The following is a 132633-nucleotide window of genomic DNA, read 5'->3' on the forward strand; positions in this document are numbered from 1 at the left end:
AGGGCTACGTGGTGGGCCTACCTTCCGGCTACGCCGACGCGCATCCATGCGGCAACCCCCCATATGGGAGCAGAACACGCCGCCGGAGAGAGTCAGCTTGGCAAAGCCTGCAGCAGGAGGAGTGGAACTCAGGAGACTCCGTGTCTGCGGACGGCAAGGGTGTACACCCTGAAGAGGCAACGCAAAATAGCAGCTGTCCCCCACTGCAGCCCAGCAGAACGCTGCACACAGGTGTCGTTGAAGCTCCATCTACAGGCGTCAGATGAGTACATCTCGGCACAGAGCAACTCTCCCCTGCAGCCGTGGACTCTAATATCACAAAGTCAATTCATTATTGCAGGGAAAGGCCAGCAGTAGCCTCTATACCATCTAACACCAAAGGCACCCAGTGGTAATAACACTACTAAACCCACTAGTACTGCTAAGCATGTTAACATACTTATGAACCCCAAATGATTGCCTATGCCTGAACCTGCCTAACTACACTGTACAATTGACAGAGTAGTCCTGTTTAAATTTCTATGCCTAATCTAGATAATGAGCACATGTCAATATGCATAGCTGTCATATACTCTTTACTCATGTAACTTGTTTTACCCTATGATTTTTATTGTTTTTCATATTATAAAATGTGCCAGTTATTCCTGAGTGCCACAACGCATGCAAGCTTTTTTTAAGTCTCAGCAGTAACCTACGCATACTTTGACTGTTCGCTTGTATAACACACTGCTCTGACTTCGCAAACCACTATGTCATTCTGTGTAATTAATAACCTTGCTAAAGCTGTTCTGGCACGGCGAGTAATGCTGTTAAACGTCATGCATATCACAACAAAATAGAGAATAAAAAAAAAAAAAAGAAATACCATCTGTTATGTATATTATTGTTTGCTTTTGAAGTAGAATAAATGCGTTTTTATAATAAAGAACGTCAGATTGCGTATGATTACTTTTGGTTAATATAGACGTGTATTAAGCTGGCGAGCCTTACACCCAAGAATATATATATAAAAGACTTCTTTCAATTACCCTTGAAAAACAACACAAATCAAATTATTACAAACAGCTGTGTGTGTCAGGTATTATTGTTATTTATGGTAACTATTTGCATTGGTGTCAATCTGCCGTATATCGTCTTATTTTATTTTCTTGACAATGCCGCATAATTAATTCTTGACATTTCTTGTTGGTATGGCTAATTAAATAATGAAGTTCTTAGTATATCTGCACAGCCATACTGTATTAAGAGACCAGATGATGTGATGGATGATTTGCTGAAATTTCCCGAGACATGGGTTGACAAAAGGTGCCGGATTTTATTCTTCCTTATCATACACTACCTTTTCACTTTAACACGACCTCGTTTGTAAATTTACCTTTCTTAATGTACATTGTAATATATCACACATAGACTTCGAGACTCGTCTCCAAAGCTCTCCCAACTGCTCTTGTCGTTTTTGTTCCGAAGTTCTTTTTAGGAATTATTTTAGGACACAAAAAAGCAGAAACACAGTTAAATAGTGTTGATGCATCTTTAAAAAATAAAAAATCAGTACAGAGATTTGTGTACATTTGTTTCTTCTGATCTCTGTGTTTTCTGTACAGTATGTTCATATAAAAAAAAAAATATTAAACCAACTTTAGTGTCTTGTTGCTTGCCTTCATCAAACAAACATGGCGCTCTTGTATGTCCGTGAATTTTTAGGTTTTGTGAATTGTGTAATTGATCCCACTGAGGCTGTCTTTTCAGTATGACTCATCATGTTGTTTACGTGTCTTCATTTTGGCAAACACCAGTCTCGTACACAGATCATGTGGTGTATTGTCTGTAGCTTTGCCGTTGGTTAAAACGTAAACAGCTGTCAAACATGATGCATTTCCAATCTCTTCAAACACACAGTCCCTTCTGTGTTTTTTTTCCCCCTTCAATGGAACAATTACTGTGACTGCCTTCTTTGGAATAGGGCCTCTTCTGTAAAGACAAAGATATTTCAGGCTTAAGAATTTAAAAAATAAAAATAATTATTTATAAATTACATATCCAATAGCATTGTTGTATATATGTAATGAATACTCATAACTTATTAACTCTTTTTAGTACGTCTCCTAGCTTACCCCTCTTTGGTCAGAAGTACTACTTAGATGCCAAGACCATGTCAGGATGTCAGGATTTGTGACCTTGTACTTGTTCCTCTTTTCCTGAACATTTTAAAGGGACACTATAGTCACCTGAACAACTTTATCTTAATGAAGCAGTTTTGGTGTATAGAACATCCCCCTGCAGCCTCACTGCTCAATCCTCTGCCATTTAGGAGTTAAATCCCTTTGTTTATGAACCCTAGTCACACCTCCCTGCATGTGACTTGCACAGCCTTCCATAAACACTTCCTGTAAAGAGAGCCCTATTTAGGCTTTCTTTATTGCAAGTTTTGTTTAATTAAGATTTTCTTATCCCCTGCTATGTTAATAGCTTGCTAGACCCTGCAAGAGCCTCCTGTATGTGATTAAAGTTCAATTTAGAGATTGAGATACAATTATTTAAGGTAAATTACATCTGTTTGAAAGTGAAACCAGTTTTTTTTTTCATGCAGGCTCTGTCAATCATAGCCAGGGGGGGTGTGGCTAGGGCTGCATAAACAGAAACAAAGTGATTTAACTCCTAAATAACTCCTAAGTGAATGGAGCAGTGAAATTGCAGGGGAATGATCTACACTAAAACTGCCTTATTTAGCTAAAGTAATTTAGGTGACTATAGTGTTCCTTTAATTTTATTTAAAGATAGCTGCCCCCATAGAGCAAGGGGTAAATAAGCGAGAAGACACAATTAAATTGTGTTTTTACTTATACGTATTCATTACAAAAAAAGAAAAATAACACCAAGGTTATAATACATATACTCTTATTTTAAATAATAATAAAAAATGGTGCTATGGAAGAGGGCCTTGCTTGTAAAAGCTTACAAACTGGGGATTTATTCACTAAACCATAACCAACTTTTTAAAAAAATGGAGACATCCCAAATAACTCCTCTGGATAATACAATTGAAATAAATCAAATACTTAAAGATATGACTAAAATAGAGCAGATTAGATTAAAGTATTGCAAATCTTTTACAAAAAAAGAAGCCACGGGCACTAAGCACTGTGGTATATATGTATGGTGGCAATGAAGGAGTTAATCTGTATATATGTATGGTGGCAATGAAGGAGTTAATCTGTTTTGGCTGGAATTTGAATGTGAAGAATTTTACATCTTGTGGCAGTTGGTCTGTTAGACAGGTATCTGGGCAGAATTGATGACACAGCTGTTGCTGGGGACTGAAGCTGGCCTGGGATTGGTGGAAGGTCGCAAGCCGTAAAAGAGCGGGAAACTGGGATAGTATAAAAAGCAGCAGCACAAGTTTAATCCTGTCAGAGTGGACTGAACAAAGAGCGGACAGACTTCACCACAAGTTTAATCCTGTCAGAGTGGACTGAACAAAGAGCGGACAGACCTCACCCTCTCTTTAACTGTATTGTCATAGTGTTATCAAGCATTAGGGCAAACCTCATCCTCAGGGTCAAGATCTAAGGAAGGATATGGTGGCAAATGGTTTTAAATAAAAGGCAGTCAGGCTAGTTATGACTGACTGGCCATATGGTGGTTAATAAAGTTAAAAGTTTTGAAAGGTTAAAGTTTATGTTATATGGTTATGGTTGTAAGCCACGTGAGCATTGAATAAACACCACAGCCAAGCACATTGAAAAGTAATTAAACATTGTATGTGGTTATTGTGTGGTCTAGTTTTATTTATACAAATATTGCCTACCATACATATAGCCAGACTGATTTAGTCAAGTTCTTCAGGGCAGCGATATCTCTATATCTGACAGAAGGGATAATGCAAATGGTACAGGAATGTGAAGGGGGGGACAGATGGTTTGCCATGGAATGATCCTTTGATTAATTCTACACTGGAGATGCCTGGATACCTAGTTCCAAGCTCTGCCGGGTGTGAGATTTTACACTTGAAATGCCTTAATGTCTAGTTCCGATGTAAACTAGCTGACTTCAGCCATATGACCTCTGCCTCTTAATTGATGAGTTAATTTCTTTGATATGTTAATGATAATTAGCCTTGTGTTCAAGTATCATATCTAAAATAAATAATATGTATCCACAGAATAATAATTAAGCCTAATTTTTATTATATTTAGAATGGGATAAGCACCATCTTCTAAACAAGCCCAAACATAACTTAACCATATGGGAAGGGATGGGGATGTCCACTATATTGTGTCACAAGTAAGAAGTGTGACATATCTATGGAATGGAGAAATGGTAACAAATTCATAGATGCAATTATTATTTCTGTGGCAAGTACAAAAGAGGAGATAGAAGAAAAAGTTTCTATTTGGATTGATGTGGGTCGCAAACATAAGGGGGTGTCTCTATAGATACGCCTCAACTCCACCTCTAGGCCAGGCTTGGTAATCCACAAGGTATATATCCAATGATACTGAAATGTGTATTGGACTTGCTTGAGTCACCATCTTTCCTACCAGACACCCCCTGGGCAGAAGTTTTTTACTTTGAAAACCTGAGTAAGTGATTAGGACTTCTTTTATTTTATCCCTTTTGTTTTTATCTGTTGTTGGTGTAACTAATTTGATTGTCATCCATATTATTGTATGCACTGTGACTTTTTTTTGCTCATAAAACAATATTCATTTATTAAGTATTCTCTTTGTCTGGTTAAGAATCACGTTACCTGAAGAGTCTAATTAGTGTTTTGCAATTGCTTAGATATTGTGTTATGTTGTATTTGTTGGGTTTTTATTATTAAGTTTACCTGGGGGACCAAGGTACCCCATTTATAAATTGTCTTGGTGATGGCAGCGTTAAAATAGTAATATTTATATTATTATGGTTAAGTGTGGGTGGTGTTAAGTGGGATTTCATCATCATTTCTAGTGCAGACAAATAGTGAACCCTTTCACCACCACAACTACGTCACGCACACTCTTGAATAATGGTGCGTTTGTAACACACACCACTACACATTTTTCATGTATGATCAGTCACACTCATAGGTGTCCAGTTTACTAAACAGTAAATTGTGGCGTGTCAACAGTAAAATTGCTAAATTTAAACAAATGTAGCGGAATTTGAAATATTTGCAACATGGTTGTCAGCGTACAGTAATTCTCTATTTATTAAATTAACCCGTACAATTATGACAGCAGTGTGCCAACGTTACCAAGTACAGCAGAATTCATCGCTGGTTGTATCTTTTTAAACATCGTAACTTATCAAAGAATTCATTCTTAAAAGAACATTTATATATAAAAAAATATATATATCTACCCCGTCTGATGCAAATAACACTCCCTAATAAATAACAGAGATCAACTACATTAATGCATGAATTGTCATTTTGTCAGATAGACGTTTTTCAAAAGGCAGGGTGGCTACACATTGATCTTCTGTACCCGTAACAGGAAAGAATACTTGGAGACCTTGGATCAATGGCTTGTCAATCATTGCCAAAAATCAGACTGTAACGTTATCCCATTATTATTCTATAACCATTACCTTTACAATCTTCCTCAGTCATGGGCCGAGATATGATTTCCCTCAGTATTTCCAGCCATTCTTTTTGATCGTTGGTGTTTTCACAGGTGAATACAAATTCCCTCCATGGTGTCTTAATAACAAAACCAGTGTCCCACTTGCTTTTCCTTATTCCTCTAGGTAAACCTTCTGTCACTGCATACCCTTGTTCTTTGCTTCCTATAAACACTCCGCCCTGTTCAAAAGCATCCTGTAAAACAGAAAACAGTTTTTTAAACTTTTACGTGATGTTAGATAGTAAAGATATAATAACAACGATAGCTTCCCAGAATCCCCGGCTGCAGGGGGAGCTCCGTATGCTGTGTGATTATGGGGTAAGGCGGGTTATTACCCAGAATCCCTGGCTGCAGGGGGAGCTCTGTATACTGTGTGATTATGGGGTAAGGCGGGTTATTACCCAGAATCCTTAGCTGCAGGGGGAGCTCTGTATACTGTGTGATTATGGGGTAAGGCGGGTTATTACCCAGAATCCTTAGCTGCAGGGGGAGCTCTGTATACTGTGTGATTATGGGGTAAGGCAGGTTATTACCCAGAATCCTGGCTGTAGGGGAAGCTCTGTCTACTGTGTGATTATGGGGTAAGGAGGGTTATTACCCAGAATCCTTAGCTGCAGGGGGAGCTCTGTATACTGTGTGATTATGGGGTAAGGCAGGTTATTACCCAGAATCCCTGGGTGCAGGGGGAGCTCTGTATACTGTGTGATTATGGGGTAAGGAGGGTTATTACCCAGAATCCCTGGCTGCAGGGGGAGCTCTGTATACTGTGTGATTATGGGGTAAGGCGGGTTATTACCCAGAATCCCTGGCTGCAGGGGAAGCTCTGTATACTGTGTGATTATGGGGTAAGGCGGGTTATTACCCAGAATCCCTGGCTGCAGGAAAGCTCTGTATACTGTGTGATTTTGGGGTAAGGCAGGTTGTGACGAGAGCAATCTCGCCACATTGCATTGGAGAAGTCTGGCTGCCTGCCTCCTGCCTTTGGACTATGGCCCTGGGAGATTGGGCCCTTTAAAAACAGTATTCGGCCCTAACAGAGTGCATGTCACTCATTCTGGCCCTTTAAACACAGTGGGGCCATTCGGTACTTGCCCTGTGTGAGCGGTGATACCCCCAGATAGCTATGCCATGGAGCCTATTCATATAATGAAAGACTATGGGAAAGACTTTAGCTCCATGGCAATTGAACTGTGTGAATAGGATCTGAGCGCTATTCGGTAGTTTTGTGCGTTCAGATCCCAGCTATCTGGGGATATGTGAAATGTCTGTGTGTTATGTGTAAAAGGGGACTTTATGTATTTTAAAGTGTTTTATGTCTTTTTGCAACCATGTGCTCAATGGAGTCTGCCTCTAGCCCTGGATAATTGGATTACTTTCCCCTTTGTCTCCAGGATAGAGGCCTCTGTAAAACCTGCTTAAACCAGATTGCCATGCTGCCAGCCAGGGACCAAAATATACTTTTACTAACTTTTGAACCCCTGGTCTGATTCATGCCATTTTTTAATATGTTGTTCCCCCGAATAGATTGATTGTGAATATGTAATTTATGTGAATGTGATGTATGGTTTTAGAGTTATGAATGTTAGGTAAAAAGTATGTTAAACTGTAAATGTTCTGGCCAGCAGATAATTGAGCTATGTATATTGCTAAAACTCAATTATCTAGCCTGGCCCAGAGGAGGAGTTTTGTGTTGCATAAATTGTGAGTTCTGTGTGCCAGTAAATCAGTCTTGTTCCAGCATTAAGCTTTGGCTCATGTGTGGATTATTCGGCGATTCCAGGGATATTTCTACTTGTGGAATATTGTGTGATTTTACTTTTATGGGAAGAAGGGAATGCTTGACGGGGATATTTTCTACTACCGTCACAACTGGTGGCAAGCGGCGGGATTTTCCCTTCTTTTTCCCTGCACAGAGGATTCAAGGAAAGCACTGGTATATAGTGCATGGAGGGCAACGCTAGCACTCATGCAGCGACCCTGGCTTCGGAGGAACTCAAGGGATAGAGCTAGCTACGGGCAGCGTCCCTATCCGCAGCAACATGGAGCTAGCAAGACCCTGGACAGCAGCCAGTGAATTGCAAATCCGCCTGTCACAGTACTATGAGGGTGCTGATTTCATGAAGGAAGTAAAGGCGCGGCTGGTCTGGTTTGGCCCAAACCCTTCAGATGAGGTGGTCCATCACGTGATGCGCCTGTTGAGTGCTGAGAACCAAGAAGCACGGAACTTCGAGTACCAACTGTGGAGTTTGGGGGTATTGACACCCCGTCTCCAGCGACAGAGTGAGTTACAAGGAGAGGAGAGCAGCGAACTCCCTTCCCAGCGGCGGCCTGAGTTCCGGTAGGAGGTGATGGTAGTTCCCTCCACCGTACAGCAACCAGCGTCCTGGGGAGGGGAGGCAACCGGCCTCCCTCTCCTCCACCAGCCAGAGGTACCTGAGGTAGTGGACCTCATAGATTTGTCCTGGAGACACACACAGATGGCAGGTGGAGATGGGACCGAGGTCTCTCCACCGGCCCTACAGGGATGCTGGGTACCCGGCCCAGATCCCCAGCAGCAGTGTAAAGTGCAGAGAGAGGAGAGCAGCGTCCTCCCTCCCCAGCGGCAAGGCTGAGTTACAGGGGGCAGAGGTAGTTGTTCCTGCCCTCCAGCAGCAGAGTGATATGCCGGGAAGGCAGTGGGAAGTGCAGGGAGAGGAGAGCAGCGTCCTCCCTCCCCAGCGGCAGGCTGAGTTAAAGGGGGCAGAGGTAGTTGATCCTGCCCTCCAGCAGCAGCATAATTTTTTGGGAATTGGGAGCCCAGTCTCCATTCCTCAGCGGCCGAGTGATGTGCCGGGAATTGGGAGCCCAGTCTCCATTCCCCAGCGGCCAAGTGATGTGCCGGGAATAGAGAGCACAGTCCCCTTTCCCTAGCAGCAGGACCCTGTATTGGGAGCAGAGACAGTCGGTCTCCCTCCACAGAGGCTGGAAGTATGTATGGGAGAGGAGCTTGCTACCACCTCTCCCCAGCGGCAGCTTAACATACCAGGGGGAGACAGTAAGCCCCACACCTGTGCAGATGGGACCGTGTATACTGTGTGATTATGGGGTAAGGCGGGTTATTACCCAGAATCCCTGGCTGCAGGGGAAGCTCTGTATACTGTGTGATTATGGGGTAAGGCGGGTTACTACCCAGAATCCCTGGCTGCAGGGGGAGCTCTGTATACTGTGTGATTATGGGGTAAGGCGGGTTATTACCCAGAATCCCTGGCTGCAGGGGGAGCTCTGTATACTGTGTGATTATGGGGTAAGGCGGGTTATTACCCAGAATCCCTGGCTGCAGGGGGCGCTCTGTATACTGTGTGATTATGGGGTAAGGCGGGTTATTACCCAGAACCCTTGGCAGCAGGTAAAGGTGTTTTCAGTATACTGTTATTGAAGTTATTAAGAAGTGAATAAGAGCACTGATATATTTCTCTTGCATACAGTCCTGGTGGGATGATTACTGTTAATGATGTGATTACCAAAGGTTTCTTGTAATAAAGTAGTTTTCTTTCTTCTGCATCCAAGTTAAACCATCGCTTTTTAAAGGGTTCTCTGTGCTGTGTGAAGTAAATTGAGAAGTGGATGTTATTGAAATGCAATCAAAGAACTAAATGCAGAACAGAGGTTGTATCTTGAGAACTTTGAAATCTGCTAGTAGTCTTCTCCCTCACCTACACGCTGCACAGACAGATTATCATTGACAGATTAAACCATTCCTTTGTGCAATTAATATGAGATGTATCTAAACTGCTAATTTTGCTCCTTATAGGACACCTTTATCTTTCAGATTTTCCTATTTTTTTTTTTTTTTAATATAATTCTGTATAAGAGTTCCCAGTGCAAAAAGTGCCAAAAACCCAGAACGCAAATAGCAAATAACTCACCGTCGGTCCAGTTTTCTCCATGTAACCCGCTTTAGAGTAATTTCGAGTAATCTTTGGAATGAGCTGAAAGACAAATCGGTACATGTGATGAAAATCTGGACTATATTTAATTTATATACCAAGGAAGAGATTATTTGTGCATTAATATCTTTATGGCCTTTCTTAAAAAATTAAAAAATTTGCTGCTGTACAATAGTCACACTACTGCTACACCCACACACTCAGGGAAGTAATCGGGGTTTTTTGAGTGTAACAATTTTCTGCAGGTACATAGAGGGGCTGTTAAAGTATGCGGAATATCCTGTTATGAGTAGCATTTCACCTCCTGTATTTTCTGAACAATGCATTCCATCCTTGGGGAACTTCACAGGTAAATTCAGTGACTGCATTTATATATGGCTCATCCTTTTCTAACTTTCAAATGTTATGTTTAGTGTTAATGCGCGTGGCGTGTGAATGTAGTGTAGTTGTTAGTGTTCGGTTTTTGTGTAATAGGGGGATTAATGTTTAGTGATAGTGTTGATGCAGTGTAGGGGTTGATGTTTAGCAAACGCCTTTGGGTAATATAGGGGTTAATGTTTAGTAATATTGTTAGTGTGGTATACAGAGAACAATGGTAGGATATAATATATCTCACACCCAAATATACACCCAGGTGTAGGACGCAAATAAAAATATCCAATTGTATTATATAAAGGCATGTTCCTTAACTGCTTGTAGTTAGTGGAATCTATAAAAATGATAAAAAAATCAAAATATTAATAGCTTAAAATAGAAAAGAATCTGTCATAGTATAGTAATTAAAACATTATACACGCACACACATTAAAATAATGCACTTATAAACATTAAAGCACTATACACAAAGTAAACCGTGTGTGATAACAGCTCATTAGCTGTTTATTTTTCCTGGATAGGAGACTATTGAGCTGTTATATCGCTGTTTACTTTGTGTATAGCGCATTTATGTTTGTAAGTGCATTATTTTAGTGTGTGTGTATAATGCTTTTAAATACTACACTATTGTATTTTGTTTTCTATTTTTAAGCTAATTTTGAAGAGTATGTGGTCTTCTATGAAATTCAACTAACATCAAGCAATCAAGGAACATAACTTTATATAATACGAGTATGTTTATTAGTGTTCTACACCTAGTTTATATTAAAGTGTGAGATATACCACATATCGCCCATTGTTGTTTTTATATTTTGTGTTTCATAAGGGGCTTTGTGGAGTTTTGCCCCAGGAGGTGGTGGTAGGTAGTGTTTTTATTAAACTACTTATATACATTGTTTCTGTTTGGTGATAGTGCAGTGTAGGGGTTAATATTTCACAATAGCATTAGTGCAGTGTATGGGGTTAATATTTAGCAATAGAGTAAATGTGGTTTAGGGGTTAATATCTGTAATAATGTTAGTGTCATATTGGAGTTAATATTTAAACGGTATGGAAGATAGCGCCATTCGAGGATGAGATAACGAATAGATATAAAATGTTATTATAAAACGTATTAATAAACCATGAAAAATAGGTAAACCTAACTCATCCATATTGAAGTACAGTATAAACTCATGTGTGCATTCTTTACATTTTGTATTTGTGTTTCTGTTTTTGTTATCTTTACTTTACATAATGAAGCATTAATAGGTGTTAGTACCTTCGTTCTTACCTCTGCCTCTGGAGTACCAGGAAATGCCCCCCTCAGGTAATTGAAACGAGCTGCCCGTAGCAGATTAAACCAGGCCACTATTTCCTGCATGACAACACAACACAAGTATAATTTAGTAAATATCTTAACTTGTGTCTCAGTTCATTGAAACAAAGAACTCTAAACTGGAAAACTTTGACTCTCATTTTTACACTGAAATCAAATATGTGTTCTCTGCATGACTTTACAATCAAGGCATAACATCACTGCCTCAGGACTGGGAAACTCAGGTTCGAATCCTGGTCAGAAAACCTCATCAGTAGGTGTCCCTGGGCAAGACATCTAATGATACATATCCTCGTACCTCAAATCCTCAAAGATTGTAAGCTTGTTTGGTAAGGCCCTGTTTTACTACTAAGTATCCCCTTTCTAGAATTGTAAAGCACTGTGCAATACATGGGTGCTATGTAAATGGTAATAATCTCTAATAAATGGCCCAAATTATGGAAACACAGATAAATTGCTAAAACGCATGGATTCGGCAGGATAAATAAAATACTTTTTTTGTAACTTTGCATATCCACAAATGAACTCTGTTGAAATTTAGTAGCAGCACATTCATGGACAATATTTGGCCCCAGTCTCTATACATGAAAGGGGGATGGGGAAATACAGCAGAGCAATTAGCAATTTCTCTATTTTATGCAAACGTTCTCCGGTTCTAGTCTTGCTTAAAAACTAGTTTATGATGGTGGGAAAAAACGCGTAACAGTATGCAAGAAAAAAATGTAAATAATGTCAAAAGTCGGGACCAATTCTGAGTTACGGGACTTTGTCCTGTTACTGGCTAGGGTTAGGGTGATCTCTACTGGGGGTATCAGAAAGCCTCTTTAGCTTGATGTATGCTTACATATTGCTATTTCGGAATTCACTTGTATCTCATCACCTTCTCTGAATTGTTCTAATTTCCCTATGGAACCCATGGGATTGTATTCTCTATTTGTTGTTGCTGTTGTTAGTCTTATTCTCATTAAGTTTATTCTCTAACCATTTATTTTCACCATGTTCCACATTATGCCTAAACTATACAATATTAAAGAGGCTTTGTTTATCTGTATACAATCTTAATGACTTAAAAGAGGCTGAAATACACAGTTGTTTCTATGTTAACTCACTGTTTTTTAAGAAAAACAGGCATGAATGGCTCCCCACTTCTGTAGTCGTTAATACTATGCTCATGAATAAATAAATGATCATTTAAAAAAAAAGAAAAAGAGGTTTTAACAATCTATATGTGATTACATGTGCAATTCCATTTCGCTATATACAACAGGTATTTTTGTGTTTGCTCAGCTATGTTGACATATATGTAATCATAAACTTATGTTTGTTAAACGTCACTACTATGAGAAAGTATCTGTTATACACGTGCATCAATAAAAATTTATTTATTTTTTTAAATCGATTGACAAAAAAAACCAAAATCTAAAATGCAAGACATTTACAACAAGATTGCACTTGAATATTCTTGTAATGGCCACAATATTGTGGGAACACATTGAGGAAAAAAAAACAAAAACGAGTGTTGCTGTAACTCCATACAGCTGCCTTTAGCAATATTTGCAGATAAGGCAATGCAAAACTGAGATCACATGACCAGTCCAAAATATGAACCAAAAACCCCAAAAGTCATAACTGCATTGCTAGTATGTGAGAGAAAAGTGCCTACTTTGAGCTAATTATTTGTATTTTATATGATGTAGTTAATTGAATGAAAGGAAGGGAGAACCATTCAATGATTAATCTAGACTGTGCAAATTTATACATCAGCAACGTTTACAGACTCGCCACCAAGGATCTCAGGGTACAAGTTTGTTGTTTATGGTGTGTGTTTGGTTTTCTCTATTCAGAGTTGTGTAAAGCGGTTTTAGAGGGACACTAAAGTCACCATAACCAGTACACCTCAATGCAGTGGATCTGTGGCATATAGTCTATTCTTGCCGGTTCAGTACTGTAAACGCTGCCTAAGTCCACCTCTTGTTGCTGTCACTCAGACAGCGAGTAGAGGGGGTTTTGTTAGTTGAGGTCCTGCAATCTTTGCAGGACATATACTCAGTCAGCTAGACCACGCTCTGACTGCATGGAGATGCTTAAAACTCCCCATAGAGATGAATTAATTTGATGCTGATCAGCACTGCAAGACAATTTGCCGTCATGCACGTAAGCCTCCCAATACTTACCTATAGCAAAGCATTGGATTGGATGAGATCATCAAGATTGATGATGTCAGTGGGAGGAAGTGGCAGCACAGAGACAGACGTGACACGGGCTAAATGTAAGTAAAACTTAATTTTTATATTGCACATGGGGTGGCAGTAATCTAAATAGCTAGCAGAACACTATAGCGTTAGGTAGGAATGCTTGTTTGTATTCGTAATGCTGCAGTGTTCCATTAACTATCACATTGAAAGAGACGCTCCAGGATGGATATAACTCATTCTTTATTTGAAACCAGAAAAATATGTATACAGATTAACAGGGCGCCACAGTCACTAAATAGGTATATGTGGGGGAAAAGAACCATATAATAAATATACTGGTTAAAATAGTAATTTATTGATACAGAAGTAGATAAAAAATATATATTAATAGCACAAACACAAGTGCTCAAATTATATAAGACAGGAACCCATAGGTATAGCAGCTCACTAATACATAATGCTGAATTGGGCAAATAAGGTGCAGATAGTAAAAGTGCAAAGTGCAGTGCAAGTATAAGGTACAAAATACTAGTACCAAAAATGCACCAAGTCCACAGGACCGGTGCTAGGATTTTTAGTTACACAGGCGAAGAGGCATTTTGGTGCCCCCCACCCTCGTTTAAAATAAGGTTCATACAAACACAGAAATAATCATACAGAGACATACAGACACAGACAGAGACATACATGCATATAAAGACATACATACAGAGGCATACCGTCATACAGACACATACATACATACATAGACATACAGAAACATACATACAGAGACATCCAGGCATACAGACACATACATACATACATAGACATACAGAAACATACATACAGAGACATCCAGGCATACAGACACATACATACATACAGAGACATACAGGCATACAAAGACATACACGCATACAGAGACATACCGTCATACAGACACATACATATATACAGGTATACAGAGACATACAGGCATACAGACACATACGTACAAAGACATACAGGCATACAGATACATACATTTGTACATACAGAGACATACAGGCATACAGACACATACATTTGTACATACAGAGACATACAGAAACATACAGACAAAGACATACAGGCATACAGAGACATACAGGCATACAGAAACATACATACAAAGCCATACAGGCATACAGAGGCCTACATACATACATACATACATACAGAGACATACACAATTACATACTTACATCAGTTCAATCTTGTCCCCTGGATGCATGCTGTCTGGCTCCTTGGAGTCCTGTCCTGCAGCCCAGCCCCATCACTGGCCGCCAGCCGCGCTGTGTGGTACACAGGGAGCAGGGATATGATGTCATTCATATTCTCGCCCCCTCCACACAGCCTGCGGCAGACACCAGGGTAGGTGCAGTGGCGTACACATGACCCATGGGGCCCCAGTTCGCAAATTGATCCGTGCTCCCCCCCCCCTCTCGCGCTTACTTTGCGCGGGCCGGGGCCGCAACACATGGCGGCGGGCACCTGGTCGCAGGGGTTGCAGGGCCGTGACCCCTGCGACCGCGGTATGTACGCCAGTGCATGCAGATGCACACACACTTAAAGGACCACTACAGACACCCAGATCACATCAGCTCAATGAAGTGGTCTGGGTGTCAGGTCCCTCTAGTTTTAACCCTGCAGCTGAAAACATAGCAGTTTCAGAGAAACTGCTATGTTTCACCGAGGGTTAATCCAGCCTCTAGTGGATGTCTCACTGACAGCCACTAGAGGAGCTTCCGCTATTCTAAAACACTGAACGTCCATAGGAAAGCATTGAGTAATGCTTTCCTATGGGCGGTTTGAATGCGTGCACGGCAAGGGCATTCGGAGCTGAGAGGCGGAGGAATCCCCAGCGCCAAGGGAGAAAGGTAAGTGCTGAAGACACACTCTCACGAACAGATGCATACACACCAGCTAACGGACACACATTTACTGACAGACACACTCAGCGACAGACAGACATACACACTCACTTACAAAACATACACTCTCACTGACAAACACACACTCACTAACAGACATCAAACAGACTCACTAATACACACACAAACACACTCAGTAAGAGACACACAGTAACACAATCACTGACACTCACTAGCAGACACACTCACTGACACTCACTAGCAGACACACTCACTGACGCTCTCTAGCAGACACACTCACTGACGCTCACTAGCAGACACACTCACTGACACTCACTAGCAGACACACTCACTGACGCTCACTAGCAGACACACACACTGACGCTCACTAGCAGACACACTCACTGACGCTCTCTAGCAGACACACTCACTGACGCTCACTAGCAGACACACTCACTGACACTCACTAGCAGACACACACACTGACGCTCACTAGCAGACACACACACTGACGCTCACTAGCAGACACACACACTGACGCTCACTAGCAGACACACACACACACACTAACACTCACACTAACACATGTTTTTTTTTTTAATTTAATCCCCCAGCCTCCTTACCTTTTTGGAGTGCTGAAGGGATTCCCTGGGGTCCAGTGGTGCTGCTGGGCTCCTGGGCTCCTTGGCTGGCTCCCTGGCTCCCTTGGTGGCTGGCTGGCTCCCTGGCTCCCTTGGTGGCTGGCTGGCTCCCTGGCTCCCTTGGTGGCTGGCTGGCTCCCTGGCTCCCTTGGTGGCTGGCTGGCTGGCTCCCGGGCGGGCGCGAGGGAGCACTCTCCCATGTGTGCTTCCTCTTCAGCTCCCTCGCGCACCGCGTAGGGATGCCGGCGCCGGAAGATGACGTCATCTTCCGGCTCCGGTATCAGTATACGGCGCGCGAGGGAGCTGAAGAGGAAGCACACATGGGAGAGTGCTCCCTCGCGCGCCCGCAGAACCGGGCGCTCGGCCACGCTACAACAGGTCGTCGGTTGGAGGGGAGCGCAGTGCGCTTCCCTCCTTCCGGTCAGCCTGATTTTGCGCCCCCAGGGCCGGTGCGCCCTAAGGCGGCCGCCTGGGCCGCCTTATGGTAGCGCCGGCCCTGCAAGTCCATAATATATAGCCCAAGAAAAAAAAGGAAAATAATCAGCATATATAAACAATAAAACCGCTGATACCACTATGCAGGGTCCCAAAGGGTCGTCAATGTTTCAATGCGAGCATTGAAACATTGACGACCCTTTGGGACCCTGCATCGTGGTATCAGCGGTTTTATTGTTTATATATGCTGATTATTTTCCTTTTTTTTCTTGGGCTATATATTATGGACTTGGTGCATTTTTGGTACTAGTATTTTGTACCTTATACTTGCACTGCACTTTGCACTTTTACTATCTGCACCTTATTTGCCCAATTCAGCATTATGTATTAGTGAGCTGCTATACCTATGGGTTCCTGTCTTATATAATTTGAGCACTTGTGTTTGTGCTATTAATATATATTTTTTATCTACTTCTGTATCAATAAATTACTATTTTAACCAGTATATTTATTATATGGTTCTTTTCCCCCACATATACCTATTTAGTGACTGTGGCGCCCTGTTAATCTGTATACATATTTTTCTCGTTATTGGATTTGGAGTGTCCAATCTACAGAGGCTAGCCTGCACTTGGTTTACATTGAATTTCCTTTCCCACTCACCCACCTTTTCTCTCCTTGTTTATTTGAAACCAAAATCTGTCAGAAATCTCTAACGCAAAAAAAAAAACACCAGGCGAAGCAATATTGCTGTGAAAATATAAACATGACTTTGCCTATTCGTTCAGATGACGTTTCTGTTAGAAGGAGATTGATATTAGACAGAACGACAGAGCACCTCAAGGAAGCTCTGTGAGAAAATAAGAAACCTGAAAAAAGCAATCCAGGACAACAAGTAACGATGTTAAGCAACCAAGAACGGGCTACAAACGCAAAAATTGTGAACACATTTTCGTATCAGAGATTTTCGTATCAGGATATACAAAAATAAAATAAAACAAGGAACACTAGATTACGATGCATTCTGGGTAAGTCTGTAAAAGACGAAACTAGTGCACATAGCTATTGTGCTATAAAGAACAAAACTGGGACATGACGTCTCGGCCCTGAGACCTAAATCAGTTACATGTAAATGATTAAAGGATCACTATAGGGTCAGGAACACAAACATGTATTCCTGACCCTATAGTGCTAAACCCGCCATTTAGGTGGCTTGCCCCCCCCCCAACCCCCTATAAAAGTTTAAAATTCACCGTATTTCCAGCGCTGCGTGGGTCCGCTGGCGCTGGATCTGCCCCCTTTGTGACATCATCGAAATGGACGATTTTTTGCCAATCCAATGCTTTCTCATAGGGAAATCGGCACAGGGGTGGGGCCAAATGCCATTTTGGCCAATCAGGACCTCCTCATGGAGATGCATTGAATCAATGCATCTCTATGAGGAAAATTCAGCGTCTCCATGCAGAGCGTGGAGATGCTGAACGGCAAGACTGCTTACTGTGCAGCCCTGAGCCAGGAAGCCCCTCCAGTGGCCATCTGAGGAGTGGCCACTTGGAGGTGTCCCTAGGAGCAATGTAAACAATGCCTTTTCTCTGAAAAGGCAGTGTTTACATGAAAATGCCTAAAGGGAGCTATACTCACTATTATACTCACTATTATACTCACCAGAACAAATACATTAAGCTGTAGTTGTTCTGGTGACTATAGTGTCCCTTAAAGGCCTCAAGGTCAAAAATGATATCCCTGTTTTGTTCTTTATAGCACAATAAACCTATCTGACTATACACCCTTCACCTTTCAATGCATTTTGGAGGTTTGCAGTCCTCTACCACAGAGCTCCGGTGCAACAATATACCGGTGTGAAACAGACTACAACCTTTCAGCAGTAACAAAACTGTCACAGTACAATACCAACCCAGATAAACAAAACTAAAGACTGTAGACTTGCATACAAACTAAATAAAAAAACAGAATTAAAAAAATATTGTGACACAGATTGGGCAGGAGACACAGAAGACAGACATTCCTATTCGGAATGATCACAAAATTAGGGAGGAATACTTTGCAATGGCCTTCATCGAAGCAAAAATGTACCTCAACCTCCACCATGGAAGCGGAATATATTTAATTGGCTCAAGGTGTTAAAGAGGCAATCTGGGCATGCTTGATATTAGAAGAACTAAACTGATCTGAATGTTTAATTCCACAGACTATCGAAATTTACTGTGACAACCAAGCAGCGATAGATTACTCTAAGAATAGGATGAATGAAAATAAAACGAAACACACAGATATTGCATATCATATTGTAATGGAACCGTTCAAGGAAGGAGCTGGAAAAGTTCTCTACATTACTCGGACGAAAACCCAGCGGACGTCTTGACAAAGGCATTGAAGCAATCGCACATATACGTAGTGTCAAAAATATGGAACTAGATGTTGCAAAAGAGTGGACAGTTAGACGTATTTATGTATTTTTTTCTGTTGCTTCTTACATGGTTAGATTTTTTCCCCCTTTGATCAGCCATGAGTCAAAACATGTTATATAATTGTATCTTTTATTTCGCTCAAATAAAAGATACAGTTAAATAAAAGCTCTGCGTATTAACTCATTGTGGCGGAGCCAACCTCGCCACTGGAGAGGCCTGGTTGCTAGCCTCCTGCCCTGCGACTATGGCCCTGGGGTGTATTAACCCCGTAAGAAGGGTATTTGGGCACAATGGATGATTATATGCTGTTCCTGGCCCTTTAAATACTGTGGAGCAGTATTACAACTTTTAAACTGGCACTTCGTATGCAGTCGAAGTGCCGAAGTCGTCGAAGTGCCGAAGTCGTCGAAGTGCCGAAGTGGCCGCCATTACAGTCGAACACGTGGCGGCGGCCATTTTAATCCAGTCGAACGCGGTGAGCTGTACCTTCCCCTACCCTTCGACACTGCGGCTGGAGACTAAGTCACGTTCGAAGATTCGAACACACGTTCGAACAGAACTTTGTCATTTCTGGGTGTAAAATAGACCTCTGGTAGACAATATAACACCATGGAGACAACCCCGGTTTCACTTCGACACTTCGACAGAAGTCGAAGTGTGTTCGACGATTCGAACGCCGCCTTCGGATCAGACTTTGTTATTTTCAGGGCAGAAATAGACCGACCGCACAGCCTGAATCTGTGGAACTGTTTTGGGCATGGAAATGTGCTTGCGGTCGGTCACAAAGGACTTCCGACTAACTTTTGAACTAATGGAAGGATTTGCATGATTTTTGAGTATGTTCATATTTCAAGTGTGCTGATTAATAATATGTGGTTTTTTATTAAGATTGAATGTATAGTTTTAAAGTTATAAAAATGTATAAGTTTTAGCTTGGAGATAATTGAGGAGATACAGTGAGAAACTCAATTATCTCCCAAGCAGAGGGGAGGGAATATGTGGGATGTAACCGATAGTTGATTGGTTAATGCCTAATTGTCTGTGGGCGTCTCCCTTGCAGGGGAGCACTGCATAAAAGCAGAGTACCTGCCATTAAACCTGAGTTCCTGTTTTAACCCTCAAAGTGAAGTGTCGTCTCATTCTTCGGGGAGGATTTATTGTATGCTGTTCCAGTTTGACTGCTAGAAGTGTAAACCTATTCGTATGGTTTCCTATTCAACTGTCTACAGCATTCATATGCTTGAGAGAATTTATATGCTTCTTCGGTTCGGTGATTGTGGTGTCTGCCAGAGTGCTTGGAGTCCTCAGGAAACGCTAGGAGCATCCTTTAACGGAGGTACCCAGTCGGGGTGCCAGGCGATCCGTTACACTCATCATGCGCAAGAGTCCACATATTCCTCATGGACATTGCAGTGTATATATATTTTGTTCAAATTCCTTCCAAATGGTATTTGAGTTATTGTGTTTGTATGTTAGCGCGTATTTGACGTTTAATTGGTATAATCGAGAAATCCTAAATTAGCAATGCTTTCACACGCCACCAGGTGATGTTCATTCTGCTCATACGCACAATTTGGAATTATTGGTTTAATATTAGAAAAATGTTGATTTCCCTGAGTGTCAATGTGTCGAAAACTATTCTTCAAAAAGACTGTGATCAATTGTGAAACTTGAGTGCTAAAGGCGAGGTGCAGAGCCTTTTTCACCAATCCGGTAATGGTAAAAGTAAATGATAGCGTGATGATAAATAGCTACATCCCTTTATTTGAGATTCTTTACCTTTCCGTCTTCATGGTACACAAACAAGTTTCTGGTCTGTCTGTCTTGTACGTATGTGATCTCCAGTCCGTGGGCATGGCCAATTTTGTCACCCTGAAACATGGCATTCAAGCTACGAATAGGAATTGTTCCTTTTGGGACCGTTTGCTAGAATAAGAAATATTATTATGAGAAGCCCTTTCGGGGATGTGTACCCTCTATTTTCAATAAAACAAAATCAATCAAAACTCACGTTATTGGTGTAATACTTTAGAAGTCGTTCACTCTCCGAATAAACAAACCACCTCTTCAAAAATTGTCTGTTGTCACGTCCTCGCTTCCACAGGTAACCTTCTTTGTCTCCTTACAGACAAAAAAATGACATATCATCTATGGTGTACAGATCAGATTGCAATAACACGTCTTTTATTCAATCAGTTCTTGCTTCAGTAATACCTAAAACTGCATTCAGATTCCCACCGCCCAGATTACTGTGCAGTCAGTCACTGACACAAATTAACCTACATCAACATGCATCCCAGCTATCTTATCCAAAACACCTCCTTTAGATCCTCTGCACCCTACAATTATATTATCTAAAAATATTATTTAATATAATATGGATGACATATATTTGAAGGGTGTGATAGAACTGGTATTTGTATATCTTTTTTTTTCAAAGGGAGGCCATGGCCTAGTGATTTACGTGCCATTTATGCCATTATCTAAACCAAGTTGCAAACACGTTTACATCCATTAAAATACACATTGTGTGCGTTTCATTGCTGTGGAGCTCTGTGATACATTCATACACACTGAGTGATTGTGAATTGTTTTGCTGTGGAGCTCTGTGATACATTCATACACACTGAGTGATTGTGAATTGTTTTGCTGTGGAGCTCTGTGATACATTCATACACACTGAGTGATTGTGAATTGTTTTGCTGTGGAGCTCTGTGATACATTCATACACACTGAGCGATTGTGAATTGTTTTGCTGTGGAGCTCTGTGATACATTCATACACACTGAGTGATTGTGAATTGTTTTGCTGTGGAGCTCTGTGATACATTCATACACACTGAGTGTAAAAGTAAATTGCATTGCTGTAGTAAGCACAAACACATATTACATTGTGGTGAGTTTTATTGTTGAGGAGCTTTGTGATTTACTTACACACACAGCACATTAGTGTAAGTTTCATTATTGTGGACAAACTGTAAAGTGTTAGCTTTTAACCCCTTAAGGACACATGACATGTGTGACATGTGTGACATGTCATGATTCCCTTTTATTCCAGAAGTTTGGTCCTTAAGGGGTTAAAGGACACAATAGAGTGTCCAGAACAACTACAGCTTATTGCATTTATTCTGGTGAGTATAATCATTCCATTCTGGCTTTCTGCTGTAAACACTGTCTTTTCAGAGAAAATGCAGTGTTTACATTACAGCCTAAGGATACCTCCACTGGGCACTCCTCAGATGGCAACTAGAGGTGCTTCCTGGGGCAGTGCTGCACAGTGTGACTGACATTCAGTGTCTCCACCCTCTGCATGGAGACACTGAACGTTCCTCATAGAGATGTATTGATTCAATTCATCTCTATGAGGAGATGCTGATTGGCCAGGGCTGTGTTTGACTTGTGCTGGCTCTGCCCCTGATCTGCACCCTTGACAGTCTCAGCCAATCCTGTGAGAAAGCATTGTGATTGGGTCAGATAACCACTTCTGATGATGTCAGCTAAGCAGACAGATAAGGGGCAGAGCCAGCAGCTGCAGACTGATTGAAAGATTTTGCTATATTTAGAGGGATAAGGGGGCTCAGGGTGGCTAGATGGTGGTTTTAACACTATAGGGTCAGGAATAGATGTTGGTGTTCCTGACCCTCTAGTGTTCGTTTAATAATGCAGAATGCTGAGAGAGGGATATATAGATTTATTAATGACTTAAATTTCTTCTAATCTTGACCAGTGTGCAATATCAAGAACTAACACAAACACACAAACATACACACATTGACCACAAACACGCAAACATACATACATTGAATACAGATCATGCAAACATACACACATTAAATACAGATCATGCAAACATACACACATTGAATACAGATCATGCAAACATACACACATTGACCACAAACACGCAAACATACACACATTGAATACAGATCATGAATTCTTGCAAAGATTAATGCTAGATTTGCTTGTGTACCACATTAATGAATGGGTTTGAACATAATTAATTTCCACACAATGTTTCTGTGAGGCCAAGCATGTCTTTTCTTTAACGTTTACCTGTTGGGTAGTCCCTTTTGAATTCGAATTCCCTGCGTTCATACTTTGCCTTGATCCATTCTTCTTTTAGAATCCTGATAAGAATGAAATATGTAAACAAATGAGTTATCAGTCAGAGAGTGAACTCTGACCAAAAAACTGAAGAAGGGTTACAGGGGTAGTATAGGGCTTAACCCTCTATATGTAGAAAATCAACAAAGGAAAGGAAGTGAGGAAAGTTCCCCGTGAAAAAACGGAGCTCTTAATCTCACGACCGCTACCCCCAATTTACAATGTCAAAGCAGTTAAAACTAAAAATAACAAAAACTTTAATAGAACACACATAATATCACACTAACACACCTAATGTATTACCCCAAAATGTGAGGGTTAAAAATGAAACAATGCGACTGCAGTGGTACAGTGGCAAGACAGTATGGCAGAAAGCCTTATGGGGTAAGGACAGCAACAGCCTTCACATAGATGCAGTTAGTTACTAGAACATCGAAACAAAATTGCAATAGTGAGGAAACATAGTTGCTGACAGAAACCTCCCACGGAGCTACAGCCTATTTATAACTGTTTCGTGCCAAGAGGCAAGGAAAGAGAACGTTGGATTCTCCTACTCCAAGCTGTTCTTGGTTTCCCTAAACCTTCCGATAATCCTAAGGCGTAAATGCTTATTCGTTACCAGTAAAAAAATCCCTGGTCTATCTAAAGCAATCAGAGGATAATAAATCGAAAGGATAGTGAGATAAAAAATAGAGGAAAAGAAAGTATGAAAATGGCTGAGTCTAAACAGAGCTAAACAGAAGGCTACATCGCCGTAAATGCTCCTAACTCAGAGTCATGGTAATCACTCTATTATATCTCAAAGACTGCAAGGTTTCCTGCAAGCTGTCAAGGCAGTCGACAGAAGTTTTATCCAGATACAGGATCGTTTCAAGAAGCAGTAGATCAAGCTGCCCAGTAAATCAAGCTGCTGTGGGCAGCTTGATTTACTGGGCAGCTTGATCTACTGCTTCTTGAAACGATCCTGTATCTGGATAAAACTTCTGTCGACTGCCTTGACAGCTTGCAGGAAACCTTGCAGTCTTTGAGATATAATAGAGTGATTACCATGACTCTGAGTTAGGAGCATTTACGGCGATGTAGCCTTCTGTTTAGCTCTGTTTAGACTCAGCCATTTTCATACTTTCTTTTCCTCTATTTTTTATCTCACTATCCTTTCGATTTATTATCCTCTGATTGCTTTAGATAGACCAGGGATTTTTTTACTGGTAACGAATAAGCATTTACGCCTTAGGATTATCGGAAGGTTTAGGGAAACCAAGAACAGCTTGGAGTAGGAGAATCCAACGTTCTCTTTCCTTGCCTCTTGGCACGAAACAGTTATAAATAGGCTGTAGCTCCGTGGGAGGTTTTTGTCAGCAACTATGTTTCCTCACTATTGCAATTTTGTTTCGATGTTCTAGTAACTAACTGCATCTATGTGAAGGCTGTTGCTGTCCTTACCCCATAAGGCTTTCTGCCATACTGTCTTGCCACTGTACCACTGCAGTCGCATTGTTTCATTTTTAACCCTCACATTTTGGGGTAATACATTAGGTGTGTTAGTGTGATATTATGTGTGTTCTATTAAAGTTTTTGTTATTTTTAGTTTTAACTGCTTTGACATTGTAAATTGGGGGTAGCGGTCGTGAGATTAAGAGCTCCGTTTTTTCACGGGGAACTTTCCTCAAGAATGAAATATGACTTAAAATAAATTCCTAACATATATGTTACTTTGAACATGCAGGATTTGTAGCCTACTAAACAATCTTTCCTTGCTTCAGGTATAAATGACACTGAATTTAGATTCTTCCCCCCCTAGTCGTCTCATCTATGCAGTCAGCCACTGACCATCCACTAACCTCTAATAGAGGTATTCTAGTATTTTGCCTGTAATAACAGATTCCACTAGAGGGGGCTCTAGAGTGTGAGGCTTTAGGCATAGGCGTGTGCAGTCCATTTCAAAGGTGGGCACAGAGAAATTCTGCCCTTATGTTATTTTTTAATGTTATTTAATGTGAATATTTATTAAAATGTTAAGTGGATGTATGGTGTGTGTGTGACTTGTGTAGGTGTAAAGTGGCTGTAAGTGTTGTAGCTGTGTGTCAGATGTGTGTTGTGGATTTACGTGTGTAATGTGAGTATAGATGGTAGCTGTGAATAATGTGTATTGCTGTGTGTGGGTAGCTGGGAGATTTGAGTATTGCTGTGTATAGGTAACTGTGAGTTATGTGTGTGGCTGTGTGCAAGTAGCTATCAGGGAATGCTATGGGAGATGTCATCAAAACAACACTAAGCCCTCAGTAAATACTATCCTAGCAACGTCCTTTTCGACCCAACCCTTACATTTTGTGTCACTATACCCCACTCCATCTGGCATGTAAGCTCATTGAGCAGGGCCCTCAACCCCTCTGTTTCTGTGTGTCCAACTCGTCTGGTTACAAATACGTGTCTGTTAGTCCACCCATTGTACAGCGCTGCAAAACTTTGGTTGGCGCTTTATAAATATTAATAATAATAATAATAAAATGCACCTAGGCAGTAGCAGTAGTGGGGATCTAGAGACAGTAGTGGGAGTTTGGGGCCGTTATGGTGGTGTTAGAGGATGTAATGAGAGTAAGGGGATGTTTCGGGATTATGGAGCTGTTGTGGGGTGTTAGGGGATGTAGTGGGAAGTTGAAGCTTTCATAATGAAAAAAAAAAAACTACAAAATGCAGTTTCTTCCCCTGTCCTTGAGAATTATCTTTGGCCAGGGAGGGGGGAATCTAGACAGTTCTTTCCGGGCCGGCACCAGGAAATGTAGAGCGTTACCATGTTAACCTGCGGCAATGCTTTCGAATACAGTAAATGAGTGGAGAACGTGGCCTGGAAGTACAGACCAAGTTCTCCCTTCTTCCCCCTCGGATCAGTGGCCAATAGACCACAGCCATTAGTATGACTTTATTTTGCGGGAGGGGGGTGGAGGGATTCCAGGGAACACAGGGTCAATCCCACACTCTGTGCGCACACCTATGGCCTTAGGCAAAACTCGAATAAGAGGCCCTGGTTGATGAACTATCTAAAAACATCTACAGGTCAGCTAAAACATAAACAAACACACAGCCATTATATTATCCTCCCTGTAATGGTAAGAATGATGGTCAGATGGGCATGTTGTGCAGATCTATGTGTCGTGCCTCCAAATGGGATTCTAATAAAGAATATAAAATTCTCACTGAACAAACCAAGTCACCTTGCATCATACGTTGCCTTTTGTCGGCTTCAATAAAGCAGATACACGTCACATCCCATCACACGTGACTCAACTTACATGCAATCCCTTACTCGCGGCTTGTAATAAAATGGTGGCACGAAGGCTTCATATCTTTCTTTTGCTCTTAGATTCCCGTGAGCTTTCATAAACTGTGTGAGAAAGTTAGAAAATCATTACAAAACATGGTTATTCACAAGTTCTTGAATTCGAAATTCACGTAGAATTCGCAGTTTAGTGGGGAAAAAAATCCCTAATAGTTTACAGGCAAAGGAAATCCCTGTTTGTTTTAATCTCGCAGGCTCACTATAAATAGTTTCCAATGGTACGCATTATATAACAACATTTTTAACAATACTGGTCTGTCATTTCTCTCTTCTCTCAAATGAGTCTCCCACACAGGGACAAGTATAGATTTCTAAATACATTATTTACTATGTACGATTCCTGTACTCTCCCCTACACCATATGAATAAAAGGTCTTTCTCCTACTCGGATATAATAGAAGGTTCCTTTATTTTAACTTAGTTCCCCCGAGGCTGAAGCTGGCTTTGCCCCATATATTTGAATCGCTGAAGGGCGTTGAAACGTTGCCCGACTTTGTTTGATGAGTAAATAAATATCACTGTAATTTTACTGCAGAGTGCAAAGGATTATTAACCCCTTAAGGTACATCATCGCTATATATTTCCTGTGGGTCCTATGGATCATTCCATTTTGGAAATTGAATCACTAAATCTAATCGCTATGGCAACATAGACCCTCACTGTTCCGTGAGGGGTTCATTTAGTACTACTTCCAATCATGGCATCTATTGCTCAAACAATTATTTTTAAGGTTGTGTTTAAATTAAAAATGTACTTTTACTTATTTTATTTTTTTTTACCTCTATAAGGTCATGTTCCCAGTTGTCTAATCGAACAGATTTTACTTTGCCAATTGTTGGAGTTCGATGGACTCCCGAGCACTGCAGGCAGATAAAAACTCCAATACTGCAAGAAGCCCACTCTGCTTCTGAAAAAAAAATCAAAGATCTGATTAGTGACACATATTGGTGATCACAATACTTCGATATACCAACCTCTTACTCATATTATTATTCTGGGGTTACTCATTATCCCGAGCGTTCCCTCTATCCCCCCAGGTTTATCAGGACTAATATATGCTGAGATAACAACCCAAAATTATATCACCAAAGCCTCTACTACTGCACTGCTTGCCTTCATTGTTGGTGATTACCTCGCTCCTCCAGTTAGGAAACTTTGTTCATACCCCTCTCTCCAGGCCATCTTTGCCCTCATCATTAACTAAATTGGTGTCACGTTTACATCCTCTCCATATACTATGCACAACAATAATCACCTATCCGGAAACGGCGGTCCTATGCCATAAGACCAGGGTTTTGCGACATGCCGGTGGATGCCGGCCTCTGCAAATCCACACTGTTATATAGCTCCACGTCTATCCACAGTGGTAGTGACTTCGACATGCGTGCACGTTTTGGGGTCAAAGGCCGGATACGGCCAATTGGATCCACAAGAGGGATATTTAAACTCACTAATTTTTTTCACTCATTGCCCTGTCGTGGTTTCCCTTTGTTGGTTATCTGAGAGTGTGTTCCTGATCGTGTTTCTTTGGTTATTGACTTTGGCTTCGTTCTGACTTCCCTGAATTCTGGTATCCCTGACTATTGGCTATTCCTTGCAACTGTGTTTCGTTCTGTGTTCCTGACCTCGGCTAGTATTTCGACTATTCTCTGGTACGTTAAGTCCGGCCATTCTAAGGTCTGGTTAGACGTTACCTTTAGTTCTAGGTGTGATACTATTCTGCGTGCTGGATCAACTGTAATCCTGACAATTGGAGACTTTATCCACCCAAACTGCATGTGGTTTTCAGAAGATGACCTTCATGTAACAGAGAGTGAGCCAGGCGAAACATTTTATAAGATATATACTTATGGAATTTAGCTGAAGTCTCCATTGAAGAGTGTAACTATAATTTGTTACCAAGGTGGTATTTTACTCTGGTTGATGTCTGCAGAATTGTCAATATTCACTCAGACTTGTTCCTGAGATTCTACTCAATGTCTCTCTCCTCCAGCCATAGTCCAAAAATGTAACCCCCATTTCTTCAATTCAAGCTGTAACTAAATGCAGCATTCCCTTTATATCAGAAGACGTGCTCTTTCACCATAATCTCATGTCATTAAAAAAAAATCTAAATCCTCACTACTTTCCCACCTTCTTAATTTCCAACAACAATATTACGGTTGTGGTGGTATCAAGTCAACGTGACCCCTCATTTTACTGTTAAAGGTACAGGTTCATGGTTTACAAATACAGGAAGTGTTACACCTCCAGCAGTAAAGAGATTACATTTCAAACCGCTAGACATACAGACTCCAGGCACCATCCATGACCACTTCAAATCACTGAACTGCTCATGGTGCTTGGAGTAACCATTTAATCAGAAACGTGGAATTTTTTTTTATTGCTAAAACAAAATAAATCGGATGTGATTTGTGTCACTTGTGCAACTTGAGAGTTTTTGTCAAAGATCAGCAGTTTCCGCAGCTATTTCAAATCTTGCACAACTAGTAAGATCTATTTCAAGCCTCTGAAAAAAAAAAGCCAACAGGAACTTCTGAGACCACAATGTCCTCCTTGCCATAGACGCATGCCTCACGGGTTTTGCTTCTAAAAACTTACCATTCCCTTTGCCAGAGAATGTTGGCCCATGGGATGCCACTCAAACCCATCATGCAAATCATGGCAGGGGAGTTCTCTCGTTTCCATTTATTTAAGTACGGTCAAGATTCTTGGAAAAGGGGTGCCATGATCCGTTGACAAATTTGTCATATGATATGATGCAAGGTTTCTCAGGAAAGGAAATGTGTAGCAGTGTGTCTGTATAAGGGTCAGGAACATAAAGTAATATATATATATTTTTTTTAACAGAAAGCGGTAACAAATCATTTGACCTCTACGGGTTGGTTTGTATATGTGCGAATACTACCTATACCTTATTTTGTGCCAATGTACACACAAGCTGTGCCAGGCAGACCCCAGGACATTACCTTTACCCGAAAATAGCTATTAAAATATCTACAGACATCGCACATTATGAAGTGGGCCTCTGATACCATATAAAGCTGCAACAGTGGCAGACCCTGGGGCGGGACACATGGGCATGTGCCCCTCTCAGAAGCCTACTAGCCACTGGCAGATTTAACTGGCACTATGTGTTCTTATATAAGCAGTGCAGACCCAGGCTTGACAGCCGCCTGATATATATTATCCCCTACCCTTGGGTGTATAAGCACAAATGCAGTGACAGGTGATGTACCTGCTTCTCTGGGCTCTCTGAGTAAGTGGAGCTTGTGTTGGGCAGGGCAGCACTGGGGAGACGGGATGATATATGGGGTATCAATACCTGCTCAGCAATGTGTGGTTGTGCTGGTCCCTGCCAGCAGTGGCTCTGGTTCTGGGTCCAACAGGAACCAGAAAACTGCTTTGGGCATTAATACACCCGACCGTGAGCCCTTTTGTTTTCGCCCTAGACCTTGCTGGCAAAGTAAAAGATGCGCTACTTTGGGTTTTATTGGTGTGGAGCTCTGTGATACTCTTACACATTGCTTTGTCAAGGAGCTGAACATGTATACGTATAAAACTTTATATAACAGATGTTCTCAATTTACTGCACCAATGCAAAATTTAGCAGTGCCCCTTCCGGATCTTCTGTCTGGATCAGCCACTGGCAGGGTCCCAACAGCTTCACTGCTACCATACAACTAATAATAGCCTTATTTCAGTTATTTAAATGGTTTAAAGGAATTGGACGAATGTACCTGAATAGGGCAACAGTGAATGATTTTTAACCTCTAGACCAGGGGTAGGCAACCTTTTAGCAGCACTGTGCCGATATAGGATTGTGATGTCCCGTAGCGTGCCGATCCTCAGGCCCGTTGCTACCAGGCAAGCTAACCAAGCAATTGCTTGGGGCCCAGAGCTGGCCTGGGCCCCCAAGCAGGGCCGCCATTTCTATAAGGATGCAGCCGCCTGAGCGCTCTATAGAGAGCCTCAGGCGGCTGCAGCACTGCCTCTCTCGTCATCTCCCCTTCCCTGTAGCGTGGCCGAGCTCCTCTTCCTCCTGTCAGTCCGGCTGGGTACCACGCGGTACAGGAGATTTAGTTTCCTGTTCCCGGCCGGACTGACAGGAAGTGCACCCTGAGCTCGGCCACGCTACAGGGAAGGGGAGGTGAGAAGAACATAGGGAGGGAGGGAGGGGTGGGGGAGTAAAAAGAACATAGGCAGGGGAGTAAGAAGGACACAGGGGGAGGGGAATAAGAAGGACACAGGGGGAGGGGAGTAAGAAGGACACAGGGGGAGGGGAGTAAGAAGGACACAGGGGGAGGGGAGTAAGAAGGACACAGGGGGAGGGGAGTAAGAAGGACACAGGGGGAGGGGAGTAAGAAGGACACAGGGGGAGGGGAGTAAGAAGGACACAGGGGGAGGGGAGTAAGAAGGACACAGGGGGAGGGGAGTAAGAAGGACACAGGGGAGGGGAGTAAGAAGGACACAGGGGGAGGGGAGTAAGAAGGACACAGGGGGAGGGGAGTAAGAAGGACACAGGGGGAGGGGAGTAAGAAGGACACAGGGGGAGGGGAATAAGAAGGACACAGGGGGAGGGGAATAAGAAGGACACAGGGGGAGGGGAATAAGAAGGACTTAGGGAGGGGAGAGAGTAGTAAGAAGGACTTAGGGAGGGGAGAGAGTAGTAAGAAGGACTTAGGGAGGGGAGAGAGTAGTAAGAAGGACTTAGGGAGGGGAGAGAGTAGTAAGAAGGACTTAGGGAGGGGAGAGAGGGGGGCGGAGCCTGACTGCCAAGGAAGCCAGACGTGCTCTGCTAGAGCTCCTGCATCTGGCCCCAATAAAGCGAGATTTACACCCGGGCCACCCATCAAAAAGACCGCAATACGCACTCATGTTGCCAAGGGGTCTTCGGTGCACAGGAGGATACCCGTTGTGAGCCTGTCCGGACTCGGTACGCCCTGATAGTGGCCAGCGGCCTACACAAGCCTGAGCTCTGGAGAGACGGCCGCTCTCCGAGCTACTTCATATGCTGTGTGATCCCGGTGCACAAAGCTATCTTCTCTCCCCCCCCCCCTCTGGACCGGCGGGGGTTATCCCGGTATCCACTGGCTGGCACCTCTGTCGACCTTACACAGCTATCTTACCACGACGCCTGCTCACGGCTGACTCACCTAAGATGGCGGCCAGGCCTCTGCTCCACCAGCCGGACCTGAATCAGCCCATGGAGACACGAGGAGGGGCGGCTGAGTATGTGCTGGAGCGCATAGATGCGACCTTTGCTGCTTTCTGGGCCAAATTGGAGGCTCTTATTGAAGCGACACCAAACGAATCTCGTGAAGGAGAACAACCCAGAGAGTCACTCCATACGCCTGCTAACAGCCAAGCGGGTCCCACGGGTCATCCTACTACACGAAGCGGCATGCATATGCATAACCGCCCCCCCCGCAAGGCTAACAAAGCGAGAAAACGCAAGAAGTCACAGCGACAGGCAACGCTCCTCCGACAGACCCAGCAACACGGACGCTGCTACCCACCTCGACCATGGAGATCCGGACTCCCTTGGCAGGAGCATCATGACCCAGAGGTAGTCCCAGTAAGCTGCATGGCGCACAAGAATGTCGGCCCATGGAGGTCACCATCTTTCCACGTTCGACGCCGCACACAGAAAGAGCAGGGAGGGGAGGCAGAACCTACAGGGACTGATCCGAAAAAGCGACATACCTCTGTGCAAAAACCCACTTGGAACACCCGCACGCTGCCTCCCTGGGAAGCCTGGAAGCAGTCTCCATCGGCCTTGCTACCTACAGGGATCGGATGAACGGAGATACGGGCCCCAAGAACGGGATAGGCTTGACCTCACACTGACAGACATTATTTACCAGTGGCACCACTACCCGAATGACCAGTGATACATGACCAAGGCTTAATTTAAGTGTTATGTTTCTCTTTTTGTTTATTTTTCTTCTCTCTTTTCACTTTTCCCTAACCATATTCTTAAAGCATTTCTTGAGCTGAGCAGGCAGTGTAGGTGTAAGCAAGCATAGTGCCTATAAAGTACAGTTCAGAGCAAATGGGATTGCTATTTGTTTAACTGTTTCATTGTGATATAATCTGCTGCAAGTTTAGCGAGAACCACTAGCAGCTTACCCAAACCAAATGCGCAGTCCTAATAAATACTGATACCGGAGAAACTGACGGAAGCCAAGCACAGAGAGATGGACACAGGTTTCTTCAGGAAGGAAGAGATTCTTTATTGGATCACCGATCGGGACTCAGAGGGACTAGCGTCACCAAAATACAGCAAAGTCTGAGTACTGAATACATAGAGTACATTCCTTATATAGCACTGTAGCTCCTCCCACAATTAACTACACCCACACATACCCTTAACCTATTTAATGAATAGAGTCTAAACTCATCCATCCGGTCTAACCACGTGGCTCATCTGATACAAAGGAGAGGGACGCGTAATTCCAGTTCTTACATTCCTGCACCTGGTCAGTACAGTGATGACAGTATCTTAGCTACGTGTAATTAACTAGATACTACAAACACATATACATACATATGCCTTGTGGCAATCTTAGCCTGCTAAACTTGTATTTTACTGGAATTACATCACATTCCCCCCTTTGATGCCTCTGATATTTCACAATTACTTGAGGCATCACTTAACCTTGGTTTGCATATACCTCAGGTTACCATGAACCAGACCAGACTTATCTTATGATGTGAATCTTTTAACACTCATCTTCCTGCATTGGTTCTCCCTGATTTAAAGCCTCATATTTATATATGGCCATTATCTGTGCAGCAGCCTTTCTCTCTGCTATATTTTCTATCAGGCTCTGCACAGACCTAACTACTAAAGGAATAAGACACGGTAGGAGTAGACACAACAGTAAAATCAGTAGGACTCCACCTACCACTGCCTTAAGCCCTCCAAACCGCTCATACCAGTTACCAAACCAACTACTTGGATTGTACCCTTTCCATACCTGAGTAGGCACATGCGCTAGTTTAACCATATGGCTAGTAAGCTCAGCTATTGCTTGCCCTTCGTCATCTATTTGAAGACAGCAATTGCTTAGGTTAAACTTCCCACATACACCTCCCTCTACTGCCAAAAGGTAATCCAAGGCTAATCTATTTTGGTATACTGCTGTCCTCATCCTGGTGTTATGCTTCGCTAGAAGATTGAGCGCTTGTGATGTTTCATTAGTGATAATCTCAACCACCGCCTGTAACCTTATAATACGGTTGAGCATATAAATAGGGGTTCTATAACCAAAGGTACCATCCTCAGCCCACGTGGCTGGCCCATAATAATCTATGATACGCTGGGGAGGCCATTCATTATCTTCCCAGGTGCCTATCTCTATGGGTCCCCTTTTCTTCCTATGATTCACATCATACACTTTAACACCTAAAGTCTCACCTGTTTCGATAGGTAACAAGAAGAAGGATGGTTTGAGCATACCCAACACACATGCCCCTTCCCAGTCCTGTGGCAGCTCCGAGTAGGCTTTCTTACCACAGATCCAGTACAAATTTGCTGGGGCTCTCCAACTAGATGTGATGGATAGATCAAACCACACGTCCTTTAAATTGGCGTATCTAGCAAACGGGTTAGATGGTTCTGAGACATTTGAAGCCGACCACCAAGTTGTATTCTTTGTATCATCATCATAAGCTTTTTGCCCTAGACAAGTTAATTCTCCTACAGAAGTATTATACATCATTCCTTTCCTTGCTATGCAAACATAACCTATGATGGAGGTCTTTAATCTCCACTCAGATTTACCTCTAACACTCATCTGATAATCGGCTTGTGAAGATATTAATTGTTGAACTGCCTCAGAACCGGACATTACCTCCTTTGCTTCCTAAGGCCATTGGTCTCCCATGTTAGTACCTCCACACACATAGCAGTTGGTAACATTAAGACTACCGGCAATACTTTCAGCTAGATCAATGAACAGGTTTTTAGCATTATGGGGGATCTTATTATCTATACTCATCTCTTCGTAAAAGGAATGGTATACTTGATGAGTCTGGGAGGATACCGTATCAGTCTCTATCCCTATAAATAATATTGTCCCAGGGTCTAAACCCGTCCCGTATATTTGAAACCCAAATAAATTACCATATTTATCTAAGAACTTGTCGGGGTTATTTATAAGAATATGGACTGGATTGCATTCCATAGACTTACAGTATGGATTGGTAGGCAACTTAGTAACAATCATGTCTTTGTCTACTGTCTGTCCCCAAGTCGCCCACCCCACACAAGACCAATATGGACAAAAGTTATAGTCTTTATTTGGGCATCTAGGACTCACATATTTATTTTTGCTACTGGGACAAATATATTTATCGTTAGACCCATACGTCCTCTCCCATCTAAGATCCCCACATACATTCCACGGCTTTCTACCACTCGATATCGCTTTACACGCATCAAATAGCAGAACACCCGAAGAATGTACGGATTCTAACACCGTTTTATTAATTAGGGTCCCCTGAGGATCTCCATTCCTGAGAGTCAACCAAATTGTACGAGGTTGATACTCCGGACTGAAGCACTTAGGTTCTCCTACTCCTAAATGGCACACACTATATTCTATATTTAAGTATCTACATCTCGATACATCTCCTTTACACTCGTATTGTGAATGCCAAATTAGGGTTTGGGAAATATGATTACCTGTTCTCGTAGTCTTAATGCATACCTCACAGCTAGGAGTGTCGGTACCTCTACCTTCCTGAATATAAAAACACATATAAATAAACACTATCAAAAGCACATCTTTCGCCGTCATCCTCAGTCTTCGTCCGTGCGATGGAACCTCAGCTTCCAGGATGTGAGGGCTGCAGGGAATGGAGTTCTGCTCGTCTTCACAGGTGTCCCTTCGAGACTTTCCTGGCTTATACACTATGTGATGGTAAGCGGACAGGCTTTATTATGGCCTTCTCACTCACACCTGTAACAATAAAATTTGTAATCCACAATAATTCCTCGTTACTCCGACTGAGTAGTGCGTTTCAACCGGATCTTGCAGGGATTCTCTGGATCTGCTGTAACTTGCCAAGAATCAACTGCTGCTGGCTTAACCCTGGAGTGATGTATCCACGGAGTCACTTCTGCTACTTTTATTGCTGTAGGGGTAGACAAAAGAACAAAATAAGGACCTCTCCACTTGGGCCCTAACGGTACATTATTCCACTCTTTAATCCACACTTGATCTCCTGGATGATAACTATGAACAGGGGGATAAATATTCACCGGTAATCTATCTTGTACCCATTTCTGTACCTCCTCCATAGTCTTACCCAACTCTACAACCTGCTGCCGGGTAATTCCTTCTCCCAACTGACTCAAATCCCCCCTTAAGTTACCAAGTACGGGAGGTGGTCGCCCATACATAATTTCAAAAGGAGAGAGACCCATCCTTCTGGTAGGGGTACTGCGGATTCGCAATAAAGCTATGGGTAAGAGAACGTTCCACTTAAGTTGGGTTTCCTGACACATTTTAGCCAACTGGTTCTTGATAGTTCTATTCATTCTCTCTACCTTACCAGAACTCTGGGGTCTATATGCAGTATGAAGCCTCCACTTTATACCAAGCATATGAGTCAGTTGTTGTAGGCACTGATGAACAAAAGCTGGACCATTGTCCGATCCTATAGAACAGGGTAGTCCATATCGGGGTATTATTTCTCGTAGCAGGAATCTCACAACTTCTCCTGCTTTCTCTGTACGAGTAGGACATGCTTCTACCCAGCCTGAATAGGTGCACACAATTACCAGCAGGTAACGATGTCCACCCGACTTAGGCATCACTGTAAAGTCTATTTGTAGATCGGACATGGGGAGTCCCCCCCATAAACTGGACTCCTGGTGGCTTTACTGGTCCTTGTCTTGCATTATTTTTAGCACACGTTACACATCTACGTACAATGGCCTGAGTCAAGTTGGACAATCTTGGTATGTAGAAATGTTTTCTAAGAGATTCTTCAGTACTGTCTCTCCCAGAATGTGTCCCGTTATGATAATTTTGGACAATTTCTACCGCTAGCGATGCTGGTATAACTATTCTTCCATCTTCTAGCTGATACCACTTGTTCTCCAAATACTTTCCCGGTTCAGTCTTTAACCACTCCTCTTCTTGAGCTGTATAAACTGGAGTCCATTGAGACAGTGGGGTTGGTATTAGAGCAGCTATATGCCCCACATACTCCTGTCTTCCTGATTCAGCAGCACGCTTAGCTGCACTATCTGCCATCCGATTTCCCTTGGTTACATCACCATCACCTCTCAGATGTGCTCGACAATGAATAATACCGACTTCTTTCGGCTCCCACACTGCTTCCAATAGTTGTAGGATTTCAGCTGCGTACTTGATTTCTTTGCCCTCTGAATTCAGTAGTCCTCTTTCTTTATACAAAGCTCCGTGGGCATGAGTGGTTAAAAACGCATACTTAGAGTCCGTATAGATATTCACTCTTAAACCTTCAGCCAATTGTAACGCTCGTGTCAGTGCTATCAATTCTGCCTTTTGTGCTGATGTTCCTTTCGCCAGTGGCCGAGCTTCTATCACCTTGTCTATGGTTGTTACTGCATATCCTGCATAGCGGATCCCTTCTTTCACATAACTACTGCCGTCTGTATAATATTGAACATCGGGGTTCTGGATGGAAAAATCACGAAGATCTGGTCTACTTGAGAATACTTCATCCATTACTTCCAGACAATCATGTTGACTTTCAGTAGGTTGTGGCAAAAGGGTAGCTGGATTTAAGGTGTTTACAGTCTCTAAATGCACTCTTGGGTTTTCACACAACATTGCTTGATACTTGGTCATACGGCTGTTACTAAACCAATGATTTCCTTTGTAATCCAACAACGTCTGTACTGCATGTGGGACTCGTACATAAAGTTCTTGACCCAGAGTGAGTTTATCGGCTTCAGCTACTAGCAGGGCGGCTGCAGCTACGGCTCTTAGACAAGGTGGAAGTCCGCTGGCCACTGCATCCAATTGTTTAGACATGTAGGCAACAGGTCTTTGCCATGATCCCAAGTACTGTGTCAATACTCCCACAGCCATTCTTCTTTGCTCGTGTACATACAGGTAGAATGGTCGTGTGTGATCAGGTAGACCTAATGCTGGGGCACTCATCAAAGCCTTCTTCACATCTTCAAATGCCGTTTGCTGTTCTTGGGTCCATAGGAAGGGGTCGTGCTCTGTACCTTTGATAGCTGCGTACAGAGGTTTTGCTAGTATCGCATAGCTGGGAATCCATATCCTACAGAAGCCTGCTGCCCCCAAGAATTCTCGCACTTGTCTTCTATTCTTGGGTATTGGTATTTGGCAGACAGCCTCTTTTCTCTCTGGCCCCATAATTCTTTGACCTTCAGAGATATGGAACCCCAGATACTTGACAGTTGGCAAACACAACTGAGCCTTCTTTCTAGACACCTTGTATCCTGCCTTCCAGAGAATGTGTAGTAGATCGTGCGTTGCTTGCTGACAGATTTCTTTTGTAACTGCTGCTATCAACAAGTCATCTACATATTGTAACAATACACACTCTCCTGGGATGGACTCGAAATCCAATAGATCTTGACTTAGGGCTGAACCAAATAGGGTAGGTGAATTTTTAAACCCTTGGGGCAGTCTTGTCCAAGTCATTTGGCGTTTTGAGCCCGTTACAGCTTTCTCCCATTGGAAAGCAAAAATACATTGACTTTCTGCGGCAATTCGGAGGCAAAAGAAGGCATCTTTGAGGTCTAAAACTGTGAAGTAAGTAGCCCCGCCCGGAATTAAAGCAAGCAGGTTATATGGATTGGGTACAACTGGATGTATACTAACAACCGCATCATTGACTGCTCTTAAGTCCTGCACAGGTCGATACTCATCTGTGCCGGGCTTTTGAACAGGCAGCAATGGGGTGTTCCAGGGGGAAGTACAGAATTTTAGGATACCATACCGTATGAACTTATCCAGATAGGATTGGATGTTCTTCTTAGCCTTCTGCGGGATGTGGTATTGTCTCAGGCTCACTGGATAAACCCCATGTTTCAGTTCAATTTTTATAGGTGGAATATTGCGGGCCAGTCCTGGTGGGTTGTTCTCTGCCCAAACTCCTGGTATGTTAAACAATGTCTCATCACTCCTAGGGTTTTGGCTAGTCAACACTGTATAAAGTCGCCACTCTTCTTCCTTTGGTATGGATAAAGTCATAATACCTGAAGGTCCATTAAACTTTAAAGATGTTGTTCCATCTGGTAGGAACGTAATCTGCGCTTGTAATTTGGATAGCATATCACGTCCCAGCAATTGGACTGGACATTCAGGCATATAAAGGAATTGGTGTTTTACTACGTGGCCTCCCAATGTACAGAGTCGACTTTTAAGAACCGGTTTTTCAGCACTTCTTCCAGTTGCTCCTATCACAGTAATAGTCCTTCCAGATGGAGGAGCAACTAGATTAGTCACCACTGAATGTTCAGCACCAGTGTCGATCATGAACGCACTCCTTTTCCCCCCTATTGATACATCGACCATAGGCTCCGCTCGACCAAGGGGGATGGAGCCCGGTCGGTATCAATAGTCCTCCATGACCGTGTCAGCCAATCCTACGAAGTCCCTACCTTCTCTATCGCGGGACCTTTGCGCTGCTGGAATATACCTGTCTTCCCTAACACTTCCTCTGTTCCCATTACTCCCTCTATAACCATTACTCCCTCCGGGGCCTCCTCTACCTCTCGCTCTGCCTCTAAAGTTTCCGTAGCCTGCCCTGGGTAGGACCCTCTCGTACTGCTCTCTTTGCGGACATTCGTTCCTCCAATGCCCTTCTTCCTTGCAATACGCGCACTGATCCCTACTCAAAGGCTCCCTATTCCATCTACTATCGCCTCTATCTGGGCCCCGTTTATCTACGCCTGCGATTGCTACCGCTAGCATATCAGCCTTTCTACGCATCTTGCGCTCCTCCTCTTTCTTGCTTTCTGTTTCCCTATTCATATACACCTTATTTGCTACCTCCATTAGTTGGGTGATTGACATACCTGCAAACCCTTCTAGCTTTTGTAGCTTGCGCTTAATATCTCCGTAAGCTTGGCTGACAAAGGCGGAGTTCACCATTCGGGAATTGTCTGCGTCTTCCGGATTAAAGGGGGTGTACAAGCGGTACGCCTCCAATAATCGGTCATAAAAGACACTGGGCGCTTCATCGCTTTTCTGAATCACCTCAACTGTCTTTGACATATTAATAGCCTTCTTTCCTCCGGCTTTCATGCCAGCAATTATAGCGTCTCTATAGGCTCTGAGTTGAACCATATCAGCACCATTTACGTTCCAATCGGGATCGGTGTTGGGATAGTGTGTCGCGGCCCATGCTGCTGGATTAGCTTGGTTCAAAGCACGGGCTCTATCTTCTAATGCTTTAATGGCTGCTTGATTTATTCTTGTCCTTTCCTCATTGTTAAATAAAGTCATTAGTAACTGCTGGCAATCAGCCCATGTCGGATTATGCGTCTGTACTATTGAGGTGAACAGATCAGTCATGGCTTGTGGTTTCTCAGTATACGAGGAATTATGGGTCTTCCAGTTTAAAAGGTCGGTAGTGGTGAAAGGGACATATACGAAGACAGGGTCAGCGTGTGCCATTTGACCTGCGGCATCGATATAAGCTGACCCGGGATTTAAGCGAAGAGGCATCTGATAGTGCTTTAATTGTTGGGCACCAGTCAACTGTCGGGTTTGGATGGGGCTACGTAGGGAAGCGTCAGTCATGGGTTCCGGTCGGGGAGAGATAGGGTATGGGGATGTGGGAGGTTGGTTTTGGGAAAAGGTAGTGAATAGAACACTTCGGGCCGAGCTAGATGAAGCTTGACCGGAAGTCTGAAGTGGCGCCAAATCAGGATATTCATTTTTAATGGAGGTTGGTCTATCTGGTTCCGGAAGGGGGGATTTAGTACGAGGGGGGTGGATCCTGCACTGGAGGAGGAAGCGGAAGTGGATGGGGGTAGTGAGGGAAGGGTTACAGGACTTCCTGCGTTTGCGTCACTTCTTCTTAACGGAAAGTAAGGGGGCGGCAAAGGGATCTCGGACTCAGGGGGCGTGTCCAAAATGGGCCTAACACCAGTCCTAGTGGACGAACAAGTCCTAGCTACCATGAGGCGACACTGCTCCTCGTGGCATGTCCGGAGCCATTTTGGCGAGTCTTTTACGGCCTGTCTCCAACAATCAATATAAGGAAACTGGCCGTAAAGTTCAGGCCTACCTGATACAGCCACGTGTAAGCGCTGTACCAGAGTTGGATCCAAACTGCCACGTGGCGGCCATGCCGCAACCAAAGTAGGCCACTCCCTAGTGCACAAAGTGACCAAACGTACAGGAGACATCTTAACCCCAAAATCACAAACCTTGAATCCCTTTTTAAAATTCTTAACCATACATCCTAAGGGATCCAGAATCGTTGACTGCGACGCACCCATACTTAACAATGGAACGTCGTCGACAACGAATACTATACACGCGTACTATTCAACAGTCACACCCGTTTCCTCTGGCAACAGCACCACGTGGTACGGTTACCAAGTGAAACGTACACAATAACAATAAACACTCAGGGAATTCCCGTACACACACAGCTGCTACACCAGTCACTATATAATCAATATTATGCCCTTTGGCGTAACTACACAGTCACCCACGCTATAATTCTCTATATACGAATTACCCGTCTATAACACACCCAGTAACATCGTCTTTTACAAATAGCGGTTACAGTACGGTTAGCATAGGTCAAAGCACAAGTTAAGGTCACAATACAATTATTAGTGGTTATGGTGTTAAAACATGCAATGGACGACAATGATTAGTACTTATTATACAATGTCAGTAAATATACAGGGTTATGGTACCGTGCACTATAATACAGCAACACACTATTAACACTCTCGCTAGACGGCTGAGCTCGCGCTATCTAACAAGATATACACTTTACTAAACAATCGTTAACACATTTACAATTCCCAACTAAACTATTGGCCAGTACCTTGAATGGACTACCTAAAACTATATACACCCGTTTTGGTTAGCCACACTGCCCAATCACCACATATACATAGCGAGCTAGAGATCCGAATTTACACAGGCGCCTCTTAGTCGCACTATACAACGAGCTAGAGATCCGAATTTACACAGGCGCCTCTTAGTCGTACTATCAAAAGTCTAGTGGGTTCCAAATTTACACGCCTTCCCACTTAGCCCAGATAGGATGAGAACTAGCGAACCGAATTTACACAGGCGCCGCTTAGTCTCCCGGTCCCTCCGACCTAGCGAACGTAATATACACCCTAGAACGCTAGTCTAGACAAGACACCGGTGTCCGGCTAGGGCTATCTTACACCAGGACCCCGCCTGACTAACCAAATCAAACGGTCTGACTAAAGAGCGTTCGATCGAGCGGTGCGCCTTCGCTCCTTCCCTCCGACAGAGGGGGCAGATACAGATTCAAAAACCCCTTTGGGCCTACCGCACAATCGGTATACCCCTAGCGGGTCCTGCCGTCTAAAACAGCAGTTATCTTACCTCCTCGTTCCTGAACCTGAGTTCACACTCATCGACGGGGACACCCCAGCACTTCTTACGTAGAGGCCGATGATCTCCTGGACAACAGACCAGTGGCGCCGAGACGAAGGGAGGTCCACGCAGAAGTTCAGGGGTGCAGCCGTAGAGAACGTGGGCAAAGATAGACCGTCTCACGCCTCTGCCTCTCAGCTACCGTTGAACGATGAGCTTCCCGGCCAATGCACCAAATGATACCGGAGAAACTGACGGAAGCCAAGCACAGAGAGATGGACACAGGTTTCTTCAGGAAGGAAGAGATTCTTTATTGGATCACCGATCGGGACTCAGAGGGACTAGCGTCACCAAAATACAGCAAAGTCTGAGTACTGAATACATAGAGTACATTCCTTATATAGCACTGTAGCTCCTCCCACAATTAACTACACCCACACATACCCTTAACCTATTTAATGAATAGAGTCTAAACTCATCCATCCGGTCTAACCACGTGGCTCATCTGATACAAAGGAGAGGGACGCGTAATTCCAGTTCTTACATTCCTGCACCTGGTCAGTACAGTGATGACAGTATCTTAGCTACGTGTAATTAACTAGATACTACAAACACATATACATACATATGCCTTGTGGCAATCTTAGCCTGCTAAACTTGTATTTTACTGGAATTACATCACAATACGATGGTTATGCTTAACTAATAATAATAAAAAAAAAGATAGGAGTGCATATATTGTTTACAGTGAAGCCATTACGATATAATATGTTTCTAATATTTCTCTATATGCCAACTAATGACACTGCAGGGTAACTCACTGCGCCCTGGGGTGCATTATCAAGCATAACAAGCCTGCTGTAATAACTCCAATATACACCAGCTCAACCAGCTACTGCTATTATGCAATCCGTGCCTACATACTATGACTAAGATAGCACAGTAGAACAGAATCGATAACTAATCGTTAGTACTTCATGGTATTTTAGTTCATCTCCTATCCTCAACCTGTTTAGTTAAGCTTGGTTAACAAAAATATATAAAAATGTGCGAATCCTCATGCCACTGTCAATCTGTATTGATCTATTGAAATACGCTGTTGTGGCGACCGTTAATATACTGTAATCATCTGCACATCAAAAATAAAGAATTAAAAAAAAAAAGGGAGGGGAGAGAGTAGTAAGAAGAACATGGGGAGTAGTAAGAAGAACACAGAGGGGGGAGGAGTAAGAAGAACACGGAGGGGGGAGGTGAGGAGAAGGGGAGATTAGGAGAGAACACGGAGGGGGGAGGTGAGGAGAAGGGGAGATTAGGAGAAAACAGGGAGGGGGATGGTGAGGAGAAGGGGAGATTAGGAGAACACAGGGAGGGGGTGAGGAGAACACAGGGAGTGGGGGTGAGGAGAAGGGGAGATGAGGAGAACACAGGGAGTGGGGGTGAGGAGAAGGGGAGATGAGGAGAACACAGGGAGTGGGGGTGAGGAGAACACAGGGAGTGGGGGTGAGGAGAACACAGGGAGTGGGGGTGAGGAGAACACAGGGAAGTTTTATGCACATTATATGCAACAGCAGTATTTGCACTGTAAACCTTTTTTATTTATATAAAGTGTGGGTGAACTTCAACTGTATGGCTATGCTGTGATTCTTGTAGGCTTTGTGTGCGGGGGGGGGGGGGGGGGGGGGGGGCACCATGACCATTTTGCTTGGGGCCCCCAAATTCCTTCAAACGGCCCTGCCGATCCTATTTTTTTAAATTGAGGTGTGTGTGCTGCCGTATTCTGCTTGTGTTATTTTTACTGTAATTGCTTTGTATCGTTGTATTTGTGCGTATATGAGCTATTATATTGTATATGTTCATTAGTAGTTTATGGTATCGTGTATGATACATATGAATGTGGGCTGTGTATGAGGGTTGCTTGTGGAATTGTGTGTAGATGGATATGTCACATTGTGTGTTAGGTAGTGTATGGGGGCTGTTTGGGGTTTTGCACGTGAGAGGCTGCATGTGGGATTGTGTGCATGTATTTAGATTGTTAGTGGTGTTGCGTTTGTGGGGATTGTGTGTATGTTTGGGTGTGGGCTGTTCATATTATTTGTATGAGGTGAGGCTTATTCTGCAGGTCTGTGTATATCTAGCAGTGTGGGTGGCTTCCCTGGGTTCCAGTGGGGACCAGCCTGGGCAGGTACAGGTCAAGGACAGGAGCTGCAACAGCAGCTGCAGGCTGCTCTACTACAGTGTGGATTCCCATTCACAAGTGCTGAGATCACTACCTCTACGTGCTGCAATGCATAAATTGAGGATTGTCCATCACTACCTCTTTGTATTAGCAGATATCTGAAGTTTCACTGAGACTCCTGATAGGCCAGACCCTGTTTGGCTCTAGCAGCCTTGAGTGCCGTGGAAAGACACCTCGAGTGCCGTGCATGGCACTAGTGCCGTAGGTTGCCTACCCCTGCTCTAGACAATGTTAAATGTTTCTCTGTGCCATACACAGTTTTGTTGCTGCATGTTAATTCCTCCAACTGTACCTCCCTCTACCGTAATGTAACCTGTAAAGTGCTGAGTACACCTGTTAGCGCTATATAAATATAATATACATACACTGTATACCTACTGCACTTACTGTACCTCCCTCTACTGTAATGTAACCTGTAAAGTGCTGAGTACACCTGTTAGCGCTATATAAATAAAATCTACATATACTGTATACCTACTGCACCTCCCTCTACTGTAATGTAACCTGTAAAGTGCTGAGTACACCTGTTAGCGCTATATAAATAAAATCTACATATACTGTATACCTACTGCACCTCCCTCTACTGTAATGTAACCTGTAAAGTGCTGAGTACACCTGTTAGCGCTATATAAATAAAATCTACATATACTGTATACCTACTGCACCTCCCTCTACTGTAATGTAACCTATAAAGTGCTGAGTACACCTGTTAGCGCTGTATAAATAAAATATACATACACTGTATACCTACTGCACTTACTGTACCTCCCCCTACTGTAATGTAACCTGTAAAGTGCTCAGTACACCTGTTAGCGCTGTATAAATAAAATATACATACACTGTATACCTACTGCACTTACTGTACCTCCCTCTACCGTAATGTAACCTGTAAAGTGCTGAGTACACCTGTTAGTGCTATATAAATAAAATATACATACACTGTATACCTACTGCACTTACTGTACCTCCCTCTACTGTAATGTAACCTGTAAAGTGCTGAGTACACCTGTTAGCGCTATATAAATACAATATACATACACTGTATACCTACCGCACTTACTGTACCTCCCTCTACCGTAATGTAACCTGTAAAGTGCTGAGTACACCTGTTAGTGCTATATAAATAAAATATACATACACTGTATACCTACTGCACTTACTGTACCTCCCTCTACTGTAATGTAACCTGTAAAGTGCTGAGTACACCTGTTAGCGCTATATAAATAAAATCTACATATACTGTATACCTACTGCACCTCCCTTTACTGTAATGTAACCTATAAAGTGCTGAGTACACCTGTTAGTGCTATATAAATAAAATATACATACACTGTATACCTACTGCACTTACTGTACCTCCCCCTACTGTAATGTAACCTGTAAAGTGCTCAGTACACCTGTTAGCGCTGTATAAATAAAATATACATACACTGTATACCTACTCCACTTACTGTACCTCCCTCTACTGTAATGTAACCTGTAAAGTGCTGAGTACACCTGTTAGCGCTATATAAATACAATATACATACACTGTATACCTACCGCACTTACTGTACCTCCCTCTACCGTAATGTAACCTGTAAAGTGCTGAGTACACCTGTTAGTGCTATATAAATAAAATATACATACACTGTATACCTACTGCACTTACTGTACCTCCCTCTACTGTAATGTAACCTGTAAAGTGCTGAGTACACCTGTTAGCGCTATATAAATAAAATATAAATACACTGTATACCTACTGCACTTACTGTACTTCCCTCTACTGTAATGTAACCTGTAAAGTGCTGAGCACCTGTTAGTGCTATATAAATAAAATATACATACACGGTATACCTACTGCACTTACTGTACCTCCCTCTACCGTAATGTAACCTGTAAAGTGCTGAGTACACCTGTTAGTGCTATATAAATAAAATATACATACACTGTATACCTACTGCACTTACTGTACCTCCCTCTACTGTAATGTAACCTGTAAAGTGCTGAGTACACCTGTTAGAGCTATATAAATAAAATATACATACACTGTATACCTACTGCACTTACTGTACCTCCCTCTACCGTAATGTAACCTGTAAAGTGCTGAGTACACCTGGCATTAATCATATTCAGAATTTATAAAGCACAGACAGTCTGCATTTTTACCATATGTGTCTGTGTGTGTTTGTGAACCCTGTGTGAGTCTCTGGTAGCATTGAGCAGTTTCTCTCATTACCTGGGTTGCCACAGTCTGCACATTCCGAGTTCCCTGGCAATTTCAGTAAATCCAGAAGTTTTCTATTTACTTCCACCATTATTCAGAGCAACAGAATGCTGACACAAGGATAATAGGTTCCTATCTTATGGGCAGAGGTCAGTCAGCCATGAATACAAATCCAATAAACCTGGAAATCTGGGACAATTTTACTCTGAAGGATCTGTATCACTGCTGGCTGGGAGTGCTGCCTCAGTCCTGGCTGGGAGTGCTGCCTCAGTCCTGGCTGGGAGTGCTGCCTCAGTCGTGGCTGGAAGTGCTGCCTTAGTCCTGGCTGGGAGTGCTGCCTCAGTCCTGGCTGGGAGTGCTGCCTCAGTCCTGGCTGGGAGTGCTAGCTCAGTCCTGGCTGGGAGTGCTGGCTCAGTCCTGGCTGGGAGTGCTGGCTCAGTCCTGGCTGGGAGTGCTGGCTCAGTCCTGGCTGGGAGTGCTGGCTCAGTCCTGGCTGGGAGTGTTGCCTCAGTCCTGGCTGGGAGTGTTGCCTCAGTCCTGGCTGGGAGTGCTGGCTCAGTCCTGGCTGGGAGTGCTAGCTCAGTCCTGGCTGGGAGTGCTGGCTCAGTCCTGGCTGGGAGTGCTGGTTCAGTCTTTGCTGTGAGTTCTGGCTCAGTCCTTGCAATGAGTGTTGCCTCAGTCCTGACTGTCTGTTCTCTCCAGTGAGTGCTGTCTCAGTTCTTGCTGTGAGTGCTGAGTGCAGGGCTGTCTGATCTCTCCAGTGAGTGCTGAGGGCAGGGCTGGTTACTCTCTCCAGTAAGTGCTGTCTTTGAATTCTGATATAACTGTCCTGTATGAGTTCTTGTGAAGTTTACTGAGTACAGTGTAAGTAACATAGCAGTATTTATATGTAGTGTTACTTCACAGCCACTCCCTCCACCCTGGCAGGCAGCCAGCCTGCCCAGTGTGTGCAGTTCCCTTTTCCCAGCTGACACTGTGACAATGGGGAGATTCTGCAATGGATCAGCTATCCAGGTACCAGGGGCATGGAGTTCTCTCCTGTGTGTGTGGACCTGGAACCAAAGCTTTATCTGGAACACCTGGATAGTTCCTGACATTGTGACCCCTTCAATATAAACTACTGGCCACCAGGAAAGCAGATGGAATAACTGGGACTGTGATTTGCATAAACATTGTACAAGGAAACACATTGCAAGCCTGGTGTGTTTGTAGCCAGTAAGACAGATACAAAGTTTGATTTCAAGACAAGTGGTGTGTGACTGAATGGAACAACTTTCTCATTCCTCAGAACTCAGCAATAATCTCAGCTATGCTGAAATAAATTCAGAACATATCACACAGTTTGGGGAACACACACCGATACCATTCTATTCTGACATTCCTGTTAGTATGCCCCACACAGATAGACACCTCCAGACACAGGGAAACAGCACCATGAAAGGATGGGATCTGTGTCAGACAGAGGGCATCAAAGTAAGGTGTAGGGGGGTCCCTAAGGTGTAGGGATTTGTGGGGTGAGGTCTGAGGATAAACTACTAAATATGGGACCTAGGGGTGAGGGACAGGGATCAGATCAGATGAAGGGGTGTTTAGGGTTATATATAGACGTAGAAGGTTTATTTATACATAATATCATAATAATAATAATAATGATAATAATAATAACTAGAGGATAAATAAATATAAGGGGTAGGAAGGTAAAGGGCAATGTATAAATGTGGAAGTTAAAATAGGGGGTGCCCAGGGTGAGGTGTAATTTGAGATTTGTGATATATAGGGGTATAGGCTCGTTCTAGCCAGGGAGGTAGGTGTGAGGGATTAATGAGTGAGGTTTAGGGGTCACATTGTATAACATGGTGGGTGTTGGGGTTCTATATAATTACATTTTAGCTATGTGTGTAGCTGATAGATATACAAGGTATGATACCATAGGGGTTACTTGCTGTTAAATGGTAAAAGATTACCATTTTGTGACTAATTTATAATTATAATATTTGGGTTAGATGAGAGGGGAGGGGGGAAGAACCATCACCCTCTGCTGATTGTGCTTTGTGCTAGGATTTCCGGCGGAACCTGTTAGCCGGGCACTTTGTTGCTGAGGGGAAGCAGTTACCGACGCACGCGCAGCCCATGCATGGAGGTCACATGGTTCAGAGATGATCAGATCCCTGCAGTTTGTTCTCAGAGCAGGTAAACAGATCTCTATCACTTTATATAATGGACATTGCTAGCCGGGCATTCAATGAAGGGGTTAAATAGGTCACCCTGGTTTGACCCCAGGCTCCCCTGTGACCCCTATAATTAGGGAGTGGGTATATCTCCCTAGTCCTGTTACCATATAGCGGGGATATCTCCCTAGTCCTGTTACCATAGCGGGTATATCTCCCTAGTCCTGTTACCATATAGCGGGTATATCTCCCTAGTCCTGTTACCATATAGCGGGTATATCTCCCTAGTCCTGTTACCATATAGCGGGTATATCTCCCTAGTCCTGTTACCATAGCGGGTATATCTCCCTAGTCCTGTTACCATATAGCGGGTATATCTCCCTAGTCCTGTTACCATATAGCGGGTATATCTCCCTAGTCCTGTTACCATATAGCGGGTATATCTCCCTAGTCCTGTTACCATATAGCGGGTATATCTCCCTAGTCCTGTTACCATATAGCGGGTATATCTCCCTAGTCCTGTTACCATATAGCGGGTATATCTCCCTAGTCCTGTTGCCATATAGCGGGTATATCTCCCTAGTCCTGTTGCCATATAGCGGGTATATCTCCCTAGTCCTGTTGCCATATAGTGGGTATATCTCCCTAGTCCTGTCGCCATATAGCGGGTATATCTCCCTAGCCCTGTCACCATATAGCGGGTATATCTCCCTAGCCCTGTCACCATATAGCGGGTATATCTCCCTAGCCCTGTCACCATATAGCGGGTATATCTCCCTAGCCCTGTCACCATATAGCGGGTATATCTCCCTAGCCCTGTCACCATATAGCGGGTATATCTCCCTAGCCCTGTCACCATATAGCGGGTATATCTCCCTAGCCCTGTCACCATATAGCGGGTATATCTCCCTAGCCCTGTCACCATATAGCGGGTATATCTCCCTAGTCCTGTCACCATATAGCGGGTTAGACTGGTTTGCTCTCTCTATATTGGGCTCATGAGGTCTGCAGTGCATTGTGTTTGGCCCAGTCAGATCATGGTAAACACTAAATTTGTTACCAGCCCCTCTGTAGTGGGTGCAGGGCTCTCTGTGTGCTGTGTTGGGGCCAGTAGTTCCATAACACTATTATTATCCCATTATTCTGGATGGGGGATTTCAGCATAGCACCGTTCAGAGAGATGATCCCACAGAGTGCTGGGATTACCTGAGTAGACTTGTGCAAAAATCCTTTTTAGCTGCGTAGAGCGAATCAAATTTTACAAATAGGAATCCACAGCAAAAATCCCGGATTCGGTCGGACTTAATTTAACTGGAATTCTGAAACAGATTTGCAGTTACTGGCCTTGGTGCGGCTTTTAGTGGGTTATTTTTATACGTTATAGCTAATACGATAGCAGATCTAAGGACATATTAAGATTCAACAATGGACAAAACATCCCAAAAATTAAGATTGTTGGCGACTGACGTTTTCTATTAAGTACAGACGAAGTAGGAGTTCCAAAACTAACTGCCCAAATACTGCCCATCTTGCAATCATAGAACAAAATGGTCACAAAATTGGATATAAAGTCCAAGGTAGATTTATTGGAGAAGCATGTGAAATGTTTTGGCTCACACAGGAATGTCAGGTCAGAAATTCACAAAATCTTGTAGGGAGCCCATTTTAAGCTTTATTCTGCAAAGATTCCTTAGTGAACCAACATTTTGCACGTGAGTCTAATAAACATGTTCTGGACTTCTAGCCAATTTCTGCCAATCTATGATTGGATTCACAATGTTATTCTTGTATGTGAGTGGCTTCTCATTGCCTATTTCTGTAGATTAGTGCCCATATTATGTGATATGGGGTCACCACTTGCATCATTATGTAACAATGTTTTAATGCCATTTCTTATATTTTTTACATTTATAGGCAAAGCTGTCTTATGGCATCCCTCACCAACACAGAGATCACTTCATTGCTCCCAATGTCTGCGGAAATCCACAGTGAATATGAGCTGGAAGGGGAATGCAGCGGAGTCAGAGCCTGGAGGAGACAATGGTAAAATCAGTTTTAATGATGTTTATACAGAGGAAGATGCAGACACCATTCTCCACGTTCTCAATACTGCATCCGAGGTCGAACTTTCTGGAATTAAACTCTTACGGGGGAAGAAATCTTCAAGCATTGTACAATACAGACAGGAAAACGGACCCTTTCTGGATCTAAACAGTCTGGTGAATGTACCTTATTTCCAATCCAAAATTACAATGAAAGTTTTTGAATCCATCCTCCATTCTGAATCGAAAGACCATAGGAAGGAACGGAAAACAGAGGTTAAGGCAACATCGAAACTAATTAAACCTGGTATACCTGCGGACCGACTTGATGTAAGTGTTTAAATATAATCATTTTTTATTCTTTATTTATATCTGCACGTACAATGCAGTCATAGGTATTGTACAATTGTTTGAGCAGCGTTATTTTTCGATAAGCACAAAACAATGGCTGAAAGCTCATAAAAATGTAAATCCAAGCACAACAGTAACCGTAGTACACAATTGATATAGTGAATTACCACAATTGTCATGGCAAATACCCGTGGTATACAGTATGCATCTCCAAGGACACCCAGGAAGCGCTTAACACAATAAAGGTCAGGTGTACACCTGCTGAGGATCATAATTACTGTAAGTAGCTCAGGTCGGTCTCATTCGACCCTTTGACTGGGTAGAAATTGCTGATTGCACCTCTGAGTGTTCTGTTCCAACAGACTGGGATTTTAATTGTGGTTAGTTTGCCTTTCGGTGTGCAGGTTACTGGCACGGGCATAGACTTGCATGCTGCTAGTATTTACTGAGCCTACACAAGTATGTTCTCTAGACTTGGGCTGAATTGTTGTAAGCTTGTCTAAATTTTGCTCATACTACATTTCAAACATTACTGACCCATATTCTTATGTAAGGTAATTTAACAACCCATCCATTGTAATTTCTCATGCTGTGGCCCTTTATTTTTAAAAGTAGCCATTGCATTTCCTATGATGTATTTTATTTATTTATTTTTAATCGGTGAGATAAGGAAGTACAATTCAAATAACCTGTTTCTGAACATAAATCCCATGAATTATGTTGAGCCTTTAAATAACAGATCCCCTGATCTGGATAGCCTTATGCGATTATAAACCCAGTTACACGTAATGTTAACATGTCCCCCTCTCTCCATCTGTTACATTATATCTTAGAGCAGGCACAGGCAACCTTCGGCACGCCAGATGTTTTGAACTACACATTCTTTTTTTTATTTTTTTTTTGGTCTAGAATCTAGGATGTGTGTGGGCAACCATCGGCACTCCAGATGTTGTGGACTACATATCCCTGATGCTTTGCCAGTATAATGGTATATGTAGTCTGTAACTTCAGGAGCGCCGACGGTTGCCTAGCCCTGATCTAGGAGACAGGGTCAAAAGTTAGGATGCAATCAAGCCCCCCTCCGCCCCCTCAACTCCTAACCGTGTGCTCAGAGTTTCAGATGAGAAATATATTTAGACACGAACAGTCGCAAAGAATAACCCAACATCAACAGTTCCCTTCCTCTTATGTGTGACGTAGCAGTCTTTAGGGTGAGATGAATGAGCACACGTTACAAGTGACTTGGCTGCCTCTCAGCGCAGCATGGAAGACGGGATCAAAACTCGCGGGAAGATGGTAATGGCCTGGCGGATACAGCTCTAATTCTTTGCTTGCCTCCCATCTGAAATCCTTCATCACATCACTGTGTATGTTGCAGACTGCTGTTGACTTGCACTCCCTGAAAGTGATGTCAAGAGATACCGGAGAAGGGAATAAAAGCCCTAACAAGCGGCACTGTCACACTGAACGTACCTTTCTCCTATTGTTTTCTCTTCTCTTCCTCTCTCAGAATCTGTTCTTCTTTAAAACAGAAGATAAAGTAGGGATTACTTTGTCTTATGTATTTTTCCTACGCTTGACCTTCTTTGACCAAAGGAGGAGCTTAAGTCTCTTCCATTTCCTGCTTCAAGGAGGAGAGTGAGTGTAACGGACCGTTTTGCTCACCAGAGGTTAAAAACCGTTTAGGCGATATTCCCCTTTCCAGATACACCGACAGCTACTGTAAGCACCAATCTCCCGAACTGAAAACACATGAACCCTGGAAATATCCGAACAGGAAAACCCTACGAAAGGGTTGCACTCCTGGCAGTCAGCATACAATCCAATTCCCCCAATAACGAGACAACACTTTGTTTTGAGGGTTAAGCAGAATCTGACTGTCCTGGCACATACAGCCTCTTTTATTCCCAATCCACAAACATAGTACAGCCCACATGGTTTTACAGAACAACCAATCAATCTGTACAATACACACAGACACTCCCACACAAAATCCTCCCCTCTGCCTGTGATATGATTACTGAACACAATGGGTAATCTCATTATCACAGGCAGAGGAATACAGTTTTTACACAATATTTATAACTTCTAAAATATACATATACAATACAATACAAACATAAAACATACATTTTCATAATCAGCATGCGAGAAATAAACACATACTCAAAAATCAGGGCAATCGGTTCAGGGGTTAAAAAGTTAGATGGAAGTCCTTTATGACCGACCGCAAGCACATTTTCCTGCCTAAAACAGTCCCATAGATTTGGGCTGTGCGGTCGGTCTATTTCAGGCTGAAAAAATGACTAAGTCCCATTCGAACGAGCGTTCTAATCTTCGAACGGGACTTAGTCTCTGCGGCTGCAAAATCATTATGGGAGAAGGTAAGGCTGAGCGGTGTTCGGGGAACTGTGTAGCCAATTTCAGTTCCATGAATTTGGCTACACATACCGCTGACCGCATGTATTGAACCAAGATGGCCGCCGCCACGTGTTCGTTTTTCGAATGGCGGCCACTTCGGCACTTCGAACGCAATTTAAAGGTACAAATCCTTTCTCTGGGAGTTAAAGGGCCAGCAGCAGCACAACCAAAATCCATTATGCCCAAATCTGCTATTTCAAGGGTCAAACCTCCCAGGGACCATAATCACAGGGCAAGAGGCTGGCAAGCAGTCCTCTCCAGACACAAGTGGCGGGGCTGGTTCCGCCACAGTGAGTATTGTGGGAAAATGTTCTTTGACACAGGAAATGGAAATGACTTAAGCTCCTCCCTTTGTCAGGGAATGTCAGGCGCAGGAAAATTACATAAGACAAAGTACGGTAGTCCTTTTCTTTGTCTTATGGTTTAAAGACAACAAGATCAGAAATAAAGAAAAGATTCTGAGAGAGGAAGAAAAGAGGAAACGATAGGAGAAAGGTAAGTCTGGCGTCACAGTGCCGCTTTAATCTACGGGTCTGTTGCAGAATATCAAGTTAATAACATGCTACAATTTAATTCTTCTGTTGTTCCCATATGGGATACTGCTGTGACGTGGGATTGTGTATTATAAAATCACAATGCCAGTGCGTTGCCTCTGGATCTATGGAAATTTAATGCTTTTGCGATGTACACCATAGTTTATTTTGTGTCCTTTCTGGACAGATCACAATGGGAAACATCTCCAAAGATTGATGGGATTTGTTTTGTGGTTTCTAAGAAAGGTTCTACTCTTGGCGCTTCCAATTTTTTCTGCCAATAAAATACATATTTCTGCTTTATTTTGTCTAGGCCGCAGAGAGCATAGTTTCCATTGTTTTTGGAACTCAAAAAATAGCCTGGGCTCATGTGGACCGTAAGATGACCGTCTTGGCCTGGGATCAAGAGGACTGGCATCGATTTATGAAGGGGATCTACCACAGCCACATCTACTGGGAGGATGTAAGTTGTTCTGTTTACAGAGAAGTCATTACAGATTATTCAAATGGGGACTTTGATTCAGTGTTAACGCTGCCATAGTGTAGTGTTCTATCTCTAATGTAGTTATTGTATATTCTTTTAAAATCAAATTTCCAGTGAATGGACACAATACCAAATGTATGACTAGGTGAACACACAGGGTTAATCACTAAAGTGATTATTGCCAAGAAATTCCAAGTGAATATTAACCCCTTAAGGACACATGACATGTGTGACATGTCATGATTCCCTTTTATTCCAGAAGTTTGGTCCTTAAGGGGTTAAAGGCAAAAAGAGCCAAACTGACAACTGAACGTATTTGGAGAACTTTTCTAATTGAATTATTTCAGCCTAAATTTTGAAATTTGTTTTGCATTCCTTGCAATTATCACTTTAGTTTTACCCTTAATAGAAAACGTTTATGTGGTATTACCCTTTAGCTATACCACATAAATGTTCTGTATTCACATATTAAAACATATTTGTAATTAAACTAGCAGTATATTTCTCCCATGGTTAAAATTCACCAACATCAGAGGCTTTAACCCATTAAGGACCAAACTTCTGGAATAAAAGTTAATCATGACATGTCATGTGTCCTTAAGGGGTTAAAAGAACACAAACCTGTATTCCTAACATTATAATGCTCTGTCCCACCTCGCTTTTCATGCTAAAAAAATTAAAGGATTCACCTTCTTCCAGCACCATGGCTGCCTCTGATTACTGATTACTGCTCTGCCTCCCATGAGGAGCAATATGGGCATTGTGGCGAGCACAGCATGTGCATCCAATCATTCCCATAGGAAAGCATTGAACCGGTGCTTTCCTACGGGGGCTTCCAAGTCACATGACCTGGTTTTACTCGGTCAGTAACATGTAAGGGACTCTAATGGCTGTCAGCATGACTTTCACTAGAAGAGGATTTAACCACGCAACGTTGGAAGCTGCAGTGTTTTATGTTAAAGGGACCGAACCACTGCACCCAGACCAGTTCATTGATACAAAGCTGCCCAGTTGATCTTAGTGGTCCTTTTACTCTTTGTGGCCATGTAATGTCACTACATGACAGGTGATTTTTAAATAGCATACAAATATGGCTCAGCAACCACAGAACATTTTAAGCAATTAAATGCAATCAAACAATCTTTTGGTATTGGCCCTGCTAATGCCTGACTAATAGCCTTGGACTTAAATTTTAAAGCAGCACTATCAACACCTATGGGCTGTGCATAAAATGCAAAGACCCACAATGATGACATAGCTGCAGTGGGTCCGGTGGCCGGAAAAGGTGAGCTTAACTTATCTGAACCTGTCCCTTGCGTGTGTCACCGCAGGCGCAAAAGTACAGCATGGAGGATCTTGCAAGACCCTCCAAATTCCCTGCAACTGTTCCTGGTGACGGTGGTGGCTCCGACCAGTGTGTAGAGGTGTAGGAAATGGTGTAGGTGGGGGTGTGAAGGAGTGCCACGGATCCAAACCCCTTCTCAGGGCTCAAGGGGCTCGGCCGCTTCCCCTCGTCCCCGTTCCAGGTAGGCCGCAGCAAGGGTCCCAGGTTCTCCGTTGAATTATCGCTCCGGAGCTGTGTCTGGTAGTTGCCCTGGGTCCCCCTGACCTTAATCATTCATGTGGGTTCTGTTGTTGGCAGTGTTCACCGGGTTACCACGCTTAAATTTGCGATAAGGTCTGGAGCCCCGGCATTACACGTCCGGCTCGCTTGAAGGTCAGACTCCGCCCCCTTTTTTATTTGTTTTAAAGTGTAGACCTGTCAAACTTTTGTATGTCTCCATAAATGCAACCACTTCATGCAAACTATATTTTTTTATGTACTGCTACTTTAAGACAACTGCATAGACAAACTTTGCGTTTTAATAATACAATTACAACTGCTTGATATACTTGTATCACATGATTTTACTTGACATTTGGATTTATTACCCCCTTTTTATTTCAAAAAATTTCGTCCCCCCTCCCTGCTTGATACATGGCAGGGAGGGGGGCTCTCACTCCCTGGTGGTCCAGTGGATGGGCTGTGTAGGAGGGGGGCTGGCAGAGCTGTTACTTACCTCTCCTGCAGCTCCTGTCAGCTCCCTCCTCCTCCGCGCCGGTCCGTGCAGCTCCCAGTGCAAGTCCCAGTGTAAGTCTCGCGGCCGCACTATGACCCCGTGGCTCTCGCGAGACTTACACTGGGAGCCGACCGAGGTGCTGAATGGACCGCCGCGGAGGAGAAGCGAGCTGACAGGAGCTGCAGGAGAGGTAAGTACACGCCCTGCAGCCCCCAGTCTGTATTTATGGCAATGTAAATTGCAATAATACAGACAATTGACTCGAGTATAAGCCGAGTTGGGGTTTTTCAGCACAAAAAAAGTTCATGTTTTGAAAACTAAGAGCTCCCACATTTCAGTTTTTACACAATGACATTTGTCAGATTTGTTTGCTGGGCCTATGTTGCCTTTGAGACCGTATGGCAGTCCAGAAATGAAAAGTAACCCCATCATGGCATACCATTTACAAGCAAAAACACCCTGGGTCTGTACAGTTTTATTTATTTTTATTAAATAGCCATTAGTCACAAACCCTGCCCACAGTTTGTGGTTCATATTTGTTTTTTGCATTTTAAAACCAAAAAAATACTGGCTTACCACTGGTGGTATCTCGGGAGAATTGGCAGCTGAGCCTGCTGGACACCCACATCTAAAGGTAACTGTCAAAGCTCAACTTCTTACTTATTAACCCCTTAAGGACCAAACGTCTGGAATAAAAGGGAATCATGACATGTAGGTAAAACATGTGTCCTTAAGGGGTTAACAATAACCTATTTGGTTTTGTAACTTTTTGTTCTGTTTATGTTGAGAGAACCACAACATAGTGAATATAACTGACCGAATAACCGCTTAAAAGCATAAATGATAATGTCACTCGTGTTATATTCTTGTACCATGCATTCACAATAAAAAGTTTTGGGCAGTTTTACCTCATTGGTAAAACTGCCTTTTACCAATGAGGTCATCTTGTTTTACTGCTCTAAAATACTCATTGGTGTTCGGCAATGTCTCACGAATACAACAGTGCCCCCACCTCGCCTGCACAAGTTAAAGGATCACTAAAGTTATAGTGGGCACCCTCCGCGTCCCCCTCCTGTGGTGCTGAAGGGGTAAAAAAAAAAAAACCTTTAGCAGCTTACCTTAATCCAGCGCAGGTGACCTCTCCTCCCCTGTCGTCAGCGGAAACAAATGCGCATTCAAAGTGTCCATAGTAAAGCATCTCTCAATGCTTTCCTATGGACGTTCTGTGCGATGGAGGCGAAATGTACCTCTAGTGGCTGTCTGAAAGACAGCCACTAGAGGCTGGATTAACCCCAAGTGTAAACAGTTTCTCTGAAACTGCTATGTTTGCATCTGAAGGGTTAAAACCTGAGGGACCTGGCACCCAGACCACGTCATTGAGCTGAAGTGGTCTGGGTGACTATAGTGTCCCTTTAACCCCTTAAGGACCAAACTTCTGGAATAAAAGGGAATCATGACATGTCACACATGCCATGTGTCCTTAAGGGTTTAAAGGGTCTGCATAGGATGCCTTAACAGCACAAAGGCGTTAAAGGAACTCTAAGAAACTATGGCTGCAAAAATTAGGCAATTTAACTCCTACATGACAGAATTGAGCAGTGAGACTGCAGGGGCATGATATATACACCAACACGTTTGAGCTATCCTTTAGCCGGATGCATTGTAATTGTGTTTTCTTTTCTTGCAGATTTCACCAATTGTCTCCAGGATCCCAAAAGCAGATTTTTATGTTTTGGAAAAACCTGGCATTCCCATTCAGAACAGCAATCTATTTCCAGTGACTTTACACTTGCATATGGTAGAAGCCATGCTGTACAGCTTGCTGAACACACGGTATGCGGCAGATGATAATCACTGTGTGGTTAGTATGGGACGTTCAATTGTAGGTAAACATTTTGCCCTCATGGTTGGTGAGTCCCGGACAAGTGGAGTCGATATCGTAAAGCAGTTACTTTTGGAACCGGGTGTTCCGGGAAAATCCTGGGTGAAATTTTTACCAGAAATTATCCTCCGCTACAGAAGTCAGTTTCAAATGAGAAGACAGAAGAGGAACGAGGAGCTGTGTGATGCATTATTACAGGCCATCACCTTCTATGACCTAATTGTGACTTAACTTTTTTCTTTTTTACACAAATCCTACCTCTGTGGCTTCTAATAAAGGAAAAGATGGTATAACCAAGGTGATAAATTCACACTCCAGAATGGTATCTCCCTTTTCTGCTTGAACTACTTTACTTTTCAAATGAAAGGGTATGGAACTGAACATTTACAGCCATGACAATTTTAACAGCACATCTGTACAATGTCTACATTCTCAGTTCCCATAACAATGAAATCAAATCACATTTAGTGATCTGCTGTGAAAGTCTTTAGCACCTCATCCTGTTTCAGTGCCGCACACAATCACATCTGGACACTGGCAAGACTATTCACTAGACTCCAAATTATTAAAATGTGAATAGAAAAATGAAGTGGGGAGAAGATATCTAACTGCTCAAGTTACAGCTAGGCTATTTTATCCTCAAACTTTCCCATTCAAACTTAACACTGTTGAGATGTGGAAGTGGTAATAGTGGGGTCCAATTTGCAAATCTAGGAATTGTAGAATGAAGCCACTGGAAGAGAAATACGGATTTGAGTCCAGTTCAAAACGTGCAGTTTCCCCTTTGCTAAGTTTCCCATTAATCCTGGTTTAATGACTAGATCCCCGTCTGTCACCAAGGCCTCAGACAAGCAGCCATATACACCTGGCATCAATGGAGTAATCACCTCCTTCCAGCACATTGACCGTGTAGAGGAATATGAAATCACAGCAATAGTTAGTGTACAAAATAAAAATTATAATGGTGTCACTAGCAGCAAAGAGCTCATGACTATTTAAAACCTCCTTTAATATTACAGAAGGGATAATTAACACAATTACATAAAAATCCAGCTTCCATACAAGAGACAAGTTAAAGATTAAACCATTTTCATACAAAAAAAGTTTACAAATCTGTACAAAAAGAATATTGTTTTACAAATCTATACAGTGGCTAGTGCATTCCACACAATATATTATAATCACAAAACACTTAAAAATGTAACGCAAATGAGAGTAGAAATCAGGTGTATGAAAGGGGCCATGCTGTTCCCAGTGTCAAAATAATTGCGGAGAAATGTCCTGTAACCAGGATGCTCCACATGGGACATTGAAACTTTTTATGACCCAGGAAACAGTTTCTGGGACAGATCTCCGAGGCAGTGAGAAGACTTCAAGTCAATATCAAACATTAAAATAAAATTGCACCCATTGTAGTTTGCCTCAGTAAGTGTATGTTTTACAAGGAGCACCTATTACATTCAGAGGAGGTCTCCGACTAGACTCTTCATTGTCCATTTTATTAGTGGAATTAAAGCAGCTGTCACCCGTAGGAGTCTGATATTTTAAGGAGCCCCAATGGTGACAACAAGCATCTTCAAAACCTAGTGCTTCACCAGCCAAGAGCCACATTAATGTACTACAATTAAAACAACGAGTAGCTCAAACATTTGATTTTTATGAAATATTCAGAGGTGACAGATTATGATATATTCCTCTTGGCTACGGATGAGATTTATTGTAAAATGCCCTGATCCTTGCTAATTATGCCTTTTTTATTCTTACCATTAAGTGGTTGAAATTTAAAGGGAAAGGACAGAATCAAATTAAAAGGTAGACACTGCGTGGGACTGGCCACATTTCTAAAGGTCAGCACTTCACTAAATGTGCCGGCAGCATTGAGAGAGTTTTTAGGATGAGTGTTATCAAAATAGAGGAATTATACATCTACATGGACTGTCCTATTTCAAAGGTTTATTTTTGTAATTTTACTGACAATATACTACTTCAAGACATCATCAACACAAATGTGGTATATCATTCAGAGCCTGGAGAACTGTACAAATCTCAAGTCAGACTTAAATAGAAGCATGTCATAGATAGAATTTCTATCTGAAACACACACAAATATCCGTGTAAAACATTCAATCCCTTGCTAGAACTGGTCATGGTTTGAAATCTTTTGCACATCTGTGTCTTAAGAAAAACATTATGCCAGAAAAGAATGTCTGTAGTTGTTGAAGTCTGTGTCCAATTATAAATTCACGCAGGGAACAGTCTGGCATGTGTATCCACTTCATGGAAAGTCAGCAGCTAAACTACTCATTGTGTGTTTTGGTAACTCGAGGTGAATTCCTTCGAAATAATGAAGAAACCTGTGAAGAGATAATGGAAAAACTAGATAAAACAAATTGCACCACCAGGCACAGGTTAAATTATCATCTGCACAGTTCTTGTCCGTGAAGCCTGGAATAAAGATTAAGTCTCCGACCACAGCGCGGTGTGCTGCAAGATTTGGAATTCTCTAAACTTGTGCAAAAATTTGTTTCAACAGGTTTACCTGAATCAAATTCCTTTTAATCCACGTCTGAACAAATCTGTTTGGCAATAAGAATATCCCAGGACGAATAGAGTATCAGGTGTGGATCAAAAGGAACAAAAATCTTTGCTCCCCTCCCTTAAACTGACACACTGTTTTATTACTAAATAAAGAGATTTATAAAAAAAAAAAAAAAATGTAAAGCCATCTACTAAATGGGAGGGAAAGTACAAGGTTATAGTTATGTTGGTACTTGTTAATGATCACTGTCTGTATGCAGTTGCCTAGCTATACAGAAAACAGAACGACTATCACTAATGCAGCAATCCAAGTTTCAGTGTTTTTGAACCCTGAATAAATTACCAGTTCTAATGAGATTAAAATATCAACATGAATGTAGTCAGACTCAGAATTATTTCCTGAAAGGACATATGGGTGTTGTACCTTCGTTTTGTCTTCTCTTGTTCCTTCAATCTTTGGAATCGGCATATATTACGAAGGGCAGGCAAATATTCAGTTACATTTGCTTGTCTGTTACCCAGCGTTAGGAAGGATTTACTGGATAGTATACTTCTCACCACAGAGAGGCGCCTTTCAGCAACACTAAACGCACACAGAGGGGAAAAAATTAAATTGTTTAAATGTGCTTTTTCTGCTGATCATATATTTAAAGATCTATGGTCATTTCACCAAATTAATTGTACAACATGTAGGTACTTTGTAAACCAAACATAAAACTGCATTAAACAGTAATGTTTTTCCATACATATTAAGCTTGTCAAAAGTTAATTAAATACTGTGGAAGTACTTTTAAATGACATTAACAGTGATAGCCATCTCACCATCTGATCGAAGCTGCCATGTAAGCAACTTTGCTAAACCCACTTTTAATCTAATATTTTCAATGCTGTCCTATAAATCGCGAATATTTATAAAGTAGCCTACTAGCTCCGTATAAGAAATTTAAAATCATGTAAAATTACCAGCACAATAAAAATTATATTCATTTTTTTTAAAATTTCAAGTAACTTTAGAACACATGGTGAAGTTGTCTAAAAAGAGGCAAGTAGTGGTGACTTACTCTGAATAAATTGAGGGCTGACCGAAAGATACAGTCTCACGCTCTTTGGATACCTGTACTGTTAAATCTTTGCTTAGGTCTTCTCCAGATTCTTTGCAAATATCAATGACTCTTGAAATGCCAGAGTAACATTTGTGGAAAGAAAGCGCTTCCAAGGTGGCTTTAAGCTCCACAGAGCTGTGACCGCTCCACCAGTCACTGCTTTCTGTCCGCAACTCATCACAAAGCCCATTTTTAATTCTGCTTTCCGTCCAGTGCGAATGGCGAAACTCTGCTCGCTCTGTCGCATGATAAGTAAAACAATCTAAAAATGACATGTTATCCACAAATTCTGCGACAGACCCCAGACACTGATGCACCAAGCCTGACTGTTTCTTTTCAGTCTCTGTGAGCTTCCTTTGTTCAATAGTCACTGGAGCTCCACAGGTGGGCAGGTCATTTTCCTTAGGCGGTAAATTATCTGATGGCAAATTGAGTACTTCGTCTATAGACTCCGAGTCAAACAAATCACTATCGTTCAGAAGGAATAGCTGTTTCTTGCGCTTCATCCTCACAGATACTTTTATTGGACTCTCATCCACAGTTTCAGCCTTTAAGTCCAAAGATTCCGGGCCTGAAATGTTTGTGAAAGGTTGTTTTTTTGACTCCACGACATGAAGCGGTAATGGAAGAAGAAACTCCAGGTTGCTTGCTATAAAGTGTATTCTCTTAGTTTGAAACTCTGTGAGTAGCTGTATGATCCTGCTCTGTTCTTTGATGTGAGAAATGTTATTCTGGAAAGAGGGGAGCTAGATTTAAACAGCAGAACTCAAACAGGAGGCAAACAAATCGGGAATAAAACTTGCCACTCCCCTCCCCCGTAAGCTCTCAACACCTTAGAAATGCCAGGCTTACTAATATATGAGCTCACAAACACACCATCCCCTTACATCCAATATGCACCTTTAAATTAAAGAATGCATCTTGTGCAAACATATAGCACCAGTGCAGAGTAATAAGCCTCAACCGCCAACATAATGCAACTTTATGATTCATGGAATAACATTCATAAGACATCTGTTTTGAGCCCAATAGCCCTTTATGAGTTACAGCTTTTAGGACTCACCTTTACAAAACATATCAAACCTTCAGCAGGAGAAATAATGTTATTAAGACCTATTGCATTCTCTGCACAGCCAGAATTACATTTTGGGATATCATCAGGATTAACATCTTTTCCATCCTTCCCAGAAGCATTCCCATCTTGTTTACCTGCCAAAAATAAATAAATTTTAAAAATTGTTAAAAGTCTCAGTTCACATTTACCTACTTAAAGAGGTGTTGACAAAAAGTTTTACTTCCTCAGATAAGTAAAGGCTTGTTGTGCCATACTCAGCATTTGGACAAACCGTTTGGAACAAGCAGAGTGTCCCCCAGTTGTTGACTGGCTAATGAAGTTACACTTACGAATTAGTAATCTCAATTTTGCCAATAACTGAACTGTGGTAGGTTGAGATTGTCCAAATATGGACATTGCTAATCCAGAAGTGTAACTTCCACATTAGTATAACTGAGAGCAAGAGGCTTATTTTGTGTCAAACTGTTGAAAACAATTGGCACAGAACTGGGGGACTGTACCCATAGATTGCTATCACCATAGCTATGCCAACAGGCTGAAGTTTGCTTTTAATGTAGAAGTCAGCTAAAAAAGTTAGGAGACAATTTTTTTTCTTTTTAATCTTCCAAAGCTATACATTTTTTTTTTTTTGCAAAAAAGTGGTATACAATGTGTAACCTATGTCTTAGTAGCAAAAAAATAATAATTACAGAATAATGCAATCACACCACTTGAAAAGGTGTTAATAATAATAATAAATATGTTACCTGGAGCAAGTATAAGTTAATATCCAGATGTAGATACTCTGCATTATGGTAACAGTAGTCAAAAAAAAAAAAAGGGGGGGGGGGGGGGGGGACGGACTTATAGTGTAGTATTTATTGTAACATAGTATTTTTTTTTTTTTTTAAGTTTTAACATTTTATTGAGAATTTGCACTTTACATCAATTGTCAATCGTTTATCAGTGTAATAAGATATAGAATATAAAATAACATGACATGACAGAAGATGATACAACAATGAATTTGCGCAAGATATAACTTTAGACACCAAAGTAGTAGGCATTGTATCACGTTGGTTCATCACAGTTAGGATTTATGTACAATATATTTTAGTTTGGCTAAATGCAAGAATTGGCTGTAACAATGCGATGTAGTAATTCAAAAGTTGGCTCGTTTCAATGATAATTCGACCCCTGAAATAAAGGATAGAGCAATTGTTGTAGTTGTGCCCTGATCTGTATTTACAGCTCTATTGACAGCTAATTCGCTGTCTAGGTGTGAGTGCGAGTGCAAGGTGGAAAAAGGAGGGAGGGAAGGGCAGCAATCCCCGGGAGAGAATTGGGTTTCTGAAGTGGAAAATGTGTCTGAGTCATGTGAGAACAGTTACATCGAACGGTTAGTGAGATAGTCGCACCAAGGTTGCCAGGTAGCGATGTATGTGGAATATTTATCCGTGAGGGAGTGGCATGTTTCTTCTAGGCCTCTAATTGTTTCTACTTTTTGTATCCACTCGCGGATGGAGGGTGGGTTCGGTAGCTTCCAAAATGCAGGAATGAGTTGGTTCGCAGCTGAAATTAAGTGCGTAAGTAAATCAGAAAGCAATTTGGGAGTATCTCGTGGGGTAATCAAGAATATGAAGAGGTCTGGACTGAACAGGATGTGTGTGGTTAGGATTGACTGGATCAACCCATGTATGTGTTTCCAGTAACTATGGATTACTGGGCAGGACCACCAGATGTGAGTGGTGTTGCCTTCGGGGGCTTGGCACCTCCAGCAGTGGTGCGAGTGTGTCGGGAATAGGGATCTTAGCTTAGTCGGAGTGTAATGCCATCTCACTATCCTTTTGTAGTTACTCTCTTGGGTTGCAGTATTTCTGGATGACCTGTGAATTCGTGTAAATATGGTACGCCACGTTTCGGGCGTGAAGGGGGTGTTCAATTCCTTCTCCCATGACGATGTGAATGCTGGTAGGTGGCGGGACATTGTCTTACTGACCTTTGTGTACATCTCTGAGATGATTTTCTTCTTTAGGGTATGTTCTCTAAAGAGTAATTCCAATTGTGTGTGAGGTCTAGTAGAATTGTGTGCCAATGGCCCTGTAAGCACGAAGTGGGAAAGTTGTCTATATTGGAATGCATGCAGTATAGTGTGACCCCCTGTTGTTGTCTGTAGAGGTTTCATCTGAGCTCCCGAGTCGTCCACAACATCGGCTAGATGTAGGTAATGGGAGTCATAGTACTGTTTGAATGCTCTCCCATCTTCACCCGGCCGAAAAAGGGGGTTGTGTGTGACAGGGTAGAGTGGTGAGGGGTATGGTGACATCGTCTGGTGAGACCTCACCTTAGCCCACATGCGTACGGTTGGTGAAATTGTGGGATGCGGGGAATGCGGGGAATGCAGCAGAAACGGCTGTCCGGACTTATGCCATGGTATAGTAAAAATGGGTGCTCTGAAGAAAGTATTTTCGATATGTATCCATTGTGTGGTAGGATGTGGATGTGTCCAGTCATATAATCTAGTCAAAAGGACTGCTTGGTGGGGCTTCCGGTTGACGGATCGAGGTGAACAGTCGCACAACTCAGGAGCTCCGCGCTGAAATAGAAAAAAACACACCTAATTGGCACGAAACTTCTACTATTGACCGCAGCCTGCACGCAGGTATCCCACACGACAAATGGGCCGCAAACACAAGAAGAAGGCGACAGAAATGACGGCCCCGGGACTCACAATCGGGGAGATGTGGAGCCGAGCACGACGCCCTAGTGAAGCCAATATGGCGGCGCTCCATGGAGGCTGCACAGACTTCTCGGACGAATATTCCGATGAAGCAGAAGAGGAATACTCTCCAACTCCTGATCCAAAGCCAAAGCAAACCCCAAGTACTGCTAGGAAGGACCCTGATGCCGACCTCGTGACAACTGGGGTGCTAAAGGCCCTACTGGCGGATCTGCAACATAATATTCTCACAGATACCGCGGCCTTAAGGGGCGAACTACAAGGCCTGACAGGCCGCATAACGGTGTTAGAGGCCTCCAACCAAAAACACGAGAGCACTATTGCCACACTGCAGGGCGAACTGCGGGAGCTGCACCACAAACATGCGTTGCTGGAAAGGCGCTTGGATGCCCAGGAGGACGCAAAACGGCGATACAATGTTAAGATCAGGGGGCTTCCAGAAGAGCTGCCGGAGACAGAAGTCCCACGCAAGATCGAACGCCTTCTAACCAGCATACTCCCGTCAGGTAACCATATATCTGTCGTACCCACAAATATCTTCCGGATCCCGAAACCAGCCAAAGCCCCTAAATCAGCCACCAGGGACACTATACTCACCTTTAAAAACAGAGCAGACAAGGCGACGGTCCTTAACGCCCTCCGGGGAAAAACCCCCTTACAATTTGAGAACGCAAAGCTGACATTCTTCGGGGACCTGTCAGGGGGCACCCTGGCTTGGCGAAGGTCACTCCGACCCCTCACCACCACACTCCAGCAACACAACATTCCATATCGCTGGCGGACCCCCAACTCTCTCCAAGTGCAGCGTGGGGAAACAACCTACCACATCCATGACCCACAAGACGCTGCAGAACTGCTACTGACCCTGGGCCTAACATGGGACTCACTTCTCCAGACGACCCCCAAAGCCTCCACCACTCCGACTCACAGTTGGAACCCGGCAGGCAGTGCCCCATTTGTACCCCGGAACCTCACGCCAGTCACATATGCCGCGGTCACCACCTGAACAGACTCGAGGCACCTTCGCCCCCAATTGGATGTCACCGCCACCTGACCTTACCGGACCACGCCACTCACTTATACCAAGCACCCTGTAACTTCTGGGACTTCCCTAACCATCTAACGAATGATTGTATCACTATTTGCTGGGCACCGACACGGCCCTAAGGGGACGGTACCACAAGCCAGTCAACCAGCCAGAGACTCACACGGGGTCAGGACTTCTGTGGACGGTGGTGACACCCCGATTTACCAGCCAAGTCCCCATCTGCGAGCTCCTCGGGACTCTTGTATGACCCTGACGCAGACTGCCAGCCCGTCTACTCCAATACCGGGACACTGTGTGATGTATATAACCCTAATGCTTACTATATTGCTGCTCACCCATGTGCCTTACTACTAGGCTTCTATACAGGGTCTCGACTGTAGACGAGCAATGGCACATTGGCGTACTGATCACCCAATATCTGCACATACCGTATATACTCAAGTATAAGCCGACCCGAATATAAGCCGAGGCCCCTAATTTTATCCCAAAAAACTGGGAAAACTTATTTACTCGAGTATAAGACTAGGGTGGGAAATGCAGCAGCTACTGGTAAATTTCTAAATAAAATTAGATCCTAAAAAAAATATATTAATTGAATATTTATTTACAGTGTGTGTATAATGAATGCAGTGTGTGCGTATGTGTGTGTATGAGTGCAGCGTGTGTGTGTGTGTGCATGAATGCAGTGTGTGCAGGGCCGGTGCAAGGATATTTGCCGCCGTAGGCAAAACATTTTTTGCCGCCCCCCCCCCCCCCCCATATGTCCTGACTTCCCCTCCTCCTCCCTCAGTGGTCCTTACCTCCCCACCCCCGTGTTCCTTCACTCCCCCCCCCCCCCCAGTGGTCCTGACTCACCCCTCCCCTAGTGGTCCTTACCCTCCCCTCCCCTAGTGGTCCTTACTTCCCCCTCCCCTCCCATAGTGGTCCTTATCCCCCTTCTCCCTCCCATAGTGTTCCTTATCCCCCCCCCCATCCCTCCCATAGTGGTCCATATACCCCCCCCCCCCCCTCCCTCCCATAGTGGTCCTTATCCCACCCCCTCCCATAGTGGTCCTTATACCCCCCCCCCTCCCTCCCATAGTGGTCCTTATCACCCCCTCCTTCCCATAGTGGTCCTTATCACCCCCTCCTTCCCATAGTGGTCCTTATCCCCCCCCTCCTTCCCATAGTGGTCCTTATCCCCCCCCTCCCTCCCATAGTGGTCCTTATCCCCCCCTCCCTCCCATAGTGGTCCTTATCCCCCCCCCCTCCCTCCCATAGTGGTCCTTATCCCCCCCCCCTCCCTCCCATAGTGGTCCTTATCCCCCCCCCTCCCTCCCATAGTGGTCCTTACCCCCCCCCCTCCCTCCCATAGTGGTCCTTACCCCCCCCCCTCCCTCCCATAGTGGTCCTTACCCCCCCCCCTCCCTCCCATAGTGGTCCTTACCCCCCCCCCCTCCCATAGTGGTCCTTATACCCCCCCTCCCTCCCATAGCGGTCCTTATACCCCCCCTCCCTCCCATAGCGATCCTTATACCCCCCCTCCCTCCCATAGCGGTCCTTATACCCCCCCTCCCTCCCATAGCGGTCCTTATACCCCCCCTCCCTCCCATAGCGGTCCTTATACCCCCCCTCCCATAGCGGTCCTTATACCCCCCCTCCCTCCCATAGCGGTCCTTATACCCCCCCTCCCTCCCATAGCGGTCCTTATACCCCCCTCCCTCCCATAGTGGTCCTTAACCCACCCCCTCCCTCCCATAGTGGTCCTTATACCCCCCCCCCTCCCATAGTGGTCCTTATACCCCTTTTTTTTATTATTAATTTTTTTTTTAATTATTTTATTTCTTATTTTATTTATATTTTTTTTTTCGTCCCCCCTCCCTGTTTGATATATGGCAGGGAGGGGGGCACTCCTTCCCTGGTGGTCCAGTGGCAGTTCAGTGGGGGGGAGAGGGGGGCTGGCAGAGCTGTAACTTACCTGTCCTGCAGCTCCTGTCAGCTCTCTCCTCCTCTGCGCCGTCCGTTCTGCTCTTCTGTCAGCTCCCAGTGTAAGTCTCGCGAGAGCCGCGGCTCTCGCGAGACTTACACTGGGAGCTGACCGAGGTGCTGAACGGACGGCGCAGAGGAGGAGAGAGCTGACAGGAGCTGCAGGACAGGTAAGTTACAGCTCTGCCAGCCCCCCTCTCCCCCCAGTCTGTATTATGGCAATGTAAATTGCCATAATACAGACACTGACTCGAGTATAAGCCGAGTTGGGGTTTTTCAGCCCAAAAAATGGGCTGAAAAACTCGGCTTATACTCGAGTATATACGGTAATTTAAACAACCTCCCGCACCCAACCACCACACACCGAAATAATGAAATGGCTCTACCCACTACAACGCTACTAGAGCTTGGCTTCGACTTAAGCCACCTGCCCCCTTGCCCCTTACCACCCACGAGTTACGCTAACCGAAGCCAAGCTGTACACCCAGACACCCCACACTAAACACATACCCCCACAAACACAGACTCCTCTAACTCACATGACTTCACATATATTCACGCCTCACTCGATGAAAGAGCTTAACAGCTCCCGCACTTACATACTAGTCCCATTCACTCATAACTTTGGGCAAATCCCCACGCCTGTCTTAAGTGACTACACTAGCCTGACCCTGCCTTCGAGACACACGGGCCTAAAGCAACTGAACGAAGTATTTTTTAATATGTGACGTTTCTTCTTGATGTTTACTCTTCCTACCCTGTCTATAACCAAGGTTACTATAATGTTTGCCAAACGACTGCATACGGTGGCCCAATGTATAGCGAGACCTGGACAGCCCTGACACAAGGGCACCCAACTCTCCTTAACTTTAGCAATGTGTAACCCGCGTGTAGTGCTAAACCGCCGAGGTATTACTTTTGCATTAAGGTATTAAGGTATTACACATAGGACCCACGCCCTAGCCCACGATTCTCAGGCCGACGAACATTTCCCAGGTACCACGTGGCCGCTGTCATTGTTGCTTTCGATCTAAATATAGCATGTCACGCCTATAGACACCTTCACCACACAAGTCACTGTGGGTCAGTTTTCTAGGGGTCAGTTCTATAAGCCACCTAGCAGGATAGCTGAAGTGACATAAGCTAGCTAACGATAGTATATAATCTTCTTATGTGGCTTTGGCCTCATGGCACTGTTTAGCTTGGCATGTTAGCAGATAACAGTTCTATGCCTCACACAACCCTGACAACCACCCATGCCACAATATACGGCAACACCAGCCACGCTAGAAACCTAACTCGCAACCATGTTGCAGCTCTATTAGAAAATACTGAAATGTTGTAGAAGGTATGTCCCTATACATGAAGAGCCAGCTGCATCATGACGCACAAGCTAGCATGGTAAAGCTCTACAAAACAACTGTTTCCATTGTTATATACCTCCTCTTCCTACAAACATAAAAACGAGGCAACAAGGAACTGGAAATGTACCCGTCAATGCTAATACTGTGATAGAATTTATCTTGATTCCAAGGCTCAAGCTTATAGGTGTCATATAATGATATCCTATATTAAAATTGGCTAACTTGGAATCAGGATTGATTGCTTGATGCTTGAACAACACTTAAGACCATATATGTCTAAGTCCCGGGAGCAGAGAGCCCCCACCTAAGATGTCTCTACTCTAATCTTGTTGTTCTCTCTTACTCAGAAACTTATTTGTTATGTATACATGGCGCTCATTCCTATGTCTTATCTGTATTCCCTTGCTATTTTTGTTCTAAGAGTATTTGCACGTAAGCACTTACTTTTTAATGTATAAAACCCAGCTGATGAATAAAAAACGTCAGAGGCTTATTTTGAATACCAACAGGTGTCTGGTGTCTAATTCTTGCTTCTCCAAGTGCACTTGTAACAACAATTTGGGTTTCCTCTGAATATAACAAAGATCAACATTCTGATCCACAACAATTTGGTGCCGTGACCCCGGGATCAGACGAATCCAGTTCATCCGGACCCAGAAGGGTTGGCTCGGAGCCCAGACGGTTAATCAGCTGCAGCGGGTAAGAAAAAGCTTTTATTTTTCTACCTATAAATGATTTAGACTCTCTGGTGCTCTTTGAGACCCCGGTCCGGGTGGGTAAGGATTTTAAAAAAGTCTGATCTAAAGAACTTGTTTTCTGTGGTATTATGGTTATATTCAGGTGGAGGTTGTGTTATGTCTTGTGAAAGGAATCTTGAGATAGTGGAATAGAACTGTGGGTTGTAAGTTATTTTTATTGTTTGCCTTGTCATTTGTTTTATAATTTGAGTTAGAATCCTCCAAGGGCAGATCTCCTGATCTGTGTTTAGAAGACAGAACTGTGAAAATTCCACTGCAGCGGTCATAAGTGTTTAAATACACTGTTATTGTACAGTTTGTCTTGTGTAAGGAAGTAATTAACCCTTACAAGTTTTAAGATGGGTAGCTCTGAAAGTACCCAAGGGGGATTTACGGCTTTGACTATTGTCAAGCATCACAAAGGACAAGGAGCAATTAAGAATGTTAAGAGGTTACTTAAGAAAGCTGGCATGCCCTCAGAGGGCACTCTAGACCCACATATATGGAGTGAATTTATGGCAAATTACAGAGGTTGGTTAGAAGATAATAACTTAGTAGAAGTTGCACAAAAATGGCATGATACTGCTGTTGAATTAACTAAATGTGGTTGTAGAGAAACCACCAGGAAAGGTGTACCATATTATCAATGTTTTGGACCTCTAGGGTCCCAGAGTTGGCAGGATCCTGGGAAAAATCTTGTAAACCCACCCCTTTACCAGGATAATGCAGGGACTCCTTTGGTCCCTAAAGGACAGGCGCTTTCCCTTTTACAGAGATCAAAACCTCTCTTTCCAGTAATATTACGCAGTGGGACTTCATATGGTCCCCTAGCAGCCCCTGTAAGACCTATGGGTTCATTAGAGCAGGCTGTAAAGCGTCAAAAACGAAACTGCAAGCTTGTGTAGAGAAAGTTATTTTCCTAGGACATTGCATTTCCCAGGGCATAAAACATCTCACAGAGAGTAGAAAGACTGCAGTTCAAAATATTAAACCCCCCCGCAGCCTAGCCCAACTTCGTACATTTCTCCGTTTGATATCTTACTGCTGTCCTTGGCTGCGTTCAGTAGCTATCTACATGCAACCACTGTATGATTGTCTTGCCAACGAAAACAAACCATTTAAATTAAACCATGCGGCAGAAAATGCCTTCTATACACTTAAGATACTGGTAACATCAGCTCCAGCACTGGGTCTCCCAGATTACAGAAAGAATTTTAACCTGTTCTGTACTGAGCAATCAGGTTATGCTACATCTGTCCTTACACAGGACCATGGTGGTAAACAAAGACCAATAGCTTACTACTCCACCAGATTGGACCCTGTTGCCAGGGGTGCCCCCTCATGTGTTAGGGCAGTGGCGGCTGTTACTGCCCTCCTGGACAAAGCCACTGATATTGTTTTAGATAATCCGGTGACCATATACACACCACATGATATCAACAGCATACTGTCACAAGTTCAACCAAAACACATACATACTGCAAGGCATCTCAGAATGCAATGTGCCTTGCTTATGCCACCTAATGTTACTCTTAAAAGGTGTATGGTAATAAATCCATCTACATTACTTCCCCTGGATTTAAAAGAGGGGAGTGGGAATGGTACTTGTACTTCTGATCTTTTTGTAAATTCACTTTCACCAGATGAGTTAGCTGATGCCCAGGTACCCCATGATTGTGCAGCACTAATGGCACAAGAAACAGCAGGTTTTTTGCATGTAACTGATTCTCCATTATCTAATGCAGATTTTGAGTTTTTTGTAGATGGTTCCAGTTATGCTGATGAGAAGGGTAATTTCCACACTGGATATGCTGTAGTCTCTGCACATGAGATAATAAAAGCTGAACCACTCGCTCCTCACTGCTCTGCACAGGAGGCAGAGCTGAAGGCACTCGCTGAAGCGTGTAAAATGGCTTCTGGTAAGACTGCTAATATTTTTACAGACTCTCGCTATGCTTTTGGTATAGCCCATGATTTTGGCCCTATTTGGCGGGCTCGTGATTTTCTCACCTCAGCAGGAACTCCAATCAAGAATTCTGAAGCCGTGAGTGCACTTATGGACGCTATCCTGTTACCCACTCAAGTAGGCATCATCAAGGTGGCAGCTCACGTGAAGATCACAGATGAAATTTCAAGAGGAAACCACAGAGCAGACAAAGCTGCCAAGCAAGCAGCAATTCAAGTTCATCCCTCTAAAGGTAAAACCTTCCTACAAGTTGTTCTTACAGATGACGCCGTTGACTACAATATACTGTTGAGCTTACAAAGACAGGCAAGCAAGGAAGAACATGACCTCTGGAGGAAACAAGATGCAGAACCTGATGATGACAAAATGTGGAGAAAAGGTAAAAGACTGTGTTTGCCACGAGTATTGTACCCCATGATGGCCCAGATTGCCCATGGACCTACACATCTATCCAAGATGCACATGAACAGCTTAGTAAACACCCATTGGGTAGCACCCGGATTTACTGTTGTAGCAGCTAAACACACCCAAGCTTGCATGATTTGTGCTAGGAACAATCCAGGACAGGCTGTCAAAACACCGAGTAAGCACACACCAAGGCCACTTTACCCGTTTCAAAGACTGCAGATAGATTATATTCAACTACCTAAGGTAGGAGTGTATGAATATGTGTTGGTGTGCATTGATCTCTTTTCAGGTTGGCCAGAGGCCTACCCAGTGTCGAAAGCCACAACAAAGATAACAGCGAGTAAGCTTCTGAAGGAACTGGTATGTAGATATGGAGTACCTGAAGTGATTGAAAGTGACAGAGGTAGCCATTTCACTGGGGAAATAATGCAAGAAATTATGAAAGCCTTAGGGATCAGTCAGGCCTTCCACACCCCTTATCACCCCCAGAGTAGTGGGAAAGTAGAAAGGGCAAATGGCACCTTAAAGAACAAGATTGCAAAAGCCATGCAAGACACAGGGAAGCCCTGGACTGAATGCCTTCCCCTAGCACTCTTTTCTATGAGATTCACCCCCAATTCCAGACATGGCCTATCCCCTTTTGAGATCCTGTTTGGATGTGCCCCAAAGACAGGCCTCTATTTTCCCCAAACCCTCCAGATGCAGCATGGTAGTATGACTGCCTATGTTCAGGCCCTACACCAAATATTAGACAAGGTGCATAAACAAGTCTTTGATTCTATTCCAGATCCAGACTCTGACTCTGCAACTCACAAACTGCAGCCTGGTGATTGGGTGGTGATAAAGAGGCATGTGAGGAAAGGACTTGAACCACGCTTTGACGGTCCATTCCAAGTGCTCTTGACTACGGCTACCTCGGTAAAACTAGAAGGAAAAGCCACGTGGATACACGCCAGTCACTGTAAACAAGTCACTCCGACTGATCCACCAACATGAAGCTGTTCATATCCTTTACCATATTATGCTCTGTTCAGATATGCTACTCTGACTTGAGACCAGAAAATAATAATGCATGGCAGGAAAATATATGGTTGCAGATAGCAAAGGCTTTCAATTTAACCTCCTTTTGCCTCAACCCTCTCCTTAGTACTGAAAACGCCATAGAATCTTGTCTTATAGCTGTCCCCACACCAATCTCACTGTTGAGGAAGTACCTACATACCCATAGACCCCATAAATCTCTACAACGATATTCTTATGCCTTCAAACCCCTGGTAGGCATGCCCCCCCCCCCCCCCCCCCTATCCCTGAAGACAATTAATGTGACAGGCGCTGAACTATGTTTTTTGTCTTTTTCATGTAATTGTTCAAGAGACCCTAATACTGAATCCCTGTTTTGCCCCACATGGTGGAAAAATACCACGAATTGTAGAGCCCTGAGCACCACTATGAATTGTACCAAAACTCACCAAGTTATGAGTTACCACTACAATGTCTATCTTACTAAAGGATGGACTTTCTCCTGTGGAAATATTACTTATGCTTATGTCCCAGGTAACATTACAGGAGGTCCCTGTGCAATTTCTCGACTAACCATGACCATGTTTTCCAAAATCTGACCTGATCACTAAAACTACCCAGCTACACAAACTGCTGAGAGACAGGAGAGATGTTAAAAACACCCTTACTTCTGATTGTAACTCTGAAATCACTCTCTTATCCAAAGCCGAATACTCTGCCCTAGCGTACACCTTGGTAGGAGTCCCAGGCTTAGCACTGTATAATACCCGAGTAGTTAATGCTGTAGCCTGTTCCCTTGCAAAAGGTTTAAATGCCACTTCACAGGCCCTAGAAGAGCTACTTATGGACAACCAGGCAAATAAGAAGGCAATCCTTGAGAATAGAGCAGCCATTGACTACTTACTAATGAAACATGACTTAGGATGTGAAGCTATTGAAGGTATGTGCTGTTTTAACCTATCTGACCATGGCACTATGATCCATAAACATATAAAAGATTTACATGACTTAGTACAGGATATCAAACAAGATAACGGCTTCTTTGAGGATTGGGATTGGACATTTGGGCTAGGAACATGGTTGACTTTACTAATTAAGAAAATTTTGTACTTTTTGCTATTAGCTATATTTGTCATTATGGCTATTTTTCTAACCTTTAGATTTTTTTTCATGTCTACTAACCTCTCTATGTAAAAGCAAACCTACTGTTGGTCGTACCTTAACTTACATTCCAGCTCCGACTTCTGAAGGGTTTTATGAGGTTACCTCGCCTAACAAATGAAGGAATTCTCCTCCGCTGATTCTGGTGGTCGCTCAGTCCAAGGGAACCGTGGTGAAGCAATAAATGAAAGTCCCACAGGCTTTGGCTAGCAGGCCTGGATATACCTTGGACATTTGGGTGACCCTTGGATCAAAAGAGGGGATTGTGATAGAATTTATCTTGATTCCAAGGCTCAAGCTTATAGGTGTCATATAATGATATCCTATATTAAAATTGGCTAACTTGGAATCAGGATTGATTGCTTGATGCTTGAACAACACTTAAGACCATATATGTCTAAGTCCCGGGAGCAGAGAGCCCCCACCTAAGATGTCTCTACTCTAATCTTGTTGTTCTCTCTTACTCAGAAACTTATTTGTTATGTATACATGGCGCTCATTCCTATGTCTTATCTGTATTCCCTTGCTATTTTTGTTCTAAGAGTATTTGCACGTAAGCACTTACTTTTTAATGTATAAAACCCAGCTGATGAATAAAAAACGTCAGAGGCTTATTTTGAATACCAACAGGTGTCTGGTGTCTAATTCTTGCTTCTCCGAGTGCACTTGTAACAACAATTTGGGTTTCCTCTGAATATAACAAAGATCAACATTCTGATCCACAACAATACTTTGATAACCCTACGCTAGACTACCCATGCACCTCCCACTCTCTATCTTGTATCCTGCATATTAGCCTCGATAAAAGAAACATAATAGAACAGACATTCACGCTTATAGACACAATCCTGATACCCTCATGCGCATCACCGCCTTAGCCACAATAACTCAGCCGGTACAACACCTAATTGTTTAACACATTGCTTGCCTAAGCTGTTATACTATGCACACGACAATTACTGTTTGAGCGATCTTCAACTATTCCCCGCAGACACACTGCATGGATCACGCTTAACTCCTTGACTATCACCCCAGCCGGTCGACAATACGCTATTGATCATCGACATACAAAAATATAAAATGAGGCATTAAGGCTCTGGGAATGTTTATGACCACTGTTAGCACTGTTTTGACCCTACTATGTATAACATTTATGCATCTCCCACTCTTTCTTCTGTACCCCTCAAGTTTGCCTTAATAAAAGAAAGATTGACATAAAAAAAAAAAAAAAAAAAAAGGACTGCTTGGTGATATCTCTCTATGTCAGGTAGACCTAGGCCACCTTCGTCCTTTGGTCGTGTGAGGAGGGAGTATGCAAGTCTTGGGTTCTTGTGTGCCCATATGTAGGTCGTAAAAGTTTTCCGGACCATCGTGAACCAGGACTTAGGTATCGCAATTGGTAAAACCTGTAGGATGTACAATAGCCTTGGCAGAACATTCATTTTTAGAATGTTCAGCCGACAGAACCAGCCAAATTGAGGTTTGTTCCAAGTGCTAAGATCCGAGCAAATGCCCTTCATCAGGCCAGGGAAGTTACTCTCAAAAAGGCGGGATGTCTCTTTAGTTAGGTGGATACCTAGGTATTTTATGGAGTGGGGTGCCCATAGAAAAGGGTGAGCTTGTTGTAAGATGGCTGCATCGTGGGGAGAAACATTGAGTGGCAATGTCTCACATTTGCTGAGATTAAGCTTTGAAATTGGAAATCTCGCTATACGATTCCATTTCAGTCATAAGGTGAGGTATTGACGATACTGGGTCTGAGAGTGTGAATAGCATGTCATCTGCAAATGCTGCTATTTTATGTTCCGCCTTATCCGTTGTGATGCCTTTAATGCAGGTCTTGTCCCTAATCCCTTGAAGGAAGGGCTCCAGGACCAGGACAAACAGGAGAGGCGACAGGGGACAACCCTGTCTGGTGCCATTCCTTATTGCCACCGGTTCCGATAGTTGGCCATTAACCCTAATGTTTGCCGTGGGCTGCGAGTATATTGCGTCAAACCATTTAAGCCAATTTGGGCCGAATCCCATATATTGCATGGTGTGTGATAACATAGTCCAGTCTACCCTGTCAAATGCTTTTTCGGCATCTATTGACAGGAGTAGACTGGGACATCCATCCCTCGTGGCCTTATGGATGAGGTTCAGCAGTTTCGTGGTGTTGTGTTTGGCCTCCCTGTCAGGGATGAAACCCGATTGGTCACCATGTATCAGTCCTGATAGTAGTGGTCTGAGTCTGCTAGCCAAATTTTTTGTGAATAGCTTTAAATCAATGTTTATCAAGGAAATCGGCCTGTAGCTGCCGCATTGGGTGGGGTCTTTCCCTGGTTTTGGAAGTAGTGTGATCGTTGCGTTCAAGGCCTGTGGGGAGAGTGTATCTGTTTTGAGCAGGGAATTAAACGTGTTTTGGAAATGGGGTATTAATAAAGGGGCGAATGTCTTATAGTATTTGGCAGTGAGTCAGTCGGGGCCTGGGCTTTTCCCTAGTGGTAGTTGTTTAATTACTTGGCGGCACTCATCCTCTGAAATGTGCTTTTCTAAGGATTCACGGAGATTATGAGGTAAAGTATTGCGGATCCTATGAGACAGGAATTTGTGGATATCTGCCGTTGCTGGGGGGGTTTGTCTTAAATTGTACAGTGAGGTGTAAAAGTCTTTAAATTCTCTGAGTATGTCGGTCATAGAGTGTGAAAGTTTGCCTTCTTTAGTGCGAATGGCTGCTATAAATGTGTGTTCTCTTTGTTTCTTTAGGGCATGTGCCAGGAGGCGCCCACATTTACCCCCTTGTGTGTAATATACGCTTCTCGTTTTGGCTAGGGAGTGTTTAGTATTGATGTCGAGAATCTTATTTAACTCGGTCCTTTTTTCTATCAGTGTCTTAAATGTGGAAAGATTTAGATCGCTTTTATGTGTACCTTCCAAGTTCCTAATTTCTCTGGTGAGGCTGAGTGTGCGGGATTCCCTCAACTTTTTAAGCCTGGAGGCTGCTTGGATGAATGTTCCTCTTATTGTGCTCGTGTGCTTCCCATATAATGGGATAGGTGGATGCTGGATGTGTGTTAAGCTCGAAATACTGTCCCAGCGAGGACTCAATTTGGTCCCGTATATTGGGATGGTTGAGTAAGGTGTCATTCAGCTTCCACTGTGTCTTATTGGGATGTAAAGAGGGGATCTGAATTGAGAGAGAGATTGGTGCGTGGTCGGACCAAGTGATTGGATCATAATTACAGGAGTGTACCAAATTAAGGAATCTGTGTGGAAGGAGAAATAAGTCGATTCTCTAGTATGAGCCAGAGGAGTGTGAATAATAAGAATAGTCCCGTTCAGCGGGGTGTAGAACTCGCCAGCAGTCATAGAGTTGGTGTGAATCTAGGAGTTTTTGGATAAGTGCTCGTGTCGATACTTGATATGTTGGGGCTTGTGATGTGTCTAGGGCTCCGTCTAGGGAGATGTTGAAGTCGCCCCCTAAGATCAACATGCCTTCAGTGAATTGTACCAACTGTTTAATTATCTTACGTAAGGTCTGAAATTGTTTACTATTAGGGAGGTAGATGTTGGCCAATGTGATCGGAGTTGAGCCCATTTGGCCCTTCAGAAAGATGTATCTCCCATTGTCATCAGATAAGTGTTCTTTGTATGTGAATGGTAAATTTGGGGAGAGGAGGATCGCCACTCCTCGTGATTTTGATTCTAAGTAGTTGCTAAAGTATCCCTTTGTGAAGTGTCTAGATTTCAGTGATGGAGCTGAGTTTTTGCGAAAGTGCGTCTCTTGGATGAAGACCACTTCCGCTTTTGTTTTATGATAATCCGTGAGGGCCATGTGGCGTTTTTCGGGAGTATTCAGTCCCCTAGCATTGTGCGAGAGTATTGAGATTGTTGCCATAGCGAAGGGTCTGGTGGAAGGAGGGGGAGGTGAGAGGGAGATTACTGTAATCGTGTAGAATATGTGTTTTGCCTATACCTGTGGGGGCTGCGTTGGGGGTACCTTGAGTGTTTGAGATAAGCCAATAGAGTGATAAGCGTTACACAGATTCTTAAATCTAGCAATATTACTTCAGTAAATGATGTCAACCTGGAATAATTTTTATTTTTTTTTTAACAAAACAAAACTATATACAAGCAGTTGAGTTATATGTGGAAACTACCAGTAGAGATACTGTGGGTTTACCAGTGTTGCTCTTTGGCAACTATTAAATCAACTAGGGTCTGCCCCTGAGAAGTCCCGTAGTCTACAGTGGGCAAGGTTGAGATGACCCTGATATAATGAGGAGGAGGGGAGTGGGAGACGTGTATGTTTTCCTTATGTTTTAATTTATTTTTAATTTTTATTTATTTTTTACTTGATTAAATTTTTTTTCTTTTTTTATAGATTTTTATTTATGTTTTTTCGTTTTTGTGTTTCTTTCTTTTTTCTTTTTCTTTTTGCTTGCTTGTCAGAATGACAATATGTACTGTTTTAACAAATTACAACACAGTGGGCTTCTAGAGCGCACGTAACCAAACCGCAAAACTAGCTTACAAGTGCTTCATGGAGGTAGATGCCAATACAGGCAATGGGGTGATGGAAGGCAAGTCAGGTGTGTCCACTGGAGGGGGGCAGAGGTTGGCAGACTAATTCCCATAACCTTTCCTTCCCAGGAATATCCCCTTTCCGTCAAATGGAGGGATACTAACCCTTCTGTAAAGGTCGGTGAGTATCCTCTCCCACTGTATCCGAGGTTTGCTACCCACTCGGGTCTCTGTAGCCCCAGTCAGGGTCCTTGTCTCCCCGTCACATTATGGGATGTACTGATTTCCTTAGCATGGAGAGTATTGGTTAAACCTGTGGTCATGGCTAAACAATGACGTAAGTCACCCCCATATAATCAATGCATATCAATTTCACAGTGAAAGAGAGTTAAAACATTTGTATTCATACGACCTGAAGTTCAAGCACCGGCCATATGGACCTGTCTTGTGTGTAAGACGAATTGATCCCATTCGGGACCTTGGTTATGGAATATGTCCTAGTCCGAGTAGTTGGCTCTGTCTGGGAATAGAGGCCATTGTCTTCGTGTTGAGAATCAGTCTCGTATAGAAGGGTATCTTGGGGATATAGTTGGAAGGTGGCAGATGAGAGTGCTTAGTGTCCTGCTGCTTCGGTCTGCCCTCCTTCTCCTGCTTGTAGGGAGAGTCCAGTTTGATGCATCCGTTGCCTCTTAGCCGGGGATCTCCATCGTGGCCTTTGCTGTTGAAATGGTGCCGTTAGTGCCGGGTCCGGTGCATACCAGTCCATGATAGAAGTTTCCGCCAGGTTCAGTGCTTTGGCGAAGGGTATGATGTCCTGATGTGTAGATATTGTGTACGTGGTTCCACGGGTGTTTACAATGAGGGCAAAGGGGAAGCCCCATCTGTACCGTAGGTTGCGTGCCCGGAGTTGGTCGGTGATTGACCTTAAGGCTCGTCTTGCTTGCAGGGTGTGCCAGGATAAATCTTGATAAATCTGTATCTCGTGCCCTTGATATAGCATGGGGCCTGAAGTGTCCCTGAGATGTTTTAAAATGTCTTCCTTTAAAGCGTAGTAGTGGATGCGGCAAATGAAATATCTTGGCGTGTCGCCAGCCGTTGCTTTGGGGCGTAGGGAGCGTTGTGCTCTGTCTAGGATAACCGGGGAGTCTGGCTTGCGGTTGAGAATAAGGTTAAATAGTGAAGCTAGGGTGGTGTATAAGTTTTCCCCTTCTGCTTCGGGTAGTCCCTTTATACGTAAATTATTCATCCTGCCCCTATTGTCGATATCGTCTAGGGAGCGTTGCATCATAGATAGATGCCTTTCTTGGGCTTGGACTTTGGTTGAGAGGGTATGCATTAATGTTTGTTGTGACCCTCTAACATCCTCCAAGTCTTGGACCCTGCGGCCTACCTGGGATATTTCCGAGCTGAGGCCTTCCATTTTCTGCTGGAAGGTGGTTTCTAATTTCCCCAACATCTGAGCTAGATCAGCTCTGGAGGGTAGGTTCCTGATCATGTCTTTAATATCGATGTCCGACGACTTGTGCGAGGTGTCTGACTCTGAGGGACTCGGGGGATCGGAATCAGCAGTTATTGCCGCCGGCGCCATGTTGGATTCTCCGAGGTCCGCCACGCGGTCGGAATATTCCTTAAATAAACGGGTGACAGTGCCCGTTTTACCTGCGGGAGTTTTCCCGGAGTGCTGGGGAGTAGGGTGAGCCTTTTTATTGTTTCCCATTATGGTGAAATACCTCCGTTTTCAGCGGTTGTAATGCGTGCAGCTCAGGAGCTGTGTTAATGTGCTGCCATGTAGCTCGGTTGTCGGCCACACGCCCCTTATTGTAACATAGTATGTGAAAAAAAAACCTCAATAAAAAAAATGGCACAAAAATTATATTTTATGCAAAAGAGCCTTGCCTCTCGTGGGGGCCACTTATCTCCAAAGGAATGTCTTCTCGGATGTGTAGTAAGTCCTGTGGAGTCTTAAGGGTCTCAAAACACCAAAATATGTCCTTGTCAGTCCCAAATCCGGAATGGAGAATGGGGGAAAGCACTCCTTTGTACAGGCTTGTCCGAGGGTTCAAAGTAATGGATACTCACTCCGTTAGATAAGTAGCCCCCATGAGGGGCAAGGCTCCAATATTCTTTTTGTGCCATTTTATATTGTGAGTGTGATTTTTTTTATTGTTTGCACATACTATGTTACAATAAATACTACGCTAGAAGTTTTCCCCCCTTTTTAATTTGACTACTGTTACCATAATACAAAGTATCTACATCTGGATATCAACTTATTATACTTGCGTCAGGTAACAGATTATTATTAACACCTTTTCACTATTTCACCGCAGGGATCTGTACTTGGACCCATTCTCTTTAATATTTTTATTAGTGATATTGCAGAAGGTCTTAATGGTAAGGTGTGTCTTTTTGCGGATGATACTAAGATATGTAACAGGGTTGATGTTCCAGGAGGGATAAGCCAAATGGAAAATGATTTAGGTAAACTAGAAAAATGGTCAGAGTTGTGGCAACTGACATTTAATGTGGATAAGTGCAAGATAATGCATCTTGGACGTAAAAACCCAAGGGCAGAGTACAGAATATTTGAAAGAGTCCTAACCTCAACATCTGAGGAAAGGGATTTAGGGGTGATTATTTCTGATGACTTAAAGGTAGGCAGACAATGTAATAGAGCAGCAGGAAATGCTAGCAGAATGCTTGGTTGCATAGGGAGAGGTATTAGCAGTAGAAAGAGTAGAAAGTGCTCATGCCATCATACAGAACACTGGTGAGACCTCACTTGGAGTATTGTGCGCAGTACTGGAGACTATCTTCAGAAGGATATTGATACTTTAGAGAAAGTTCAGAGAAGGGCTACTAAACTGGTTCATGGATTGCAGCATAAAACTTACCAGGAAAGGTTAATGGATCTGAACATGTATAGCTTGGGGGGATATGATAGAAACATTTAAATACATAAAGGGAATCAACACAGTAAAGGAGGAGACTATATTTAAAAGAAGAAAAACTACCACAGCAAGAGGACAGTCTTAAATTAGAGGGGCAAAGGTTTAAAAATAATATCCGGGGGGGGGGGGGGGGGGGGGGGAAGAGAACCTGACCGCTAGACGTAGTGGACGCGAGTCGCATGGGCTCCCGCCCGATGGGCAAAACTCGATGACAAAACAGCAGCTACAAAGCCCGCAATCACATCAGGGTGCACTACCCATGCTGGGAGCGCACCACAGAAACAAGAGAAGCAACACCGAAGCCCGTCGGGGCCGGGAGCGCCAAACGCCAAACGCTCTTCCCGATCCCAGAACTCCGGTACGACACGGAAACCATTTTACTCCCCCGCCCCTCCCCCCCACCCTTGGACCGGAGGGGGTCATCCTGGTCCTCCCTAACCACAGAAGCAAAACCGCGGACGGACCATCTGGCCACGTGGCCTACAGAGACACAATGCAAACGGGGCACAGCCAAGATGGCGGCCCAACACAGGCCCCAACCAAGAGGCACATACACCAAGCGACCGACACAGCCCATGGAGGCGTTAGACCGGCTGTATAGAAACTTCTGGGCAACACTCCACAACCGTGGAGCTACACTCTATCAAGCAATGAAAGCAGTGGCCCTGTGGATGCGCCCGGCAACCAGGCGCCGCCATTACGACGCACTGTCGAGGGCCCCAAGAGCAACCACCCAGCAGTGTAATTCCAGGAAACTAGAAAGGCGGGACGCGACTTACAGACGGGCAGGTACAAACACCCGATCCCACACAAGCAGGGACAAGAGTGTCACACAAGTCCCACATGCACCCACCTCACCGGACCCAAGATCCAGAGCCCAACGCGGCCCACAGCTGCCCCAAACAGTCACAGCTGCCGGTCGGACCAATGTGCAGAAGTTTACCCCACTGTCCACCGATGGAACCGAAACCAAGCACAGAGGCACTGGTGAACCCGCCTGCCCACACAGACTGAGCCCACGGCGATGCCTTGACCCACTGCCTGCCTGCCTGCCCTTGAGGTCTGCATACCCCGAAGGGGCATGGACTGAATGAGACTGGTTTGCAGACACATAACCCTCTTTGAATCACTCCTCTCATTTCATGTCCTAAATGTTTAAAAGTTGAAATGTTTTGCTTCTCCAGTATAGTCTTAACCTATGAGATATTATACACTAGGACCGCCAGTCTATATGTATGCCGAGAAATTTCACACTACCCCAATTGTTATGCATGGTTAATTCTAGTGTACTCAAGATCTTGTCAGCTACTGATAAAGTTTAAATATACACACGTTCACACCATAAAGCGACGGCACACCTAGAGACCCCACAATATAGCATATATGTCAATCTTTCTATATAACTACGTCTCCTTTAAGTAGAAAACATGTTATGCAAAGCAACTACTGCTTAATGTTGAATCACCTGAGAGTAATAGTAGATGAAACTAGTGAATGTATAAAAACTAAAAAGTGCGATTCTGCTTGCCACGGTCATGCTCTTTTACGTGTTGTTATATGTTGAAACACGCTGTTGTGGCGTTTGAAATAACCTTGTACCCACCCGCACTACAAAAATAAAGAATAAAAAAATTAAAATATATAATATCAGGAAGTATTACTTTACTGAGATGGTAGTGGATGCATGGAATAGCCTTCCAGCTGAAGTGGTAGAGCTTAACACAGTAAAGGAGTTTAAGCATGCGTGGGATATGGCTATCCTACCTATAAGATAAGGCCAGGGACTAATGAAAGTATTTAGAAAATTGGGCAGACTAGATGGGCCGAATGGTTCTTATCTGCCGTCACATTCTATGTTTCTATTAAGTGGTGTGATTGCATTATTCTGTCATTTTTTTTGCGCCTAAGACACAGGTTACACATTGTATACCACTTTTTGTAAATTAAATCTTTAGAACCATAAGAGGTGGTTCTGTCTTTTAGGCTGCACCTTTCTTGGCTACAAAGCTATATTTTTAACAAAAATACAATCCTTACAGGGACACTAATCACCAGGACCACTTAATGTAGTGGTTCTGGTGTCTATAGCCTGTCCCGGCAGGCTTTTAAATGTAAAGAATACCTTTTCTGAGTAAAGGCAGTGTTAACATTACTGCCCAGCAACACCTCTAGTGGCAGTCACTCAGACGGCCACTAAAGTGATTCCTATCTCAGTCCTGCACCTACATTAAGCCGCTGAACATCCCAGTAGAGATGCATTGACTCAATGCATCTCTATGAGGAGATGCTGATTGGTGTAACATTTTGCGCACACATGCCTCCTCTGTTTATGTTTTATTTTGCTCATGACTGTGCCAAGTGCCTCAATCCATTTATTTTTTTTGTAATAATTAATCTTCAGTTTACGCAACTAAAGTTCAGTCAATAAAGGCTTACTCTAAAAGCATTGTCATCTGTAGCTGTTAATTATCTCCAAAGATTAAAAAAAAAAAAAAAGAAGTGCAGTCTATTATGACACTAACCTGATAGGTGTAGTATATATAACATCAGACCAGCCAACATCGTCTTATTGTAAAGCAGTGCTCATCAACCCTCTTCACAAGGCACACAACAGTCCAGGATTTAGGGATTACCCCTGGGTGTGTTTAGAAGAAGAAAAAAAAAAAAAAAAAATAATACAGCACAGCCTAAGGTGTTTTTTTTTTTTTTTTTTTTTTTTTAAACACCTTAGACACATCTGGGTAATCACTAAATCCTGGACTGTTAGGTGTGCCGCGAGGAGAGGGTTGAGGAGCACTGTTCTGAACCATGGGTGTCCAAGCTTTTGGCTTCCTTGGGCCGCATTTTGCCACTTGTATATCCTAATGCTACTCACCAAAAAATGTCAATGTATAAATGCACAAATAAAATATAAAAAAAAAAAAAATACTTCTAAAGTGAACACACTATGTAGATTGAAAATAAAAATTTGTTTCATGCACAAATGTGTGAGGTGTGGCTAGGGCTGCATGGACACCAAAACTGCTTTATAATGCTAAACCTATTTCGGTACTAAGAGTATCCCTTTAAAATCACCGATACATTTGGTGCATTTTGAAACCAGTAAGAGACTAAAAAAAAACGGCTTTAGCAAACAGGTGTGACATGGTCTAGCGATTGTCAGGTTTCTTCAAGTCAGTCACCAATATTCATACAGGAAGATGAAGAATGAAACACTGCTGTGAAACACACTGAAACAGTAGCGGGCTTTACTCTGTTTAAGACTATGAAGCAGTGCATGGTCTCAGGAATGTGAACTTGTAAGTCTTATTTTTATAGCAAAATCCAGAACTTATGTTTACTTACAACTTAATGCAAGTGGCTTTTCTTGCAAGCCACCTCCTCCACTTGTAGCCCAATACTGTAAGTGAAGAACACTCTGTCGAATGTCACATCTATTGGCAGCTAAAAACGTAGTTAAGTCTTTAGAGTCTGTCCGGAGATTTTCAGCCAAGCAGAGTACTCTGAGATAGCTGGCAACATTGGCCTGCAATAAACAGTCATAATCAGATCAACAATAACAATTTCACTTTGCAATCTTTTTAAGAGATACTTACAATGGATGGTGTATGGAATACAATTTTTTCAAAAATTCCATCGAACATCAAATCAAATGTATGATCTAGATGGATAAAATGCAAGAATTAAACAATGTACAAATGTAAATCAGTTTTAACGTACAATTTAAATCACCTCTTACATCTTGTAGCTCTCTCTGTACAATGCTACAGGGTATATGCTTCAGGTCGAATTATACCAGCAGTAGTCAAAATGATTAGTATTTATATATTGCAAACATATTATGCAGCACTTTACAACTATGGAAAGGAGATAGATGTGAACTTTCCCCTGCTTAAACAAGCTTACATGAGGATTTGAAGTTGGCAGATCTATATCTTTAGGTGTTTTACCCAGGCACCCTTACTGCCAAGGTGGTGTGTCCAGGATTCAAAACTACAACTTCCATGATACTTAAGTTTAGCTTTAATCCACTGCTTTTCACATTCTGGTCACTCACCAGTGCACACATTTTGTTCAACTGGACATCATCCATTAATGGAGAAACAAAAGTTTAAAAGCTAAAGTGGACATTGTGTTTTTTTTTCTCAATAGTGCAAGATTGCATTAAAGGACCACTCTAGGCACCCAGACCACTTCAGCTTAATGAGGTGGTCTGGGTGCCAGGTCCTTCTAGGGTTAACCCATTTTTTCATAAACATAGCAGTTTCAGAGAAACTGCTATGTTTGTGAATGGGTTAAGCCTTCCCCCTATGTCCTCTAGTGGCTGTCTCATTGACAGCCGCTAGAGGCGCTTGCGTGCTTCTCACTGTGATTTTCACAGTGAGAGCACGCCAGCGTCCATAGGAAAGCATTGAGAATGCTTTCCTATGTGACCGGCTGAATGCGCGCGCAGCTCTTGCCGCGCGTGCGCATTCAGCCGACGGGGAGGAGAAGAGGCGGATCGGAGGAGGAGAGCAGGAGGAGATCTCTCCGCCCAGCGCTGGAAAAGGGTACGTTTTTACCCCTTTCCAGAGCCGGGCGGGAGTGGGTCCCTGAGGGTGGGGGCACCCTCAGGGCACTCTAGTGCCAGGAAAACGAGTATGCTTTCCTGGCACTAGAGTGGTCCTTTAATGATGTAGATTAGATGGTAAAGGCATTAATTAAAAAGAAAACAGTGTTCTAACTAGTGTGTCAAGGAGATTTAACCCCACATCAAATGTTAAACATTAAACAAAATGTGCCACACTGCCTCCCAATGGGCTGTTTATTGTAAAACTAAAAGGTTTTTAAAAGGCGAACAAGGAGTACTTTCACACGACTTGAAGCACTAGAGATCTTTTTAATGGATCTACAAGCCTAAGGCGGTCACGTGGCTGAAGGAACTATATATTCCTTGTGTCTTATGCTGTCTGTTTCCAAAATCTCTAATTTGTCTCAATACCTACCGCTTGTAGTGAGAATTACAGGTCGTTTTGTTGTGGCCATGAAGGTCTTGATCGCACTTAAAAATCCTGAATCGTCATCAAATATAACATCTACCTGCGAAAACATCAATTTATGAACCGAAAGGAGAGAATGTTAAAGTATATGTATTTAAAGTGACACTCCAAACACTGTATTCAGCAGTTCAAGTACTTTTATGCCATTGTACAGCACTACAGAATTTGCTGGCGCTATATAAATAATAAAATAATAATAATAATGAGCAATGTCACATGGTTTAGGTCAGTCTGTTCAGTTGCAGTTACTGTTCGATAGAATTCTTGCAGAGAATATGCTTGGCTCACAACGCTCTGAACTGAGCCAGGAAGGGATCTATACAGTACGTGCACTCACTCAGCAGCTACTGAAAGTGAAACAGACTGACGCTGAACAAGCTGCCAATGCGCATGAAGAAAATACTGAGGGGACACTAAACGCCCCATCCAATGTCAGAAAGTTGAGTGCTGGAGATGACATGAAAATTCAGGTAAACAGTGATCATTTTAAATGCAAGTTTTCAGAGACAGCTTACTAGACACCATGACCACTAATAAGCAGTACAATATTCTCTGATGGCTATGGTGTAGCAGCCTCCCTTCAATGATATTAAAAAGAAAATCTACAAGATGACAAGTGGGACAGAGATTTAAGTTACTTAAAGAGACACTGTAGACATTGTAATTGCATCATCTCTTTAAAGTGGTTATAGTGTCTGGTGTTTCCTTGTGCCATTCTTCCATAGCATTAGTTTATGTTTTAATGCTAAACGAGAGTCACCAGCAGCTCATCCTCTTTGTGCTGCTTCGGTTAATGAGGAAGCATTAGGCAGCTATGATTGGCTGAGAGTGTCAGCTGACTGCTTTCAGCTTATTAGTGTCACCCATTGCTGATATAAATTGGTGTGGCTAGAAGAAAGTCTATAATCTCTGCCTTTACCATACATCCAGTAACCACTTTGTTAGTCAGGTAACTAATGTTAAACTGCACAAAAATGTATTAACTGTAAATATAAGGACAGCACCAGAGGAGTCCAAGCATTAAAATCAATTTAATTATACAATTGTTTTAGTAATTACAGTGTGATCAACAGCAAAAACAGATGTGAGAAAGGCTGAGCATGTCTCTTTTCAGCCTATGTAACTATGTATGTGCCTTTAGTAATTCTGGGCCTATAACAATACGTTTATAACAGGAAAAATAGAAACATATTAGATTAATCCCCAACATAACTACCTTCAACCTGTTTCCTTATCTCATGATATTATCCCTCCCATTTCAGCAGGCTGACGACTGCCACATAGACTGGTGCATCCTTATATAATGGCTGTGTATCGTTGTCAACTGATTTTCTCCTGAATGTTGGAAAATGTCCAAATACAATATTCGCTCTTGAACCTCAGAACAAAAACTTACCTCTTCGAAGAGAATAAGGGAGGTGGCAGTTTTTCGCTGAGATTCATCAGATCCATTTCCTTTGTCTGTAGCTGGGACCTGATTCTTATTAGTTTTGTTTGGACTCTCCTCCACAACTATTGTTTCTTGAATGGAGAGAGAGAAAAAGTGATACTATGTTAAATGTAAAAAAAAAAAAAAATTTTAAAAATTAAATAAAAGGGGGCTGTAGGGGACGAACTCTGCAGATTGGTATTAATGATTTCCTCTTCCTGAAATTGCTATACGCAGAACACAAAACTGTCACAGAAATATTCAATTATACACACCTGATTTACTGGAAACTTCCTGGGTTTTAGAATTGTCACTTTTCTGCTTCACAGGAACCTTAAAGTAGTTTGCCAAAGATTTAGGAGCCAACCCTTTCTGTAGTCCAGCTCCTCTAGGGGACCCAGGAGGTTTCCTTGGCGATGAGATCACACGCTTTGGAGAGTTAAATTTTCCTAAATACAGCACGGTAAATCTGTCAATTACAAGCACTATTTCCACAGGAAAGGTCAGAAACAGTGTTCCAGACAATGTCAAGAGGTCCAGTATAGATGCTATAGAATTAACCATCTTCTCTGACCTGTATCTCTATTACTAGTCAAATTATTCATACTGCACACATTCTACAGAGCACAAAGTCACTAGACTATATCTTATCTCAGTATCTCAAAAAGGAACAGGATTTGGCAAATAAAGTCTAATCTTCACTCAGATTACAGACTAAATGCCTTGTCTTATATGTAACCAGTACTATGTCAAGGTGATGCTTTCCTTCCCCTGCTGGCTACACTAGGTAGTGCCTTCAATTAAATAACTTACTTGGAGACTTCGTGGTACCGTGACTGTTAAAGAAGCATGGCTTGTGAGCATTAACGCCCTGCTGATCTACTTGATGAGACTGTGTGGCTTCTTTAAGCTGAGTTAAAATCTGTCTTCCACTGCGCTGACAAGAGGCGTTCACTTCAAATACCTAGACAAAAACAATACATGCCGTCACAACACAATACCAAAAGCAGTGGAGGCTGGTCTTTAAAGGATTACGCCGAGGCTAGAGCAGCTTAGCACTATTACAGAGTTTATGTTGCCCAGAATAGCAGGTTTTCCACTCAGCTCAAAGAATGCAGTGATTTGTAAAAATCATTGCAGCTGTAAGTTGGTCACCAAAGGTGAAACATTTTGAACTTCCAGAACGCTAAATATTGATTTTATCCCTGTTCTGTGGATTGCGTGCACACCAATATATGGATAACTGAGCTGCAGCCTCTCACATGCTGGACAGAAGTTTATGAGAACAGAATAAGAGGCTCCTCATTAATGGAGCCACTGACTCGTGAGAGAGGGTTCACCCTGCTGCAGACAATTGCTGAGAAGTGCTCTAGCTTTACATTTGAACTGTACAGATCATACACAAACCTTGAATCCCAGTTCCTGGGCACAGGCGTAAACTGCAGCTGTTTTGCCCACTCCGGGAGGCCCACAAATCAGCATGGTGTTACAGAGGGATTCATCGTCATCACTATCAGAGTTGTCAGTGAAGTCACTTTGGCCCCAAGTATCTATAAAACAGTCAGACTGTCAAGCAAGAAGGGGAAAAAAAAGAAAGGAGGTAGCTGTCTGACATATTGGGTAGAACTTCTGTATATGTTAACCACACAACGCTTGAAAATGAAAGATACCATTTTTATCCTTTTCCGTCTTATTTATGCGACTTCTTTTTTCTTCCTTTTCGGCTCGGATTTTCCAATCCTTCAGCCAACTAGCACACAAAACAAAGTAAATTTAGATAATGTCATAAGTCCAGAGAACACAAAGATAAGCTCCAAAGTCAGATTATTCACCTGTGTAGCCGTTTTATGGCACCAGAATTGCCGACTAATTCAGTGGAATTCAGCGGTTGGTATTTTTCTGTCCAGAGAACATCCTCAGTGATCACATCTGCTGAAGAGAGAAAAGTCCTGTTATAAATTAACAAAATGCACCTCTGTTTCAGGATAGTTAAACCCATCTTACATATCCAGATACAGGCTCCATAATGATCAGAGCTGACGGACATGTGCTCAAAGTTTGAACATCTACACAGCAGCACCTTCCCTGTTTTAGCTGCAGTTCATTATCTTTAAAGCATAGAAAGAATTGAGTAAAGACCCTGCTAGGCCAAGGGAGAGCCACTGTAATCATCCTGCCAGAAACATTGCCCTCTAACTGAGTAATCCCAAGTAGTCTACGACACAGCAATAACCTTGAAGTGCCCACAATAAGCACCCATTAACCACACAAACCAAGGACCAAGGGTAAGCACAAAGTAATCGCTCTGTGAGCAAGCACAAAAAATAAGCCTGCGACAATAAGCTTCCCACAGCAATAACCTGGCCTGTAGCTGCAAAATGTAGAAGACAGAATAGATGGCCTGCAGTAATACCTCTGCCAGTAACCAATCAAAATGCAGTCCACAACATTCACCCTTCCAGTAAACACAATATTCGGCAACACAGCTGGCAGAATGCACCTCACTTATTTTTCCAATAAAGTAATAAATTGTACATGCAAGCGAAAGATTAAAGAAATGACATAATTAGACTGCTGCTTGTGATTACCAGAGACTGCTGGGGTTTTTTCTTCAATGGGAGATTGAGCCTTACTCTCCTCCAGCTGCTTCTTAGAAGTTCTGAAGAGTGAGCCCCTGGATGTCCTTTGTTTTGGAACCTCAGGAGTGGGCAGAGGCTTGTCATCACTCTCTTCTGTATTGGCAGATTTTATCCTTTTAAACTTTGTGCCAATAGACTCTTTCCTTTTCCGCTTAGTCCTGATATTCTCTGGACTCTCAGAATCCTCTACTAGTATCACTTCATCACCTAATTTTCTCTCTAGTAACTGGTCAACTGAAAAAAATAATAAAAGTATTATAGTCACGAATAATACAAGCTCAACAAGACAAGATACATTTAGAAATTAATTATCCCTCTAAGCAAAACTTCTACCTCATTAAAGCCAATTATGACATGTTTCAGAGTGAACCCAAGGGGATATGAGCGGATTTGCATGTATATGTAAATGGTGCATCCTTTTACAGAATGATTATATTAAAGCATTGCTAGTTAAAAAACAGAAAAGTCACCTAATTTAAAAGGACTATAACTCTTGCTGCATGCTGTAGGGGTTATTGTGCCAGGAGTCCCTGGCTCCATCCCACAGTAAGTTTTAAAATTATTTATAAACTATTTGACATTTACCTGGTGTTCATGCCATGAGTCCTTATCTCAGTTTTGGGCAACTTTATTATAATTTGACTGAGTTTCATTTTACTACATGTGCCAAATAGAGCCAGGTAAGTGTGAAATGATTTGTAGAAGGTTTGACATTTTACTGTGGGATAAGGGCCAGGGGCTCCAGGAACTAAAAAAGTGTACTTTTAGTGGTTATACAGCATAGCGTGATCCTTGGAAGATAAGCAGGGATGCTCTAACAAACCTTGCTTGCTGGCCTCTTGAAGTTGATCACTTTGCTTTTTAAGAAACTGCTGCAGAAATCTTTTTACTGGAAAGAGAGCTCCGGAAGCACAAATTTCCTCTAAAAGACAGTTGCGGATCACATCTGAGAGTACTGCTCTACTTGTAACCTAAAAAAAAGAGTTCACACTTTTAGAGAGAGTTGTGCTTTCAAATCCGAAGAAACCACTGGTATTATGTAAGCTGTGATTATCCACAAACGGCAAATTGGTTTTATAATTTTATATGAGCAACTGCAAACTAACCAAGCTTGAATTAAAGTGGACCGATTGCTCAGTTCTAGCAGAGGTGAAGTCGCCAAGAGAGAGAGAATTCTTCGCCAAATTGGGAATATCAATACTAATGTGTTCAAGCAGTGTCAGCCGCGGGCAGGATGGCATATTAAGATTCCACATAGGGCAACCTAGGAGATACAAAATCTAATGTGAATTGGAAAACATGGAAGTCAGCAAACAGAAAATGTAAAAATTCACACAGTAAACTTATTCTCTGCGGAAACATATTTACTGAGCAATTAATCGTAGTGAATAGAAAATGGAATTGCAAACTTCAGGCTAGAAGTAGAATTTGTTTTTTTACCAAATAAGCATTTAGATTTGTATTCCTATCACTATAATGTACCTTTAATGAGAGACGGTCTACAGCCATGAGCCACTGAGTGACAGGAAGTGCAAGAGAACCCTCCTCTTAGGCTCTCAGTGGAATGCACCAACGCCTATGCGCTGGCAGTGAAACCAGCATTACAGAGCCAGCAGCTATATTTGTACTAATTTGGTTGTCTTCAAGCAGGGCCAATCCCAACAGGAAGAGGAGAGCAAATTAGGGGGTGGGGGTTACACTACTGTAACAGCTGTGGACATTACTGGATGGTTGGGCAGCAGTTAGAGCAATAATAAAATTATATATTTACTGCCTTGGTTGCTGTAATCTGTTAAAGTGGACATGTTCGCTTCAATTAGCACTTAAACTCCAATAGGTTAGACCACGGAGATTAAAAATCAAAACACTTACTGTCTTTCTGCTGTACGTGTACAACAGTCTGGAAGGAGGAACTTGACAAGGAGTAAGCTTCCATAAATGCTGCAGTTTTAGAAATGTGCCTCTTCAAGGAATCCGGTAATCCGCTCATAAGAAACTCACGTTTTGCTTTGCATTGTTCATTGTCCTGAGAGCTTTCAGACACCTCTGAACTAAAACAGGAAGTACAAGTTCAGTATTTACTTGTCATAACATAATGATAAATACACAAAGATACAGATTAGGAAAGTTCATATAACAGGTAGCATGTGGGACAGTGCTCAAAGGTAGACGCTCAGATTTTAAACATTGTATTTCAAAAAAAATTTATTAAACTAGTGAAAAACACATACTGAAAATAAATACCTCTTACATTTACTTTAAAGCCTTCCCAACGTTTATTTTTCTTATATAAGTGAATTAATTGATAAGTAGTTATTATAGGGCTAGGGTGACGCTTTAAAAAGGTACTTTGACATTTACGGTTTTGATAATTCAAGAAGCTCATAGAAAAGAAACACATTAAGTCACCAATAGTCTCAGGACGTTGTCACTGGATAATTGTTTTTGCGAAGAGTTTAGGAGTGGTTTATTAAAATCCGGGACCCACATCACACTGACACAAACCCACTCTTCTGCCACACTGATAATTTACACATCTGCGTTATTACTGTGAATTCTGTCCAGCCACGACTGCAATGAGGCTGAGAGCATTGGGCTAACCCCAACCCAGTACTTTCAGCCAATCATTTCTGTCGAGAAGAGTGCCCTTTTTTCTTTCACATGCCCATGCGGGCCACAGCTATCAACCAACCACATTGGAAGCCACGATCATTATTAAAATGCAACATTGGGACTGCCTTTATTACCTGTCATCTATGACTGTGATGAGGGAAGGATTTTTAACACTAGATTTCCTTTTCCCTGAAAAGAAAAAACTAATTGTAATCTCACAAAGACATATTTCAAATGGATTAATAAATGATATGCCAATTACAGTGCTTAATCTTCACATAAGACGTTACTTCACAAAATGACCAATATACACACTTATTTTCATACAGATATAAACGCAACAATGCATTGTGATAAAAGTTGATGCATAATATATATCTTACCAGAAGAAATATCACAATTCTTAACTTTAGCCTTCTTTCCCAACACATCATTTAAGCTCCTGAGATTTTTTTTCTTTGCTGATTTCGAGGGTCTCTCTTTGGTAATATCTATTTTATTAGCAGGATCCTGCAATTAAATTATAAAATATAAACCTGTAAATGAATGATCTTTTGTGCGTGTATGTCAGCGAGCGGGTAGTTAGCTGTGGCGAGTAACGGACTACCAACCCAATTTATTATAGGAAGGGACAAACATGGAACAAGTAGACAAGAGCCGGGCAGACATGGAATTGGCGAATGTGATGACTGTACATTACAGCAGTGGTTCCCAAACCAGTCCTCATGGCCCAACAATCCAGGATTTATGTATTTCCCCGTTTTATTGCAATGGAGATACCGACAAAACAGGGACTGTTGGTGGTTCTTGAGGACTGGCTTAGGAAACACTGCAACTACAGCATGTATCCATAGCAATTATGTAATTTAGGATTCATGGAAGGGTGGGACCCATTTCAGTGCCGTGGTAGGTATGTCTCAAGCAATATACAACTTAAGGTCCTGTCATCTTCTTGTCCACCAGCACCCCCCACGACTCACCCTTTTGTCTGTCACTATTGCTTCCTGTAAGATATAGGGCTCAATTTAAAATTCTAGTTCTTGCGTTCAAATATCCACATAATGCTGCTCCCACCTATCTATCCTCCCTAGTACACAAGTATGTCCCGACTTCTCGAGGGCTCCACCGTTCCTGTGGAACTCACCTCCCTCCTCCGTTAGATGCTCACCCAGTCTCCACTCCTTCAAAAAAAAAAAAATAATTAAAACCCCACTTCTTCATAAAAGCGTATCAATAAAACTGTTAATAGCTCCTGACTGATTCCTCTCTTGCAACGGTCATTAGTCTAATACTATCCTTATCTTTTGTGTCACTTTACCCCACTCCCTCTAGCATGTACGCTCATTGAGCAGGGCCCTCAACCCTTCTGTTCCTGTGTGTCCAACTTGTCTGGTTACAACTACATGTTTGTTCGTCCACACACTGTACAGCGCTGCGCGATTTGTTGGCGCTATATAAATAATAACATAATAAAGGTAAGGACAACACATTCTTGTCCCCTACCTCTAAGACAGATTTATTTTCAGGTCGGTGTCTGGATGATTGCCTCCTAGGAGTCTCAGCCGTGGCTATATTTTTCTGGATTGCCTTTGCTTTTTCAATCAATTTCTTAGCGTGGACAGAAACCTAAGCAATAATGAATAATAAAAAAAATACTTAATATATTAACAGATTCTTTAAACTGGACCAATGCTTTAGATAATATTTTCTTATTACAAGTAGATTATACTATTCTCTAGTAATAGTTTAGATGCCATGACCGTTGATTACAAAGCTAATTAACTAAACCTTATTGTTTTGTAAACCTGCACAATTATACTTCTCCTGCACCCTCAAGCAGGAAATTTCTGCTTCCAAAAAAGAATGAAATAATTGAGAGAAATATTCATGCATATATATTTGCGTGAATATTATAGGCTGTGGGCATACATGGGGTTCTAGAAATTATACTCTAATTACCTGTAGAGGCAAGACTGGACAACTGACATCTATACAAAATATAAAAAACCAGCACAGACATTTAATAAAAATAAATAAATAAAAAATTTATAGTTTTAAAAGGCTACTTAATATCACCAATCTTAAAGGACCACTCTAGGCACCCAGACCACTTCAGCTTAATGAAGTGGTCTGGGTGCCAGGTCCCTCTAGGATTAACCCTTTTTTTTTAATAAACATAGCAGTTTCAGAGAAACTGCTATGTTTATAATAGGGTTAATCCAGCCTCCAAATCCTCTAGTGGCTGTCTCATTGACAGCTGCTAGAGGCGCTTGCGTGCTTCTCACTGTGAAAAATCACAGTGAGAGCACGCAAGCGTCCATAGGAAAGTATTGTAAATGCTTTCCTATGCGACCGGCTGAATGCACGCGCAGCTCTTGCCGCGCATGCGCATTCAGCCGAAAGAGAGGATCGGAGGCGGAGAGCTCCCCGCCCGGCAATGGAATAAAGGTAAGTTTTAACCCTTTACTCACCCCAGAGCCTGGCGGGAGGGGGACCCTGAGGGTGGGGGCACCCTCAGGGCACTATAGTGCCCGGAAAACGAGTATGTTTTCCTGGCACTATAGGGGTCCTTTAATAATCAAAAATATGGGGACCAGGATAACATGATATTGCCATGTTGTATAACTGAACCCCCATTTTTTGCTAGGTCCTTTCGGGTAGCTTTGAAAAAAAAAATTCTCTTTTCATTTTTCTATTGTGTGTTATTCCTTAATCTTTATTTGGGGGGGGGGAGGATTAAATGAATGGGAATATAAGGAATGGAAGGGGGATTAAAGGATTCTCTTCCATTTAGGACTTTTTTTCTGTTCATGAAGCCCTAGCCACACATGCCCCATCTACATGATTATTGGTAATTATATAGTGCCAACTTATTCGGTAGCACTTTACAATATTATAAAAGGGAGAATAAATTAGACAATTACAAAATGTTACTGGAACAATAGGTGGAGGAGGATCCTGATCAAAAGAGCTTACAATCTAGAGATGAAAGAAAAAAATAAATGTATATTTTCATTCAGACTGCATGAGGAAAAATATTTTTTTAATTTCTAATCAGATGTGACAGTACAGTTTATCTCCTGCTCTGTTAAACTTTAATCTAAACAGACTGTGCAAAAAATTAAGTTTAAACATTAGATTGCTCTTTACAGGAAATGTGCACGGAAGGTGTGACTAGGGCTGTATAAACAAAGTAACCAGAGGACTAAATGGCAGAGAGTTGGGCAGTGAAACTGCAGAGGCACCATCTACACACCAAAACCTCATGCATTAAGCCAACTTGGTGTTTAGTGTCCATATAACTACATTTTGACAAATTACAAGCCTAACACTAAATGGGAAAAGAATCCATACAATAGGCAGCAATTTATTTTTTTGTGATGGTAAAACGTTATTACTAGCAAAGCACCTCAGTGTCATCCTTTCTTCATACTTGCACTTTAAGTGAATCAATGGACGTCTATATTAAACAAGGTTAGACGAAGGCTCATTATCAGTTACCTTTTTACTTTTTGGGGTAAACACCTCATCTTCTGCTGAACGGCGTTTATAACGTCTCCTGGTAAGCTTTGTAAATCTCATCCTAAACAAGTAGAACGTAATGCATATTAAACAAAACATTTTTTCTTTAGAACAATGGTTCAAACTTGGCTTTTGCCTTTTTATACATTTGCGGAGAATCAGGTCGATTCCATATTTTTTTTTACATATTTTGAAACAAAATATATAACGAGCACATTTTAGGATTATGACGGATATAGAATATTTTAGCATGTGGTTAACATTTCACCACACTTGCAAAAACAGAAATTCTAATTGATATTTCAGTGTTGAGAGCTTTGAAATACAAATAAATCCAATGAATTATTCCAGCATTCTGTCCTTCAACAAAACAAAACCATCGTGTTTACCTAATTGGGGACTCTGTGTCAGATGGTATGGTTATAACTTCAGCTCTGTACACATCACCTTTTCGACAAGGTGTTTTCACTTTTGGTGTCGACATCAAGACAGGAGCATCCACTTTTGAAGTTTCTTGCACAGGTGACTTTAATGGGGATGTGTCAGATTTACAATACCTGGTACTCCTCCTTAAACCAGTGCCAACAGCTGGCGACTCTGACTGCTCATCTGTGGGGGTGCTTGACGTCTTTTTGGTTTTTCTCTCACTGACTTGTGTTTTTGTTTCTGTATTTGCATCAGTATTTGGTTTGACTTTGTTCACCCTTTTCTTTAATTTCAAACCAGTGACTTGTTCCCCTGACTTCTTTTTCTGTTGGCTTTCGTCTTTTTTCTCTGTGCTTAGCACCACCACATCAATTTCGGAATCTTGCCTTTTCTCACAACCAGATGCCACTGGTGTCAATACCTCATCTGAATCTTTCTTTTTCCCCAGGCTTTTTTTACCTGTGCATTTTGGCATGTCCCCAGGTTGCTTGAAGGCTTTCATGAACTGTTGTCTCTCTGCCACAGAACTCTTCTGTTTTAAAGGTTCACCATTTTCAACCTCAAGAACAGCCAATTCTAAATCCTCCTCCAATATAACCACATTTGATTTTCTTTTCTGGAACACGTGATCAACTTGTTCAGGTGAATGTTGGTTATCTTTAGCGTCCAAGTCTCCTTTTTTCAGGAATATTGCCGCAATCTTCTTGGATTTTTTTTTTTTCGTACTAGGACTCTGCAATGGAGGTGTGAGATGAATCTGCGCATGGACTGTCATAGTGTTAGGAGCAGACTCACGGTTTTCAGATGCTGCAGAATTACCTGTGCTATCATCAGTCTCAATGCGTTTGGAATCAGATGTGACATCTTGGGTTGCCTCTTCGTGACTTTTTAAGAAATCCTCAAATGAAACAGTTACTGTGCTGCTCGTGTTATGCGAGTTCTCTCTTGTATTAACTTCAAGACTCAAATCTATTGAAGTATTGTCAGTTTGCAAAGAATTCCCAATGGGTACGGAAGAGTCTTCCGACACACTAACATCAGGTTGTACTGCCTGAAAGTTACTTGATTTCATAGAGTTATCAGTCTTCCTTTTCCTAGACTTCGAAGAAACCCGTGTTTCACTAGCAGCTGGAGATTTTGTATTTGTAGAAATATCCAATTTGCTTTTTTCATCAAATTCATCTTTGTTACTACATATTTCAGCCAGTAAAGCCGCGGTATCACTCCCCATAAAACCAGTTCCAGTGCAAACGGTCTCAGTTGCATCCACTGCGCCAGATTCATTTTCTGGCTTTACATCGTTAAGCTTCTTACTTAAACTAGTCCGTTTCCCCCGTTTCCTAAGCTTCCCAGGTTCCTTTGAAGTAGGTGGTGTTTGGTTATTTGTAACATTCTTCTGACTGCTGTCCTGATTGGGGCTTGAGGTTTTAGTAGTTGGAGAACACTTTTTAAAATAGTCCGCAATGTTGCTGGACCTCGGTGATGAAAGTACCTTCTCAGGAATTTTCGACACGGGTGAGAAGTAATTTGTTATCGTTTTTATTGGATGATCATCGTCCTTCCTCATTTTCTTACACGGCTATAAAAGAATGAAAAAAATGTTTTTAACAAAAATGTATCAAAGTATGGGTTTCAAAAAACATTAATGGATGTATAATGAAAAAAAAAAATATTCAAGTTTTTAATCATTACATCCTATCCATGGTTGCATTCAAAACCATTCTCTGACTTTAAGATAGTCAAGATGCTGTCATTTCCCCAGCCCAATCTAATGGTTGTTTGTATCATATGGTATGAAAAGGGGACTTGCATGTTCAAATAGGATGCAGCACAACAATCTTATTTCACTTCCAGGTGGTGGCTGTGTAAATTACAGTATACTAAAGTGCACTTCTCATTTCCTAATAGTCTTTTTTTTCCCCATTGGAAAAATTGGCCAACTTAGCTATAGTTACAACTTGGCGATTGTGTGGCCTGAACTATGCAATGTAGTTTTTAAAGCAAGTTTTTCCATTCAAGAGAAGGGATACATTTGAAACTGTACAAAGCAGGTCTAAATCATTCTGACAGGCATGAGTATCACGCAGGATCAAAATCAATAACATGGATTGACTGTAGTCTCGTGACTTTATAGCTGTTGTGTGCCAAATGGTTTAAAAAAGAAAGCAAAACAATGTCTACAAAATTTGAATATTATCTGAAAACTTAATAAAATAAACAGGTGATACATTTCACCCTAATCTGTCCCCATGCAATGATTTTAAGGGGAACTGTTGGGACCATTGAATTAAAGACTGCACATCACCTATGATTCATATCAATAGGATTCTCCAAGCACCATGACCACTTCAGTAATTTGTACCAACTGGGTAATGTCAATTCTGCAGATATTTCTATGCACAGATGGGGTATCCATGGGCTGAGAGCAGTAGCTGCAGATCTCAGCCAATGAATGACGACATTGGAATTCAGGCTTTGCTATTCAGCAGACGCTGGAGCATATCACCAGAACTTTGGCATCCGGCAAGGTTCTCAAAACGGTTTGCTCCATTACTAGGGAAAACTATTCCTGGCATGATAACCACTACAAAGGGGTGAGGGGTTATGATGCATGGTTTTCCCTCAAGACACCATAAGAACTTAATCAAAATTAAGTTGACGCCAGTAGGTCCCTGGTGCTGGCTTACCTCTAGCTGTTAAACAGTTCACTAATGGTTTAAGCTCAAAGTCTTCTTGCCAGCTCCGTTACACTTTGCTTCCTAGAAATGTTCAAAATGGAAGCATTGGATTGCCGTGAGCAAGGGCATCTCTGATTTGCTTAGAGTGGTTAGCTGACGCTCTAATACAACGATAACACCACATCCATTAAAAAAAAAAAAAAAAGTAATTGCTTGAGAAACGTACATATGTTCTTCAAATATTATGTAGATATCAAGGTTAAAGAAATGTGGTATGAGATTTTAACTAGACGGCATAAACGTCTAGGAGGTATTAAAACAAATGAATTTGAATACATGAACTTGCATTTCTAACGTAACACCAAACACTTTAAGGCACATAATGTATGTATTTATAAATTTCTACACCACTAGCCAGGCTATAAAATACTTGTCACTGCAAGCCTGGATGATGTATGTAACATTCACCAGGGCAAAAGTTTCACTCGCAAATGGCTAGTGGAAATTTTGACCCCTGTATATGTACTATGAACAGCTGAAACTAAAACAGGTGCATTTTAAACTGCAAATATGAACACTGGTATCAAGTTACAGGTCCACCTGCTGCTGTATCCTAGAGAATCGTGCCATTTAAATGCATAGTTGAAGTGATATGAAATTTCACAACAATATTTATAATTGTCTCTAAGATATTATGAACAAATTCAAACCATCACCAGAAAATACAGGCAAGTTACAGATCTTTATGATTGAGGCTCAGAGATTTTAACCATACACAATATAATGTGTGCTATAGGACATAGAAATTAGCAGAAAATCTGCTCTTTAGACTTCAAGAGAACAGGTCAGTGTTTCCATTACACAGGTGGAGGTACCCACAGAATTTTGACATAGGGATAAGCTGACACATAGGCAAACATTTCTGCTGCGCAACTTCCGGTACAAACTAATCAAGAGCACCAGTCTGACACCACCAGTCCAGCACTCTCCCTAAATCAGCATTCTCACTAGCATTTTCCCTCAGCCTGGCACCAAACAGACCAACACGCACTTCAGCCTGGCACCTCGCACTCCCCCCCCCCCCTGGCATGCCCCCAACCCAGCGCACTCTATACCCCAGCCTGGCCCTGCCCCCAACCCAGCGCACTCTATACCCCAGCCTGGCCCTGCCCACAACCCAGCGCACTCTATACCCCAGCCTGGCCCTGCCCCCAACCCAGCGCACTCTATACCCCAGCCTGGCCCTGCCCCCAACCCAGCGCACTCTATACCCCAGCCTGGCCCTGCCCCCAACTCAGCGCACTCTATACCCCAGCCTGGCCCTGCCCCCAACTCAGCGCACTCTATACCCCAGCCTGGCCCTGCCCCCAACTCAGCGCACTCTATACCCCAGCCTGGCCCTGCCCCCAACTCAGCGCACTCTATACCCCAGCCTGGCCCTGCCCCCAACTCAGCGCACTCTATACCCCAGCCTGGCCCTGCCCCCAACTCAGCGCACTCTATACCCCAGCCTGGCCCTGCCCCCAACTCAGCGCACTCTATACCCCAGCCTGGCCCTGCCCCCAACTCAGCGCACTCTATACCCCAGCCTGGCCCTGCCCCCAACTCAGCGCACTCTATACCCCAGCCTGGCCCTGCCCCCAACTCAGCGCACTCTATACCCCAGCCTGGCCCTGCCCCCAACCCAGCGCACTCTATACCCCAGCCTGGCCCTGCCCCCAACTCAGCGCACTCTATACCCCAGCCTGGCCCTGCCCCCAACTCAGCGCACTCTATACCCCAGCCTGGCCCTGCCCCCAACTCAGCGCACTCTATACCCCAGCCTGGCCCTGCCCCCAACTCAGCGCACTCTATACCCCAGCCTGGCCCTGCCCCCAACTCAGCGCACTCTATACCCCAGCCTGGCCCTGCCCCCAACTCAGCGCACTCTATACCCCAGCCTGGCCTGCCCCCAACCCAGCACACTCTATACCCCAGCCTGGCCTGCCCCCAACGCAGCACTCTATACCCCAGCCTGGCCTGCCCCCAACTCAGCACTCTCTATACCCCAGCCTGGCATGCCCCGGCACTCCCCCCTTTGCTCTCTTTCTTTAACCCAGCACTCTCTCTCTATACCCAAACACTCTATAATAGCACTCACGCTCTCTCAATACCCCAGCACATTCTCTCTCTCTCTCTCTCTCTCTCTCTCTCTCTCTCTCTCTCTCTCTATATATATATACACACACACAGCGCTACGGAATTTGATGGCGCTATATAAATAATAATATATACCCCAGCGCTCGCGCTCTCTCTCTCTCTCAATACCCATCCCTCCCTCCCTCCATATATATATATACACACAGCGCTATGGAATTTGATGGCTATATATATATATAAATATAAATAATAATAATCTCTCCCCTCCCCCCCCCCTGGGCCAGCACTCACCGGGACACTATATTCGGCTACAGAGGGAGATACTGTGAGTATTCCCGCCATAGCCGCCGCTCTCTATGGGCTGGTTTCCGCTCCTCACAGCACTCCCGCCATGGCGGCCCCGGTCACCGGCCAGGGTCACATCAACTGGAACCGAATGAAACTTCCCGCGCGAACACGTCTCACGTGACCAGCCGGCCACAACGCAACAGGAGCCACGCTATTGGCCAGCGCCAAACCCTCCGCGCTGCTGATTGGCTGCTCTCCAGTCCAGGCGGCTCCCCATTGGTCAGTTAAGAGTTCTGTCAGTGGTGTCTCGGGGAAGCGCGAGCTGGAGTCTGAGCTGAGCAGTTGGCGCTTAAACCGCAGACTCCAGTGTGATGGCGGCTCTGACTGTCTGTGGCGGGGGAACTGAAATGTTATAAAGAAAACACAGCTTTTATTACCATTAAATACATTTTACTAATATACACCTTGATTGCACATTAAACTTTCTACATACAGACATATAATCCAAAAACACATCATGCTCTACACAGGCAGCTCTTATATTCAGATATTTTAAATATGAACATGTTTACATGTATACAATTATGTCTTTTAGGTGTGATTTTATATATATATATATATATATATATATATATATATATATATAAAGAAATGCCAAAAAGTAGCTGCTCACCGGTCTTTTAAAATTAAAATATTTTATTAGATCAAATTAAAATCTGCGACACACACAGACAAATTATACTCTATATTATGTTTTATTTACGTAAATTGCTAAGCATTTTCCTACATAACATCGACATATTTTATAGCAAACCATTAAAAAAATAAAGAAAAGTTAAAGCAGATTTATAAAAAAAAAAACAAAGCCTAGTTCCAGGTACGGCTGCTCTAAAAGATTGAGTGGGGGAAAAATCAGAGTGCTATAAAATAAAATTCAGGCAAAAATGTTTGATGCCCATTGTACAGCGCTACGGAATCTGATGGCGCTATATAAATAATAATAATGTGGAAACATTCCCCTGCTCGACATGGACGTCGTTACTATTTTTGCCTGAATTATGCTATTCGTATATCAATTTACTACAATTTGTATTTCAGTGAACACTGCATTGCGATTGCACAGTATACACAAAACATTAATATTATCCTAGACATAGCATAACATATATAACTGCAAAACAATATGAATAAACAAACACATTTTGAAATTACTCACTTGCTAAAGTACTATATCTGTATTATGTGTTTGCAAGGTATGTTTCTGGATACAATCAATAAAGGGCACTAATGTCCCCCCTATTAATCCCTACGTGTATTGTTGATTTTAATTGTCAAACATTTTTATCTTCTACAGATAATGGGAATCTGAGTGTTTTCTGACAATATATCTGGTAATCATGAGCAAAGATGTCAATTCTGTAAGTAAAAATAACTGGTCACTTTGAAAACAATAGTTACATTCAGTTAGTTTGTTTCCAATTAATATAAATATTTTTTTTTTATGTTTTAGAAATCAATAAAGATTTGCCTTAAATGTTTACATTTATTTATTTTTAAATATCACTAGGTGCATCCAACAAGGAAATGTGCCGTGAACACAATCTGTCCCCTAGATTAGAATATGGAGTTCAGCACTTTAATTCGTTTCCTGCGCTTATATAAATAGAACAGATGTAAATATTGTCACTAGAATAGTAGAAGTTGTTGTATATCTATTTATAAGTGTCAAGGCTAACCTAAAATTAACAAGCAAACCTAAGTAAAGGCAGAAGCGTGTAGCAGTTCGTAGTATGTCTAAAAGCAGACAGAGCGTGACCTTAACCAGGCCAAGGTCAAATTGAGTACAGAATAATACAAATACGAGGGACAAGCCAAGTTCAGAATTACGAAAGACAAGAATAGTCAAAGAAGCCAGGGGCAGAAGCCTAATAAAACAATAACACAAGAATCGCAACACATGTTATATAAACCCTTTAGCAGGGGTACCCAAAAGTTAGATCCCCAGATGTTTTAGAACTACAACTCCCTTGATGCTTTGCCCGCCTTTAGAATGAAAATGCATCATGGTAGTTGTAGTTCTACATCTGGGGATCTAACTTTTGGACATCCCTTCCCTATAGTGAGACGCTATTGGTCTGTGTCATGTCTGCAACGCCAGCAGCTTTGTTTAGTTTAAAAACAAAAAAAATAATTACGCAAACCCGGCCTGGGTTATATAAGGCACGACCAATGTGTAGTGGTCTCCGTCAGATTTGACAGCAGAATGAAGCGTGTCTCTGGGTGGCTACAATGTGTAGATGGCACACAGATGCCGTTACGGTGAGGCAGTTGGCGTAATAAACGTCTGTTATACACCGAATATATAAAAATAAAGTTTGTTCATTAAATATTGAACTCTGATAAGTGAAAATAAATTCTAAAACTGAGATAGAAATACCGATTTTAGGCCAAATGTTGTTGAAGATGGACAGTTAGCCAAATGGTTACTGTAATCCCATACTGGTGCTGCTGTATACGAATAATCTCTTACTGTTATACAGAGTGTCATTTTATACCGGAGATGTCATACAAGGTGACTGTAATCCCTCCACTGAGCGGAACGGTTCGGGTCGGTACGGTACGCTATTTTCAGTGTTTCCATTATGAAAGTGGCCCATACAACCGGACCGAACCGCACCATTCCTGGTCCTCCTTCAGATGTAGGGCTATAGGAAATGGTATGGTACGGTTAGGGCGGAGCTACTAGCGTCACACTATACAATCCATTGATTGGCGGACAGGAAAACGTCAATGCTCACGACAAATTACACTCTATGACACGCTAGGCTTTTGGTCTAAACCCCGCATGGCCCCTGGCGGTCCGACTTGCAGTGGAAACGCTCACCTGAATAGGCTGGACCATTCTAACCCTTCCAAACTGTACCGAACCGTTCCGCTCAGTGGAAATGAGGCATAAATGAGCAGGTTATATAGATTGCTAGTCCCATACAAGAGCTGTTTTACAGGGTGACTATAATTCTTTACTGGAGTTGACATCTGGGGTAGGATCCCAAACTAAAATTGCTGTAGTGGATGATTATACCTCTTTAGGTGAGATATTATACAGGGAGTACTCCCATATTCGAGCTGTTGAGGATGTCTGTAGTTCTTTCTTGGAGTTATTATACTGTACAAGGTTACTAATTCAATGCAACGTATATTATAGTAACTGGAATACCATACTGATGCTGTGATACAGGGTGCAGTTCAATGCTGTAACTGTAATACAGGGTGACTGTAACCATATTGTTATTCATGGTGCAATTCCATACTGGAATTGTTAAACAGAGTTTAATTCTGTACAGCAAATATCAGACAGGGTGACTGCAATTATTTCATGGAGTTCAAATACACAGCGTTATTCCATAGAGTATAATCCCACACTAGACATGTGATATAGGGTGCAATCCCACACTAGACATGTTAAACATTGTAATCCCATAGAGCAGATGTTATACAGGGTAATTGCAAATCTTTACTGGAGCTGTTATACAGGGAGTGATCCCACATTGAGGTGTTATACAGGGAGTGATCCCATATTGAGGTGTTATACAGAGAGTGATCCCATATTGAGGTGTTATACAGAGAGTGATCCCATATTGAGGTGATATACAGGGAGTGATCCCATATTGAGGTGTTATACAGAGAGTGATCCCATATTGAGGTGTTATACAGAGAGTGATCCCATATTGAGGTGTTATACAGAGAGTGATCCCATATTGAGGTGTTATACAGAGTGTGATCCTATATTGAGGTGTTATACAGGAAGTGATCCCATATTGAGGTGTTATACAGGGAGTGATCCCATATTGAGGTGTTATACAGGGAGTGATCCCATATTGAGGTGTTATACAGAGAGTGATCCCATATTGAGGTGTTATACAGGGAGTGATCCCATATTGAGGTGTTATACAGAGTGTGATCCCATATTGAGGTGTTATACAGAGAGTGATCCCATATTGAGGTGTTATACAGGGAGTGATCCCATATTGAGGTGTTATACAGGGAGTGATCCTATATTGAGGTGTTATACAGGAAGTGATCCCATATTCAGGTGTTATACAGAGTATGATCCCATATTGAGGTGTTATACATGGAGTGATCCCATATTGAGGTGTTATACAGAGAGTGATCCCATATTGAGGTGTTATACAGAGTGTGATCCCATATTGAGGTGTTATACAGAGAGTGATCCCATATTGAGGTGTTATACAGGGAGTGATCCCATATTGAGGTGTTATACAGAGTGTGATCCCATATTGAGGTGTTATACAGAGTGTGATCCCATATTGAGGTGTTATACAGAGTGTGATCCCATATTGAGGTGTTATACAGGGAGTGATCCCATATTGAGGTGTTATACAGGGAGTGATCCCATATTGAGGTGTTATACAGAGAGTGATCCCATATTGAGGTGTTATACAGGGAGTGATCCCATATTGAGGTGTTATACAGAGTGTGATCCTATATTGAGGTGTTATACAGGAAGTGATCCCATATTGAGGTGTTATACAGGGAGTGATCCCATATTGAGGTGTTATACAGGGAGTGATCCCATATTGAGGTGTTATACAGAGAGTGATCCCATATTGAGGTGTTATACAGGGAGTGATCCCATATTGAGGTGTTATACAGAGTGTGATCCCATATTGAGGTGTTATACAGAGAGTGATCCCATATTGAGGTGTTATACAGGGAGTGATCCCATATTGAGGTGTTATACAGGGAGTGATCCTATATTGAGGTGTTATACAGGAAGTGATCCCATATTCAGGTGTTATACAGAGTATGATCCCATATTGAGGTGTTATACATGGAGTGATCCCATATTGAGGTGTTATACAGAGAGTGATCCCATATTGAGGTGTTATACAGAGTGTGATCCCATATTGAGGTGTTATACAGAGAGTGATCCCATATTGAGGTGTTATACAGGGAGTGATCCCATATTGAGGTGTTATACAGAGTGTGATCCCATATTGAGGTGTTATACAGAGTGTGATCCCATATTGAGGTGTTATACAGAGTGTGATCCCATATTGAGGTGTTATACAGGGAGTGATCCTATATTGAGGTGTTATACAGGAAGTGATCCCATATTCAGGTGTTATACAGAGTATGATCCCATATTGAGGTGTTATACATGGAGTGATCCCATATTGAGGTGTTATACAGAGAGTGATCCCATATTGAGGTGTTATACAGAGAGTGATCCCATATTGAGGTGTTATGGGGGGGGGGGGGTGTGATCCCACATTGAGGTGTTATACAGAGAGTGATCCCATATTGAGGTGTTATACAGGGAGTGATCCCATATTGAGGTGTTATACAGAGTGTGATCCCATATTGAGGTGTTATACAGAGTGTGATCCCATATTGAGGTGTTATACAGAGTGTGATCCCATATTGAGGTGTTATACAGGGAGTGATCCTATATTGAGGTGTTATACAGGGAGTGATCCCATATTCAGGTGTTATACAGGGAGTGATCCCATATTGAGGTGTTATACAGGGAGTGATCCCATATTGAGGTGTTATACAGGGAGTGATCCCATATTCAGGTGTTATACAGAGTGTGATCCCATATTGAGGTGTTATACATGGAGTGATCCCATATTGAGGTGTTATACAGGGAGTGATCCCATATTGAGGTGTTATACATGGAGTGATCCCATATTGAGGTGTTATACAGGGAGTGATCCCATATTGAGGTGTTATACATGGAGTGATCCCATATTGATGTGTTGTTATACAGAGAGTGATCCCATATTGAGGTGTTATACATGGAGTGATCCCATATTGATGTGTTGTTATACAGAGAGTGATCCCATATTGAGGTGTTATACAGGGAATAAAGGAAACTTATTTCTATCTAAGGACAGCTCTGTGGCCACGCCCCTCTCGCAGAGCATTCTGGGTTTTGTGGTTCCTGTCATTTCCGGCCGGTGGGTGCTGCTGGGCTCACTCAGAGCAGCTCGGGGATGGAGTCGGCGGATTTGGAGGCGCTTCTTATTGAGGCAAAGGAGAGCATGGAGGCCGCCAGGAACTACAGGACGGAGCTGCAACAGCGGCTACTGGGCCTCACCCAGGCTCGGAGGCAGGTTAGACAGCCACCTGGGGGCAAGGAGGCAGGTTAGACAGCCACCTGGGGGCAAGGAGGCAGGTTAGACAGCCACCTGGGGGCAAGGAGGCAAGTTAGACAGCCACCTGAGGGCAAGGAGGCAGGTTAGACAGCCACCTGGGGGCAAGGAGGCAGGTCAGACGGCCACCTGGGGGCAAGGAGGCAGGTTAGACAGCCTTCCTGGGGGCAAGGAGGCAGGATAGACAGCCACCCTGGGGGCAAGGAGGCAGGTTAGACAGCCACCCTGGGGGCAAGGAGGCAGGTTAGACAGCCACCTGAGGGCAAGGAGGCAGGTTAGACAGCCACCTGGGGGCAAGGAGGCAGGTCAGACGGCCACCTGGGGGCAAGGAGGCAGGTTAGACAGCCTTCCTGGGGGCAAGGAGGCAGGATAGACAGCCACCCTGGGGGCAAGGAGGCAGGTCAGACGGCCACCTGGGGGCAAGGAGGCAGGTTAGACAGCCTTCCTGGGGGCAAGGAGGCAGGTTAGACAGCCACCCTGGGGGCAAGGAGGCAGGTTAGACAGCCACCCTGGGGGCAAGGAGGCAGGTTAGACAGCCACCCTGGGGGCAAGGAGGCAGGTTAGACGGTCACCCTGGGGGCAAGGAGGCAGGATAGACAGCCACCACGGGGGCAAGGAGGCAGGTTAGACGGCCACCCTGGGGGCAAGGAGGCAGGATAGACGGCCACCCTGGGGGCAAGGAGGCAGGTTAGACGGCCACCCTGGGGGCAAGGAGGCAGGTTAGACGGCCACCCTGGGGGCAAGGAGGCAGGTTAGACGGCCACCCTGGGGGCAAGGAGGCAGGTTAGACGGCCACCCTTGGGGCAAGGAGGCAGGTTAGACGGCCACCCTTGGGGCAAGGAGGCAGGTTAGACGGCCACCCTTGGGGCAAGGAGGCAGGTTAGACGGCCACCCTTGGGGCAAGGAGGCAGGTTAGACGGCCACCCTTGGGGCAAGGAGGCAGGTTAGACGGCCACCCTTGGGGCAAGGAGGCAGGTTAGACGGCCACCCTTGGGGCAAGGAGGCAGGTTAGACGGCCACCCTTGGGGCAAGGAGGCAGGTTAGACGGCCACCCTGGGGGCAAGGAGGCAGGTTAGACGGCCACCCTGGGGGCAAGGAGGCAGGTTAGACGGCCACCCTGGGGGCAAGGAGGCAGGTTAGACGGCCACCCTGGGGGCAAGGAGGCAGGTTAGACGGCCACCCTGGGGGCAAGGAGGCAGGTTAGACGGCCACCCTGGGGGCAAGGAGGCAGGTTAGACGGCCACCCTGGGGGCAAGGAGGCAGGTTAGACGGCCACCCTGGGGGCAAGGAGGCAGGTTAGACGGCCACCCTGGGGGCAAGGAGGCAGGTTAGACGGCCACCCTGGGGGCAAGGAGGCAGGTTAGACGGCCACCCTGGGGGCAAGGAGGCAGGTTAGACGGCCACCCTGGGGGCAAGGAGGCAGGTTAGACGGCCACCCTGGGGGCAAGGAGGCAGGTTAGACGGCCACCCTGGGGGCAAGGAGGCAGGTTAGACGGCCACCCTGGGGGCAAGGAGGCAGGTTAGACGGCCACCCTGGGGGCAAGGAGGCAGGTTAGACGGCCACCCTGGGGGCAAGGAGGCAGGTTAGACGGCCACCCTGGGGGCAAGGAGGCAGGTTAGACGGCCACCCTGGGGGCAAGGAGGCAGGTTAGACGGCCACCCTGGGGGCAAGGAGGCAGGTTAGACGGCCACCCTGGGGGCAAGGAGGCAGGTTAGACGGCCACCCTGGGGGCAAGGAGGCAGGTTAGACGGCCACCCTGGGGGCAAGGAGGCAGGTTAGACGGCCACCCTGGGGGCAAGGAGGCAGGTTAGACGGCCACCCTGGGGGCAAGGAGGCAGGTTAGACGGCCACCCTGGGGGCAAGGAGGCAGGTTAGACGGCCACCACGGGGGCAAGGAGGCAGGTTAGACGGCCACCACGGGGGCAAGGAGGCAGGTTAGACGGCCACCACGGGGGCAAGGAGGCAGGTTAGACGGCCACCACGGGGGCAAGGAGGCAGGTTAAGGAACCACTATGGGCTGAGGGCCCAAGGGGACAGGTTAGGAGAGGAGAGTGGGTGTCTGAACCATGAGTGGGCACTTGTCGGCTTAGCTTGGGTGTAATGGTAGTATAAATGGATAGTGGGTAAAGGAAGGAATAAGGGGGTATATACTTGTGAACTGGTCAGTGGCAAAGTAGCAGTGGACAGACACCTACCTGCATGGGATATTGGGGGCAGAGAATGTGGTCAGATAGTGTGCAGTAGTGAACATAGGACAACTGAAAGGTGATGGAAATGCCTTTTTAATATAGGTGGATACACTGGGGGCAAAATGGGCAAACTGATACTAACATTACTCCACCCACTGCTAACACACCTAGTAAGCTTATTCAAATACCAGCCGACGTGTGAGAGGAAGGAAATTGGCAAAATATTGTGGCTTCTGTGGCTCTATATAGGCCTGGTGTTTTGGGGAGGGGGTTGCATTTTTTCTTCAACTTTGTTGTTTCCTTTGAGTTGAAACAGTTTAGCTCTGTTATTACCCCGATTCACTACATTCTGCAGCACTCAATGCTAGCACACATTCTCTGGCTTCCCCAAACATGCTATTTTAGTGGCACTGATACATCAAGTTTTTACCATATTTAAGACTTTAATTTATATGTAAAGGTCTCAAACTGCATAGCTGATAACAGTGGCAGACCTGAGACCCTGTGTTCCTTTGGTACAAGATGAGATCTCAGAAATTTGTATCAGTTGAGATTCTTCTGTGAAAACTGGATAATTACCCTGTGATAATAAAACAAACACAAACAAATGTATTGTTTTAAACAGTATGTAACGCACATTTTTTTTAAAATTTTATTTTTTACAATTTTAACTGTAACAATATTACAAGGTTTCAGTTTGTAAAAATATGTAAAATAAAAATGACATGATTGTGATGCAAAGTGGCACATTTACTTACGAGAACATGGCTTAATCATTCAGCAACCTGACAATTTCCTGTCTTGTAGACTTACTTTGAACAATTGTAAGAAAATGCTATATAGTTCCTCTTTGCTGATTTCCTGTTAAATGTTTTCAAACGTATCATTGTGGGGACATTTTTTGGTAATGAAAATAAAATTAGTGTTTAATTCCCTATTGGATTATGAAATAGCATTTTAAGGTTAGAGGAAATTTGCAGGTCCTTTTTGCGGTTGTGAAATGAGATGATACAAAGCCAATTGACATACATTTCAGGAACAATATATGGGATTAATATCTTATCGGTTGCTAAGTGAGAACAGTCAATCGCACCCATGGCAGACACAGATGTATATGCACCTTTCTGAAACGGAAACACTGCTTATTTGAGACGTTAAAATCTAAATGAAAAAGATTTGGTGCCTGATTGTGTCACTTCCTCTCCGCAGCTCTGCTGAACATTAGGGAAACTATTTTAACGAGACATTAAAATGGCAGCCTTCACACACAACATATGTAGTAGGTTCCCTAAGTTGCAAGTATTTCATTGAGCCCTGCTATTGGTGAATTGCATGCTGCAATGATTTAGAGGGAATTCTGTATTGGGTACCTCCACAACCAACACACATTCTGTTTAAGAACTGTCATCACGTAATCTCTTTGCATTGATCTCTAAAACAGAAGAACTTTGTGTTAGACATGTTTTGAATAATACATTTTCAGTTTACCTGCTGCTAAATGATTTCAACTATTGGGTATTTAGGACAGGACTGTTTATTCACTGAGAGATATGATGAATTTAAAATTGGGTTTGCTGGGATTAGGACAAAATATCTGAGTTATGGGATTTATTTTTTATTTTTTTTGTGGTTGAAGGTTTCCAGCCCTGCTGTTTAGAGCTACATTTTACACATTTAGTTTTAGCTCCCTTTTAGTTAATAAAAACTGTCTTTTACTACCCCGCATAATTTTTAAAACACGTAAAGAAAAATGTAAGTTACAAATTGATCAACTGATCAGGATCAGAGAACGAGCAATTCAATAAATATTCTTTAATGGCATAAACTTCCATCTGCTTTGCTGTGGAATCATTCCGGATATAGGTTGTCAGCCTCTGTGGTGGGGGCTGGGCAGATTTCTAATATGACACCATATCTAGCTAGGCGGATTTAGTGACATGTTTGGATTGGTTTTGTTTGTTTATTGCCAGAACTTGTGTTGGTATTAAAATATGCTGCTATACAAATCCCATCTTATATGGGCCTTGCTGCTCGGATGTGGTTTAAAACACTCACGATCTTAACTGCAAAGGCTGTTTTCCAGATCTTATTTTTTTTTTTTTGGGGGGGGGGGGGGGGGGGGGGGGGAGAATTAGGGTGCATTTAAGTGACTTTTCAGGTGGGTTGAGCCCCTGATAACTGTATGCATAGTGAGTTCACTGACCTAAGGGTTTTCAGGATGGTCTGTCCTGTTTTAGCAGGATTTTAAAAGGGTTTTCTACCATTGTGCAGATCAAAGACAGCGCAGCGCAGACTCGGGACACCTTGAAGCAGCACTTCTTGGATGTCAAAGGGGCCGTGATAAAACTGCTGGATGAGAGGCTGCAAGCTCTCATACAAGAAGTAGACACCATTGAACAAGAAAACATTAAGCCACTTGATGAATGTCGAAAGCTTTTGGAACAAGGGGTCAGCACGGCTGAGGACCTGCTAAAGGAGGGTGAGTACACACTAAAACATCTGTTTTCTGGCACTTGGTAAAACAGTGATGGTCTTAATACTGGCTGAGCTTCAAGGAGAATTCAGTCTAGAAATCCTTGATGTGGCAAGCTTCGCTATCACTGTTCTAAGATATTCAGGTCCTCGTTAATAATGGATTATAACAGCAAATCCATATGTCTCTAAACCTATCGCCAGTCTGACCACATTGTTCCATATGAAGCTGTCTTCAGTATGTTAGTGTATCGACTAACTACCCCTTTTAATAAATTATTCCCTGCATCTCTATACTCCGACTTTTTGCAAGAAGAGGTTGGATGTTTGGATATAAGTGCATTTCAATATTTATTTATTTTTCTCCCAGGAGAGATTGCATTATCGTGTATGGCTCGGGAACCAGAGAACTTGTGCAATTTTACCAATAAAGCTATGCATATTCAACTCGACAGGTAAGAACTGGTGTTATTGTAGCATGTGGCGGAGTGATTGGCTAGTTTAAATTTAAAGTTTAAACTTTGGGGAATTTAATGTGAATTTCAAATCTTATGGCAAAATATATATATATATTTTTTTTTTTTTTGCTATTTTGACCTAAAACCGAAAATACACATTAAGAATTTTGTACAGTCCAGTCAGTGTAATGTTCTTTTTGTATGTTTTAGTTTGCCAGAAGTTCCCTCCTTAGTGGAAGCCCCGTGCCTCTCTGCCCAGCTAGATGACTCATTTTTATCAGCTGCTCGAAATCACATATCAAAACACTGTACTGTGGCCTCCAGGCCCCCAATACTGATCGAGGAACTTATTGAGAGACCAGGTGCTATTCTTGTGAGATGGTGCAAGGTTAGTACAAACTAAGATCATAGAAATGTTTATTTTACATTACAGCTTGTACAACAAAACCCCCCAAACCTAGTGGTGCGGGTTTTTAAAAATAATACTTTTCTTTGCCTTTGAATTCTGCCAAGTTAAGAAGTTAGGAAATTACTGAGAAGTATTTGCTGTTTGATAATATGTATCATTACACGTTGTTTCTTGGTTATTAATTATTATTATTATTGGTATTTTTATAGCACCAACTTATTTCGCATTGCTTTACAATATTATTAAGGAGGGAAATTTAACAGTTCTGCTGTGATTCTCACATGCACAGGTTGGAGAGAGTGCACTGTTCTGACTCCCTATTTTTTTGTATTTCTGAGACCTATCATTCTTGTTTTATTGTGTAGAAAAAAACTTTAGCAAACTTCTCTTCTTAGAGCAATCGGCAGCATTTTCTGGGGGAGAGTCTCAGTCTTAATGCAGCTATTTCATGTAACGAGATCCCGGACTAAGGAATATAAAGCTCAGCCTTAAGCAAAGTACCTGGCTTATCTCATTACACGCTCTCTGGAACATTCCTGTTTGTAAATTAGCAACATTTTTACAGTGAGTAATGCATGAATGAACTAATATGCTTATTTCCATCATTAGGTAGATGATGAATTTGTAGCTCATGATTACCGCCTGCAGTGTCGCAAAAACGTGGCCAGTCACTTCGAAGATGTGTATGTTGGTTCTGAGTCCGAATTTATTGTCCTGCACATAGACCCCAATACTGATTACCAGTTCAGGGTGTGCGGCCGAGGTGACGGGCGACACGAGTGGAGTCCGTGGAGTGTTTCTCAGCTAGGGAAAACCACCTTGGTCCCTCACGGTATGTTTACACATTGTTACAGAGTACAATATTTTGCTTGCCGTAGTAGGCCCACTCAGATATCAAGCATTGTTAAAGCAGATTGTTAGTTTTTCGTAACCATAAAAATGTTATGAAGAAATGCCTTCACTCAGGGAAGCCCACAGAGACTGTCTGTTTTCGAACACTGTCTGACCCCAAGGTGTATGTATTTGGCTGAAGGATCCTGTCGTATACGAAAGGTAGGGATAAGTCGTTCTTGTCTTTGCGGCATGTTTGCCTAAGGCATTAACTGAGCGTTTTATATAGCTGTGTCTCAGTTGTCTGCTAGTCAGCCAGGGAAGGCTAAGATTTGCACAGCATGAGCCCCATGCAGCCCACTTGTGTCACTCAAATACTTGTATCGTAAAAGGGGAACTTATAGATTCCTGCTCTGACATGACATTTATTAACCCCTTAAGGACCAAACTTCTGGAATAAAATGGAATCATGACATGTCACACATGTCATGTGTCCTTAAGAGGTTAATGGCAGATTTTTAACTGCAAGAATGATTGTATAACTTTTTCATTTTCAGCACCGTTTGTTAAAATTACAGCGTTGTAAGAAATGGTGTGCAATCGACACCTTGAATTCAAACCTATTCAATGAGCATAGATGGTTGTGGTGCTTGGAATTTTGCTTTCAAAGGCAGCAGAGTTGTCTCTGCTCATTATTAAAATGAATCTGTTGTCCCCAATACATGTGGATAACCAGTTCACTGTTGAATAGCTATATATTCCAGATTTGTTTTGGCTGGCTTGACCTCTACACAATTTCTTTGATAGAATGGTGCAGCGGCTTTGAGGGGTACAGTCTGAGCAGCCGGAGAAACATTGCACTTCGAAATGATTCCGTCAGCCACGAAGTCCTGTACTCGAAAGCTGCCACTTATTCCTCTGGGCAAACCCTGACATTCCGGTAAGAGTCCGGTATCATGAAAGGAACGTTACATGGTTTAATATAAAACATAGTGGTACAAGCAGACAAATGGTGTTTGCGTGTTTTTTTTTGTTTGTTTGTTTGTTTGTTTTTCAAACATGTAATTAGAATAGAGAAATGGTTTTTTTTTTTTTTTTTTTAATAGTGGAAATAAAATTATTTTTATCGTTGCCTCTCTATAAATTACTCTATTGATGATGATTTATGATTCGACAGGAAGTCAAGATGGAGGTGGTTCCATGTGCTTGAGAAAAACCATGTCCATAATGCAAAGCCAGCTTTTAATATACCTTTTGTTTTTGCAGGGTTGAGAGTGTTGGGCAGTTGGATAAGCGTGACAGCATTGGCGTTTGTGTGGAACCTCAGTCTGGATACGAGTCATTACAGCGAGATAAGGCTGTGTGTATTAGTACAAGTGGTAAGTTCACATCACAGAGGAGGTTTCAGATATATTATATTACATGGGCTGACCATTCTGTCAACAGGCAGAACATGTTTTGGAATCACATAATATATGGATTTCAATGTCATCCGTGCTAATTTTCTTCTGTAATGAAGAGTTAACGCACTGGTCGCCTCTGCAAAGTCTGGGGCAACCTAATCATGAGCATCTTGAGACTAGTGGGAGTTGCACTCCAGAGTGTCACTTGCCTCTATTTTATTAATAGCAGCTTAAGTAGCTGCTGCCTGTGCCTGTAACTCCCACTGGTCTCAGGCAGCACTGGCATTTGTAGTCATTGCCTTACAATAAAGTCCTCTACTTCCTTAACTTTGTAGATGTAAAAAACAGATAAAATTCGTATGTTGTAATACCTTTTTTTATTGGCCTAACAGAATTTTTTAGTGACAAGCTTTCGGGATAACCTCCCTTTCTCAAGTCTGAAGCATTTCTGAGCAAGACGACACATAGAATTCAAAGTTGAGTTGTGATATAGGGGTTAAAGCAACATGAGTGTAGATAAGACACAGGTTTGGTAGAAAATAGACACCATCTTTGTAGAGGGTCATAAATATCTTACTGAAGAGCAGAGTGAGGGGGGAGAGAGGGAAAAGAAAAACACAAACAAACAAGCAGACAGTGCAGAGGATGGTACACTTTATACATGCACACACACACACACACACAACATAAGAAACACATACACTTTCCTTAACTTTGTAATAGGTTTTGCAATAATCGACCCCTCTTGACCCAGCCAAGCGGAAGAAGTCCTGTAGTTCAGCTTTCTAGCAATCGGGAGAGCAAGTTAGAATTAATGAGAATTAGGAGGAGATATAATTACATGATTTTGCTATTTCGTGCTGACAACTCATGATTTTATAAGCCACAGAGGTGAGTATTGGTTGATATAACAAACTGCAGAGACATAGTCCGTGCATGTGCAAATGCAGGCGTTGACCTGATATTTGGAGAAACTCAGAATTGCAAATAGTTCCATAGCATTGATATGTAGGGGACAGACCCTCGCAGTAAGCACCCCAAACATGAAGGCTAGCGTCTGAGTCTATGGTAAACTCCAGTTGAGATCTGAAGATGGCCCTGTCATTTCAGGTGTCCATTTTGTAGATCCACCAGCGAAATTTGCTCTTCGTTTCACGATCAATGGTGATGAGACTTGGAGACAAAGCGCTGTTGCGCAAGTGGGCGCTCTTCAAGCGCTGGAATGACCAGTAATGAAGGGGCGCCGGGAATACCGATTGAATTGATGAGACCTGGACACCAATTATCCGGGCTACATACCTGACCGTGATCTGAGGACGGCAAAGGACCCAATATAAATTTCTGCGGATAGTTTGCACTTTGGCTATCGGAAGGCTTAGATTTGGTTTCAGAATAAACCATGAAGCCCAGGAATTCCAACTTCCGGAATGGAGTAAGCCAAGACTTCTCCCAATGGATGAGGAAATCCAGGTGAGACAGCAGATCTATCAACCAATGAAAGTGAAGGTAAAGAATGGTTTGATTTTGAGCAATGACCAGGATGTCAACCAAGCTGTGACTGGTCACTTTTTGTCAAGTTTGGTGGAGCACCAAGGCTCTGCCAAGCTCTGATATGGAAGACATGCAGACAACTACAGCTGACGTCTCTGACAAAAACAGAGCAGATCCCTAGATTCTACCAATACCGATATCAACAGGCAAACTTCCTTCAGATCGAGTTTTGCTAGTTAATCGTCAATCCAGAGCATTCTTGACCATAGATTGATTAATTTCCTTAGGGGCACTTGTACCTTTGCGTCGGCTGCGTAACAGATGGCCCTAGAGTCAGAATCCGACTTGTCCACAGCATCCTCTCCAAACCCAATTTTCTGAGTCAGTCGCACTCTCTGTGCTCTGTCACATTTCCATTGCTGCACCCAAGGACTGGAAAGGGTTAATCACCCAAGCTAGGCCAGCTACAGAAAGGGAGAAATAAAATAAGGGAAGAAACCACAAGGGGAGCTCACCAGGGGACAGGCAGCAATTGGGAGGGAGCAACGAAAAAACCAGCAGGGAGCTGGAGAGCCAAGAGGATGGATGGCCACCACCACCACCAATTCACGTGAAAATCAGAGGCCAAATAGGTCCCGAACCACAATATATATACTATTGAAGAGGATCATTGATCAGGGTAGAGAGGAAAGATCTGAATGGAAAAAAATAGTTGAGTGCCAGGTAGGGCAAAAGGTCAGGGAAGATAGGAGAGAGCCCCAAGTGAAGGGCCCCCCAGAGAGCCAGGTAAGGTAATGGGTAAAATATTGACAGGCAAATAGAGCCAATAAAACATTCCAACTCAGTTTTGTAATAAGGTATCTTGGTGTAAGTGATGGGGGTAGTGGCTAGTATTATACAGGGATCTGAATGGGGATTGTCTCGGTCATTCTGTATGTTGGGGAGGGGAGAGGTGTGTCTTGCAGGGGTGAGAGTGAACTCTAGCAGCCTCAGGAACTGCTAGAGTTCACACTTGTGAGATTTGGAGTGTTGCTGTGGTAACCGGACGTTATAATTGGGTGAAGGCTTTCGCTGACTGGCTATAAATTCTTGCAGACCAGTGGTTGAAGACAACTGGTCTATATATTGGTAAATGCCCTTCAGTCTTGTGGCCAGCAGATGGCGTGTGTGAGTAGTTATTCCTGTCTTTTTTTTTTTTTTAGGTGCTGTGTTTGTAAATGGTAAAGAGATGACGAATCAGCTTCCTCCCATCACTCCCGGATCCACAATCACATTTGACATGGAAGTTGTAAGTTTGGGAACATCCAATAACAATGAGGGGCCGATCCACAAGCGAAGAGTAACTATTGGCTCCAACAATCGAGAAGTTGTTTTTGATTGGATGCTGGAGCAGATCTGTGACTCTCTCTATTTTGGCTGTTCGTTCACTCACTCTGGGTGGAAAGTCCTCGTGTTTTAATGGAGCCTGGTGCGATACAAGAGCTATATTCCGTTATTTGTATTTGAATCTTTATTTCCTACACTCCTGAGAACTTGCAGCATGAACTAAGAATCCTTTAAAAGGATCTTCTCAGCTTAAGGCATGTGCTGTTATTACGTAATATCAATTTAACTTAATGCTGGATTAGAAACTATGCAGTTTTACTTGAGAGCTGGCAATCCTGTTTCATCAAATATCTGCCTGAAGTCTTTAGTATTTGTGGTTGAATCACCAAAAACCACCAGGCTTGGGTGGTTAAAGCAATATGTAAACTTGCCAACTAAGAAGGCATATTCACTGGCACCACACTCTATTTTCATATGTTGAAGGTCCAGTCCTGAGCCATCTGTTTAGATCCCAGTAATATGAATGTCTATTTTTCCAGTTTTGTATGCTTTGCGTGTCTATTCAGTATTTAATTAGCCTTTAGAGCCCCTGCTGTCATTCAGAAACCTTCCACGTTTACAGCTTGACACTCAGAGCATTTATATATATAGTCTCTATTTTTCTACCTTATCCTGTTCCAATGCTATACAATGTCAAGAAGTGCAGTCCTATGTGCGTGGCAGTTTACATGTGTTTTGCTTTGTGACATTTCTCTTATTTTATATAAACTTTACATCCAAGGTTTCAAACAGCAGAGGTAGCTCACAGTATTTAACTGTTCAGTAGCAGGACTAAATCAGAGAGCCCTTGTCAGTATTTTACAATCAACCCATGGCACAATTACCCAATGGGATAGCTCTCCTCCCCTCGTAGTTTTCATACTTGGTATATGATCAGGCACGAAAAAATACGCTATGGCAGGATTATGGTACCACCTTACTACTTATAGCCTATCAGAGCTTTAACAGATGGTATGACTATAAGGAAGTGTTTTATCTTTGCCTTAGCCAGTTTAATACTGAATGGAAGGACAGTGCCAGGAAACACTCTAGGCACGATAACCAATTCAAAGAGATGAAATGGCTATAGAAACCAATTTCCCTTTAATGCTGCCATGGTAAAATAATCCGGAAGAGAAAACATTGGTGAATACAGAAACTACTTTCTCCTATTTAAGTAGTCAGTGTTTTGTTTCAAGCAATGTGCTGCTGTGTAATGCAGTACTGTACCACAACCCAGCCTGCTTGGAAGTGAATAGGATGTGTCATTAGCACACATTGTTATTTTACTGTTAAAATAAGTAGTTGTTGCATTCATTTGCTGAAAGCACTCTGACACAAGCCAGATGTCGTCACAGACCACTGGGACACAGTTAAGAGGGCAAACCATTGCAAAATGGGACCGGGGTACTCAACATCATAGCCACTACAGTAGGCTGTAGTGACTGATACTTTGAGTAATCTTTTTTCATTCAAAACAGAATTGCAAAAATGGCTAATTTTATAAATTCCTTTACTTGGCGCAGCCTTTGTGGTCTATATTTCTAATTTGGTAAAATACCTTGCTCTCTGGAATATTCATGGCTTGACTACTTCAGCCTGAATTTAATTTTCAGTTCACAATTTGCTGTTTAGTGAATAAAACCTTCTAGTATTCATACAGCTGTAGTATAACCAACCCCTCTTCTCCTCATATTTCTACATGAGGTGTCTGTTTGCCATCTTTGGTCAAATAAATAAAATTTAAGTGCTCTCATTTTAATCTGGTTCAATCCCAGACCCAAAAAAGGAACCAAAACACAGAACATCTGTTTTTGACTAAAGTAAATATTTTTGACCTGTGAGTGCGCATACATTAAAGGTGCACTATAGTGTCAGGAACACCTATGTATTCTTGACACTATAGTTCTAAAACCAGTTTAGTTTAGTGTAGTCTGTCCCACTTACCATGTGTGGGCTCCTCACATTTGGCCCCGCGACCCAGATCAGCCTCCTTGGCCGACATCAGAATTGATTCTCAGACAATCACAATGCTTTCCCATAGGAAAGCATTGGATTGGCCAAGATTGTCAATTCTGAGATCAGAATGTAATCAACGCATCTATGGGGAAAGTTAAACATCTCCATGCAGTGTAGAGGCTGAACATCAGTGCTGCACACTGCAGCACTGACCCCAAAAGCACCTCTATTGACCATCTGAGGAGTAGCCACTGGAAGTGTCCCTCCAGTGTCCTTCTCTGAAAACGCAGTGTTTACTATACTTACCAGAACAACATGAAGCTGTTCTGGTGACTAGTGTCCCTTAAAATAAAATATAGCCTCTAATAGGGTCATTTTAGCCAACATAACTGTGTACTGTATTTTTTTTTTTATCAATTCTTCATTTTAATCCTTCCTCTCTGTAAACATGACTCATTTCCACAAGTTTCGGTGAGAGGTACGCAATTAATACTGTGACATTACAGGCTGAAATCCGTATTGGCCAAGAGACCATTTGTATTAAAAGTGCCTTAAGAACAATGTTTTGTAAAGAAAAATATTTATTGTGTGGATATTGAAGAAAGTTACATTTCACAGAGTATTTTTGTCAGTATTTTGATGCCAAAATAACTTTGGCAGTTTTCAAATGTTTAACAGTTTTTTTTATAATTGTGCAGAGTGATCAAAACTGTTTCTGTATTTGTCATCAAGCATGGTTCATTTTATTTGTACAATGTGACTCAGGCATCTGTAATATTTGGTGTCAGGCTTCAACGAACAAAAGTTATTACATTTTCTATGGTGAAAAAAAAATTAAAACATTTTATATAGTCTACAGGTTGTGATTTTTTTTTTAAGTCTAAATGCTGAGGAGGCCTGCGGTGATTTCATTGGCATGATACAAAAGTTATTTAGAAAGTAAGGGGTTCTGGAGTGTACTAGTAAACTTAAGTACGGGTAAAGTACATGGCAAGTGTGATTTTGTGGATGGATGTCTGTATATAAAATGTATGTCAAAGTTAGTCACACAACTTTGAACTTAGGCTAAAATAGCAACATTTTCCAGGTCAGTTGGGTTTTCCGTTCCTGTACACTTAATTTTTAAAGGACCACTTCAGCTTAATGAGGTGGTCTGGGTGCCAGGTCCTTCTAGGGTTAACCCATTTTTTCAGAAACATAGCAGTTTCAGAGAAACTGCTATGTTTATGAATGGGTTAAGCCTTCCCCCAAATCCTCTAGTGGCTGTCTCATTGACAGCCGCTAGAGGCGCTTGCGTGATTCTCACTGTGATTTTCACAGTGAGAGCACGCCAGCGTCCATAGGAAAGCATTATGAATGCTTTCCTATGTGACCGGCTGAATGCGCGTGCAGCTCTTGCCGCGCGTGCGCATTCAGCCGACGGGGAGGAGGAGAGCAGGAGGAGATCTCTCCGCCCAGCGCTGGAAAAAGGTAAGTTTTTACCCCTTTCCCCTTTCCAGAGCCGGGCGGGAGGGGGTCCCTGAGGGTGGGGGCACCCTCAGGGCACTCTAGTGCCAGGAATAAGAGTATGATTTCCTGGCACTAGAGTGGTCCTTTAATGCCCATCAATATACCCTTAAATATTCCTAGCGATTAAGATCCTGGCAAAAATGTGTCATACTACCACTCACACAGTATTATTCCTTTGTCTATTTCACAATTTTTTTTATTTATTTTTTTTAAACTATGGAGTTTTATCATAGCTCAAAGATTCTCGTGAGAAACTGCTGGGACACTGTAAATACTTTAAAACATTTCCTAAAATTAACTTTCAGGGACAAGTTCCAAGGACCTTTCTGGAGTTGTCCGTAACATTCATTTAATAACAGCCCCTTACTTGAAGTAGTTTGACTTTCCTTAGTACCCATAAAAGAGGTGCGTGGGAGATGTACAAGACACTTGTTACCAGTACAATAAAAAGCATGTCTTCTTTGTACTATACAATTAGTCAGACAATTCCTATTGCTTGCAGAACCAGAACAGTCTGAAAGGGTTAGTTCTGTATGACGTTTATCTAGCCATTACTCTCAAAAAGCTTACTAAATATCTTGTTTTAATCCTTTAAGTGGCAGGGTTGATGGTCTGCCCTCTCTGCAGAAATGTAAGCAGGAGGGTGGGGAACAGATCACAAACATTACTACAGTCAGCATGCAACATTCATACTAAATACAGCCAACACACACACCACTGGAGAGGGGGGACTTGGGGGAGGATATTGCTAAAAGGGATAGAGGTTGAAACCATATGTCTGGGCTCTAGGCAGGCAGTCTAACCTAAGTAAACTGGGCTACCACTTTGGTGCTGTGCAGAAGTAGATTTTTAAATTGCCACAGTCCTGAACATATTTTGCAAAAAAAAAATAAAAAAAACAATCTGTTCACCCAGTACATAAGGAAAAATGGTGTCCTACAATAAAGGAGAAACATGAGTACACATTCTTTTTATCTTTTATTAGAAATGAACATGACAAGTTAACCGGACAAAAGATTTCATTACTATTTCCAAATGAAAGTGGAGGGGAATGCTCCATCACCATGCCTTGTGCAAACAATGCCAGACTTTAAGCAAAATAAGCAAAATTGCTTAAGAAATTACCGAAGCTGAATATCTAAGTACATTGAAGCGCTTTTTTTTTTCCTTTTTTTTCCATATATCAGACAGGTATAGCAAGATTAGAATCAAAAGGGGTTAAAGCCAAAATAGGGGGGGGGGATGCTTGTGTCCACTCCAAGCAAACAAGATGAGACTCATCCCAGAACATCAGCAGATCACACTGAAAAACCTTTCCTAAGTTTACACAAACAGCAGTGACTAGGAATGCTATAACTGGGTGACAAATCACAACTGCACACTTAAATAGCTCACAATTAACAAATCTTTAAGACCATCCAAATGGTTATGTACAATTTTATAAAATGTTTTAAGTCAAGAACTCAATATAAAAAAAAAAAGTGGTGGATGAAATAAAAATACCTGTATTTAGAGCAGCAACATTTGTTTATAAATAAAATGATGAAATGCAAAATCTAGAAGACAATTCATTTGATTGTAAAGTTATTGTTTTTTACCCCCAAACGGAAACAAACATTTAAATCATACAATATAAAACAATCTACAACTGAATGTGCAGAAATAGTGTACTGTGACTAAACTGCTCATTTATCAATCTTCCAATTATTAGCCCTAATTTCTTATATGTTTACTTTAAAAGCAAAATTAATTGGTTTTATTTCCTGGGGATAATGTGATATAGAACCAAGAAGTTCTTCACGTAACTTCTTTTACAAGCCAATCATTAAATGTCTAGTTTCATTTTAAGTTGTGCTATAAATCCTTATGTGAGGATTACTAATGAGCCAGGCACATGACCAGGTAGCTACCAAACTCCAACACTTTCAGGATGGAGGGGCAATCATTCCTGATATTCATTCCCAGGAAAATCCTGAACCGTAGAAACACTACCTCCCATGTAAAGGAGCATCTAATCTACATACAATTCATTGCAAAACAATCTTACAAAGTGCAACACATTGTGTGGTTCATTTTACACATTTTCCAATTTACACGCCGGGTTCATGCAGAAATCCTCTCCGATTTGGCCAACAGGAATAAATAACTACACAAAAGGGTATTGAAGTAAATAATTTTTCCGCTCAAAAAAGCAGGTCCACTGACAATGGCAAGAGGGAGGAAAGGTTGCTGAAAATTTTCATGACAAAAAAATAGGATCTCATTTAATGTGTAGACATTGAAAACAAGTGGATAGGCGTGATTATACTGACAGACACCAGAAGTAGAAGTGTTATTTGACCTAAAACTTTCTGCTCTGTAGCTGCTTTGCAATAAAATAAATTTTAAAAAGTGTAAAAAAAAAAGGAAAATAGTCCAGTTGGAAGCAAAGTGGGAGGAGGGGAAAATTAAATGTTCTTGGCTGCCTGCTCTGCAGCCAAAAATGACAGTTATCCCAAGATAAGACTACCACGACATTAGTGGTACACAGACAGAAACCAGAATATATAACAGTCTTTGCTGCTTTAAGTTAAATTGATAAATTCAGCAGAAGACACTAGATAGTTAAAAAAAGGCTACAACTTGTTTGATGTATTGCTCTTTGTGCCTAACTCCGAGATTTCCCAACATCACTCATCCCAGTGATTGGACATGGGATTCAGAGTTTTACTCTTGATGTTGCTGGTCTGCATAGAACTGTATGGTTCGCTAAACTCCATCTAAGCTGAGTCACAGTTCAGAGCGTGTCTTTAAAGATTCAGAGCTTTTGCTTTTTGCTCTGTTTTGGTACCCCTGAGACACTATCAATTTCCAGAGTCTTGTCTCTGCCATTGGTCTCACTATATCCGTTTGTAGGTCCATGCAGTTCCTCGTTTTGCTCCTCAAAAGCACTGACGGGTTCACCCTTTTCCATCTTATACTGCATGTCCCGCAGTTTGGAGACAGCTTTGTCTATGGTAGTTATGGAGATGAGATTGAAATCGTGCATGCTCACTAGATGGAGCATAAAGTTTCGACACAGGTTTTTCTTGATGATTTTGGGCCCATAGTTTTCCACAAACTGCATACAAGCATGATTCATCTGATTGTCTGCAATGAACCTGCACAATAAAAAGACACAGGTTAGGTATGCAGCCTCACATACTAATCTCTCATTAAAGAGAAAATTTAGGTACTCAAACCACTTCTGTCCATTGGAGTGGTCTGGGTGCCAACTCCCACTACCCTTAAACCTGCAAGTCTAATTATTGCAGTTTTTTTGTTTGTTTTTTATAAACTGCAATAATTACCTTGCAGGGTTAAGTCCTCCCCTAGTGGCTGTCTACTAGACAGCCACTAGAGGGCACTTCCTGATCCATAGCACAGGTTTTCTGTGCTAGAGCGTCGCTGGACATCCTCACGCTGTGTGAGGACCTCCAGCGTTGCTCAATTCCCCATAGGAAAGCATTTTCAATGCTCTCCTATGAAGAGCTCTAATGCGCGTGCGCCACATTGCCGCGCATGTGCATTCGGTCTCCTCAGGCGGCGGGCGTAAGGAAGAGGAGGAGCGGCGCCGAGCAGAAACCGCCACCGAGGGACATCGGCGGGGTTCTCAGGTAAGTGACTGAAGTGGTTTTCACCCCTTCAGCAACCGGGGATTGGGGGTGGGAGGGAGAGACCTGCAGTGCCTGGAAAACTGATTGCTTTCCTGGCACTGGAGTGTCCCTTTAAACAAAACTAAATATATTTATGGACATACTAATGTAGCCCCTTCTTACAGGTGGCAAGACTTCTTCCCTCCTCTAACCATCTCCCAGAATTCAGCTACCGGCAGTTGAAGCCATCATTTTGCTATTCCATATTATGTTTTACCTACAATTTTGTATCATGTGTCTTAGTTCTATTGCACAAGTCTCCAAAGAAAACACCACCCCATTTGCACGGTTAAATCCTATGAAATATTTGACAGTTTCTACCCTGCCACAAGTATCCATTTTACTTAGGGCGTTTAAACTTTCTTGATATGTATTTTGGTACAAACCTGTATTATTCCAATAGCTTTTTTATATTCTCTAGTGTAGCCCCTCTGAGTATAAGCTCCAGAACCGTACACAATATTATAGATTGGGTTTTGGAACTTAGGGTCAAAAGAGATTAACTAGTAGCCGCTGTTAACAACGTCTAATCCCTGCAGGCATTAGGGGTTAAAAGCAGAAAGCTATGAGAGATTATGTTATGGCTGGAAAGGATCAAACAGGAGCTCCTGCCTATAAAGAAGAGACCACATGCAGCTATAGAGCTTACCCATGCTTCATGACATGCAGATTTGTTACTTACCCATGTTTCATGACATGCAGGTTCCACATTTTCATGACTTCCTTCTCTCCTTCATTAACATCAGAGAATTCCTCAATTTGCTAAAAGAAGGAAACCAATGTTTGTATTGAGCCCGAACATGAAGACACCATACAGGGCTGTCATCAGTGATCATGTGTATTATTTATTACACATTCTGGCTACCGAGCTTACAATAAAGTGTGTTAAAACACAGCCACATATCCAAAATTTACATGGTATTATATACTGTAAGGCAACATGTGCCAAGTCCACCAGTTAGTGCTATATAAATAAAACATACATAAACTATATACCTACTGCTTACTGTACCTCCCTTTATTTGAATGTAACCGGTAATGTGCTGGGTACACCGGTTAGCGCTATCTACAAAAATAAAAAAATTATATATATATATATATATATATATATATATATATATATTTACATATATACACACACACACACACACTTTATATCTATTGCACTTACTGTACCTCCCTCTACTGTAATGTAACCTGTAAACTGCTGAGTAATAAAATATACATATACTGTATACCTACTGTACCTCCCTCTACTGTAATGCATTATGTAAAGTACACCTGTTAACACTATATAAGATATACATACAGTGTATACCTGCTGTACCTCCCTCTACTCTAATGTAACCTGTAAAGTGCTAAGCAGCAGTTAGTGCTATATATATTATACATATTTCAATATGTGTGTATTGTTTGTATAAAAAAAAAAAAAAAAAAATTTTTTTAACAAAATGAAAAGTTACAATTTCAGAAATAAAAATATATATGCAGTATGTTTACTGCACTTTCTGTACCTCCGGCATAAAATTAGGCAAACGTGTATACAAATTGGATTTGGAATAAATATTCACTGTGAATATTAACACATGTATCTTTAGTCGCCTTTAAAGACTTGCCATTGCTGAAGGAGAGTTATTCACTGTGGAGGTTTGTGGTACTCCAAAGACAATAAATGAGAACAGAGTATTGTAGGTGGAAAAAAAAAACAAAAACAAAACTTACAGTAATAGTTTTTTCCCGTAGCCACTCAGGATCTTTCTCATCTTCGCTGTCCACCTCCATTTCCTGTGGCCTCAAGGGAAGGCAGGTATCGCTGTGGAAGTACAGGCGGTTATGTCCACTGCTGTAGGTCCTTTGCTGCTCCACTTCTCCATCTTCAGACTCCAGAAACTCTGACATACTGGCTTTTGTACGTTTGGGCCTGCAAAAGAATAGTAGATTTTTTTTATTTATATTTTTCAACGTACCACAGTAAACAAATGTCACTCCGTTTAAAAGACATGTTTTCTACTGATCGCTGAGGTCTTAATTAAAATAGCCACTTGGCATAAAAGCTTTAACGGATCATTACCTGCACACAAGAATGTGTGTAATGGGCGTCCTTTTAACTGGACCATTTCGACTGAAGGCAAACCCAGGCTGGCGATGGATGTCTTGAGGGTTTCCTGCATAAGACCCGTCGTAACACTCATTGATGGAAACATCAATTCTAGCACCTTTCGGATGATACTAGAATAGAAACAAACAATCAGACCTATGACAGCACAGACGGTACGCAGCAGTGTTTTACCAGTGAATACAGCTTAAATAAAACACGCTGGGTGGAAAGTAGACAAATAAATATAAAATACCAAGTATAGACAGCGATTCTGAGGACAGCAGATAAGAAAGAACTGCCTTGTTGTGGAGCTCGCTCTGGAATCAGGAGAGAAGGCTAACACAGGAAGACACAAACCTGTAAACTTAAAATAGTCAAGCCATACTCACACGCTCTAAATATGCACCTACTGCACAATTCCCATTACTGTAGCCTGTACTTAGGTGACAAAGGAAGAGAGTAAAGCACTTTGTAATTAAAAAGGTACTGCACAAAACAATCTGAGGACCAATGCTTCAAGGACACTAAGTGAATGGAACGAATGGGTGATCTCAGTACAAATTCTGCTTATCAGAGCCGCTTTCTGTTGTATAAATAAATGGCTTATTATGTTGTTTTTCTCATGAAAAACAAAACATTTGTGTGCAGGGAACAGTCACAAAAGACGGGAAGCAGCTATTTAAATAACTGAACCCACCAACCCCTCAATTACAGCTAGTTCTGGAAACTGAAAAAAAAAAGGGGGGGGGGGGGAAATGCGAGAACTAGCAATACCCAAAATAAGAATACACAATAAATATAAAAGGTATGTAAACACAGCTCCCCTGTTCCTCACACTCAATACAGCCGATGTCTAGTGTTTGCCCTTCGGTGGGTATCATTTCACCGATTGATTGCGGGTAAATTGGATGTGCAGCTAAAACGGAAATTCGCTTAAAAGAGCACTCCAAATACAAACTAAATAAAAATAAATGTTTAGTAGATATACCCCAAGTTAAAAAAAACTTGCCTGTATTTAATTATGTATTTTTTTTCATTGGGGATATATCTATAAACAGTTTGCAATACCTGCATTTCTTTTGTCTGTTGCTTTAACTTTCTAACCCCCATCCAGACTTACTGTGGCTGTCCAATCACTGACTTCCCAATGCAACTTAATAAAAAAAAGTCTTTGCAAGGCAGGAGCTCTGGGCAATTTCTGCCGCTCAGCTAACCAAACCAGGAAGTAACAGGAGCCGTTGTCAGTTTGAAAGCCAAGGTAAAATGTTAGCAGGTAAAATTTATATAAAAGTGTCAATTTCTACTGAAAGTTGCACTTTTTGCAAAATGAAAAAAATAGAAAACACTCTTCACACACAAAGGTCTTGAAGCAAGCTAAAGTGCTTTAGGGGTCTGGAGTGTCTCTTTAAGTTCCGCCTACTTGACAGCTACACATAAGTACAAGTAGTCCTCATCTTACTCTTAGTAACGTAACAAATCTCAGTGCTGGAAAGGTAATGATAGGTATGAGCTGCACTGGAGAACTATGGGGCTAATTAGACAACCATCAGGACCAGCAACAAAAGCCCCTATTCTACTGAGAGATGAACGACACCTCAACCCCTCACTAAAAGGCGCTCAAAAGAACATTAGCTAAATTAGAGACAGACAGGCTTTTTTCATATCCGAGAGACTTTATTCACTAAACCAAGAATTGTGGAGACTTGACAATTGCACATTTTGACAATAGCGGAGCAGAAAATTATTCTCCAATTCATCTATTTCCCAGCTCTGCTATTTTGTATAACGTGCTATTCCCTTGTGAGTTCTCAGCTTTGTAAATAAACCCATTACTGCACTACTGAGATATACGACGACTTCTACATTTAAGGAGAGGGAGAAGTAATAATAAATAATACCTATTTCAATGTATTTTGTTTCTTCTAAGGAACATTTCTTAGGTCCCATGTTCATAGGTCCTATAATTAGCAAGACCCAATCTGTTATTTTTGTTGTGCTTGCCTTTCTTTGTAAGCATCTACACTGTTCAGGTTTTATTAAAAGGTATGTTATACATCTATGAGGACCTCTAAATTATTATGCACAGAGCTAGACAAATCCCTCATTTTGTAAAAGTAAATAACAGTATAATTCCAACACCTCACTATTGTCTGGGTTTAGTTTCCTAAGAGCAATTTCCTGGCCTATCCACAGAATTAAGCCTAGTGGCAAAATGATGGAAATAAGAGCAATTCCAGCCATAGGCTGGGGAGGAAGGGCCGTGTAGTTCCAGGTAAAGGCTGGGTATGAAGAGCCATATAGTGCCTGGTATAGGCTGGGTAGGAAGGGCCATGTAATTCAAGGTATAGGCTGGTTAGGAAGGGCCATGTAGTTCAAGATGTAGGCTAGGAAGGAAGGGCCATGTGGTTCCAGGTGTAGGCTGGGTAGAAAGGGGCATGTTTTTTCAGGTATAGGCTGGGTAGGAAGGGGCATGTTTTTTCAGGTATAGGCTGGGTAGGAAGGGGCATGGAGTTCCAGGAAGAGGCTGGGTAGGAAGGGGTATATTGTTCCAGGTATAGGCTGGGTAGGAAGGGGCATGGAGTTCCAGGTATAGGCAAGTAGAAAGGGGCATGGAGTTCCAGGTATAAGCTGTGTAGGAGGGGGCATGGAGTTCCAGGTATAGGCAAGTTGGAGGGGGCATGGAGTTTCAGGAATAAGCTGTGTAGGAAAGAGCATAGGCTAGGTAAGAAGGGGCATGGAGTTCTAGCTACAGGCTAGGTAGGAGGGGGGGGTGGAGATCCAGGTATAGGATGGGTAGGAAGGGGCATGGAGTTCCAGGTATAGGCTATGTAGGAAGGGGCATGGAGTTCTAGCTACAGGCTAGGTAGGAGGGGGGGGGTGGAGATCCAGGTATAGGATGGGTAGGAAGGGGCATGGAGTTCTAGCTATAGGCTAGGTAGGCAGGGGCATGGAGTTCCAAGTATAGGCTAGGTAGGCAGGGGAATGGAGCTCCAGGAATAGGCTAAGTAGGAATTGGCATGGAGTACCAGGTATAGGCTGGGTAGGAAGGGCCATG

General features: G+C 42.7%; 5 protein-coding genes across 6 annotated transcripts in view; 2 read left to right on the forward strand and 3 right to left on the reverse strand.

The window, feature by feature from the left end:
• Positions 1–1295: 1295 nt before the first annotated feature.
• ADAP2 (ArfGAP with dual PH domains 2) lies at positions 1296–46982 on the reverse strand. Of its 2 annotated transcripts, none has more exons than XM_063453395.1 (11): positions 46278–46982; positions 27025–27149; positions 26199–26290; positions 22858–22931; positions 20814–20923; positions 20582–20728; positions 11184–11267; positions 9515–9577; positions 9110–9187; positions 5575–5803; positions 1296–1971 (listed from the first exon to the last, which is right to left on the reverse strand). In XM_063453395.1, the coding sequence occupies exons 1-11, from the start codon at positions 46354–46356 to the stop codon at positions 1937–1939; spliced, it is 1116 nt and encodes a 371-aa protein (XP_063309465.1). In that variant the 5' UTR covers positions 46357–46982; the 3' UTR covers positions 1296–1936. The 2 variants fall into 2 exon arrangements, with proteins under 2 accessions (XP_063309465.1, XP_063309464.1); XM_063453394.1 differs by having other exon boundaries at positions 27025–27152.
• A 238-nt stretch (positions 46983–47220) lies between these two features.
• Positions 47221–58643, forward strand: TEFM (transcription elongation factor, mitochondrial). The gene is made up of 5 exons (XM_063453396.1): positions 47221–47279; positions 48324–48455; positions 50348–50805; positions 54094–54243; positions 58012–58643. Exons 2-5 carry the CDS (start codon positions 48422–48424, stop codon positions 58435–58437), a joined length of 1068 nt encoding a protein of 355 aa, XP_063309466.1. The 5' UTR covers positions 47221–47279; positions 48324–48421; the 3' UTR covers positions 58438–58643.
• A 1694-nt stretch (positions 58644–60337) lies between these two features.
• Positions 60338–103594, reverse strand: ATAD5 (ATPase family AAA domain containing 5). Its single transcript, XM_063456171.1, has 23 exons — positions 103544–103594; positions 98399–100014; positions 97989–98070; positions 95991–96113; positions 94871–94997; positions 94622–94676; positions 93747–93925; positions 92981–93138; positions 92698–92845; positions 91824–92108; positions 91068–91167; positions 90906–90985; positions 90643–90785; positions 90049–90199; positions 89511–89684; positions 89203–89327; positions 87753–87846; positions 86364–86428; positions 86113–86293; positions 62911–63056; positions 61806–62578; positions 61169–61327; positions 60338–60560 (listed from the first exon to the last, which is right to left on the reverse strand). Exons 1-23 carry the CDS (start codon positions 103592–103594, stop codon positions 60482–60484), a joined length of 5094 nt encoding a protein of 1697 aa, XP_063312241.1. The 3' UTR covers positions 60338–60481.
• A 5906-nt stretch (positions 103595–109500) lies between these two features.
• CRLF3 (cytokine receptor like factor 3) lies at positions 109501–121365 on the forward strand. Its single transcript, XM_063456178.1, has 8 exons — positions 109501–109680; positions 114181–114388; positions 114752–114836; positions 115050–115227; positions 115858–116080; positions 116887–117019; positions 117346–117458; positions 120176–121365. The coding sequence occupies exons 1-8, from the start codon at positions 109561–109563 to the stop codon at positions 120430–120432; spliced, it is 1317 nt and encodes a 438-aa protein (XP_063312248.1). The 5' UTR covers positions 109501–109560; the 3' UTR covers positions 120433–121365.
• A 3912-nt stretch (positions 121366–125277) lies between these two features.
• Positions 125278–132633, reverse strand: part of SUZ12 (SUZ12 polycomb repressive complex 2 subunit) — a 57001-nt gene continuing 49645 nt past the window's right edge. The window contains exons 13-16 of the mRNA XM_063456179.1: positions 129552–129709; positions 129203–129401; positions 128163–128242; positions 125278–126946 (exon numbers count right to left, since the gene is read on the reverse strand). Coding sequence (XP_063312249.1) covers positions 126604–126946; positions 128163–128242; positions 129203–129401; positions 129552–129709 — 780 coding nt within the window. The 3' untranslated portion in view covers positions 125278–126603. The remainder of the gene's footprint in view (positions 126947–128162; positions 128243–129202; positions 129402–129551; positions 129710–132633) is intronic.

This window comes from Pelobates fuscus, chromosome 5, assembly GCF_036172605.1.
Source record: "Pelobates fuscus isolate aPelFus1 chromosome 5, aPelFus1.pri, whole genome shotgun sequence".
NCBI classification, from domain to species: Eukaryota; Metazoa; Chordata; class Amphibia; order Anura; family Pelobatidae; genus Pelobates; species Pelobates fuscus.

Coding starts and splice junctions, on each gene's coding strand:
- ADAP2 (XM_063453394.1), bottom strand. CDS start 46,356: ATGGTGGAAGTAAATAGAAAACTTCTGGATTTACTGAAATTGCCAGGG. Junction 20,924..22,857: donor CAAAAGGGACTACCCAACAG/GTAAACGTTAAA, acceptor TTTGTCTGTAAG/GAGACAAAGAAGGTTACCTG. Junction 1,972..5,574: donor GACTGAGGAAGATTGTAAAG/GTAATGGTTATA, acceptor TTGTCTTTACAG/AAGAGGCCCTATTCCAAAGA.
- TEFM (XM_063453396.1), top strand. CDS start 48,422: ATGATCAGATCCCTGCAGTTTGTTCTCAGAGCAG. Junction 48,456..50,347: donor GCAGTTTGTTCTCAGAGCAG/GTAAACAGATCT, acceptor TTACATTTATAG/GCAAAGCTGTCTTATGGCAT. Junction 50,806..54,093: donor TACCTGCGGACCGACTTGAT/GTAAGTGTTTAA, acceptor TATTTTGTCTAG/GCCGCAGAGAGCATAGTTTC.
- ATAD5 (XM_063456171.1), bottom strand. CDS start 103,594: ATGGCGGGAATACTCACAGTATCTCCCTCTGTAGCCGAATATAGTGTC. Junction 100,015..103,543: donor TAGCCGAATATAGTGTCCCG/GTGAGTGCTGGC, acceptor ATTCTTTTATAG/CCGTGTAAGAAAATGAGGAA. Junction 89,685..90,048: donor CGGTACCACGAAGTCTCCAA/GTAAGTTATTTA, acceptor TGCTGTATTTAG/GAAAATTTAACTCTCCAAAG.
- CRLF3 (XM_063456178.1), top strand. CDS start 109,561: ATGGAGTCGGCGGATTTGGAGGCGCTTCTTATTGAGGCAAAGGAGAGC. Junction 109,681..114,180: donor TCACCCAGGCTCGGAGGCAG/GTTAGACAGCCA, acceptor ACCATTGTGCAG/ATCAAAGACAGCGCAGCGCA. Junction 114,837..115,049: donor ATGCATATTCAACTCGACAG/GTAAGAACTGGT, acceptor TGTATGTTTTAG/TTTGCCAGAAGTTCCCTCCT.